The sequence below is a fragment of the Dysidea avara genome, chromosome 6 (assembly GCF_963678975.1).
Source record: "Dysidea avara chromosome 6, odDysAvar1.4, whole genome shotgun sequence".
Taxonomy (NCBI): domain Eukaryota; kingdom Metazoa; phylum Porifera; class Demospongiae; order Dictyoceratida; family Dysideidae; genus Dysidea; species Dysidea avara.
Window position 1 is genome coordinate 37511024 of NC_089277.1, and position 144179 is coordinate 37655202.

Here is a 144179-nt window from a genome sequence, read left to right on the forward strand (position 1 = left end):
AACAATCATTACAATTATGGAAACAGTTTATTATACACATGACGTGCAAGTGGCTGTACTGTCAATTATTACCATGGTGGCATGGCCAATAAAGGGATGAATTTGTATCTTTAATTCAATTTTTCAGTACATGTGTGAATACATAGCTATAGTATTTTATGATGATCTTATTATTACAGCTAATCAGTGAGCAGGTGACATTGTCCGATCTACTAACACTTCAATAAAGATGACCTCAATGGACTGGGAATAAAGTATGTCTACCAGCGTAACCAGGGTGTGTCTAATGGTCTGTGTGTTACCACGGTGATTATAGTAATGTAATTGCCAGTTGAGTAATGAGCTGGTAATTGTTCAGTAATGAATATCACTATTATCCTAGGTGATGTGATGGTGTGGTTGTGTGTTATAGACTATACTTCACTAGTTACCATATTAGTCATCAGACTAATAATAAAGTCATTGACACAATAGAAATTTACCATCTTGTGTTGATTTACTAGCACAATGCTACAGTGCTAGTTGGCGATAAATCTGTAACATTATTATAGTCATGTGGATTTGCTTGTAGCCAGGCAATCACTTATTGAACTAAAGGAGTTTACCAAACTCTATAGGCAGCCTGAATATACATGTTAGTAATCATTAGTATATTACTGACATTCATTAAAAGCACAGTGCCTCTGTTGGACCCAACTTCCTATCCTAAACAATAAGGGGCAGGAAAAGTAATAGCATCACATTTGAAATGTTGATACAACAATTGTGAGTTTCACTGCTTAAACTGTACTGCATGATTCTGCATGGCATAACCACTTGGCCTGAGGCTATAGTAAGTGCATAGCTATAACAATATTATGTAATGTATTTGTAAGTGATTAGCCTTTAGGATTAAGGCTTGACAAATGACGTAAGCTGACAGTTTGACATCACTAAGTCTTTGAACCATTTTGTATGGGCATTTCAATATGGTTCTCCATTAGTCAGACACCCACACAATTTTGATGTAAATCAATTGCTAGCACACGTCATGTTGAGGTAGTAATAAAATATTCTGTGTTGATAATGGCTCATTATACTTTGGACCACTCAACCAGCTAATGATAATAGGACTATGGTAGTATGAAGTCACATTATAGTGAGTGACATTGTTTGATGTCATTACTAACGCTAACTATACTATGAATATGCTCTTGTGTGGTGGGCGCAGTGTGCTGTTGTATCATTAAAAACTGCATTCCAAATTTAAGGCATATGGTTGTCATGGTAATATTACAGAACTTGTAGAATGGCTGGCACATCAATTGATTCTTTCTAGTTTTAACCATTTGATTCATTCAATGCTTTATGACAATATGCATAAGAGATCATGGAAGACTCCTGAAGGTATATCATGTTAGCTGGAAGTAAATTTACTACATATATTTCTTATTGACCAAAACTCCATGCATGCAAGGACTTGTTTTTGTCAAGGACAAGACGGTATTATTGGACAGGAGGTGATTAAACTAAATACTCTTCAAATAATATTTTCCCAAGGTTCCTGTTACACAAATTGAATTGTAATTGTCCCATTATAGCTACTGATCAGGATGTGATTACATACATGTTGTTTTTTCTCAACAGGTTTGAACCAAGAAGTAGGATCTGGTCAGCCATTACTAAACACAGGGACTTGAACCTAAGGTTTGATCTACAAAATATAGAGGTACCGTAGCAATCTTTATATTGTTTATGTTCTTTTGTATGATCGCCCAAAGCAACACTTGTAGTTTCTGTGTTTTGTTGTTAGTTTGTGCACAGTTCACTATACATACATGAGTACTTTGTAACTAAGTAAAGCTGCTATCCTATAATAAAGTAAAATCTTTGATCCCAACATCAAAAAGTTCAAAGTTTAACTGGCATGTTTGACATTAGCTGGTAGAAGGTTTATATGTGAAGTAGTTGTCCGGCTATGACAACTAATGATCTTATAAAAGCAACGAGCATCTAGTGATCAAGGTGGTGGTATTGGTAAATGGGCAGTAGCTAGGTTGATAATAAGCTCAACCTGTGAGCCACGATCATTTGGTCAAGGCTTGCGCTATTTATGCATACGTAGTGAAAGGAACATTTGAGGTGACAAAACCTTCAAGTTGACGAAAATCACATCAAAGCTAGGAGATACTTGCTCTTTTACTAGGTGATAAAGATTTTAGAAAAGGAGGTTTCACCATTTTTCAAATATTATGCATTCCTTTGACCATATGCATACTGTACATTATTTCACATTCTTTACTTCTTAACCTAAGACTGTCATATACTTGCAGCTGCTATTATCACAAAATTTTCAGCAGTAGTTCTCTACGTAATTATGCACTACCAGCATAAGAATATAGTTTAGACAGATGTAATTTGTGAATTGAAAAATCAGTGTGGGGATTTACATATTATAATAATTGTACTCTGTTTATTTACACATTTTTGCATTTTGCTTGATAGCTATACCATTTAGGCACAAGCAAAGAAATTTTCAGGACAAAAAATTATTGTACGTATGGGATGATGGTTTAGCAAGAACACTGCTACACAGTAAATGTGGAGAATCTACATACTTATGTGAACAATTCTGTTTTTACAGTGCACATAGAAGTTACTGATCCAATAACAATATCTAGCTACCAAGCATTTAGCTATAGCTGTATACCATTATTACCTAATGGATCAACTCCTCTTAGCCATGTTCTAATCAGCTAAATCATGTGATATGGAAACAGGTATAGTTAGCTAAGTAGCAGTAGTGTTGAGCATAATGACACATTTAAAAATCACAATTAGTAGCTATGCATGCTCCTTAGCTTATAGTGACACTTTGTTAGTCTTAAGCACCAAATAAAGTGTAAAAGCAGAAGAAGGCAGTCAGTGTTCTAGTAGCTATAAGTCCACTATAGTAATCCTTAGCAAGGTGAATGCAGCTATACTTGCATTTATGATAATGAGCTTTCTGAATTAATTTGCTGTTGTGATAGCTAGTCAACTTATTTCTAGATCTGCCAGGTTATGAAGACTAGCTAGCTACAAATGCCAGTACCATAATCCACAGCATGGGGTCATATCAAAAGGTAACTGATACAGATTTAACATTCGTAGACTAAAAGTGGGTGAATATGCTATAGCTAGCTGCCTTATCAGGCTGTCAACTACCAAGACTACAGTTTTGCTAAATGGCTAGCTACATACTGACTGTAACCAGTTAAACCAACTAACACTTTGAATCAAACCACACTCTGATTAAGAATCACCTCTTACAGCTATAGTGGAAATGACACTAGATAAAACAAAATCCACAATTAAAACTTTTGCAACTATGGAGATGCAACCCACAATCGAAACCTTTTTTGAAGAACTCTTGAGGAAAAAGAAGCTATACTCTCCTGGAACAGAGTTGAACAATAGTTTGAAGATTTGATTGGGATAGCAATACCAAAATATTCTGTGGATAATCTCTATGTTATCTGTAAAAACTTCAGCTAGACAGTATACATACGTATGAAATGAACGTCAAAAAAATTGTAGATCATTTTCCCAGATAGTACGTGAATCTTCCAACATTCTAAATGATACCGAAATTGTTTTTATTATCTATCAATTGGGTTCTGAAGGCTCACACATACACACACGTCATGTAAATGAGGTATTTCCATAGCTTTAGGTTACTAAGTGTGACTACATCTTAAATAGCACCTGCAGGTCTAGACCATGTATATCATTTTCACTATGAGCTGGTGAATATGTGTGGAAGTGATCTGATAATGGGAATTGGATACTGTGTATTCAAAGATGGTATACCATCACTGTGCTAAGCCAAACTGTTAAATTAGAATTTTTACTATTACAACAGAAATGTAATCTATACATTGTAAAGTGATGCAGGAAGAAAATCCTACTTCAGGCAGTATGGGGTCATATACTCACACACAGTGTAAAAGCCACACAGCTTGCAGGTAAAATTTTGTGGCAAATAAGTGTAAACCACAATTTTGTACATTACAATTCCTACAAGCTGGCACATACTTTAGTCACATCACTAACTACACTGTTACTATAGAGACAATACTACTGTACAGCTGGCAGGAATTGATTTACACTTTAGTGTCATCTGATGTGCCAACCAACTAATGAGCAATAGCTTCCAAGTAATTACTATGACTTCACTCCACCAGTCAATATCAACTGAACTCTTACAAGTAGAACTGATAGGGCTGCAGTAATGTGGATACTAATTGCTTCACCACTTATTTGTAAATTACAGTAATAAACTGGACCTAGTTAGCTATAGCTGCATAAGTTTGACAGCATCTTTAATCTGTGCTTGTGCACATCTGAAGGTCTGTGTTCTTATGAGATTATGTGTGCATATGTTTGTGACAAAGCATCATTTATCTGTGATCCCACCATTTTTATGAAATTAAAGTTTGTATCTGTACTTCATTACAGCCATGATTGTTATTAAACAAAGATTGTCCTCTATCAGGTGGCATGAAACTTGTTGAGGTTAAAAGTTAGCCTATTTACGATAGGCATAAAATGATTTAACTTCTCATCACAAACAAGCGGGATGGGTAACTGTGTGCATGTGAATTGAGTGCCTCATTGACACTACAAACAGTAACTTCCATATCACTAGTATGACTTTAGTCACATGTGAACTCTTACAAGTTATATCAGTAGAACTGATAGGGCTGCAGTATAGTGATAATTATTATACATACAAGAGTGATACATCATCGCTTATTTGTATTTGTAAACTGCGAGTCTACAACGGTACTGAAACTGGGCCTAGCTAGCTAGCTACATAAACCTAATAGCATCTTTAATTTGTGTTTGTACATGTGGTATGTAAAGATTATGTGCGCATATCATGTTACAAAGCATCATTCATCAGTGATCCCACCATTTTAATAATAGCATTTACATTTTGTCACACGTATTATACAGCCATGATTGTTGTTGGCCCCTATCAGGTGGAGGCATGGAACTTGTTGAGCTTAAACTTCAGTCTGCTCACAATGCTTCAACTTTACATCACCAACAAACAATTGTGATGGGTAACTTTGCATGCATGTGAATTGTGTGACCTGTTGACACCGTACAAACAAATTATACCAACTTTGTATGCTATAGCCGTATGACCTTGGTGCTGTATGCTATAGCTGTATGACCTTGGTGCTGTATGCTATAGCTGTATGACCTTGGTGCTGCATCAAATTTTAGCTCACAGCTTATGAGCAACTGTATATTTTTGGCCTTGCAAAAAATTTACAACAAAAGTTTCTAATGAATTAAACAATCACATCAAATCATTACCATGCACACTTCTCAACTGTTCTGTTAGAGAATGTCAATTGTTTACACACTGCCAGGCAGACCACAATTATGGTTTGTCATTATAAATTTACTTATTACTTGATACTCTAACATGATGTTTGATGCACCTATGCAAAGTTTTGCCAGCAAAATCAATAGTGGCTAGCTGTAATCTGATATCCACAGTATAATATTATGTGTCACAGCTTACTACATACTGTACATTAGCTCAATCAGTTGTATGATTGATAGCTAATGGGTAAAAATGGTATGTACCATTTGCCACAACAGTTAGCACTCACTATATAAGTAAGTATGTATGTACTTACAAATTACATTAGAGGAAAATTAAGTGCAAAAGATCATGACCATTGACTAGTAGAGAATGTAGAAGCCACATAACTAGCTAACTACCTGAAACATTAAGGTATTGAAACTGTAGCAATTTACACACATTAGTGTGACGCAATTTGAACAATGTTTAATGAGGTTCCTACAGTTACAGCTACATCGATCATCATAATCATGACCATTTATGGCTAACATGCAGGTTATATATACTATATATAGCTATAGCTTGTAATTTTATTAGTATATCCAGTACTGCATGTACTGAGTTCTTGTTGATCGATTACAGAGTTTTTACAAAGGAATTTCAGGGAGCTTGGCCATTTATATATCATTGTCTCCTCCAAATGACATGCATGGCCATATATGCCTTCACATATATAGATGTATAAGAAGTATCTTTATTTCAATAATCAAGGTTTTTACATGAGCAGTTGAAAGATTAATAAGTGTACTTAAAATCTAATAAAAATTGTTGCAGAATATTCAAAACTTGAATGCAGAATGTATTAGCTAAGGTGCAGCTCATGTTAATTTTTTTATTTATTTATTTATTAAGGCTTTACAGCACAAGTGCTGAAGGTCTGTGGGACACTTGGTCCTACAGCCTGTCCAGAGTTGTTACATAAAGTGTGTTTGGAAAGGTGGAGAAAGGAGAAAAAATCCATGACTGGACCTGGGCAGCCTCGAACCTGCAGCCATTCGATTAACGATCGAATGCTTACAGGAGTCTGCCAGGCGGTCAGGATGTTTTCTCCTTGTCAATTTCAAGTATATACATCCGTAGGAACTCTAGAGAGTGTACTACACGCATACTATCTAACTAATTCCCTAACCATTGCATCATACTGAGGGTAGTGGAGTAGATACAGTGTACCTGGTGAGTCTGGAGCAGTACAAGGTTTTATGGTAGGAGGGTGACTGACCTGTTACTAAATATAGCAACAGCAGCAGTCCATATATTGTAATAAGTTCCTCCTGAAATCTTTAGTGACAGGAAGTGCTATGGATAATTATATTACCTCATAGGTAATTTTAAAATGAAAATGAAATAAACCAAATTAGTTGACTTTGCACCATTATTATAATCATTTCTCAAGAAAATCTTACCAGTAGTTTTACATATACGGGTCACATAATATGTGACCCTGTCTGACAAAACCAAGTCTTGTCCCCCTTCTTCCAATTGGCATAACTAGACAGATCATAACGTGACTTGTGAAAATGGTAACAACTTGAAACTTGGCCAGCCTATAGGCACAAAACTGTGGCAGAGTGCCAAGTTTAAAAAATGAGAAGCTGTGGATTGTCAAACTGAAAAAGCTATAAGACAGACTGAAGTGGGTAAAATATTTCATGTAACATTATTTTTATGCGTCATTTGATTCTTATTGTCGTACCATAGGTATCTATGGTTGTTCTATTGTCATAATTTGTGTGTGCCCGTGTGTAGTGGTTGTACCACTACACACAGACACACACAAATTATTAAATAGTGATGGAGGAATTGAATCCACTCCGCAACCACCCATGCACACTTTAAAATTACCACACACAGTCATACAGAAAGTGAAGCTATGAGCAGAGTACAACTGGATTGGATTCAACTCACTCTACAGTTACCCACAATTCAAGCCATGTACTAACAACTTGACTCATCCTACTCTACACATCACTCTGTTAACCTCTCTACTACATGCTACCTTTACAGATGTAGGCACACACGTGCACATTATAAAATACGTATGACTGGAAGGTTTGAACTCCACAATCACCCTCACTTGCAAGTGATAAGACAAACTAATAATTGGTCCACCTTCTGTACTGCTATGTGTGTGTGTGTGTGTGTGTGTGTGTGTGTGTGTGTGTGTGTGTGTGTGTGTGTGTGTGTGTGTGTGTGTGTGTGTGTGTGTGTGTGTGTGTGTGTGTGTGTGTAGTGTGTGTGTGTGTGTGTGTGTGTGTGTGTGTGTGTGTGTGTGTGTGTGTGTGTGTGTGTGTGTGTGTGTGTGTGTGTGTGGTGTGTGTGTGTGTGTGTGTGTGTGTAGTGTGTGTGTGTGTGTGTGTGTGTGTGTGTGTGTAGTGTGTGTTACTGTGCATGAAGTGCTGTACATAGCTAGTGCACTACATGTAAACATTACAATTCCACACAAAGTCACATTACCAACATTTCCAGGATAATCACACTCACCACTCATCCTGTTCTATCATGTTAACATAAGATAAAGAAGTACCAGTAACCATGGTAACATCAGTCATGATCCAACGCAAGCCATAAAATCAAGGAATTTCTCAAGTAACACATTTGATGTGTTACAACTTGTAATATATGTGATTCTGATCATCATTACATAATACACAGTGTTGGGAGTAACGCGTTACATAATATTATTACTTTTGTAGTACCTAAGTAATATAACGAAATACGCTATAAAAACAGGTAATATAACTCAAGTTACTTTACTTACAAATGTAACACGTTACCTAAGTAATATAGTTACTGTAACAAATCTAATATTACGTAATATTATTACTACAAGTAACAAAGTTACTAATCTCGTTAGTTATCCTCTGAGTAACACCTAGCCACAATGAAGCATTGAAGCCTACTGAATGAAGCTTATTCACCAGCTTCTTATTTATAATCAAGATTGCACATTGTCCAACAATGCAATCATGTCACGTGATAAGGTGGTAGTTTCACATGTGACAGCTTAAGGCTGTGGACACAAAGTAATATAATATGTAATATTATTATAGTTACTTTATTTTATGGGTAATATGTAACTGTAACTAAATAGTTCAGTTGCAAGTAATATGTAATATTTAACTAGTTACATTTAAAAAGTAACTTGCCCAACACTGATAATGCAATCATTTCTACTGATGGGAAATACTATATATTATGCTGTTATGGTTTACTAGATCCGCTACAGTGATAACATAATGACCTTTACACATGTGTCTATGTATATAGTAACAACAAGGGGTAGTTGATGGATATAACTTGGATACTTCACTAGTAAACATATTGACATCACAACAACTATCTTGACGAGGCTCAACATTATTAGACATGGTATTATCACATGTCAACATATCCTGTATTGTATATGCAGTGCAATGTGTCTGCATGTACATATTAATTGTGTATCTGTGTATACATGAATATATTATACATACAATAGTCTATATAGTGTAATTGTATTGTATGGATGCCTCCATGTAATGCTGCAATGTGTGAACCCATGTGTGTAATACTCCACATTCTACTGATTCTAGACATACTAACAACTACCTTGCAACACATAGTAAGTACAAGGAAACTCTACCAGGGATTAGTTGACTTGGAAACCATGACGCTTACATAGGATTACAGCCACTGGCTATATAGACTATAGTTAAGAAAACAGGAATAAGCTGAGTAGGACTTCTTGTTATGCATGACCTTGCAGCTGTGCAGTAAATAGCAGTACAACATCCTGAAACACTATACAGCCCTCGCCTACATAACCACAGTCAGGGCCGCCCACAGGGGGGGGGGGGGGGGCAACTGGGGCATTTTTCCCCGGGCCCCAGCCTGAAAGGGGCCCCAAGAGGCCCCATGAAGGGCCCCTTGAACACCTGTTTAAAAGATCGATATACTCTAATAGAGCAGTCAGATTTAAATACTCTAATAGAGCAGTCACAGTATTCTTCAGAGGAGCAGTGCAGAAGCTTATAGATAAGGAGATATGGTTGGTGAGGGGTAGTTATTGTCATTGTTAGCAGGTTGCGACCTTTTAATTCAATTTTTTGGTCTTCAACTTACAGCTTGGGTGAAGTTGTGATTTAGAATGGAAACCTCCTTGACTCTGGGGCCTCACTTTAACTCTTTGCCCTGGGCCCCTTAAATTCTCTGGGCGGCCCTGACCACAGTAAGGTGGTTGGAATATTATTTTGGAGTGATAGATTATCTCGGCTATCAAAATGTTTCCATTGACACAATCAAAACATGAACAAATCATATTATCATAAAACATGTAACTATACTTGTTTCATTACATAAATGTGATGTCTACAGACATGCTGCTGGAGGATTGAGTCACCATTATTTAAATTTTGCAGTTCTTACTTGACTTCTTAGTCTCCAGTGTAAATATTATAAATTTTAGCTTTTTCATACTGAGCAATTTGTTTGGATAAGTGCAGCCCATTCATTTATTATACAGAACATAATTAAAATACTCTAATAGAACATACACTACACTGGAAAACACTCCTGTTGAACAGTCATGAATACTGAGCAAACTGCTACCCTCTGCTCTATGAACTACAACAGGTTTTTGTTGTACAATTGAACCTGTTAATCAGGAAACTTGAAAATTAGTACATCTGCATAACCTGGATGGTATCCTTTAGTGACCTGAAGAATCAGGACACCGTACCTTGATAATCAGGACACTTTTGGTCAGTCCCAAGCTGTCCTTAATACACAGTTTCATTGTATTTACATAATAGTATGTGTAAAGTGTAGATTACAGTTCCACCACCTATAAATTATAGAGTTTGGTGAAAGTGCTCATACAATTGTTAGCCCATTCATTTATGTACATACCCACAGCTCCTGAATGCAGACATTGGTAATGAAATATTCTAATTTTAATTTTTACATAGGGTATTCGAATAACAGAGTCACAGATAACTGATGATCCACTGTGCTACAGAAAAGATCACTTTTGATGTAAAAATGTGATTGCTAATAAAATGAAGTGGTTTTTTTAAGCACAACAGTTGGTCATTTGTTGCTGGATGTGTAACATTGTGAGGGTAACACTATCATGTTATTTTATTTGCCATGTGATTTACACAAACACATTCATACATACATATTATGTGTAATAGTACATTATTGTATCCAGAGTGATTCATCTGTTTGTAATCACACTATTTTACAATTGACATAGTATATACCCCTTTGAGGACCGAAAACCTAAACATCAACTTCTACTGTATTTTATAAGTATTAGAAAGCTAATACCGACATCTTTGTATAAACTTCTAGATCTGTTCCTGAGCTTCATCCAATAAACTATACATAAGGTTCTTTGATACTTCTCACCATTGCACTACACTCACTTAATAGTTACTGGCCAGATCTTTGTATTTTATTACTGAACTTATACACAAATGTAATGTATTCCTTGTGTTTCTGCCTAGTCTAATGATATATAAAACCATGTATCAGTCAGAGTGTCTGAATGTACTGATAAAAGAATTTCTTTTCATTCATCAAGTTCAACAGACTTTAGAACTATTATATAAATAAAGTTTAAAACATAGTTAATGTCAAAAGCGGGCAGCACAATCCCCAAATGTAAGAATCAGCAATAGAAAGGAGGCTCTAATTAGAGCAGTACCACATCCCCAACACGCTTCCAACCAGTTAGACCTGTGACATCATACTCCTACTTTAGGCTCCCTCAAACTTCTAAGGCTACCTACCATGGCAGACAAGACTCCCTGCACTTACCAAACTTCCTCAATCAAGTGATTGCAGGAGTCAACACAACAAGAACAGAAAGGAGCACAGTGTCTGAACAAGGTGAGGGTGCGTAACTGAACATTAATTATACAATACCTAAATTAACACTGATGCATCACACTTTATTCAATTCTTTTGCTAATTGTTTTCCTATAGTGGTATGGTATCACTCATTGCAGTTAGGGATTAGAACTGCATATGACTTCTTTCATGTAGAGGTAGTGCTATTTCTAACATGTCTGAATAGTGTCTCGAGTGTGAGTGTTACAGGATCTAGTAATGCAATACAAACTGTCTCTATGTAGTTGAATATAGCTACTTCTTGTATCATACCACATGCTACCAGTCTTTTTTCTTTAATGTAATCAAAATTATAGTCAGCAATACTAGATGACTTCAGTTGTCACATGTGTAGTGTGTTTATCCATGAATTAACAACATCCTTGACTGTCTACTTAATCTCATGCATACTTTCTACTGCTAGCAATGGTTTGATTTAAACTATAACACTTTGCACAGTAAATGTACCATGTTCATTGCTCATCACATGAATTGCATTCGATGCATAACTACTATACTTGTATTATGTACTTGGGAGAAATATCTTGGTTTTTGCATATACAAATAAAGCAGTAGTTCCTAATGCAAGTTTCTAAACAACTGCTTTCTGGCAACATAATATACTAACTGATGGTGTAACAGTACATATTATCACCACTTTCCAATGCCAATAGCCTGTCAGACTTACTGAAGCACAAATGGGGACCACTGTTAGAAGATGAAGGTACCATCAAGTTCTACACTAAACAAATCATCGACGGTATCAAGTACCTTCATGAGCAGAAGATAGTTCACCGAGACATCAAGGGGGATAATGTACTAGTCAACATGTACTGGTCAACTAAAGATATCTGACTTTGGAACATCTAAGAGGCTAGCTGGACTACAACACCAGATGGCTTCTTTTGACAGTGAGTCCAAAACTGCTGGCCTGCTGCTAATGTGAACACATGAGGACAACTACATTATCCAAACAATTAGTTCAGGACCTTATAATATTCCAGTTGAACTGTTCATACTGCATTGCCTCCATAATTACAACAGATACAACCCTAACCCTTCAAATATATAATTATTATGTAACTGCATGCAATGTGTAGTCAAAAGCCTCCAATAAAACAATTACATACATCATGTTCTACACGTAAAGAGCAAACATTTTAAATATTACTAGTTCTCAACATGAACTTTAGCAATGCTAGAATGGTTCACCATTTTCAAACTAATTTCAGTTTTATCTAAACAAATCTACTAAATATTTTGACGGATTAACAAATGATAAATTACTGTACAAAAAAGGAATGACCCACTTCTATTTCTGCTGTTTGCAGGCATGATGAGTTATGTAAGAAATTGTTAATAGCATACCACAAGAGATTATATGATTTTATTGGTGATCTCTTGCTTCCTTCCTGTTAACCTTTACCATTTCCTACTTGGTGTATAGTCACTTCCTGTTTAACTTCCTGACTGTTCTATTAGAATATCATAATTGCTTTGTCATCATGTCATGTGTAAATGAGGGCAGATTCCAACTGTATGGTTGCTCCTAAAATTTGGTAATATTCATTTATCAGTAGAGCTGCTAGGGAAACAGCCCTCTGAATATCAACTTAATAAAATATGGATGAGTTACATTAGCGAGAGTAGTTCTGACTGGAACCTCAACAGAGCAGGGGGCGTACTCAGGAATTTGAAACGGGGTTTCCACTACAGCTAAGTGACTATTATATTAAAGTAGTTTATATTTCCTGACTGCTTTATTGGAGTGTCTCAATCTTTTCACCTAAAGTATAATTTAGAACAATGCTATAAGTGTTGCTATCATGTGAGAAACTATTATTTAACTAAGATAAAAGTTTAAAATGGCCTGTTCCATGACAGATTCCAGATTCTGGAAGCCTGAAACTTCAATTTCTTAAAGTTTCAAGTAGCTAGTGTGTAAAATCCAAAGGGGTTTCCTGAAACCCCTGGAAATCCCCCTCCATACGCCCCTGCAGAGACAATCAGTACTAGACTAATATGTTTAAGACTGTACAAATGATGCTACAATCAAAAAAAATATTGTTTGGTCTGAGTTTGGAAGCTTTACAAATCTTCAAGGATGACCAACAAACCAAACAACCTGTTTTGTTTAACATCAAAGATAACACTTCTTGCATAAAATGAGATATATTATGACATAGTACAAACATACAGTATGCACTGATAATTATGAAACTGAAGGAACGCTTTATAGTCTACATAACATCACACACATATGTACTTTCCATTATAGTCTTACTAGTTGGTAATCTGTTGTCAGTAATAAAGTGTTCCATTATTTCACTTGGCTAGGCGTACTTTCAGGTTATATTCCATGGCTTTAATGACTACAGTATGTAGTCCTAGTATGGAATATGTAAATTATACTGCCATCTTTAGCTTTACCCAGTAATGACATGCTTTACTCTGTTGATAGTTACATCAGGAAAGAATAAGCATTGTGAGGCCAGCACAGAATCTCCACGTTTGTTTATTTATTTATTTGTTTGTTTGTTTTACTGTGCAGAAATCACACAAGATTATAATGCACAGATAAGTTATTACAAAACTGATCTAAGGAGGGAGAATTAACTATGCAGGAGAGTGGGTTCCAAAGCTTAATTACAGAGAGGAAAAAGGAAAATTTATATAATAACTATAAATCAATTTTTAGAAAGTACCTTCTGGTTCTTATTTCTGCTATAAGCAAGCATGATGAGTTATGTAAGAAACAGTTCAACCTTATGCTGTAATAGCAAGCTAGACATTATCATGTATCATGTAATGTTTTATTGGTGATGCCTTGCTTCCTTCCTGTTAACCTTCACTATTTCCTACCTGGTGTATAGCCACTTCCTGTTTAACTTCCTGACTGTTCTATTAGAATATCCTAATTGCTTTGTCATGTGAGAGCAGATTTTAGCTGTAGGGTTGCTCCTAAAACTTTAAATTCATCAGCTGGGCTGCTGGGAACAACACCTTGACTTAATAAAAATATGGATGTGTGTCATAATATATTTCATTTTATGCAAGAAGTATTAACTTTGATGTTAAACAAAACAGATTATTTAGTTTGTTGATCATCGTTGAAGCTTCCAAGCCAAACAATATTACTTGATTGTAGCATATCATTTCTTAAACATATGATGATAGTCACTGGTTGAGGTTCCAATCAGAACTACTCTCACTAATGTACAGTACAAACATGCAGTATGCACTGATAATTGTTCTATTCAGTAATAATGAAACTGAAGGAATACTTTATACTCTATGTACAACATCACACACTTAATAATATTTTCAATATACACTCTCCCAACATACTAGTTGGTAATCTGTTGTCAGTAACAAAATGTTCTATTATTTCAGTTGTCTAGACATATATCAGTTTTTCTGATAGAATTTCTTTGGTGACAAAAGAATGTAGTCCTATGTACAGTACATTATACTGCCATTCTATGCAAGTTTTATAGTCAGTATTTACTGCCTTTGCACAGTAACAACATGATTTACCATGTTGATGTCAAGAGAGAAGAAGTGTCACAAGACTGGTACAAAAGCCTCAGCATCTGATCCACTTTTGGTTAGTTAAGTTTAAAAGATATACAGTATGGCTTTTGTGTGATGAGGTAGCCGGGCTAGTGAAATCATCTTGCATGTGATGTGGTGATGAATTAGTTATCATCCTTATTGTCTGACTATTCTTCCTATTTAGTGACCGGATTATTAACTTGTCACCAACTAGGTGAAATGTATTTTTGTTAGCGAAGCCAACAGGTAACAGTTTGAATGTATGCCATACAATTTCCATAGTTCCAACAGTATGCAACTTGTTTAGTTCTTACTACCAAAAAAATACTATGATTATTATTTTATAGTGGGTGAGTGTATGTTTACATCTCTTCATCCTTGCAAACAGCTTGCAAATTTTAATTTCAGAATCCTGCATTATACAGATTTAAACCCATATACAGAAAGACATTGTTATTATCACATCTCAAATTATTACCAAATATTCTAGGTTGAGTGATACATCATGTACTTGCAATATATCTGTGTACATCCTCAAAGAATTGCTACAAGCTGTATTTACTTTAAAAAATTCTTTCAATGTTTTACTGCCTCAATTTTGCCCAACACTGTAAAGCATTATGGTCAAGGTGTCTCATATTGTATTATTATTATCATACCAAGTATAACCTAAACTGGGTGATGTCATATAATATTCAGGTACGTACAATGCAGTTAGGATGACCCAGAGTATCCTGACAAACACACTAATGGGTATGGCTGCAAATTTCAGCAGTCACTACACAAACTAATTGTTTCTCTCTCTCTTCCAAGTGCCTATTTATCACTATACTCAACATATTCTTTGGTGACATATTTAGTGGGTACTGTGGATAATAACAGGATACAATAATAAATTCAGTAATGTATTATACAGACAATGTGATGCCTAGCAGTAATGTGATATGCTGATACCTGCTCTACTGTGTTATGAGATAATATACTTGAATTTTCCAAGAGTGTCATAATTATACATACAAAGTAACCTGCTTTAATGCACTTAAGATAATGATTCATTATGTAAGTAGCTGCATTGTGTAGTTAAAATAATTATGCATGTGTTTGTCGTCAGATTTGTTTTCAGTTTGTTGGGTTGTCCTTGGACACATCCTGACAGAAACACAATCAGAAGCTAGTGATGACTACCACTAAATGTGGTATACCAACACTCTCATTAAGGGATTCTGTTGAATTGCAGACTCAAGACGATTATATTGAATTGTGCCACCTTCAAAATTAATAAAACAATTATGTCTTATGTAATAGGATGGTCTTATTAGTGAGATCATGGAGCACACCTTAGTGATATAGGTGTGTTTGTCTGTCACAAGTGTGACTGGTACTACATAATATTAATATACACTTACATGTTTTCATTGTTGATAAACATGATAATAAAATTATAACTTCAAGTTCCATCAATTAGGAACTGGACAGTTTGGTCAGGTGTCTCCTTAACTGGTAGGGTTTCAACATCTGATCATCATTTCGTTGTGTATGGCTTTGTAGTTAACAATTACTCTATATCATAAATTGTAGGACTGGTGTTTTGAGCCAGATCCTTCAATGAGATTTTCAGCAGCTATACTCCCTTTGTAGTGTATATAAGATGGTTACTGTTGTTGTGGCTAACAAAGATTGTTCTGTGACTCAAAAATCAATTATAATCAACTAGGGATAGTTCCACACAAATTCACAGACATACAAATAACAATTCTTTTAAAGTAGTTATAGAGCACGTAACTGACCAATCCATTTTTGTACATTTGTGTTCACATAACCATGTATTACAATAGGTCAAGATTATCACACAGATCTTTTGATCACAGTCAGTCAATGCAAAATACTACACAACCCATCACTGTTGGGATGAGACCAGCCTTCAAATTAGTAATGAAGGGTTGTGAACAATATATATCTACAAGGAAAACAGTCTTACTTATCCAGCTTAGCAATATTTTGTAAGGCATAAAATGAAGCCCAAATGTGCCTTCACAATACTATACTTCAACAAGTATTCATGTAGTCAAAGTTTCCACTGACTTACTAACTAATTCCCTAAGCTAAGCATAAGATGGCTATAGATATCACTTCACTGTACAAGGTCACTTCCAGTATAGCAATGCACCATTGTGTCTACCACAGCAGCAACATACATAATATATGATGCATTCACTTCCTTTGTCCTCCTTGGTGCTCCATTTATTTCTTAACTACGTACATGCCACATTGGTGTTTATTCACACTGATCATGAGCTTCACTCATAGGTAATACATCAATAGCTTCTTATGCTGATTATTATCTTTAAATTGTCCATAATTTTAGAATTAATTGCAGACTGAGGTACCATTCTTCATTTGGAATGCTGCATAACAGACCAAACTGAGGGTTGAACATACGTATCTGAAAAAAGCAAAATGGTCTCTTCGCTTTTCACTAATTGATGGCTGGACACATATTTGGACATGCAAATTTGTACAGTTTTTTTTTCTGTGCTGATGTCAGTATTCACATTAGATAATAGCAGATTATTGATTGGTGTTACGTACATTGTTGACAAGGAAATCGAACCTTTAACCAAAACAGAATAGCATTTTGTTCATTATTTAGAAAATTTAGTATATATGTACATGCAAGCATTAAATCGATTATTGCTAGCAAAGTAATAAAGATTCTACAGTATGTATTTCAGTTATAATTTCTTATTATTTCACTACCTACGTAGCATTGAAACTGTACATGTCTTCATATGTGACCTGGCCTGCGAAAATAGCTCATGTGGGCACATAAAAATTGCATACTTTTCAAACTTTGATGCATCATAACTTTGTATTCCATTAATGTTTGGCAATGCAATGTTGTGCACTTATTAAAAATTTAGTTGGCTTTAAAATACAAGTTACAGAATGAAACTATTGTATCCCAGTACTGAGATATGACCAGTTGTGTGGTGGGTGTAGTTTGTGCCCACATGCCCTATTTTCACAGGCCCAGTCACATATTAAGAAATGTACATACACATCCATAAGTAGTATATTGTTAAAGGACATGTCTGTGCCCATATGACCTCAGTCTCCTTTATAAATAATGCCAAAACTTACTAGCTAATCATGTGGTTATACCTTATGAAATTGCCATGAATATTGCCACTAAATCTTACCACTAGTTTTCTAACTTTTCATGGGTACTGCACCCACAATATCTCTACAGTGCCATATGAAAATTCCATGCATGAAATCATTTCCAATGTGTATGAGCATTTCATGTATGGCCTATGAAACAATCCATAGTGAACCATGAAATGACCTTTTATGGTACTTTACTTGGGAGTGATTTAACTTTCCATGGTAAAGCCACAGATATTTTATGGCATAGCTACTTCTCTGGTAGTGACTATTAAGAGTTGGTTGAATGTGTGGTTATTTTCGTAGAAACCTGTTTACATGTTTTGTTAACTTTCAGTCATAAAATTATTTTCAAAAACATTTTGAAAGGATGTAGGTGCAGGTAATTGCAGTATTGAAAAAATTTTATTTTATTTAATGGCTGTTAAATATCTCACACATTGATTTCATCATGTTAATGATAAAGTTTCCCTTCTATTCTCAACATGTCTGTGACTATCTCAAAATATATCCTTACTGAAAACAACATCACATGTGTACATGTTTATAGTACAAGTTGTTGTGGCTTATTTGGCGAGCTTAACAACTCATCTGTATAACCTTCAGTTTTCAAATTAGTCAGCTAGGACACTGTACAGTAAACGCACACAATATTCAAGTGCACTAGCATTAGTATAGTATGTATGTATCGTGTACTTCTCTGCTAAACCATATACATGTATCATTACATTATTCCAAACAGAACTCTGATAATCTTGAAGCATGTAGACACACCAATTAATAACTCTTACAATAGCAATGTTATTAAGGGTATCAGGTGTAAGGTATCTTTCCTTTCTTGAGAACATAACAACATATCACAAGGATTGACGTACCATTCTGGATTCCTTACAAATTTGTAATGTACACTGAAAATATTTCATATGATTATTTGCCTTGTTAGTGTTTTGGTGTAGGATTTCACACTAACTACGTATTTGTGAATTACTAAAAATCAGTCACCTGCAGTAACTGGATACCAAACTGTTTCCAGTTTATCATGATCATGTAGTCACCAGTTGATCTTGATGGAGGATAATCAGCTGAGGAGAACTATTGAAGAGGCTTTGTGTGTATTTCTTGGTGTGGTGAGTTGTCTGTGTGTTTTAAAATATCCCCAAGCATGGACAAGATAGTTTTCCTTTCAGGCTTCTGACTCCCTGCTTCACAAGCATACTGTAGCCTTCTTGCAGGTTCCTATAGGATATATAGTTGACTAATAAATAAATAATATTTGTACTTAGTCTCAAAGTCCAAAACTATTCTACACTGAAACTTGTTGGATTAGCAAGGCAGTTATGCTGACAGCAATAGGATTTGGTGCAGAAGTGGGTCAGGTTTAATCACGGAAAGTTTTAGAAATGTATGCACATCAAACTGATGGGTGTGTGCTCTACTGAAGGAATGCTTGTGCATGTTCATCTTATCTGACACATTTTATGGTTAACAAAACTACAGTAGCTAACACTATTAGTTCACTACTGTAAATTGGATGGCTGCAGGATTGAGACTATCAAGTATTTTTTCTACTTTCTACAACAACTTCTTAGTATTGGCATCTTTAAACAGGCTGTAGGACCAGGTGTCTTACAGACCTTCAACACTTGTGCTATAACAGCCTTACTAAACTGTACACACCATTGTGAGAATGTGGACATTTGTACTAACCATAATATTAAATTTGTGTATACCTAGTATGATGATTGATGAAATATTTACAGTAAACAAACCTCAAGTACAGTAGCTCAGCATACTAAATACTTGAAGGAAATCTTAAAGCTGTACTTGTTAAGCTGGATCTTTAAAAACATTTAATAACTCATGGATGCAATTACAAACGATCGTGAAATTTGGCTCATCTGTAGCACGGCTTAAGACTATTTCAAAATCTTTTTGATCAAATGCCTGACACAATAGTTGTGGTCAATCAAAATTTCCACCATATGTACATTTATCGGGGAAGCCAAAAAGTGCAGTATCCATAACAACTCAGTAAAAGTTGTAATGGATCCAAACTGTACATGTCTGTTGTTGAAAAGTATTACCTACGTACTTCATTACATATCAAAATCAACTGGTCCCAAAAGTGGTGAATATAAATAACATACAGTGCAATGAGTATGAGCAACCTACATAAAATATAATAGCTTGTATGATCATATAATTATATTGGCCAGTCTCGATCATAGTCATTAAACACTGTATGCTATAAACATGAGAATTAAAGGGTAGACCAACAGATGACCTGTCTCATACTACCACATACTACGTAGTTGTACATGTTCCATCATTATGACTACTTCACTTCCTGACATTATCCCTCTACTAACATGTACAATGAACCATTTAGCAGCTCAGTGATATCTGAGGATGAGACACTTCATTGTATTCACATCAAAGACTGGTAGAGTTTGGTCATGTATGGCCAGTATCAACTAACCAGTTACATCTCGTGAAGACACAACAATGTGTAGAAGATATGAATACACATGTAGGTGGTAACCTTATTCTTTACTCAATTAAAGGATTTGCATGTTTCCAGTTTAGTAGTAAGTTATAGGTGCAGGAATCTGCAGGCAAAGTCACTAGTCACTGATACATTTTGTACATTACTATGATTCAAATTTTACTACGATTCATGATTTCATGGACAGTTTAACCTATTTTCAATATGTGCTTGGTTCCCTTAAAGTTCTTAATGTCAACCAATATCATTTATGGCTGGTTAGGTATTGTGATTCAAATACGTACATAGCTATTTCATTCTCTCAACTGAAATGAAAATTCAAGATTTATAGCTGCTAAATGTTTCAGGTTAGTCCTACATTTATATTGTTCTTAAATACTATTTTAAAATTGTATTACGTTATGAATGTTTTATTAGAGTAATTTTGACTGTTCTACTAGAGTATCTCAATCTTTATAATGGTTTTCAATAGTTATCCCTTCATAAATCAATATAAATTCCCTATTATTCACTGCCTGCCCTGTTCCCATCTATTCTGTGTATTTTGTGGAGCCAAACTACGTATCATGGCCTGGTGTTCCTGCTGCAAACCCAGAAGTTAAAATTCCATAAGGAATTTCCTGAATCCCAGGAAACTTCCTAAATAAGCAAATGTCAATGCATGTAATTAAACAGTATAAGTATGTACCATGTATTGTATATCTAGTTGTATTATAAATGTATGTGGCTGAGCAAAAACCCAACTTGTTTCTTAAAAGTGGATAATGACTAGATACACTCATACAGTTATTTACTTTGTTCTTCATTCCTATTTTGTCTGCTTTTTTGGCCTTAGTTTGCAACACACAAACCATATCACATGTAGGAAATACTATAAAATATGTCGTGTTTCCTGTATGCTGTACAATATAGTACACTTTCCTTGTTGTATGATAGGTGACATTTCATACATTGGAAATAGGGAAAATTATCACATTTCCAATATGTTGTAAAGGTGGACAGATCAACTGACCTGTCCTACACCTATCCTCCAGGTCTGTAGGTGCAGGATTGATAAATATTTGTCCAGTGTTTGTACACACCTCTGGTGAACTGTTGTGATGATCATGGTGACTTGGCATGGGTGGCGAACAGTCAATGAGATGGGATTGGTATAGCATAACTCTCTGTGATCTTGCTCCATTGTATTTTATGCATTGCAAGGCTGTATGTTGACCTCTGACTTTCCATTGACCTCTTCATCCATGTTTGCATGCTATTAATTGCTCATCTACCATCCCTACTTACCACTCCTATGAAAGTGCTCGTGGTATACCAACTGAAAAGCGAGGTGAATCTTTGCAAATACAATAATACTTAATTAGTTAATAGTTAGTATAAAGTCCTATTTTGTATGTGGTGTAATCTTGAGTAAGTGGTGAACTAGCCACTCAAATTTTTATGTATAAATATGCAACAAGTTGTGTTATCACGTATGCATTATAATTAGAATTACAGTAATGTAAAAATTTAAATATCATTAAATCTTGTAACTACATCACATTATAATACAACACACCACAGCAGGTGACAGAGCCACACAAGAAACACAATACAGGTGTGTACTAGCTATCTACCGGCTGGTCCCTAAATTATCTGATTATCAGGTAAGCAGGGGAACTACAACAACAAGCAATATCAGTATAATGCATATGTATGTTACTTGGCAGAATGCTGTATTCCAGAGAACATAAATGTAACTATCACTTCATTACATTGCCAAATATTTATTTGCAGTGACATTTTCAGAGATAATGCACAAACTCTTCAGTCATGATCACCTGCCAAGTGTTTTCTACCAAAGCAGTGTTTGCACATGAATGTGTAACTAGCAATCACAGTGAATTGATGAACACATTAATGGTTGCATAAAAAATTTTAACACTCAAGTGGCTGTACATTATAGTGATAAATAGAAAAACTTACATAGTTAAATACATGCATACATAGAGATAGAGAGATAGAGAGACAATGAGAGACAATGAGAGACAGAGACATAGAGAGCCGGGTTATCCACTGCTAAAGTTTTGTGACTTGTCACATTTTATTAGAGAAAACTCCTTTATAGAGAAGTCTGTAAAATAACACATTGAGGTGGTAGAGCAAAATTGTATAGTGTACAAACTCTCTAATACAACACACCCCACAGATAGGTCAGCATCATATACTCTACAAGTAACTGTACAAGATCTCAATACGTTGTTGTTGTTGTTGCTACTGTAACGTACTGCAGCAGACACAGCTACTGATATCAGAGGTCAGTCAACCTTTACTGACATGTCAGGATGGGATCTGTTTCAGGAAGTTTGCCTAACACTAATCATATCTAAATTGTTTCATCACCCTACAGTACATGTAAAGTCAGCCATAAATCACCTATACAGCTATTTTTCTTGGGCTGACAAATGTTTTAACAAGAGTTATGTATGTACATTGATCTATCAACTACTGTCACACGCATATATTTAAACTTCTTTAAACTATTAGGTGTCATTTCAACTTTTCAATATTTTCCTAATTTTTCTATCATGTCAATATGTATATATATTATATACTCTATGTTGTATGCTCTATCGTATCAACAATAACATAATTTTACTTGTATACACACTGCTAAGCTAAAGTTCCTATTTGCATAACACATGTGTGTCCTGTGTTTGTTCTTTCATAATTATGCATCAATACTTTGTTGTGTGTATAATTGTATTTGCTCCAGTGATGAGGAAGATTACTGACAATATAGATGAGTTATTAATTTTAACTATACCCATCTTAGGGCCTTAAGGTTGTGACAACTGATTCTCATAGAATCGGTTACCATGACTCTTGTCATTTCTGCTAAGCTACACAAAGATAAATATGCTAAAGTTGTTCCTTGTTGCATTCGTGCCTGAATTATTACAGCTTATGCAACACCAGAACTATACCATCATATGTACTTGTGTAGTAGTGCAGTTATATGAGTAGTGGGTGGAGATACCCTAAGTGTACGTGGTGATGTAGTGTTTGTTGCTGGACATGAGGAGGGAGTACGTAGTTCACAGTGTTTTGTACAATTTCCTGCAAAGAGGGATGCCCATTCCACCTGTTACTGATTTTGTCTGTTATCTGTTTGAACTTTCCGACACTCTAGTCACCATATGGAAAGTTATAGGAACCATCAGTAAATCAAATATTTCTCAGAATGTGGAATTAGCAACTGAATATATATGACCTGAAATGCTTAAAAGTTTACATGGTTGGGATGCTTTCCTAGTTTTGAAGCACTATAAAGTTGTCAGAATGCACCATTGAATTTTAAAGTTATTTCTGGTGTAAGAAAAAATTAAGATTAAAATTTTTACTTATTAATTCTCATTTTGTCTTACACATATTTACCAACACCTGTATCCAAACCATGTTAGATATGTACGTGCAAGCCTAGCTAGGAATAATTAAATGTGTTGTCATTTTAGGAAATGTCCTCTAACTGTAGATGTTTTAGTAGTACAGTATGTTAAAACATCACATGATTGCATTTTCAAGCATACGTACATGGCTGCAATTCGGTAAACTGTGTGCAACTCATGGCTGCAATTCGGTAAACTCTGTGCTTGTGATAATGGTGTGTTTGGCAACATTTTTGCTATACTTATGCCTGCATAATTAAATTATGTTGATATGATAACAGTTGTCACGCACAAATACATTTTGTGCATTAAAGTGTAAAATGTTTTACTGTTCATCATTATCAACCATTATGTCTCATATGGTATTAACAGGATGTAGCCACACATAGCAACACATGAGTACCTCACTGTGTCTACTGAGATGTCTCGTCCTGTTTGTAAATTGCATAGCTATATAGGTTTCTTCAATTCCCATGAATATAAAAATGATTAAGTAAACTGAAGTGTACAGGTGTCTGTCTGTGGTTGTGAATCATTATACGTATTTGGTAGATATGGCTTGATTGCATAATATGTTTTATAGTCAACAGCAAATCAACAACAGTTGGCCATAATTATTAAATGTAGCTATCACTCTTAAGCTGGTAAAGGCTCTGCTTTATAATGGATGTAATGGCACTAGCTATGTACGTATTTATCTGTTGTATATATACATACAGAAAACTTAATCAAATGTTTTGTGCTTTGTTTATGGCACTTGTTTACACCTTGGTTCTTGGTACATACCTTTGCATGACTTTTGGTTTTTGTGTTGTAATATTCTAATATGGGACGTGTATCAGGTCCTACAGATCAATCGTAGTGCACCACCCAAGGAAATGCCACCAGTACAAATTGGTGAGGGCATATCCGGTTATCCCCACTAATTGTGTCCATTAAAATATTTTGTGAACTGCATCTGTACATTTCAGTTTAGCATCAAATGACCAAATAAAATTGAGCACATTATAACAAACAAAACTTTTGCTATTAAAGGAGTTAATATGTTAGACTGATTTAGTTTTTGAAGGCTAGACTACTGCAAGTGAGACAGGAGCTCAGCAATCTCGTGAGAAGTGATAATTCATAAACAACATATCAAATCTATCAAATTAGCAGATTCCCTATGCTGTGTTAATAAACTAGATGATGATGAAGGTGATGTGTGTGTGAGGCTGTTTCATAGAAGTATACAAGTGTATTATAGGAATAGTCAATTTCTCGTAGTTTGATTATGGAGTGGGCTAATAATTGGTAATATCAAGTTCGTACTACTTATTTCTGTTTATTTTCCTCCTGTGTAACTTTCATTTATATTTATAAGAAGGAAGGAAGAACATAATCAATCAAGTGTTCAAATCATTTTAATAATAATTGCACATCTTTATAAAAATTATTACTGTGTACAGTTGGTAAAGATACATGTATATTTAGCTGTCAGTGTATCCCTTTAGCTCAGTATGATGATAATGGTACATCAAGTACATTTTGATAATGGCATGCCGTGAATGAAGAATATTCCAATGGTTCAGATCATGTGATGTGGCACAAGACAGTGTCACTCACAAGGTAAAGATATTGAAGAGTGGATACCATCAAAGTGTTCATGTACTAACAACTTAACTTTTCATTTCTCTGTTGTGCTACATCATAGCTAATTACTACAGCAAAAACTTTGTGTACTACTGTAGTAGCCACTTCCATATTAAGACATGAAAAGTACATACGTTAGTCCCAAATGTAGGTAACTAATTATAATGAGGGTCAGTAACATGTCCGCCACCTGAAAAATAATGATAATATCTGTAGAAGCAATACCTGGCACCATTGGCATTTGCTACTATAAGCATGTCAAGAATACCAGCTGTCTACTGTATGATGTAAATTTACAGAATGTAGGAAAATGCATCTGTGGTTCCAATATACATACGTAAGTAGATGCAACTAAGATATGGTAATGCCCCAAAAAAAGTTGTGACATCAACTGTGACACTGAGAGGTGGTGTCTGCACTGCAATGGTAACAATAAAATACAACATTCCTTGTGACATAAAAATGATTCAGAACTTGAGGAAATAATGCTTTTTAGCCAAATGTTATAAGATGTCTTCGGACAGAATACTACAACATTACATAGTTATTATCTGAACCACTAAACATGCACATTTTAAATGCAACTACCAATTCAGTTCTTCTATATTAAAGCAAAGAGTATGAACAAGTACATATATGGACACCTACGTAGTAATGGTTGTTACTTTAGTAGTTTGAAGTCAATCTGTCAGCTAAGTCTCTCCATTATTTGCAGCTCACCATTTGTTCAATGGTACAAATACACGTACTTATACATTTTTTAATCATTGCACTACTATTTTCTTGTTTTGAGTAAGCTGCAAAAGACAGTTTTAATGGCTGTGTAGCTATAGCTACAATTTATCTTCAGTTTACACTGAACATTATAATTATGGAAGTAGCACACAATGTACAAGTAGCTGTATTGTCAATTATTATCATAGCCTATATAATAAAGGGATGAATTTGTATCTTCAATTCATTTTTTCAGTACATGTGTGAACACATCAGTACTGCTAGTATTTTTACTTTCTGATGCACATATACCACTATACTACTGTGCATACATTAGGATGATTTTATTATTACAGCTAATCAGTGAGCAGGTGACATTGTCCGATCTACTGGAACACTTCACTAAAGATGACCTCAATGGACTGGGAATAAAGTATGTCTACTAGCAGTAGTAACCAGGGTGTGTTTAATGGTCTGTGTGCTACCATGGTGATCATAGTAATGTAATTACCAGTTGAGTAATGAGCAGTGTTGGGCAAGTTACTTTGTAAAAGTAACTAGTTACATATTACATATTACTTGCAACTGAACTATTTAGTTACAGTTACATATTACCCATAAAATAAAGTAACTGTAATAATATTACATATTATATTACTTTGTGTCCACAGCCTTAAGCTGTCACGTGTGAAACTACCACCTTATCACGTGACATGATTGCGTTGTTAGACAATATGCAAATCTTGGTTATAAGTAAGAAACTGGTGAATAAGCTTCATTCAGTAGGCCTCGTTACTTCGTTGTGGCTAAGCGTTACTAACGAGACTTGTAACTTCATTACTTATAGTAATAATATTACGTAATATTAGCAGTAACTATATTACTTATGTAACGCGTTACATTCGTAAGTTAAGTAACTTGCGTTATATTACCTGTTTTCATAGCGTATTTCGTTATATTACTTTGTTACCACAAAAGTAATAATATTACGTAACGCGTTACTTATGTAACGCGTTACTCCCAACACTGGTAATGAGCTGGTAATTGTTCAGTAATGAATACCACTATTATCCTAGGTGATGTGATGGTGTGGTTGTGTGTTACAGACTATCACCTCACTAGGTATAGTGTTGATTTACAAGCACAATGCTATAACGCTAGTTGGTAATAAATCTGTAGAATTAAGTATAGTCATACGGTTTTGTTTGTAGCCAGGCAATCACTCATATATGGAACTAAAGGAGTTTACCAAACTCTATAGGCAGTCTGAATATACATGTTAATAATCATTGGCATATTACTGACATTCATTAAATGCCTCTATTGGACCCAACTTTCTATCCTTAACAGTAAGGGGCAGGAATATACTGTACATGTATGTCTAGCAGTTTTTTCTTTCTTGTGATTGTATATACACTGTATTGTGGTGTTCTTGCAGGCTTTAAGGTTGACAGTCACTGGTAATGAGATAGAAACACTAAGCATTACATTTGAAAAGTTGATGCAGTGATTGTGCCGTTTTACTGCTTAAAGTTGAAACACTGTACTGCATGGCTCTGCGTAGCATAACCACCTGGCCTGAGGCTATAGTGACTATATAATTATGTAATGTATTTGTAAGTGATTAGCCTTTAGGATTAAGGCTTGACAAATGACATAAGCTGACAGTTTGACATCACTAAGTGTTTGAAGTTTTGGTACATTTTGTGTGGGCATTTCAATATGGTTCTCCATTAGTCAGACACCCACACAATTTTGATGTAAATCAATTGCTGGCACATGTCATGTTGAGGTAGTAATAAAATTTTCTGTGTTGCTCATTATACTTTGGACCACTTAACCAGCTAATGATAATAGGACTATGGTAGTTATGTAGTATGAAGTCACGTTATGTAGTGAGTGACATTCTTTGATGTCATTACTGATGCACTATGAATATGCTCTTGTGTGGTGGGCACAGTGTGCTGTCTATCATTAAAAGTTGTATTCCAAATTTAGGTATTCAGTTGTAATGGTAAAATTACAGAACTCGTAGTAAGGCTGGCACATCGATTGATTCTTTCTAATTTTAACCATTTGATTCATGTGATGCTTTATGACAATATGCATAAGAGATCTTGGAAGACTCCTAAAGATATATCATGTTAGCTGGAAGTAAATTTACTGTATATATTTCTTATTGACCAAAATTCCATGCATGCAAGTTCTGCCAGGTGGGGAACTTATTTATAGCTACGTATGTGGATTTGTTAATTTGTCAAGGACAAGATGGTATTTTTGGACAGGAGGTTATAATTAAACTAATCACTGACTATTCAAATAATATTTTTCCCTAGGTTTCTGCTACACAGATTGAATTGTAATTGTCACACTATAGTTACTGATCAGGACGTGATTTACATAAGTGTTGTTTTTTCTCAGCAGGTTTGAAACAGGAAGTAGGATCTTGTTAGCCATTACTAAACACAATGACTTGAAACTAAGGCTAAATAAATTGATCTACATATAGAGGTACCGTAGCAATATTCATATTGTTTATGTTCTTTCGTATGACTGCCCAAAGCAACACTTGTAGTGTTGTTGATTTGTACACAGTTCACTATACTGTACATACATGAGCACTTGGATTTATTGTTGTAGAGCATTGTTACCCTTTGTGTAACACTACTACTCTTATGCAATAAGCAATGAATAAATTGTAGCCGCTATTAGTAAGCATGTAGCTAAGCAACTTTTAACTCCTGATATAAAGCTGCTATAGTGGTCTTATAAAGGCAACAAACATCTAGTGATCAAGGTGAAGGTATTGGTAAATGGGCAGTAGCTAAGCTGATAATAAGCTTAACCTGCATGAGGTGAGCCAGGATCATTTGGTCAAGGCCATTTATACATAGTGAAATTTAATGGTGACAAAAACCTTCAAATTGATGAAGATCACATGATGACCATCAAAGCTAGGAGATACTTGTTCTTTTAAGTGATAAAGACTATAGAAAATGAGGTGTCACCATTTTCCAAATATTATGCATTCCTTTGACCCATACATTATTTCACATTCTTTACTTCTTAACCTAAGACTGTTGTATACTTGCAGCTGCTATCATCACAAAATTTTCAGCAGCAGTTCTCTTCTCTACATAATTATGCACTACCAGTATAAGAGTATAGTTTAGTTACATGTAGATTTATGATGTAATGTGTGAATTGAAAAATTAATGTGGGGATTTACATATTATAATAATTGTACTCTGTTTATTTACACATTTTTGCATTTTGCTTGATAGCTACACCATTTAGGCACAAGCAAAGAAATTTTCAGGACAATAAATTATTGTACGTACGACGGTATGATGGTTTTACAAGAACACTGCTACACAGTAAACGTGTAGAATCTATATCCTTATGTGAAAATTTCTGTTTTTAAAAGTTGCTGATCCAATACATTCAGTGCTGGTCACTGTAAAGCATTAATAACAATAACAATAGTAATTACTATTAATGATGAAATATTTCCATTCAACTAAAAGCCGGGAAATAAATAATCTCAATCAAAACATGATAATACTAATAGTGGCCTTAATTTACCATCACATGTATGTACTATGGAGACTTAAATGCAACTGACCTATTCATATTACAAACAACCTTTGAAGATCTGATTGGGATAATAATACCAAAATATTCTATGGATAATATCCATGTTATCTGTAAAAACTTCAGCTAGACAGTATACAATGTATGTCAATTGTAGATCATTTTTCCAGATGGTATGTGAATTTTCCAACATTCTAAATGATGCCGAAATTGTTTTTATTATCTTCTGAAGGCTCACACACACACACACACACACACACACACACACACACACACACACACACACACACACACACACACACACACACACACACACACATCATGTAAATGAGGTATTTCCATAGCTTTTAGTTATACTAAGTGTGACTACTCTTAAATAGCACCTGCAGGTCTAGACTATGTATATCATTTTCACTATGAGCTAGTGAATATGAGCAAGTGTGGAAGTGATCTGATAATGGGAATTGGATACTGTGTATTCAAAGATGGTATACCATCACTGTGCTAAGCCAAACTGTTAAACTAGAATTTTTACTATTACAACAGAAATGTAATCTATACATTGTAACGTGACACAGGAAGAAAATCCTACTTCAGGCTGCAGCAGGCTATAACTGCATGGTAGTCATATTATCATATTTTCCACTCACACACAGTGTAAAAGCTACACAGCTTGCAGCTAAAGTTTTGTGACAAATAAGTGTAAACCACAATTTTGTACATTACAATCTATCACTGCTACTACTACAAACTGGTGCATACTTTACACATCATAAACTATACTGTTACTATAGAGACAGTACTACTATACAGCTGACACAGATTGATTTACACTTTATGTCATCTGATGTGATGAGCAATAACTTCCATGTAATTACTATGACTTCACTCTCCACCATGCAGTCTATATATACATAATGTTCAACTGAACTCCCACAAGTAGAACTGATAGGGCTGCAGTAAATGTGGATACTAATTGCTTTACTACTTATTTGTAAACTACAATAGTAGTTAAACTGTACCACCTAGCTATGTAGCTATAGCTACATAAGTTTATTAGGATCTTTAATTTGTGCTCTATGAGGTCTGTGTTCTTATGAGATTATGTGTGCATGTTTGTGACATCATTCATCACTGATCCCACATTTTTTATGACATTAAAGCTTGTATCTGTATTTCATTACAGCAATGATTGTTATTGGACAAAGATTGTCCTCTATCAGGTGGCATGAAACTTGTTGAGGTTAAAATTTAATCTACTCACAATAGACATAAAATGCTTCAACTCTCATCACAAACAAGCATGATGGGTAACTGTGTGCATGAGATTTGTGTGCCTCATTGACACTACAAACAGTAACTTCTATATCACTAGTATGACTTCAGTCACATGTGAACTCTTACAAGTTATAGCATTACAACTGATAGGGCTGCAGTATAGAGATAATTATTATACATACAAGAGTGGCACATCTTCACTTATTTGTAAACTGCAAGTCTACGACAGTAAACTGGACCTAGCTAGCTAGCTACATAAACTTAATAGCCTCTATAATTTGTGCTTGTGCATGTAGTTATTACAAGATTATGTGTGCATATGTTACAAAGCATCATTCATCAGTGATTCCACTCAGTATTTTTACAATAACATTTACATTTTGTCACACGTATTATACAGCCATGATTGTTGTTGGCCCCTATCAGGTGGAGGCATGGAACTTGTTGAGCTTAAACTTCAGTCTGCTCACAATGCTTCAACTTTTCATCACCAACAAACAATTGTGATGGGTAACTTTGCATGCATGTGAATTGTGTGACCTGCTGACATTGTACAAACAAATTATACCAACTTTGTATGCTATAGCTGTATGACCTTGGTGCTGCGTCAAATTTTAGCTCACAGCTTATGAGCAACTGTATATTTTTGGCCTTGCAAAAAATTTACAACAAAAGTTTCTAATGAAACAATCACATCAAATCATTACCATGCACACTTCTCAACTGTTCTGTTAGAGAATGTCAATTGTTTACACACTGCCAGGCAGTGGACAATTATAGTTTGTCATTATAAATTTACTTATTACTTGATACTCTAACATGATGTTTGATGTACCTATGCAAAGTTTTGCCAGCAAAATCAATAGTGGCTAGCTGTAATCTGATAGCCACAGTATAATATTATGTGTCACAGCTTACTACATACTGTACATTAGCTCAATCAGTTGTATGATTGGTAGCTAATGGGTAAAAATGGTATGTACCATTTGCCACAACAGTTAGCACTCACTATATAAGTACGTATGTATGTACTTACAAATTACATTAGAAGAAAATTAAGTGCAAAAGATCATGACCATTGACTAGTAGAGAATGTAGAAGCCACATAACTAGCTAACTACCTGAAACATTAAGGTATTGAAACTGTAGCAATTGACACACATTAATGTGACATAATTTGAACAATGTTTAATGAGGTTCCTACAGCTACAGCTACATCGATCATCATAATCATGACCATTTATGGCTAACATGCAGGTTATATATACTATATATAGCTATAGCTTGTAATTTTATTAGTATATCCAGTACTGCATGTACTGAGTTCTTGTTGATCGATTACAGAGTTTTTACAAAGGAATTTCAGGGAGCTTGGCCATTTATATATCATTGTCTCCTCCAAATTACATGCATGGCCATATATGCCTTCATGTATTTAGATGTATAAGAAGTATCCTAATTGACTTTATTTCAATAATCAAGGTTTTTACATGGGCAGTTGAAATATTAATAAAAGTTGTTGCAGAATATTCAAACCCTGAATACAGAATGTATTGGTCAAAGTGTAGCTCATGTACTACACGCATACTATCTAACTAATGACCTAACCATTACATCATACTGAAGGTAGCGGAGTTGATACAGTGTACTTGGTGAGTCTGGAGTTTTGTGGTAGGAGGGTGACTGACCTGATACTAAATATATCAACAGCAGCAGTCCATATCTTGTAATAAGTTCCTCCTGAAATCTTTAGTGACAGGAAGTGCTATGGATGATTATATTACCGCATAGGTAATTTTAAAATTAAAATGAAATTGACCAAATTAGTTGACTTTGTACCATTATTAAAAACATTTCTCAAGAAAGACATGATCTTACTAGTAGTTTTACATATATGGGTCACATAATATGTGACCCTGTCTGACAAAACCAAGTCTTGTCCCCCTTCCAATTGGCAAAACTAGACAGATCATAACATGACTTGTGACAATGGTAACAACTTGGAACTTGGCCAGCCTAAAGGCACAAAAATTTGGCAAAGTGCCAAGTTAAAAATATGAGAAGTTATGGGTTGTCAAACTTAGATATCTGAAAAATCTATAAGACAGACTGGAGTGGGTAAAATATTTCATGTGACATTATTTTTATGATTCCTATAGGTATCTATGGTTGTACAAAGCAGATCGTCTTGGTGTTGAAACGATAACAAAAATAGTGTTCTTCAACACACTGATATGTACAGTTAACTTGATATTTATCTAACTATCTACTGCAAAAAATAAACACCTTTGTGCAAACTGAAAGTATTTCCAACAGTTATTTAATGGCAATATAGTGATAATTATTAATCTACTCCCTTGGTTAAAATCCATACTTGTGGGGTACAGTACATAGAATCTGAAAGGTTTTCATTATGTCCTCCCCCAGCAGTTGGTTCTCAAGGCTCAATCATGGATTTTTCTCCTATATACAACTTTTCAAACTACCTAATATAAAATCTTTAGAATAACTACAAAATTTCATGCATAACTGGTCAGGTAACTAAACTCCCTTCATTATCAGTTTTCTTGGGTATGCATAATTATGTGCAGTATATGAGATACTGCCATGATAACTCTAAACAAACATTCCACAATAAGATGATATTTGCAAATTTCAGCTACACTCATTCTGCATCCAAATACATTTCATGGCACAGTATAACATGTATAGCTTACATCATTCTACGTATATGTGGTCAGACATCACCACGCCACATGTAAATTACTTAATAAGAGTTTAACGTACGCAACTACACGGGCCTGCAAAACATTCATTTCTAAACATTTAATTGACTTTGCATTACAAGTTTCAGAATGCAAAGATTTAAATGTCCTGTTGTACAATAAGGGGATTTTACAGGACTGGTCATAAACATCCTGTACAGTACCTGACCACTACACACACACACACATAATATTAAATGGAGATGGAGGAATTGAATCCACTCTACAACCATCCATGCACACTTCAAAAATCACCACACGCAATCATGCACAAAGTGAAGTTACGTATTACAGTCAAGATATGAGCAAAGTACAACTGGATGGCATTCAACTCACTCTACATTCAAGCCATGTATATACTAACAATCCTACATTACACATCACTCTGTTAGCCTCTCTACTACATGCTACCTTTGATATGCACATTATAAGATATGACTGGAAGGTTTGAACTCCACAATCACCCTCACTTGCAAGTCAAGACAACCAATAATTGGTCCACCTTCTGTACTGTACTCAACAACTGCACACACACACTGGTCCTATTGCAGACAAGATATTTGTAGGATAGACTGGTGGATTTGAACTCATTCCACAACCACCCACACTTCAAGTCTCATAGTACTACCTACACTAATAAAACGTCTCATCCTACACCACACTTCATTCCATTAACCTCTCCACTGATAAACAAGTACAGTATGACATCATCCTGATGGTCATACGATACTAGCTGTGTTAGGTCAACTGACCATCGATGTACACTACAGTGAATCATGACCAACATCTATATACCCTATGTGATGTATATGAGTGTGAGCATCTGTCTGTCTGTGTGTGCCTGTGTGCATGCATGTGTATTAGTGTGCGTACGTGCAAGATATGCACAGCAACGTTGAAACCGGGTCACTACTGCTGACAATTTATGTTTTAAAGTTGAATAGACTATATTACACTGTTTTACAATGAACAAAGCAACCAGGTGCAGTATTGAGGGAAAACATAGCTACATAGTTTACCATAACTTCACTGAAATAATCTTGATCCTATCAAAGTGACCCACTACACATATTGTATTATATATACATAGCTATAGTCTGCCGGCCGTGTACACATGTATTAGTGAAGTTATTCATATCACTTCATACACTTTAAATTGATAATCTGAAAATCTATGCAGTAATCTAACAATAAGCTAAGTGGGATAAATAAACTAACCGTAGGCTGGGTATTCGACTGTGTATCCAGCCATCCATATAGTGAACATCTGACAATTATAAACTGAATACACATGTGAGCAACATGTGTGTACAATTCAGTCATAGAAATTAGTCAGGCACCTTGGTTAAATAATGAAAATGCTATACTCAAAAAATTTAAGATGAAAATTAACCATGCATCTATGAACACCTCCTAACCCTTGTCATGTACCTATGGGTACCTATGGGTACACCACTATAGGATCATTTACCTGCTACCTACCTACCTACCCACTTTATAGTGACCCACACATGAGATATACCGCTACAGGTGGGCTGATGAGGTACATGGTGATAGTTCAGTAATATTCATGACTGTTAATATCCTTTATGATGATCTGTCATATGCTAGATCACAAGTTTGCTGTATTAACTTGTTTTGTGCATTGTGTGTGCATTTGTGCATACGTGTGTGTGCGTGTATGCATGTGCATACATGCATGCATGCGTGTGTGTGTTGTGTGTGCGTGCGTGTGTGTGTGTGTGTGCATGCGTGCATGCGTGCATGCGTGGGTGCGTGCGAGCGTGTGTGTGTGCATGCGTGCATGCGTGTGTGTTACTGTACATTAAGTACTGTACGTAGTGCACTACATGTAAGCATTGCAATTCCACACAAAGTCACATTACCAACATTCCCAGGATAATCACACTCACCACTCATCCTGTTGTATCATGTTAACATAAGATAAAGAGGTACCAATAACCATGGTAATATCAATCATAATCCAACACAAGCCATAAAATCAAGGAATTTCTCAAGTAACACATTTGATGTGTTACAACTTGTAATATATGTGATTCTGATCATCATTACATAATACAATCATTTCTACTGATTCACTCCACATGAGAAATACTATATATTATGCTGTTATGTTCCTCTAGTACCATACACACAAGGTGTTTGACCTGGGAACTACAGTGATAACATAATGACCTTTACACATGTGTCTATGTATATAGTAACAACAAGGGGTAGTTGATGGATATAACTTGGATACTTCACTAGTAAACACATTGACATCACAACAACTATCTTGGTGAGGCTCAACATTATTAGACATGATATTATCACATGTCAACATATCCTGTATTGTATGCAGTGTAATGTGTCTGCATGTACATATTAATTGTGTATCTGTGTATACATGAATATATTATACATACAATAGTCTATATAGTGTAATTGTATTGTATGGATGCCTCCAAGTAATGCTGCAATGTGTGAACCCATGTGTGTAATACTCCACATTCTACTGATTCTAGACATACTAACAACTACCTTGCAACACATAGTAATTACAAGGAAATTCTACCAGGGATTAGTTGACTTGGAAGCCATGATGCTTACGTAGGATTACAGCCACTGGCTAGACTACAGTTAAGAAAACAGGAATAAGCTGAGTAGGACTTCTTGTTATACATGACCAGCTATGCAGTAAATAGCAGTACAACATCCTGAAACACTATACAGTCCTCGCCTACATAACTACAGTAGAGTGGTTATCTCGGCTATCAAAATGTTTTCATTGACACAATTAAAACATGAACAAATCATATTACTGTATCATAAAACAATTAATGTAATGTCTACAGATATGCTGCTGGAGGACTGAGTCACCATTATTGGATTTTGCAGTTCTTATTTGACTTCTTAATCTCCAGCGTAATATTATAGAGTTTAGCTTTTTCATTCTCAGCAATAGTGTTTACTGTTGCAGATAATCCACACGAAGTATTGTCAATAATTTATTCAGTCAAATTATTGTCCACATGCAATATGTTGTCGTAAAACTTTACCGTCTGTATTTAAAATAATCTTTTAAACTTACTGAATGATCTGCAATGCAAAGGATGTGGTTAATTAGCTAGCTATACATAATAATATTATTATAACAGTCTGGTCTGAAGTGGCTGGTCTGAACTAATATCTCAGATTCAGCCTTGCCGACTAAACTGAATGGAACCAGCCAATTGTAACAAACGTAATACACAACTTACAACATTTTCAACACATACATAGTACTAAGTCATCAACTTTACTAAATGGCCACTTCTCATTGTGTATAGCATATAACATTTCAAATCATTATTCACTCACACCTGGAAGCTGACCATAGCCTTATATGGATAATCTAATGAAGTCATTACCTGAAGACTTCAAACAGCAAGGTGGCAGCTTAACATACTGCTACCAGTAATGTAACATAGCTACTGTACATAGTTTAATTTTTTTAATATAAATATGTACAGACATGCAATAGAGGGAAGATTATAGCTATACTCCTTAAGCTATTATACGTAGTTAACTATATATCAATAGAATATACAGGCATCACTGGTTCATAACACTGTATATAGTCATAGTATTTGTGTACATACCAGTCACGTAATTATGAACATATTCAATGTACTACATTATGGACTGTGTCCATAATAGATGAAGTTTGTATATACACTATAGTATGTTCACGTTGAGCTGAATCCTGAAAAACAGCTAAAAATTAAAAGTGGATTTTTTCTCAACAGAGTTAACATTTCAGCCAACCAGAGGATTATTGGTAACAGCAAAGGTGTCAACAACAGACACGTGCGGTTTGGCTACATTACTAGTTCAGGAAAGGGCTGTAATGGACAATGTACTTATATGGCTTCCCCATAGGAAATGTATTGTGAAAATTTTGATTGGCTGTAAATATTATGTCAAACATTTGAACAAAAAGATTTCAAAATATTTTTAGCGGATCAAGCAGTACTACAAATGAGCCAAATTTCAAGATCATGTGTAATTGCATCCATGAGTTATTAAATGTTTTTGAGGATTCAGCTCAGCATGAACATACTATAGTACTTGTCATTTATTGCAAATGTTTTATACACAATTCATGTCACTCCTGACAGTCTCCTGCTTTGTGTTAACTAACTTTATCAAGTAATTTTATATGTTCCCTTGACAAGCATTTAATCATGTTAAACCTCACTCTTTGTGGCATCTAGAATTTAGAGGATAGTTTGTAGTCACTAGTTACTATGGACAGATATAATAAGCTTCTCACATTTGTATACGTACATGCACGAACTATATATAAATACTTACATGTATACTGAATATTTTCTGAGCTAAGTAGACACACGCCTTTGTCTCAATTATCATTGTCTCTTATTGTAGATATGTATGTAGTCTTAAACACTGTACTGTTGTCACATGTACAGCTGCACAGCACACTGCTGGTATCTCAATGCTATAATTATGCACACATACACTATTTATATGTCATTAACTTTATAGGTCCCTTAAGTAGAACACCAGCAGAATTACACTGTGTCTATATGCCATAATACACAATGCGACATGCATATGTATGATGTCCCACGTGGTTAAACAGCATGTTTCCTTTTTGTGTGGGCTTGAGAGTGGGTAGACTTCGGAGAAGGTACTGTACCCACACATGTGCTCCTTCACCATATCCTGCAATGGTAGCTAGAATTTTTATCGCATATACTCTAAGGATGCACCAGACCAAAAACTATGTACAAGCTTTATACTGTGATAGGAAAGCACTTATAATTATATTATGTGATACGTAACAGTGCAGCATCACTTCCAAGTTGTAGAAGAACAAATAGCTAGGAGAAGGTGATGACATCACTGCATTTCCATTGGAAGCAGTACAGTGATCTCATGGTCAGATGGTATTGCACTGTCTCAAACTTGTACATACTTACACATATATGTACATAGTAGCCATTCATACAACTTTGTTGGCCTTAAATACCTTATTACAGTACTTACTGTTAGACTATACGTATATGTACAAATCTATGCACATATACCACTAACCTACTTAGGATGAAATTTCACCCCCAAGTAAATGAAACATCAGCTTGGCAAAACAAATAATTTTCATAACTTAGCTTACTTGCATAGCTGAACCAAAAACTTATGCATGCGCATGTATTAACTGCCAACTGTTGTCATAATTTATTGTCTACAGGTATGCATAAGGAAGGACTAAAGCTTCTTCTTGACTGCTCCATCACCCCATCATGTACATGGACACACATGAACACACACTGTTAGGGATACACCAGTGTGAAACATCAATTGATTATACTAGCTGCGTAACATCTCCTCAATGGAAATCTTTACTAACATTGTTACATATGTACCATACCAGGGGTGTTCATAGTAGTACAGAATTGAGCAAAGAAGAATTACATGTCTTCTCAACCATGCAGCATCTTAATTGAGTGAAATAGAAATACATGCTTCAATATCGTAACCAAATAAGGAAGACTCTTCAATCAACCATTCACTTGCACTTAAGACTTCCACCATAAATGGATCACTGTCAAATATGGTTACAACAGAACACACAGAGCTTTATTGGTAAGTTACCTTAATCAAGTGATTTGAAGAACTTGACTAAATATGTACATGGGTAGATATACAGTATATGGTACCAACTCACTTAACTAAATACATATATATATCAAAATTCTAAAGCACAAAAAACTAAGGAGGCAAAGTGTTTTCCTTTTGATTCTAGACAAAGAATGTGTGTCTAGCAAGTGCATAGTTTGCAATGCATGTTCATAATTTATTGCATAGCTTACAGGTACAGCAGCACGACTGTTTGTTGTAGTTATTACACACGGAGGAATATGTGATGTTTAGTATTGAAGTTGTGTTGCCGGTTATTAAACACAATCCATATTTATCTCAACTAAACTTGACCAGCTGTTGTATACACTATAGGTTCACTGAATAAAGATGTGGAGGTGCTTGGTCATGCATGAGCTGGATGTTGAGGGATCACTCAATCCTTTACTCATGCATGACCAATATTTCCTATAATGATAATACAACACTTAATGTGTGTACTGTATGTGTGACTGTGTGTATTGTTTTGCTAATCATAACATTGAACTGGTATAGTTTCTATCATACAATAAAACCAGAAACCCTGTCTATTATAATAATTAACAATGTATGGCAAGGAGTGACCCTAACATGAATTGTTGGTATACAAATTTATCTCATGTATTATGACTGAGAGACCATATAATCAAGGGTGTGTTGGTTAGGTGTGTGTTGTATTGACAGACCTGAATAAACATGGGGTGGGTGGTTTGGTATTGATAAGACTCTTGGTGTGTTACCATGCAGTTGCTTTATACTTATATGGGCATATTAGACTGTGGCCTTAGTCTTCTGTTTCGCTCCTAGTGTCTAACTGAAATGTCAACATATTAGTATATATAAAACAATGATTTTTATAAAAGTGTTGACGATATATTATCACAAAGCAATGTGCATGTCTATAACATGATCTAATGCTAATAAGTCCATAGAGGTATACAACATAGAGGTATACAACATAGAGGTATACAACATGAACTCAATGAAAAAATTGCGATCAGTGAAGGCAGCCTGTGAACTAAACAAGTGCCCCAATACAAAATGATCATAACACACCATGACTATACTATCAGTCCATCTCACCACAAATAGCTAACGGATTGTACACATTAGTATAAAATGTGTAGGCAAGTAATGACCTTCTAACTGGTTGAATGTGTCACATATACCATATTTGGTTTATAGGGGTGATCTATACGTATTATTAACTTATTACATCTGCATTTAAAAGAATCATCATAATTTTGAGCAATTTTGAAAAAGTTTACTTCTTTCATCTGGTTAAACCAGAAATGAACAAATGTGTGTATCATTTCTAATAATTTGGAACAGGTTGATAGCAATACTGACACAGTTTTGTTATGTGTAATACCTATACATGCATTAGATATACGTACACATATTATCCTTAAAGTTTGGGTGATTAAGTGCCTTTAAATTCTTTCACACATGAATCATTTTCTGATTGCAATAACAAAGGAAATAATTTCTGAGTGTTCTATTAGAGTATATTTAATGCAATTAAACTAGACATCAATGTGCTTCAGTTCAATTAGACTCTGTGTTAACATAACTCATAATCCTGTTTTGTTGTGGGCAGTATACCTGAGAATGTTGGAGCAAACTGTGATCACTCACTGTACCAGATGAGAATATCTGCATTCTGTAATTTGGGATAATAATGTTTTGGTTAAATGTTTCTGCATGACATCCTGTATTCACAGGCTTTAGCCTTCTCACCTGTAGGTCCCTAGTGGGATAGCATTCATAGACAGATAAAGGCTATAAATAGTATGTCCATAGCATAAAATGACATGAGCCATGGGGGTTTGGTAAATCTTAAGCTTTGCTTTAGTTTTGCTGGCCCGGTTACATGAATACATTGCTGGCCAGTTTTGGATCTTCACCAGTTCAGCTGGTTAATATGTATTCTTAAAGTCAACATAGTGTTATTCCACTTAGAGAAATATTTTGGCAAAAGACTATAAAATTAATGCTTGTCTATCTGCTGTGTTGTACATACATCAGCTATCATGCTCTGTGAGTATGGTAACAAGATAGCTAAAACAAAAGTCTAAATGTTTAGCAATTTTATCATCTGGTGTCAGTTTCATATCCTACTGCTCAGGACCTATACAAGAATACATTACCATACTAAAGGCCTATAACTTGTTACCATAATCACTCTTATGTACAAGTGTCGTGATCAAGGTTAATGGAATTATTTATTATCAAACAATAAAGAATGGTAACTAGTTCTGCAATAATAATTCTTTTGTGATTACATAATTATGGGAATATTACCCTTTAGAATAGAACATTTACATCATGACGAACCAAGAGCATAGCTTTACTGTAGATAATCACAGTTAATATTTTAAAATCTCCAATTATTTATAAAATACAGGCTATTAGCCTAGTTCCTATCCAGAGAACTGTAGAGTGCATGCATTATGTGTGCATAAATCTTTGTGACACGATGTGAGGTAAAGAATGCAGTTTACCCTACAAGAGTTGAAGTCATTATTGGTTCAGTGTGGTCTATCATGGGCTACAGCTGGCCTGTGAACAACTTTAAAGTGTTTACTATTTAACATGACTTTAAAGTGTCTCTCCTCTGTGTCTTGATATGAATTATGCATATCAGAGTTGTGAGATGTTTGTCATGCCACACACACACACACACAAACACACACACACACACACACACACAACACACACACACACACACACACACACACACTACACACTATGCACACACACTACACACTACACACACTTACTATATACACCTTGGAACCTTCAAATCTTAGAAGCCACTCACAGCAACAGGTACTGTGATAATTAAGTGGATCCTTAAGAGCTGTAAATGATGATGTGCAATGAAATCTCTGGGTTGTTTCCACAAATGCACCTCTCCTGGGATGGTCAGTTGGCAGCACCAGTTTTGGACCTCCCCTTGCACTGTACTGCAGCTATTGCAGGGCCACTGACAAGGGGGGGCAACTGGGGCAATTTGCCTTGGACCCAGGTCCCAAAGCTACATTATCCACATATAACTGTAGTTATAGGGCCCCACATTCTTGATTTTCCCTGGGCCCCCTAAATCTTCCTGGATTTTCTTAGCGGCCCTGAGCTATTGTACATAGGCCAGACCATCTCTCACAATCTTAACACACCACGTACAGTTTCAATCTTCAACCCCAGTAGTCTGTAAATCATTCACCAATTCATCCCTCCACTGCTTCTTGACACTATGAAATGGCATTTTCTTCAACAGTTCTCCAAACAAAAGCTACTTTGGTAATCACTCACTACTCATATGCCCCTAGATGACCAAGCCACCATAGCCGTTGATGTAAAACAAAGTCAACAATTGATCAAAGCAGCCAAATTATCCAGATACCCAATATTGTGTGCACACAGCAATTATGGAATATAGTCAATTCAGTATTCACATCTCTTCCCTATGACACATATGTGTGTACCTTTTGCTAATATTTTCTTGCAAAATGACCTGACAAAGTGAACAGCAATTGTCATGCTCACACAACAGTCTGGTCTTATTACAGAGGTGGTCACTATAGTGAGGTTTCACTTTAGCACACTTCATCACATAGATTTGTGTTACCTATGTCACTCTGTTATTTTAAACATAATATTGATTATTATCATTTATTATAAGTTGTCTAAGTGTTTAATACATGGTTGTCTGTGAATGTTCTATTAGAGTAACTCAAGTGGTCCTATTACTTGTGACACCATCACATTGATAGGGCTATGCTGCTGTGCTTATTTCACAAACATAGTGATATAGTTACACATGTGTAATTTATATTGGTGTGCAATGCAAAGTGGTGAATGAGTCAGAATTCTTAACATAGCTAATTACAAGAATGAATGATGTAATATTATGTAGAACTGTTATGCTATGGTTGATAATTGTATATTACTCACTTATGCTGTATGTTTGTGTCAAGTGCATAGCTACACACATATTCTGGCATATAAATACGTCAGTATATAGTAACAATATGCAAAGTGTACACAGTACTCTATTAAATCATAACATAGCTAGCTGCTCATACCCTAATGGCACTGAACACTGCAACTCTAATGGTTATGAATTTCAGCTGAACTCCACATCACATCATAACATTGACATACTAGCCTGTACAGAAACTTTATAATAAGAGTCATAACACACAAATACATGTATATACATGGTCTCCGCAGCCAGCTGGCATTACTGCTGCTTTGGAGGTCTTTTATCCTATTAGACCCAACAGATGTTCATGCTGGAATGCTAATCTCCCACTGGTTGGTCGTAATTGTCTGACCATATTTGAAAACTGAATGATTATATTATTCACCAACACAAAGAGGTGTTAGGCATTCTACTACAATGTTAGTTCAGTTGGGACAGACGACATAGTATTTTACTGTGTCACAGTGTGGAGTGCACCAATGACCTACTGGGACATCACCGGTCCCAGTCACATACAGTAGCTATTGATGATGAGGTGGCATGAAGTTGTTCATGGTCTTTAGAAGCCACACTGATCCTTCAGTTTAATTATCATGAGTTGTAGTGAAGGGGTCAGACATACTGTATACATTATCAATTCTATGACATGTAGCTGCATAATATTGATTATGTGTTCGTGTACTTTATTAGAGCTGGCAAACACCAGTGAATGAGCCAGTTAACGTAAATCCACAAACTGTTCCAACTGATATTATAATACCACACATTACAATATAGTAAAATCTACTATGTGTCCAATTTTAGCTACTTAAAGTACGTTCTCCTATTTACAGCTGGCAAATTTAACTATTTTACTGGCATTATCCACATTATAACATAGACACTGTAGTTTAGTTTTAAGAGACAAAGATTGATCGCGTTGTATGATTGATGACTAAATAACACAAAACACAAGTTGTTTCTTTCAACAAGACCCATTACAAGAAGCCATTGATGCACTACATGCAACCCGAAACCTTTGAGCTGCAAGATGGGACACCAAGAATTAGTCCGTATTGTACTTACAGTGCTATGCTAAAAAGCACGTGCTGAGCCAAAGAAATGGTACAAAGATAAACAGATGTTCTGGCTAGCTATGACCTAGCTCAAGATTTAACAGCTTAATTCACCAATGGTATTAATTGGGTTGCTGCAGGTAGGAAACACTTAATGTACAATTCCCTGTGGAATAAGATTTTTAGCAAGGGAAGTAGCAGGTGCAGATAGTTGTCATGGAAACACTAACTTAATTGTTTACATTCCATCTGGTTGCTATGGTAACTAACCACAGTGGTTTGTTATGGTGTCACCACCCAAGGCTCCCCTACACTAATAATATTAACATGTCTGTTTTCAATCAGTTTGTATTGAAAGTTAAAATCACACAAGATTGCAATATGTACATGACCAGCAGATACACATACCTGTTAGCTAATATAGCTAGGATATAGGTACAACAGCATTCTTACAATAGAATAAGTGAAAGTACATTACAGAGTGTAATAAGATACAACAAAAGAATGTGTAAGCGATTAGCGATTCATTAACAAAATAATATTAAAATAATATTTACAGTTGAAATGTTTAATGTAGATTGGAAGAGGGGTAGAACTTGATGTAAGATTGTTATGTGAAGGGATGGATGCTGCTGTCAGGGTATTCCAGTTCCATCAACATTGTGATTAATCCTTGGGTAAACTCAATGGGACCACACATGTACAAATGCTGAGCTGTTGCTGGTTTTGGTAGATGTTCGATCAATAGTTCTTTGTTTAGACGACCCTTCACACCCTGCCAGTCGGACCCGGCGTTTGAAAGAATATGTACGACAGTAAAGTTCGGATTTCTCATCTCCAACTCGTCCAGCTCCGCCTTGTAATAGATATCACTATTAGTTCTGTTGAAGAACAGCAGCGTACAGGGCTTAGCAGGGTGTGTTGCTAGGTGGTGTCTTAGAAGTTTCATCATGGGTGTAAATCCTATATTAACCAGACAGGATAGCAATTAATACACATTGTTACCATAAGCTTTATTACAACTATGTTACAAGACATATTATACTTACCAGTTCCTCCAGCCAGCAACACTACTTCATTGGAAGAGTCAAACTGGCTAAGACTGAAACTGCCTTCCGGTTCACCCAGCAAGACTTGGTCACCTAAAACAAAAGACAAAAAAATGATATTATTTCAGTCACAGCCATCCACCCAAACACACATCAACTAAATGTATAGTTTCAAAGCCATCTCTTTAGTCAATATTAACATTGTATGATATTCATTGGTGATATAATATGGGCTCTGCTCTATCTAACACAGGAAGAAGCCTTTATGGTGAGATCTGCTGTCTACAAGAAATACTTACCAATTGAAAGAGAAGACAAGTAGCGTGACATTCGTCCATCACTGTAAAGCTTAACCAGCAGCTTGATGGTGGAGTCATCTCTAGCTTCACTGGATATCGGCAAGACCGGTGTGTAACTTCGTGTGAGCTCATCATGAGCTTTAACTTTCACATGGCAACCAATTGGGATTATCATATGTGCCCCATCCGGTAACTGAAAGGTGAATAGTTTACTGTTGTGTGTAACTGATTCCACTGCCTTTAGACTACAACTAACAAATTTGTTGTCTAATGAAGAAAAAACACAAAACAATTACTACCTGCAGCCTGTTAATAAACCTGTTATGACTTACTGTGTTCAGTTCTTGGCATGAGAAAATCAGTCATTGGCAGGTCATGCAGGTCACTCCAGTTGTTGCATAGTTTCTTTCTCAATGTGATCACAGCAATGGAGTCTTTTGTGGCAACTATAAGGTAAGAAGAAGACACAATGTCACCATCCTGTTGGCTCTATGCCACCACAAAACAACGAAATCATCTTAGTTACAACAGCCACAAGAATTTACCTGTACATTGACCAACTTGTCTATCACTCAGACCCATCGTGATCTTGTACATCCATTCTTCCAGCAGCACCAAAGCCTCGAATTTGCCATCAACCACCCGTGTAATAACTTCAGATGGCTTCAGTAACTGTAAATGGAAAATCATTGAGCAATAAATTATTATTACCATGTATAAAGTTATAGCTACACACCTGTTTTTGAGTGTTGATGGTCAGTGAGATTGTATCATCATTCTGCTCCAGTTTGTAACTATAAAAAAAAAGCACAATATTATGTAATCCTGATTGATTCCCAATCAACAGCAATATCATAGCTAATCTACAAATTTGCTACAAACGGGATGATAGCTGCATACCTTGGTGAAGGTCTGTCTCTGCACCCTCTGGAATTTCTCCTATTTTGGTATGACGTTCCAGTTAGACTCAATCTGTTTTCAGCTTCAGAGGTCGCTCCAGAGTCTGACTCTGCAGAGAAAAGCACATACAACTCAAACAATGTAGCTTTAAGCAGTGTTCTGTTCTTACCATCTGTTGTTTCATTAGCTACTTCGCGCAGTGTGGAGATGGAGTTTTCGTTGACCGAAGCTGGGCTGACAGTTCTGACGTTATCAGCAACCTCTCGTCCCGTGCTGCTGAAGGTGAGGTCGAGCGATAGAGCTGTCATAGGAGCTGCAGGGATAAAACGCGGTTATCATTACAGCTAAACGCGCTGCAGTTAATATCAACTTACAGGCAGGGCAGACGGACGTTGACGGCGGTAGGACGAGATCGCCTACAATACATGCCGCAAGAGTCTGGCTGATTCTGACATGGGCGTGCGCCTGTAAACAAATAAGAAAGGTTAGTAAATTTGCCACTAAACACATAGAAGTAGCTACTTTATCTATTGGATGCGTGCAGTTCCATTAAGGGCTTAGTCCCAATCAACACACTATGACTTAGCTAACTTACGTTGTTAAAGAGCACTGTACAGTCGATACCAGCTCCCTTCATCAGCTCGTTTACACTTCCAGGGTGAAACGACAAGTAAGCGGTGATGTTGTAGACGACTCCTGCAGAAACAAAAGCTGTTAAATAGCTTGCAAGGAACAGGAGAGTGCAAGTCTCTACCTCGCACAGCTGTCCAGCAATCTTCTTCTTTGTTGTGCTGGGCCAACTGCTCTGGGGTCACGGTGATTCGTACACCACCAACGCCAGTAAGGTCTGTGCCCTTGCTCCTGCAAAGGCGTATCCAGTCGATAAGTCCTTTACCGACTGGCATTTTACGCTTGCTGACAGCTCTTCTTGCAGGAGAAAGGGAGGTGCTTTTCAGCTGACTGCCCAGCTCAGGCATAGACACGGCACTCGGTCTGAGAACAGCAGTCATCTCGATGATGAAACGTGGAGTAACTGTATTAGCTATACTTCGACTGAAGATTTTGTCTGTTCGCGCTATTCACCGTCTTTTATACTGATTACTGCATCCGGTTAGTTTACATAGCGCACGCCGCAGTACAAGAAGCCCACGTGGTGACCTGTGGGTGACCTATGGTGACACGGCAGTATGGCAGAAGAGGGCGATTTTGACGGGTTAGTATCCCTTTTGTTTCAGCGCATTTGATTTGTCACATAGTGTGTGTATGCTGCGAATCTTTGCTCATATTGTTCTCTGTGTTCACGTGTTTGTAAAATTGTATTTTAGAAGATTTCGGCACTATGTCCGCTTTGGGTTACAAGTACTTCCTCTGAGCGCGTGACAGCGCCTTGTGAGACAGAATAAACTCACGCGTGGTTGTGGTTATTTTAAATGCTCCGTAATTGCTAGTTATATAGGAGTCTTGACCACATTCTTCATTTTCAAAGTGCTTGAATAAGTTAGGATTACCAAAATTCGAATTTTATAAGCACTACCAAATCAGTGCATTTATGATAGCTGAGCACTTTTACACCTGGAATAATTCGTATGGAGTGTTTTGTGGAATGTAATGCAAAGTTTAGCATCAAATTGGGGGTCTTTTGTTACGTGAAACCCCACAATTGTTATGGGTGATTTCACAGTCCAACGCTCTCCAGGATATGTCTTTAAGTGTTGGGTTATTTTCAGGGCGTGTTATATATATATATATATCCCAACAAATTTTTAAAGGTATCCTTGGTTGCGTTATACAACTCACTGGAGTGCTAATATTATATCTCTGCTGAAGATGTGTTCATTTTATGATTTCAGGTTGTGTTTAGGTACTGTACCGTTATGGACTAACTGTACATTATTCCATAAAAGTTGAGATACAGTTTGTTTTAATTTCATTGGCCAACCATGAATTATCATATCTTGTACGAACCATTTACACAGTTAGAGATGACTGGCCGTGGGTTAGTAAGTAAGTAGCATTGTAGCTTCCACAATAGCTTGTGATTTTCTTCAGAAAATGCCTTCAATATTGACATAATATTTGTGTGATAATTTATAGTAAAGCCAGGATCTGCCGTCACTGAATTATCTAAGTAGCTATCACTGCCCGAGTGTGTTAAGTTGTAGGAACACATTTTGTGTGGTAAATAATTTTAGTTTGTTTATTTGTGTGTTAGCTACATCCTTAAATCGAAGCCTCCTGTGCACTATAAAAAAAAGTTGTGCAGTTTTTAATTAAACAGGTGTACTTGTGATGTAAGTTCTGTACCCTTAACTGGCATTTAAGGACGCAAGTTGTAGTCCCAACTTTGTGTAGTTAGTGCAGCTAAAGTTTACACACTTTAAACCTCTTGTATAGCTTTACATGTAGTGTGAATATTGTAGTTCCCTATAGCTTTGTGCTGTTTTGATAAGGTGTTATATACAATGTCAACTTGAAATGTATTTCACTGGAATTGGCTAACTCAATTCTGTTCTTGACACGGGCATGAGGCAAGTACATTCATAAGGCTACTTTAGGTGTATGTATTTGGTCTCAATGAGTAGAATTCAGTTACTTAGCACAGTGGAACCATACCATGAAACATGGACACCTTGATAATCAGGACACTTGTCCATGGTTCCATTTGTATTGGTATACAGATATTCCCTGAAATGAGGACACTCGAGACTTCAGTATGGCCCCAAATCTGCAAGTAAATTCCACTGTACTGTTGAGTACTCATGTTCATGGCCTCATCCTGAGGAAGAATTATATAAACTTTGCCATGTGTCTGTAGCCTATAATGAGTTATTGTGGCAATGTCTTTATGTGATTTGCTGCTCCAGACTTTTCCTGAATAGTTGAGCCGTCTCTTTATAAGCAGTGTTTACGAATTGTCGTGGCAACATTATATCTCATGTTACCAACTTTTTAGTATTGATTAATAGAACACATATGTGTTAGAGATTATTGGAATTTGTTAATTGTAATTCCCTATCATATGCTTGTAGTGGGTTCAAAGAAATATTTAGTGAATTGATTGTTATTTGGTGACATTATGCTTGGAATAATTATGTTGATGATTAAATTTGGGGCAAGTGTGTTTATTTGCTGTTCAGTGAAGTTAATATTGTTAACTTTGTGGCTAGTTAGGTGGATGAATAGGTTGTGACATCTTGTCTCCTGTGTTAGTAGTGTCTCCTGTGTTAGTAGTGTCTCCTGTGTTAGAGTGTAGTGTGTGTAGACACTGTAATTGACATAGCATGCACACAAACACACACACGTGTACGTACGCGCACATACGCACGTGCACACACACACTAAAACGCTTCAGTAAAATAAATAGACAATTATTTCTAGTAAACTATGATATTAGTTTCCTCTGACCTGCGGACCCTATATGTCTCCTCTCCTCACCATCATCAGTTAAGTCACTTCCTGTTAACATCCAGCATTGTGAGGCTGCCATCTATGGTAATGTATTGTATTTCATTGAGAGTAAACATACCTTTTTGTACTAGTGTATTTGAGATGTGTCTCATGTTACAAGTGTATTTCTATTTTGATTAGTGGAGCCTTTCTATAGCAGAAACTCTCAGAGCAAGATTACTATTTTTTGCATTGAAGGAGTATTTTAGCAAGAAAATGTACACTTTAGAAGAACAGTAGGCTTCTTGTTTTAATTGTGGGTTTTAAAATATTCTTAAATATCATATACCTGATTGAATGAGGGTTTCAGTTTGGATGGTACAACAACTGCTGGGGTCTAAATTAGATACTGATATTACCTTATGTTGTCTGGACCCAATCGTGTAGACTCCTGGCTCTGGCTTGGTATCTGTTTATGAAAGCCTTTGCATCATTTCACCTTGAAAGTGAGCTTGGTTGATTACAGAATTTTAACAACACATTACAAGGTGGTTGACTGGTTGTCTGTCAGCACTGCTGTGAGATTTCTACGAGAACATGGGCCATAGGCAAATATACAAATGTGAGTGCTATATTTCATCTCACTACTCTTATTATATTTGCTGTAAAATGAGTGAAGAGAATTTCTTCACATTGCTAGCCTGTGTAGATCAAATGCCATCCAAGTGTTACTGAGAAGTGTTGAAACATGAGATGTACAGCAGTAATCCATTAACATAATACATGTTACAGTGTGTCTGGTATTCCTGTGGTGTTGCTGTTTATGTTACCATAGTGTGTTCATAAAGTTATTCTGTATTTGTCCTTGCTGGAGTGCTCTAGTCTGATCCTACCTCTGTACTTGACAACTTCCTCTGTCCATCAGATTCTTCAATATTTCTTTGTTAGCAGGAATATTGGTATGGGAGTGATTAGTGTGATGTTGGTATATAGCAGATGGTGTGTGGATTTGAACATTGCATTTTGTGTACATGCTAAGGTATTAGAGCTAAGGTATTAGAGCTAAGGTATTAGAGCTAAGGTATTAGAGCTAAGGTATTAGAGCTAAGGTATTAGAGCTAAGGTATTAGAGCTAAGGTATTAGAGCTACGATCTAGAAGGGTCCCAGATTCATTGGTCAGTCACTGGTAAAGTTCAGGTGCACCCACACCCTTTGATGGGGGAGAGGAGGTCTGTTGTAAATTTACTTGCAAACCTCTTCAATGAAATTCAGCTAAGGTGTTGAATCACTCTTAGAACATGGCATGCATGGCATGCTTTGATCTTTAAATGTTAGTGGTGTTTCCTACTTCCCAGTTTCTTCACGCCTGTTTACACAAGCACCATCAGAGAGGTGTGGATAACATTGATGGCATTTTTGTACCACCACAACCAAGCATGTGTTGACAGGATGGGCTTGTGTGCTAGCTGATGTCATCAAGACCTGTATTATATATGTACCAATTTGGGCTGTCTAATAAATGATGGCTTGTTTTTGTTTGTTTATCTCAAATTCCAAGTGTATATTTGGTTTTGTAGTAGCTGTTATCAACAACAATACCAACCAGAAATAAACAACCACCTTGCATGCCTTCAGAATACCCTCCACATTGTGTGTTGAGATTTCAATAGAGCAAGACAGATACCAAAACAGCTCATATGGTAGAATCCTTTTTAACAGCACACTTTGGGACCTGATTCATTTTTACTGCAGTGTAGATGGAGGGACCAAAATCTTTCTGTTTGTCTGTAATTTATATGGTGTTTTTTTCTCCTGTGGAGTTCTACTTCAGAGAGGTTCCACTTGACATAAATTCAGTTCAGTCAGAAAGTGCTCAAAGCAGTCAATCTCAGTGAACATATGCTCTGAATCCTTTGTGTGTGCAAGCATCTGTAAATAACTTTTCCGAACATGTTGCAAAGCCTAATCTCAATCCAGGATGTTGATGCTGGAGTGCTATAAACAAACCTATTTGTGTGACTAGAGGTGAACAGGTTTGTATAAAGAGTTCTGATGGTGGTGTTTAGGCTTGTAGGATGAAGTGTATAGTTTGTCGTGTCTAGTTGACAAGCATAGCTATGTCTTGTGAAGTCCCTTGTATCAGTAAATTCTTTAACTACTGTGTAGTCAGAGAGAAATAACAGTGTTTAAATTCTGTGTTTGTACTAGGTTTGTGTGTTACCACTGCATGCTCGCTTAGTTGTGACAACTGCTGTATTGCTTTCTTGTGGTGCGGGTGATGATTTTGTGTTTATTTTATTTACATATTTATTTTTTTGTCAAATCATTAAATCCCTTTTAGCACAGATTGTGTGCCTTAGTTGCATGACTTATGTTCCTTGACATGTTCAAGGTGGTTTCTCAGCCTAATGTAGTTGATTGGACACAGGATGTTGTTCAAATATCTCCTAACCTCTATCTCCCTATCACACTACTTTATACATTCTTGGGGTTACAGCACAAGCTGCGTTTCTTTTTTTTGTTTGGAAATATATTATCAAACCTGGTCATTTTTTGATGGTAAAATTTTTCACAATGTTCCATTTTTGAAAGTTTTATTAATGAATTGTTGCATGCATTGTTAGAGACATTGGTATCAGTAATTTTAATTAAAAAAAACTTTTTACCCCTCAAATTTCGTGAAGTTAGCTATTTACAATTCATAATTATCTCTGTGAAAATTGAAATGTTTCTGGTGAGTGCCTTAGTTGTTAATTGTGAACATGTGGCTTGGTGGTTCCTTCAAAACCTTTTGCTCAGTGCAGGTATATCCCATTGTGTCTATTTTGAATGTGTTTAATTTTCACTGTTAAGTGCTGGCAACAACATAGCAAGGTTTAGTTTACTGTGTACTACATAGTACAATATAACTAACCAGGTCTGTATCTTTTTGTATAACCTGTTTAACCCTTAAACCTGCAGCAGCATTGGCCAGTAAACTGGTTACCTCTATGCACACAAACTCCCATAGCATGTAAGGACTGTAAAGGTGTCTAAAAACACCCCTTTTCTCACCCTAAAAATTCAGTTTAAATGGTTCTCCTTTGTCGCATCTGAATTTCATACCGTACCTTGAAAGTATCTCTTTATTTTCCTTGTTCACACTAGTGAGTACAAGGCCCTAACTCAGTTGTGCTATTCCTCCTATTAAGTGATTGATAAAATGGCCAGCAAGGATAGCAATGATGTGAGGGTGCAAGATACAACGCTGGTACAGCTTTGTTGCACGTTGCTTTGGCTGTATATAGGATCATGCTCGTTCTTAGCTGTGAGACATGTGCGAGGTGGTTTCTTGTCTGTTGCATTCAAAATAGTTTTGTTCAGTGCACCATACTCCCTTACTGACAAGTGTTATGTATCTGTATATTTGTGTAACCATCACTTAGTTGATTGGCTATGTTCCTTCTTATAACATGTGGATAGTGATTCTTAACTCTATCATTCCCAAAATTGTTTAAAATTTTGTTGCCAACTTTCAAATGTGCTTTAATGGTCACTTCCAAGTGCTGGCTACATGTAGAACAAGTTTCACCTTGTTAGTGTGCTTGCTTGACCTGTTATTTAGTACAGGTTTAACTGGCTAATCCAGAGTTCCAGAATTGACCTGTGCTTTCTTGTTACAGAATAATCCAGAACTGACTTCCTGTGTATGTGCAGCCATACATATATCTTTGTGCTATTGTTTATGACCAAATAAGGGTGAAGCATAATTGAATAAATCCAGGCCTCACACACTGTGCAGCCACAGGATGTGGGCCAAACATGGCCTGACTGTTTGGTGTCTCAGATTTCACCATTATGTACATTGTTAACATAGCTGTGCCATCCCCACTTGCCCAGAACACACCTCTATTGCTGATAAGCATGTGATTAGAACAGGGAAATTCACCTCTTGACTTTTTGTTTGTATACAATAACCTTTTGTAGTATTGTTTAATCCCCTTATTTTGCTGTGTACTTGTTAGAAAAGGCCATTTTACAGTAGCTAAAAGGACTTACACAACTTGCAATACACTGGAACCTGTTAATCAGGACACTTGAAAATAAGGACACCTGCATAATGTGGACACTCAATAATTCTCCCGAAGTATCCCTTTATGACCTGGAAAGATAGGATACAGGACACTGTTGGTCCCAAAACAGAATCAGCTAGAATAGTAATTACCACTCATATACTATAGTCACAAATGTGAAGCAAATTTGTGAAGGATACTTTTTTTGTATATAGCCTTGTTGAAAGATGTATTGAGCAATTTTGTCTGACAAAATCTTGGCTGAGAATGGCCATCCAATTGCCGAGTTTGGTGGAGGGTAACTATTCAGTTATTGGAGCATTGGTTGTTTCTAACACAACTGTGAGCTACAGTATATATTGTATGAGATCACATTTCACCATAATATAAACAATTGGTTTACCCCTGAGCACACCTCCATTGCTGATAAGCATGTGATGGGAAAGGGAAGTTGCGGTTACCATGATAACCTTTGTCTTCCATGTAGAAGAGAAGATGAAGATCTTGGAAGGCAATCGTGTGTGTGTCAGGGAGGGGGGGGGGGGGTGCCGCTGCGCAGTAAAGTCATGGTATTTCATGGAGTTTAGTTAACTATGAAATAACCATACTAAGTTTAGGTTGTCAGATTGTGTCATAGTTGTGGTGTTACCAAGTGTGATGTCATTTATTGTCATCAGTTGCAGTGACACTAATTCGTGTCACTGTTTGTGTTGTATCCATGGGTAGTCATTCGTAGTTTGTCTGTTTATGTCACCTTTAGCATTGCTTGGAGACATCATTTAATGTGTCCATAACAGGTGACCTTAGTAACAATGCCCTGACAGACAGTGGAACTTACTTGGCATAGTCCCTGTGTATTTTATTTGTACACTGACCTTACAAGCTAAGTTGTTACAAAATTCATATACTACATAGAACCATGCTGTATACACTGTGTGGTCATGTGGTGGTCATGTTAGATATGACAAGTTATATATTGAAACCTTACATGTTCCTGTCTGTATGTAAACTTAGCTTACTAACAACCCGGAAAGGTCATCATTTACAAAGTTGTTATATAAGCTGTAAGGTCTCTGTTTTGAAGCAACCAAATTGCCCTCTGTGAATTTTTAATCTAAGTTATCTCTGTGAAAGGGTTTAACCCTTCAAACACGTGTGTTAGCTTGTTAACAACTTTTCTATTGTTGAGATTTGAATGCTAAGCAACATATAACAAGTCTTAAAATTCTCACAAATGAGTGGCTTTTATATATAAACAATAAACGTAGATACAGTATTTATGGAGTAAGCACCAGGAAAACCAGTTATGACATGTACCCGTGCATAACACTATGAAAGTGTATATCCATTAATAGAATGATGATTAGTGAAGCAGAAAATGTTGTCCTGAGAGCTACAGTATTTAGTGTACACCTGTAAATATAATTTGTGGTTGGTTGGTCGGTCATGTGTGTTATCATAGTAACAATATGTTAGTTGGCCGCAATATAGTAACAATATGTTAGTAGGCTGCCAGGATGATATATAGAATTTTTAATCCTAATGGTTAGTGCTTTAGAGTTGATTAGTTAAAATGCATAGCTGTTCGTATGTACGTATGTATTTGCTTTCTCCTTGTTGTTATGGAGACCTTATCCATTGATTTACAAAATCTTGGCACCATCCTGATATATTTTGTAGAATTGTTATACCATTTCAGTTATTTAGTATGTTTTTGAATACTCCAGCTTTTGCTGTATCAGTGGTGTCACTATTCTATGGGGACACTGTGACCTTCATACCAGTAGTTGTGTGCCTGAAGGTCACGGCTACCATGAGGTTACCATGAGGTTAAACTAAAAATCAATCAATCAATCAATCACACATAACTGCACAGCTGTTGTTTGAGAACACTACTGAATTAGCTTCCAAATTTGTGTGTGTAGGAATGTGTGGTAGTGTACAAGTATGTGTCCACCTTAATGAGTGTATGTGTGTGGCACATGGCACCAGTGGTCAGGAAACAGCTTGATAAGCAGGAAGTGATTGCTATATAATATTACACTGCTTGAGGTGACCTTTTCACTTTAACCTTTTTATTATAGATACTAAGCAGTGGAAATATGGGTATTAAATAGTAAAATTGTTTCTTTGTAAGGCTGGTATATATCTTCTTAACTAAATGTAGAAGAATCCCATTCTCCATCATTCAGTATATGCAAGTGTTGGAGGAGACCTATATACACCCTGTATACTGTACTGAACTTTTCTCTACTTTGTTAAGTCAACTGTATTCTTAATGTAACCTATTCTTGCCTATTTTAAATGAAGGCTGTTATTCTTTCTTTGTTCACAGATTTGACGATGACGGAGGTGGGGATGTATACAGTGATGTTGATGAGATGGAGATGCCACCGGTTGGTAACTTGTCTAGCTGCCAGTAGTGGAGAGACGTACTGTTCTCTTGTGCAGGGTGATGAAGATGAAGATGTCGGACCAAGGGAGGACACTGCAGTAGAGTTCCTACCAGCTGGTGAGTGGTTTGTAAGCATTCATCATTTCTGTTTTGTAAAATGAAAGTTTCACCCATCAGTTTAGTACTAAGTGTATAATCGTTGCTCACAATACAATCTCGTTACTCAAGTTGTATGCCGAGTCAATGGGACATTCTACATACAGGGTAGTTGGGATATCGAAAACCACACTGGTGTATGCCTTGCCTTTCAGCTAGTACGTATGTTATTGCTGTAGAGTTCTGCATATAATACAACTTGTTTGTATTGTGGCAATCAGCTTTTGCTGTAAGTGTGAAGATGTTTCTATATGATAAGTTGTTATCTCCAACTTGTATGTTGTAAAACTGTTGGTGAGCTTGTAAGCATGTGTACTGTTTTTGCTTAGACCTTTTGCTGCTGTGCAAGTAGTATTTGGACCATTTTTTTTGTTAATTTCAGCTGCTGTGAGACTTAACTGTTCACACCTTGTTGTAAAACAAATGACACTTTTACTCATTACTTAGCAACAGGCGGCTTCTAGGGAGGTGCTAACATGTAAACAAACGCGAATCACTACTAGTGTTGTGTACTGCAGAAGCTTTTTAATAGGTGTGACCAGTGTGACGCAAGCACCTTGTTTCGGCCTATTATCACTACACCTGTTTACCATGAGAATGAAAAATAATTTTTATCTGTCTGCTGGCTCATACCTGAACTTTGCTTTACAGCTGGTATAGTTTTGTTGACTAACTTACAACACTCATTAGTTTTTATGTTTTTCTCTGGAAGCTGTCCATAGCTGTATATCTGTACCTAGAACCACTTTTTAGAGACTCTAAATCTTGGAATTGTTATTATTACACTTGTCATATTTCTTGTTTGCTATATGTGGCAGGGAACAGAAGTCAACTTGTTTTAGGCTTTGTTTTCTTTACACACAATCGATAAACAGAGTGCCAACAATCTGATAAATCACAACATGTGATACTGTAAACACCTCAACCATGTTATGTTGTTGCCCAACCTGACTAACCTGATTGGGTAAAACCATAGCTATCTGTGCTGTTAAAAATAGTAATAACATGATGACATTATGATGGTAGTGTAGACTCTAAATTTCTGACTATGATAGCGTATTCATGACAGTGAATTGCTAGGTCCACTGTACTCTGTGTGCGTGCAGTGTAGTTTGGTGTGTGTGTGTGTGTGTATGTGTGTGTGTGTGTGTGTGTGTGTGTGTGTGTGTGTGTGTGTGTGTGTGTGTGTGTGTGTGTGTGTGTGTGTGTGTGTGTGTGTGTGTGTGTGTGTGTGTGTGTGTGTGTGTGTGTGTGTGTGTGTGTGTGTGTGTGTGTGTGTGTGTGTGTGTGTGTGTGTGTGTGTGTAGACTTTGTATGTAGACTTTGTATGTAGACTTTGTATGTTCACACACCTATTTGGTAAGTCAGGTTATTTTCTATGAAATTTTTTTACGTCTTCGTGATTAATTTTCTGTTAGTGAATATTCTACCAATGAATTATGAAGGCTGTTGATACCACGTGATTTGTGAATTTACCCTTTTGTGATTTAAAATGTTTTACTACTTAATTGTACTATTTGATATTAGTGATCATGTGTGTTGTTGCATACCTTGATACGAGGGTGTAATGTGTTGAGTTGATTATCGTGTGGATTTATGATATTCATTATTTAGCCGAGTGACTTGAGACTTTGTCACACCTGTAGTATGGTGTTGTGGTGGTCATGACACATGCAGTACAAACTGTACTTGTTCACAATTTGTCCTTAATGAAATGTAAAGAAATTCATAAGGTGTTAATGTTTAGTATATTCAGGGCAGTGGTTTTTGTTCAGCTTGTGTATAGCCTGAAGGTGCTTTTTGGTTTTTAGTAATAATCTTAACATTGTGGTATTTGACTTTCTGTTAGTGTCAGATATTACCATGTGTGTGCTAAGGCATAGCACTTCATTACATCATCAAAATAATGCATCCGCCATTTTTTGAGGGCAAAAAAACATACGCATTCTATGCCTATGAAATTTTTTTAATGCTAGTACGAAGGAATCATGCTAAAAGATAGAGTAGTGCTGGTATAAAGTAAGTTACTGGGTAAAAGTATATAACATATTTGCTGCATGGCGAGTTATTCCACCTAGGGAAGGTTTTTGCAATAGAATGCTCAATACTTTTGCCCTAGTTTTTCTCATAATCTATCGTGAAACTTGAAGCCGTAGCAACGTTTTTCGGTTTTTTTGCCAGAACACGCCTTGGTATGCACAGGGTCTATATTGTGAGAAAAGAGTATGTAATTTGTTGTGTCGTATACTTAAACAGTGAAAGTCTTTGGCCTACATTTTGTTGCAATATTTCTAGTGTTCATTAGCATTAGCGAGTGGTTATAGTTGAATAACTAGTGACACATGAAATTCAGCTGGTCAGTTTAAAAAATCTTTTTGTAGAAACTCGTAGGTAAGCATTTCCGGTCACTTTAAAAGCAACTGTGGTATTCTACCTCACATACTGGAAGTATTCTTTGACTGATCATGTACAGTAGAGGTCAACTGGTCAGTTCTACACATGACAAGTCATAAGTCAGTCTAACACGTGCAGCGGCAGGTGGCAGCACAGCTTCTCAGGAGGCATTAACATGTAAACAAGCGAGAATCGCTACAAGTGATGCGTAGTGTGGAAACAATTTAATAGGTGTGACTTATTTTTCGTTCTTCTTAACCTTTTACCACTACCCCTGTTAATTCAGCTGTTTATCATCAAGATGGAAAAATACAATCTTACAAGAAACACCCTCTACTGACATGTACCTCATATCATTCTACTACAGCTGGTCACCTGTCATTCCAGTACAATTGTGTTACTTGTATTTGAATTATGCTTGCAGTAGGAAAAACTTTCAAAGCTAGGGTAAAGATTTAATGGAGCAAAATTAACTTATAATTCTCTTGAATCTTGGTCCCAAAATAGTGATGGTTGTAGACAGGTTCCACTAAATCTGTAGAGTTTGAGGCTCAGTATATGATCAGGAGCTCATTGAATCCTATGGACAAGGGAACGTGTATCTCCATACACTACCAATACTACGGGCAAAATTCAAACATGGTGTCCAGTGTTACTATGTATGTAATTGGTTAAATCATTCTTACGTGCAACAGGGATACACTGAATGGGCTGCTACTCCATTGTCTAGTGTGAAGGTAACTAAGCTGCTGCGATAGGAAGATTGTCAAGTCGAAGGTAAATATTGGAATAGTCAAACTGAGTAATTTTGTGTGATAATCGACTGTAGATCTAGACTGTTCTGCTAAGCCTGTGCTACGTCATGCCATTGAACTTCATTTCCATAGCTTTGCTTCGTCGCAGTGGAAACGTGACGTACTCAAGCATGTACCTCTGCATAATATCATAATTAGGAAATTTTAAAAGTTATTTATTATAGTACTTGGTAACTATGTTTGAATTTTGCTGTTTACGGAGTTACATGCTCCCTTGTCCGCAGGTACGCACTAGTGATTATGTGTGTTCTTGTTATGGTTGCATGCCTTAGGTGTGAGGGTGTAATGTAGTGTAGAGTTCAGTTGACATTGTATGCATGTGGATTTATGATATTCATTATTTAGCCGAGTGACTTGAGACTTCACACTTGTAGTATGGTGTTGTGGTGGTCATATGACGCATGCAGTTACACGTGGCGTACTTCTTACAAACTGTGCTTGTGCACAATTTGTCCTTAATGAAATGTAAAGAAATTCATAAGGTGTTAATGTTTAGGCAGAGATTTTGTTCAGCTTGTCATATAAACCATGAAGGTGCTTTTTGGTTACTTTAATTGCATCATAATAAAAACTTCATAAGAGTGTTTGTGTAATATGTTTTAACAGATACTTGAAGTAGCAGAAGTCTTGGCCTACAGTATTTCTAGTGTGATTTATATTTGAATAACTAGTGCGCATGAAAGTCAGCTGGTCAGTCAGTCAGTCAGTAGAAATTTTGGATCATGTACAGAAGAGGTCAACTGGTTAGCTCTACACATGACAAGTCACTAGTCAGTCTAACACGTGCGGCGGCAGCTTCGCAGGAGGTGTTAACATGTAAACAAGCGAGAATCACTACAAGTGATGCGTAGTGTGGAAGTGTGGAAGTATTTTTTCGTTCTTCTTAGCCTATTACCACAACACATGTTAATTCAGCTGTTTATCATCAAGGAAGAAAAATTTAATAAAATTGTATGGGATGCGTCCTCTACTAACTTTTCCTCACCTGTCTTCCAGTACAGTTGCTATGGAAACTAATCTCTGTATGTGTACTGCTTTATCGTAAATCAATTTTAGAGGCTGTAAATGTGTTGGTCGTGAATTGGTCATCTATGTTGATATTTCACTTGTATTTGAATTATGGACACAATAGAAAAATTCCACAATAAGGACAAAGTTATTACAAAATGAACTTGTAATTCACATCCCATCGCTGTTGAAGGATTCAGCATATTTGTATACCTTAGCTCTTCAGTGTGTGCCTGCTGTGTGTGTTTGTTTATAGTGTAGAGTTGGGTTGATTCTTGTGTGTGTGTGTGTGGGTTTACAATATATTCACTATTTGAACAAGTGACTATTATTGGCGGCAGTGGCATATGGTACATGGTACATGGTTTACCCAATTAGTTAGTATCAGTTAATGAATGGTAACATGTATCATAATTTGTACCCTATTCTGGGTATGAAATAGCCTTGTCAAACAAACCCTGAAGGTGCTTTTTTGCTTTCTGAACATTGTAATAACTTTATGTAGTGATAATGTTATAGGTGCTGTGTTTACCAGACAGACACAGCTTGAGAGCATGTTCCTTATGTAGTCTATAGTTTCAGTGTCTGCTACATGCTCTATTCAGGTTTGTTTGTAAAAGTGTGAAACTGCTCCATAAACATGTTATTGTAATGCTGGTGTTGATTGGCAGGTGAAGCAGTTTATGTCTCTGTGAGAGATGTAAGCTTTCATTCCTTCATCCCTGATGTGCTTCTGTTTGTCAAGGAGTGTGTGTTTTAACACTTTGAACATGTACACAAAATGGTACCAGATACTTTGTCATGTAGCCACAACCTTACAATACCACTATGGCACCTTGGCAGTATTGGTTGGATAGCTATTTCTTCTCGGTGGCAGTGCAAGTTGTCAATTTGCAGTAGTGCATGATGGCTTCTCTACGTTAGTAAACGCACATTGTCCAAAACGTACATACCAAACTGTAGTAGTACTGTAGTTATAGTAGAGCTACCAGAGTCAGGTGCTTAGCAAGACAACGGTAGAGTACTCAGTGTCAGTCAGTGAGCAGGTTGCTGCTAAGGAGAACTAAAGTATTGTCTTTTTTGATATTGTTATTTTTTGTTTGTTTAAATCATCCTTTTCACTGATAAAATGGTCATCCAGAGGAGTAATTTTACCCCACAGTAATCCAGCTGTGTGTCGTATGTTTTTACTCTCATTTTCATGTTGTAAACAAATGACACTTGTACTTGTTGCTTGGCAACGGGTGGCTTCTAGGGATATAACATGGATGTAAACAAGCGCGAATCACTACAAGTGTCATATTGTGCGGAAGCTTTTTAATAGGTGTGACTGGTGTGACGCAACAACCACCTTATTTCGGCCTATTACCACTACAACTATTAATTCAGCTGTTTGCCACTGGGATGAAAAATAAATTTTATCCCTGTACCATAACAACAGTATATACAGTACTACAGCTGGGTTTGTACCTAAAAGGTTTGTTGTCCCTCACTAATGTAATAAAAACTGTTTCTGTTGAACTGTGTGTACAGTCTACATGCCCCAAAGTGGGATTTTGTCTTAAACTGGTGGTCAGTCAGGGACCCAGTTGAGGTTTATGGAAAAGACCACAGTCCTTATTGCAGGCTATAGACTTCTTTGTAGTGTAGTGTGTGCTGTATATCAAATCATTTGCTTTATCAGGTCATATCGGGTGAACATGGTAGGAAAGATTGGCATTATACAGGTGTACTACTGGAGTTAGGAAGCCAAGAGCAGCCCAGATTTAGATGCTAGTAGAATTAACTTTGTCCCTGTGAGTTGGTCACCATTATCACCCTTTACAGCCTTTGTAGTGTGGTGATTTGTTGGTGATTGTGCGATGCATGCAACGAACTACTTTGCTGGTCTGTTGGTGAGTAATGGTCTTGTGCTATTATATGATATTCATTATTTAGCTGAGTGACTTGAGATATTTGAGTAGTGTACTCTAGTGTGTAGTGTGGTATTGTGGTGACTGTAGGACGCACACAGTGTCTACCCATGTTATGAGTTTGCAATTTGTTCCTTAATGAAACTACAGTAAATTACTATCTGTGTTACAGTAAACAATGATATACCTAGTAGAAGTCTTGCCTCAGGTGGTATGAATGTTGTTAGCACTCCTAAAGGCACTATTTGTTCTTCACATGCATACCTATAAAGTTAATTGTGCTTATTTTAATAGCGTCTATATTCGTTCTGTTTATCTTATATGTATTTTTGAGAAAATTTATTGTCCAAGTGTATTTAATGTCTGAAGTACACAGCTTTCTGATATTATTTCTACTGGTTGTCGAGCATCATCTTGAGTGGTCATAATTATGATGAAAGTGCCTTATTCACAAGAAGTTATCCCACTAGGAATCTTTGCTTGAAATAGTGGTGTTTTTTTTTCAAGGCAAAGAGTATTCTTTGTTTATATACTTTTGTTTAGACACTAGGGGTGTACCGATATGACATTTTCACTATTTACCGATATTCCGATATTTACATAGTCTTAACACCGATAACCGATTCTATAACCGATATTTACATTTGAGTGATTAGACTTGTTTGTAATATTTGAACTGTAAAACACATTGGCTGTCTTACACACTGTGACAACTTTAAACTACAGTTATACTTGTATCATGGAAATAGAAATGTAATAAGTTAATGCTTGTATCCCACTATTTTCAAGTTATACTTGATTGACAGTGCCTACTCTGCTGTAAGCCGTGATCTATGCTCATCATAAATGTTTTCTGTTCTAGAAAAAGAGTCTCTCACGCTCCAGAAAAGAGTCTCTCACGCTGGTAGGTGGAGCACTTAAGTATCGTCTTGCTATTCTGCCTAAAAGTGGGTATCTTCGCTGATTCTCGTTCCACCAAACATAGGGATTACCTTTTTGAAAACAGATCAAAGGCTCCCTTAAGAAACTGTTTAATTCCATTCCACTGGTACCTACACTGTCATCACTACATTCCCCCAAGTCCTCTAATATTTCACTGATACATTCCCACACTTTACTGGAGCACGCACTAGTACCATTGTCATCAGTACGCTGCCTTTTGTTTGGTGGTTCATTCACTTCACTCACTTCGTCACACATATTAATGTTCCGTTGCTTAACAAATTCTTTTGTAGCTGCCATAGCAAAAAAAATTGTCTTTATATCTATATTATTAAATGAATTCGTACTTTATTAATTTCCCAGTTCTTTAACATGTCCTCTAGCTTTTCACAAATATACTCACCAGTATGAGAACCTTCACTTTTGTGCGCATGAAGCACTGCTGATATTCGTTTAAACTCTTTCGTGACCCAGTGAGCTGTTAAACTAATAAGTGATTGCTAAGCTGAAGAGCAGCTCCAAATGTCTGTGGTAAGATTCAGATGAGGTACATCTACAAGCACTTCCTCCAGCATTAAATCAATCTTCGCTTTGATGTCTGGAACAACAGTTTCTGAGAAATACTTCCTGCTTGGGAGTGTGTACGTTGGTTCAAGAGTTTTTACGAGACAGCTAAATCCTGTGTCATGAACAACTGAAAAAGGTTGGTTATCCATAGCAATCATTTCTCCTATTAATGTATGGATACACACCGCGTACTGTATGAATCGTTGATATCCCACGCTTTCACTTTTACGTGGGTTTCTACCATCGTTAGCTGTTTAAATGTTGCTTGCTCTCTTTTTGCTTCTCTTGCTCCTTCAAGTCTCTAATCCTTTTCTTCTGGTATTCTTCAGTGTGCTTTTTTAAAAAGATGATCAATAAGGTTAGTTGTGTTGTATGACTTCACGGAACTTCCTCCATGAGATATGCTATCGTTACAAGTGTTACAACTGGCAAACTTATCGCTGTCTTCGCGAACAGTGAAGAAGTCCCACTCAACTGCTTTTACTCGTGGCATAATGGCTTCCATACCGTATTACCAAAAACATACAAAAATATTTCTGGCATTCTACAGTACACGCACGTGCTCATATCAGTAAAAATCTAGCCTAATTTTTACCAATTTCCGATATTTCCGATATCCCAATATTGGTACCGATACCGATTGTAACATCGGTACACCCCTAGTAGACACAATATCCTAGCATTTCTGTTGTATCTGTTTCTAGCACTGTGTGAGAAAGCTGAACCGTGTCCATAAAGGGAGTCTGAGAATGTCAAAGCTAACACTGTTAAAATCCCCAAGCAGTGGTAACTTGATCCGGGTCATCTTACAAGTGCCTGAGGAGCCACACATCCTGGAATCCACCATGTTTAGCACCTGATTTTTTAAACAATTTTACTTAAAAAAAATTTTTTTTTGTTAAAACTTTTTGTAACATGTTATCACTAAGTCAAAACTATGTTGGCTAACATTCTTCAGTTCATAACTCTGTTGCAATGGTCCGGAAAATAGATAGTGTTGAAACAATTATGTATCTAAATTGGTAGTTGCTAAGCAATTTCCAGAAGTTGCTAAGCAATTTCCAGAAGTTGCTGGAAGTGTGTAGTGAAACTGTCCTATACAATATACCTGGCAGTTTGTGTGCCATTGTTGTTGCTTATTAAGTGAGTGATTGGCACTGTGTGTGTAGTGTGTGTGTCAGATTATTCCATGGGATATGTTGTTTATAATTATTTGTGTTGCTTAGTATTTGTGTTGCTTAGTTACGCCCAAAATGTTTTTTCATCTAGTGTCGCTTTGTGTTTAAATGCAGCAAAACAGTGGATTTTTACGTACCTCTCCTTTAAAAATACCATGAATTGCATACAGGACCATTACTTCTTCTGGACCAGAGCTATGGAGTAATTTTGATGATGAAGACGGACCTTTACAAGTTCACCTGATCATGCCTGATACATCAACAGTACAACTATTGGTATTATTTCTCTTCATGTGGAAGGCAATTGATGTTCCGAATTTCAAACATACTGTAGCAACAGAAATGTTGCTGTTGGGTATTGCCACTATTACATCTTCAGACAACTTCATACAAATGATAGAATTTTTTTCCAGACACAATTGCCAAAACCAAAAAGTTCATAAATTTAGAGCAGGAAAATTTAAGCAGTATCGTGTATTTCCCTAAATGCTGCACCATTTTTAAAATAGAAGATTGTTTTGAGCAGCTGTACAGTTCCAAAAGTTTGTTTAGCTGTAGGTGGTAAAAAGAAGTCTTTAGACCACTGAAAACTTACTGTTATAAATCAGACATTCTTTCTCGTCCTGGTATTTTGCACATTTGCAAGCAATGCAGAGGCTGCTACATTTCCCTGAACTTTTTGCCGATGTTTATGATGGAGCAGTATGGAAGCATTTTGAGGACTATGGATATTTCTCTCAACCACATTCTTATGGCTTGATGCACTGGATGGAGCCTTTTGAACACAGCGTATACTCTGTTGGAGTGTTGCTGTTGAGCCTGCCACGTGAAATTTGCTGTGCCCAAGAAAATATTATAATATGTGATTTGATTCCTGGCCCTAAAGAACCATCCTATAACATTAATTCATTTCTTGAGCCATTAGTAACAGATCTCCTGCATCTATGGAGGGGTACAGAGATTGCCCTTCCACATGGCAAAATAAAAATTAGTGCTGCTTTGATATGTGTAGCACGTGATTCACCTGCCACAAGAAAAGTTAGTCACATACAGTGAAGAAAGGTTGTTTTAGGTGTTGTAAGACTTTTCCATACATGTGAAAGATTTGAGATTACAGTGAGTTTGATCGTGAGAACTGGATTTTGAGAACACACGCAGAATGCTTTGCACTTTGTATGATGCACATACATGCAAAGACTGCTTCAGACCAGATTTCTATTGAAAGAGAACATGGAATTTGGTATACAGCCCTGATAAATTTACCACAATGCATTTTTGCACGATCACGTATCTCAAATATGCCAATAGTTTACATCCCCAATGCCCATAGTTAATAAATGTTTAAGCATTAAACAAGAATGATTTTGTTTCCGTATTATTAATCCGAACGATGCAGTTTCCACTTCCACTCCAGGGTTAGTCAATCAAATTGAGGTCCACTGCTATGGATCGTCCATTGCTATGGATCCATCTCTCTCAATCTTTCTTTTAAGCCCTTTTGCTAAATGCTCAAATAGATATTGCAAATCCTTTGGATAATCTCTTGGAATAGAGACAGTTTCAGTTCCATCCTTGGTAGAGTCTTCATAGATGAGATATTGGTAGACTAACAAAGACAGCTTGCTTGGAATTTGATTTGAGTTTACCATTAGGTTCAGCACGACATGCTTCTTGCGCTCCTTGTAAAAGCATATTTTCATATATTCCAGGCTTTGGTATCGACCCTAATGATGCAATGATACTTGAAGCATTAAACTTTGCACATTGACTCAAAATACTATTAGTAACATGATGTTTATGGACCTTCTGCAGCAAAAGAGTTCTTCCATAATTGTCGGCCATTTATTACTCTATACTCACTATGTTGATCAGTCATATCTCCATCGTGCTGTGTCTCACAATGTAAACTAAATCCCATTAGACTCAACATGTGACATTGGTACACATGAGATCACATGACTACAACATTAATTTTGATTCATGATGATTGAAGATAAAATGAAGCAGAAAACCATATTGCCGTTTTTTAGCTTCATGCGTATCACAATTACTGTTTTGTGTAATCTGTCCTCATTTCACAGAAGGCCAGTGTTTTCTGGATTTTACAAATTGTGGTTTTTGAAGTAGGCTAGTTAATAGAGTTGACCTTTCTGCACACCACCAGGTGTAGTTAGTTAATACAACGTAATTCTGAAATGACTTAATTTTCAATATGTTGTTACTTTTACTGTGTTGGTCAACTATTACAATGATGTCATTGGTGAACACTAATTTGAAAGTACAGTTTCTACATTTTCAGCCTCAGTAGAGTAGAAGGCTTCGATTAGTTGAAACATTATTTTAGATTCCTGTAACTTTCCGAGCTCTTTCTGTAAAGAGCTTCAAAACCTGCTATTTCCAAGGTGATTGTTTGTTAAAACCATTGGCATGTGTACTATGCTAATTGTACAGTTTAGGTGAGGGTTCCTATATTTTGTATATATAGCTGAATTCCGAAATGACGTCACAATATAAATGGCGACCTCTATTTGGGGGACTTTAATAGTTTCGTTGGATTAATTGTGTGTTTGTGAGAGTGAAATCGGACTGCATTTTGTTATGGATGCGTATAATTGTGTCTTATCTGATTCTACATCTGAGAAGTGTTTCGACGGAGTTCCCCAGCCGTTTTTGTGTGAGAATTCAACCGAAGAAAACAAGTCAGTTCCGAGCTCAATTCTCGACTCAGTTGAAGAGGGTCCTAGACCAGGTGTTTCTCGAGGTGGTCATCGCCACTATACTGCTAAGCAAAAGGCTTGGCGCGGACAATACTGCTGTGTGCCCTTATGCCATAGTTCTTCTGGGGAGAAGGCAGAGAGGGAGCGTTTAGGGATGCAAAGATTATCTTTTCATTCGTTTCCTGATGTCTCTAGCGACAAAGGGAAAATGTGGATAGCAAAGATTCGTCGAGATCCTGGACCAAATTTTGTGATAAATAGTAATACGAAAGTCTGCTCTCTTCATTTCACTCTCGATGACTACATTAGTGGTGACGTATTACACTCTGCAAGACGAGTATTAAAGGCAACTTCTGTACCATCCGTGTTTCCTTGGACTAGGGAAATGCAGCAGCGAACAACAACTACATCTCGCTTAGCTGCCTCTGTGTACCAAAGAGCAGACATGATTGAAACTCGTGGTGAAGGGCAAGGTACACCAGTGGATAGTGACTGGTCAGAAGAAAATTTCATGGAAGTTGGAGGAAATAGTATTGATGTTGCTGAAATGCAAAGGAGGATAGATGAACTTCAGGTAAAATTGTCCGAAGTGGAGAATGCTTTTCAAAGATCTTTATTCCGTTTGGAAAACATCTGTGACAATGACGAATTAGTAAAATTTTACACCGGGTTTTCCGATTACAACACTCTGATTGCATTTTACGAGGAGGTTTTGGAAAGTGATGCAAAGGTAATGCGGCAATGGGAAGGAAAGAACAGTAAAGATGATTATGATGATACAAAAACTGGCCGAACATGCAAACTTCCTCTTTTGGAACAGTTTTTTTTAACTTTAGTTCGCCTTCATTTGGGACTGCTAGAATTGGACTTGGCCAAGAGGTTTAGAATTTCAAAATCTTCTGTATCCAGAATTGTATCTACATGGATCAATTTGATGTTTCATAGTTTGAAAGCCCTTGAGCGTTACCCACGATGGCACATAGTCAAAAAATACATGCCAGAAGTTTTTAAGAAGGATTATCCTAACACAAGGCTGATCATTGATGCAACAGAATTTCCAATTGAAAGACCTTCGTCATTGCTATCACAGTCCTGTACGTTTTCCTCGTATAAAAACAGAAATACAGTCAAGGTTCTTGTTGGAATTATGCCAAGTGGAGTTGTAACATTTGTTTCTCCAACCTATGAAGGGTCTATCTCAGATAGGAAACTAGTGGAAGTTAGTGGGCTGCTAGATTTGCTTGAAACAGGTGATGAAATCATGGCAGACAAAGGATTTCAGATACAAGATTTATTGGCACCACTGGGTGTTAGATTAAACATTCCCCCATTATTGAGCTCGAATACACAGATGCCAGTAGATGATGTTTTCCACACAAGAAAAATTGCTCATTTACGGATACATGTAGAGAGAGCTATCGGACGTGCAAAGCAGTTCCGTATTCTACAACACACTCTACCCGCATCAATGTGGGACTCAATAAATGAACTTGTGTATGTTTGCTTTATGTTAACAAATTTTAGTCCACCTTTGGTAGCATAGTGTATGTAGTTATTTATTATTCACAATATTATTATTGATCATGAGTTGTACATAAATAATGGATTTTGAAAGCAATGATGTAGTACTGTATATTTACATTAATGTTATATTTACATTGATAATGAAATAGTTGAATCATAATGATTAACACCATTGAATATAATGACTAACGGAGTGGGGGTCATAGTCCATTGTACGCATAATTCTTTACACTTGATAGGAATAAATATACCTCCCTTCATCTTGGGTAAAGGAGGTGGTTGGCATGGGAATCTTCTTGCGTAGCTGCCATCGCTGGAATTGTCAGTGATCACAATAACGTCTCGGTGTAGTGCAATGGCTAATAATCGCACTTCCATGTCACCACCCCATTCAGTTGGATCCATCACACGTTCCTTCTTTTCCAGCCATTGGACTACAGACAGACCTTCTTCCAAACGGACACAAGGATGCTCATTCATCGTTTTGTGCGCCACCTGTCTTAAATGCTTACTAACCAACTTGTCGCCACAACTTGACTTCGCAATAAAACCAGCCTGGTGTGCAATAGAATGGTAGAGGCAGCTACCGTCTCCATACACAGAGTGCCTTGCCAAATTCAGATTTTTAAGCACTGTATACAAGGGCATCCTCTTTTGCTTAAGTGAGTCAATTTTTTGAAACACTACATCATCACATACAGACTGCTCACTATCACACCGCTTCACACTAACAGATTGCTTCCCACCAACAGACCTCTTCTCACCAACAGACTGCTTCACACCAACAGATTGCTTTACATCAACAGACGGCTTTACATCAACAGACCTCTTCTCACCAACAGACTGCTTCACACCAACAGACTGCTTCACACCAACAGACTGCTTCACACCAACAGACTGCTTCTCACTAACAGACGGCTTCTCACTAACAGACTGCTTCACACTAACAGACGGCTTCTCACTGACCGACTGCTTCTCACCGACCGACTGCTTCTCACCAACAGGCTGCTTCACACCAACACTCTGCTTCTCATCAACGGACTGCTTCACACCAACAGACTGCTTCTCATCAACGGACTGCTTCACAGTAGCTGATGATGGCTCATCATTGCTCGATGAATTCATAAGCTTGGAATTATCTGCCACCTGGACTAAAGTCAATGGTTCGATGTTTCCATTTTGTTCAATACTACTTCGTATGATTACACAGGGAGCCATTGCTGGCAAATAAGTATTGAAATAAAAAGAACGTGCTTTAGAAATAGCTGCTAGCATAAATTGCTCCTTGTACAGAATACGCTGCACAAACAACTCACCCACTGGTGACCAAACAACAAAGTCGCACCAAGGGAGCTTAGCCACATGCATTTGAGTCTGGATCTGATAATAATATGCATGAGATTCTGACAAACCAAATTTGCCATTCTTTTCTTGAATACAAAATGAGGTCTTCTCTCTGCAAACATCTACAATCGACTTCTGCTTACACAACATTGGACATTTCACTTCTAAACACCCTTTACTATAACCATTGCTCTGAGAAGGCTCAAAAATAATCCCATCAGGGCTAGCTGCCAGCCAAGGTTCAGAAGAATCCACAAACAGACCACATGGTTCAACAGTTGTTTCTGCTCCATTCATTTTACGGTGGTTCTTATAGGATTCAATGGCATATTGTTCGTGCCTGATACCATAACGCATGGCTGCACTGATAGCAGCAGTAGGGGAAAGCTTCTTCAAAAGGAAAGATTTGCAGCTAGTACTATCTTTTCTATGGCAGACTTCCTTCATCATAGATGCAGTGATCCTAAGTTTGCGTTCACGGTGCCAAACTTCTGAGTCAGACTGAGCCCTTGTATCAATTTCCAGTTTATGTATAGCTGTCATATCAATAGAAACATGATTGTAGTACAACGACTTTGCTAAATGATTAATGTCGGCAGAATCATTATGCTTTTCAGTTGGGTGTTCATCCATACCACACAGGGAATATTTATGGTCATGCTGGACAAGCAGTTGCTTAGCTACAAGTTCTTCTTGAAATTGACGCTTCTTTTCAGCAGCTCGTGACAACCTCTCTTCCTTTTCCTTCCTAAGGAAGTCTTCTCTGCTCTCTAAGGGGGCAGGCTCATCATCAAGCATTTGCAAGTAACCGGAGGTCCCATACATGCTTATCAATGACTTGGTTTGAGCCGCCTTCTTCAATTCACTCAGTGTTCCTGCTGAATGTAGTGCTTTCTCAGCTGATTGTATCTTTTCATCCTCTATAACAAATAGTCTCTCTCTAAGGTGACGTGCCTTGTTTGGGTCAATCAGTCTTCTTGATGCTGGACGGCAGTTCCATTTATTCACAGAATGCAGTTTGGGTCTTTTCTCAACACCATAGACTTTCTTAGTTAAAGTCACTTCATCTGTAGGGCGTCCAACTACATGTTGTGGATTGGGTCGGTTCCACACTTGAAGCCGTTCTGTGCATCCTTTTTTTTCTTCTTGTAAACCACTGCTTACATAGTCCTCCAAACAATAAAGTGTTGCGATTGCATGATTGCAACACCCAGAGAGCCCAGCAGGACAAGTACAATAAGCTGTCTTAACTGTACAAGATGACTTGCATGCAAGAATGGTAACATGGTAAAAAACCTTTTTCATCGATGCTAACACTCTAGATACAACACAAACACCATTTTCTAGATGTGGCATTGGATGAAACTTCAAGTCTTGAACATGGCCATCATGGAAAAATCTATAAGCTTTGTCCAGCGTTCTAGTGTACTCAGCTTCCATGTAGAGCTCTTCAGCAGACTCCTTACTGCTGTCTTCTTGCAATGACATATGGGCCCTAAAATCTGCTAAATTTTCCAGGTAGTTAACTTTCTTCCTCGGCACTTTCCTTTCAACTGAAAACTTGAAAATTGCATTGAATGAAATTTGTGGAATGTCAACTAAACTCTCTGTCCATTGAGGATCAGTGCTGCTTGGGAGTGACTCTAATAATGTCGTCAACTGGGATGAACCTGAGGGCTCTGATTCCATTCTTTCACCCGCCATGTTTAAAAGCTTTTTTCGAGTGTTCAAACCCTTGTCCGGGTCAACAAGCAGATGATCCCACCCAAACTTGATGTAGCATTCAACCCTACATAAAAAATACGGGTAGCTAGTAAACATGTACATTTGGAGCTGAGCTCGCCACTGTGGATGCAGCGAGCAAGCAGCTGTTTTACAAAAGCAGTAATACCTTTCTACTAGTTCCGGTTTCTTTCCACTTAAGGGAGCACCTCTACATGATAGCCATCTCTTTAGTTTAGCAACAGTTAGTTCGCTAGGTTTTTTTCCGTGCAAGGAAGCACCGGAAATATCGCCTTCCTCCAAAAGATACAAATCACCGTCGTCACCATGGCCATTGGCGTTGAATTCTTTCATATCTTTGCCACTTGCCTTTTCTAGCTAGTTCAAAACCGAGCAAAACACAAATTTAACAACTTTGTAGTATAGCGAATACATAAGAGTCCCCCAAATAGAGGTCGCCATTTATATTGTGACGTCATTTCGGAACTCGCTCATTGACTATTAGTACAATAGAAGCCAGATCTGTGCTTCTGTAAACATATATGCAAGCCATGTATGTGCAGAAAGCACATTTTTTGCTTGACATCAATCAGTTGTCTGATTTTACTACGTGTGTGCGTGCATGCGTGCGTGCATGTGCCTGTATGTGTATGTATATGGCCACCTATGGGATGGCCTCAGTAATGAAGTGACCTTGTTATTGATTCATTTTTTATTGTACTCTACTTGACATGGACACTATAATGAGGTGGTCTTATTAATGGGGTGGTCTTATTAATGAGGTGGCGTTGATTGAATGAAGCTTCACTTATGGTATGAACCAACTATTTTTGTCTTACCAAAATTTGATACAGTATGAGTGCAGTAATTCATGTCGATATGTACTGTAGCAAACACCGTACATGGATTTGTCATGCTCTTCATCTCACCATGAAGTATTACAAAGTGCTGTGTATTGATCACCTGTAAAACTATATCAAGTTACACATTCCTTGAAACTGGCATGTATAAATGGAATTATTCTGAGATGAGATGTTGGTTCATGCATGTAAGAGGCCAACTGGTCAGGCCTGCACATGACAAGTCACCAGTCAACACAGCACATGCAGGGACTATCACATGTGACCTGAACTTTGTCACTTGTTACTGTAATATGTTGTAACATAATAGGATGATTGTTATTATTGTGGTTTTGGACAAGTTGTAACAGGGGTATTGTTCTTGCAAGGAATAGATATTGTTACATATATTAGTTGTGATAGGTACAAGGAAAATTTTGGAATTTTAAGTTTGATTACATATTTATGACTTGAAGCTGCATGCGCTTATTGCATCAAGAGAAGGACTGGCTAGCATGCTACTTTTGCACCAACTATTAATTACTGCAAAGTGAAGTGGTCATTCAGCCCATTACACAGTGTTATAAATGAAGAGCAGTACAGGATACACCTCTGCAATCAATCTAGTCATTACAGAAAACTATTCCCAGTTACGTGATAGTCAGCAGAGGAAAGCCATCAGTACACACTACCACAAATCGACACCTTTCACTATCAGCAAAAAAAGGGACACAAACATGAAGATCTGTGAGTCCATGATGCATGTATTGCATGTACTGTGGTGTGCCAAAAGGCACCAGTCAAGTTGAAGTGATATCTAATAGTGAAAATATAACCTTAACTGTTATTGAGTTATGCTGGTCTGAAGGCATCAGTCAGTTAGTTAGACTGTTAGTTACATGTGTAGTTAGTGTGTATAAAAATTTTAAAATGGAAGTTTCCAATTGGAAGCGTTTCAAGCATTTCAGGTTGATGAAAATATACTAACATACTGTCATGCACTCTAGGCAACTCCTACAGATAGATCAGGTACCATTGTTAGTATACCCAGGAGCTCATCGAGTCCGTAGGACGAGGGAGCATGTAACTCCGCATACTCACAACGTAAACAGCAAAATTCAAACATGGCGGACATTTCTTAACATAGTATATTCCTTATATAGTAGAGGTTGTATCGTAGGGTAAAGAATTATGTAATAATCATGCCACAAATATGCAGCACCTAGATTAATTCGTGAAAGAAAGAGATGGCAAGGAAGGAAACGTCGAGGAAAGGGCTTAACTAACGGAGTGAAATAGTGACAAGATTGGAGATTGCTAGAAAGCATTCTTGCTTACCGCGTGACGTAAGTGGGCCGGCTATCAGTCCACGGCGGCAGCACAGAGTATCTGCAGTAAATACTGAAGGAATCGAGTTTCATCGCTCACTGCTGGAGCAAGAAGACTACAGTATTGTGCCAGTAGTAATGGGTTTAGCGAGCATGCGCGGTATGTGTTTATCCTTATACGGTTACTGTTTAAATTACTATTAATAAATTGCGACGCCATGTTTGAATTTCGCCGTTTACGGAGTTACATGCTCCCTCGTCCTACGGACTCGATGAGCTCCTGGTATACCTTAGCACACACACACACACATACACACGTCTTCTCTGCTGTTTAAGCCTTTCCTGCCGTGTTTTGCTTTAGTTGGCATTCACAACCACAGTTTATTATGGAATGGGATAGGTAATGTACAGTGTTCAAACAGTAGTGTTATATTGTTTGTGCAACTGTATGAGGACAATAACATGGGATAATATTGCTCTTAGAAAACCAGCTACATATGAACTTTGTCACTTGCTGCTGTGTGTGCAGTCTTGTGGTTGTATGTTATCATTGTGGTATGTTATATTCATTAATGAGAGATGTTAAAAATATTTTTCAAAAGAGCATTTTTCACTATTGCCAATAATTGGTCAGTGGTAATGTTGTATAGTGGGCTACACTGTATGTTTTTCAAGGGAGAATAACATTCTCAATTTTCATGATTGGCATTCTGTTTGATGTTTCGTTCATGAAAGTTTTACTTGTGAATTATAGCTAGCTAGTTATCCAATGTGTTGTATAAGCTGCAATTCACAAAATTTTTGGCCCCTTGAATTTTATAAAATCACGAAGAGTTTTATAATCACATAGAGGGCTATAAAATTACGTAGAGGGCTACCCTCAAAGGTAGCCCTCTATGTAATGCACTGATCAGATCACTGTAAACCAGCAAACTTGAAAATTCTCAAATGTGTCACTGGTGTACATGCAACTACTATACACTTCATATGCCATTTTAAAATACTTTTACGTATTTATTGAGTGATTGTCTTACAGTATGGCAGTATTGTATATTGAGGGTTTGCACTTCTCACCAAAAATATCGACTAGAAACCAGCTCCATGGCATCATGGCAGTATTAGTATCATCAAACCCAAACATGTCTCTAAAAATTTTCGATACATTTAAAAAAAAAAGATTGTAATAAAATTTTCTACTGACTGATTCCTTCAGACAAGCACAATTTGCTAAAGTTATGTCCCTGATTGTCTGACGTCGTTTCAGCCAGAGTGGTCCCTTTAGAATACTGCAGTTTGTACAGTGTACAAGTGTTGTATAGAAATATGGTATACTTTGACACTTTGATGCAAAGTACAGTACAGTATATTACAGTATATGCATGAACTTTGGTAAGACGAAAATATTAATGAACAAGTATTTGCTTAACTTAAAAAGAAACTTATCTTGTGGCTGATGGCACTGCTGCACTGATGTATGTATGGTACAAATACCACTTGTGTGTGTACGTGCGTGCATGCTTGTACATGTGTGTGTGTGTTCATGCACATACACTACAAATCTGCAGGCTGATTTTTATTGAGTAAAAAATGTACTTTACACATGGATGGCTTGCATACCGATTTACAGAAATAATTTACAAGCACAGATCTGGCTTCTATTGCACAAATACTTACAAATTATTAGAAATCTTTTAACTGTATCATTAGTCCAGCTCACATGCCATTGCCTTAGCAAACAGTTAATCACCATGGTGATAGCAGGTTTTGAAGTTGATAATATCCCTGATTTCCAACTATGGAGAAATGTATAACTTTGTATTATAAGGAAAACAGTCTTCTGTGAAATGAAGATAGATTATTGTTTGAATTTCTTACAAGTATAAACACAGTAGGGATATTCACTTCTTTTTGTTTTACAGTATTTGGACATTACGTACTACTCCAATCCAGCTTGTTTGAGTACTTTTTATTGCAGCACTATACACTGTCCCTACTCTAATTTAAAGTTCCTAATTTTTTCTTATACTTGTCTGTGAAGTTTTTAGCAAGCTCATGACCACAAAATACCCTGCTTTTCACAAAACCAGTCACAATACTTTAAGAGTTAATCACAGCACGATTATGACTCATGCAATAACAACTGATCAGTGGCCGTGGCTCTACATAAGCCTGCAGACAATAATGGACGTGGATTCGTGCATACCTACAGACTGATGAATGGGCGTGGCTACCATATGTCTACGGACAGTAATTTATGTAAGTAGGCGTGGCTCACAAAAGAAGCAGGGATATGCTATGATGTGTAGTAACACGTCCACATTTAATTTAGCACATGTCTACAGACAGTAATTTACTTAAGTGGGCGTGGTTCGCAAAAGAAGCAGGGTTACGCTATGACGTGTAGTAACACATCCACATTTAGTTTAGCAAGTGGGGTCAGACCCGAATAATCTGTAAAGCAGGACCTGGATGACCCGACTCGGTTTAATAGTGTTACTAAATAAACTATATTATTGACTTACACATTGCCATATAGTTCGCCACGAGTTGCTCTCACTGATCGATATCAACAGCAAGTCACGTACGTGTGTGTTCAAAATAGTTTGGTGCACCTGGCGACCACGTGTATTCGAATAGTTTGATGCAATATACACTGGTAGATAGAAGCCGTACTGTAGTCTATTAACACTCAGCGGTAGAACCTTGACTGATGGCCATGATAAAGAAGGATAAAAGGTAAGACAATAGCGCAAACATTGTATGTTTATCAATATACCAAAGGTTTTTTCTTAAGTGATCTAGAAACGTTTCTGCGAAAGAATTAGGGCTGTAGCTGTAGCCAGTTTTCCGCTACGCTTGACTGAAGGCGTCAGGCAGGCAGTAGAAAATTCCATTAACTAAAATTTTTTTTAATTTTGTAGCAACTTGACGGAAACATTTTGGGTCGATCTGGAGACACTTTTGGGCTTGGTTTTATTCAACCAATACTGTCATGTCATTGTGGGGAAAAATCACGGCAGGTTTTTGGGTTATATTATATCACGGATTGCCCCCACACCTTCGATGTCCCTAATATGTACTGTATGATATTGTATTTACTTGTTTAAACATTGTGGCATTTATTATCTTTGTTTATAAAATCGAGACAGCAACTTGAACTATACCACCACTCAGTGCTTGAAAATAATGTTGAGCTAAAATTGACCGTGACATCACTCAAGTGCGGCTACTATTGAAGATGCGATGTTTAACCAAGTACAGTGTAAATGCAGTATTTCTGTTCAGGTTGTATAAATCATTAGTACCATCTGTTACATGTATATGCCCCAAGTCAAGCCTGAGTACATGCTTATCTGTATATGACATACACAACACATACAAGTACAGGAGATAGTAACAAAGCTCAACAAGGTTAAGTAGTATGTGCTAGCATCACCACAATGGATTCTTGTATGCATGATATACAGCCAGCGAACTCCATGATGAAATTATCAAACCCTTCAACTACCATAGTTTATTGATTTGATAATGTCAGGAACTTCCATTGATAAATTGTAACCCCCTATTAGTTGACTTAATTGAGGTAGCTATATTATAAATGACACATTTGAAGTAGTATGGTAACCTTACTACACACAGTGACTTTAGAGTAATCATTACCATTTTCAAACTAAAGTACAGCCCAATTGTAAAACCATTTTTCTCAACATAAAATCCAATATTTATATGACCCTAATAGGTGATAATAATAAAGTGTTCAGGTCATCATGTAAGCCCATCATACAGTACTACACATATGTTAGGGTTTGTACTTTCTCACACACAAGTGTTGACCAGAAACCAGCGTCACATTCCTTAATGGTGCCTTGGTAGTGCTGGTTAGGTACAATCAAGCCAGAAGTGACCATAAAGCATGCAGTCTATGGACACATTGTATTTGCTTAAGAAAACCATGATGGAAAAAGCACAAGTATTTTTAAACAACAACTTTGTACATATGCAGTATCTACATTGTAGTTGTCATAAGCTTAGACCTAAAATTTTATATTGTAGCAATGTGATCAACACCTAGATGCATTACCATAATAGGAAACCAGAAGGCTTGTATTGTTATTTCTATTGAAATAACCAAGTCACTTTTCATATATAATAATATTTTAGTATTCTTAGAATATTATTTTTAGTTAGTCTTTTATCTCTTAAATATTTTATTGAGTGTTGATTATTGAGTATTGTATATGGCATTGTGTGAGGGTATTGTAGTAAGTGTTAGTATGTTTTATCTGATAAGATAAACTTTGGGTTTGACCTTATTAAACAAGTGTTCAGGTCACTATATTCATACACACATGTATGGAAGTGACTGGTATGGCTGTCATTGTTCCAATACACTAGAAACTCAATTCACTAACCAGCTATTATTGCTAAGCAACAGTTCTGTTTGCTAGAGAAGCGTATAAGTGCAAGAGTGTCTTATACAGGAACCAAGCTATTGCAACCATCAGTAATTGTGGCCAGCTGAGCAAAAACCGGCTGTTTTCACGAAGTTCCATTTTGCTATAAAAATGTATTGAAATAAACTGGGTAAAAATATTAATCGCTTTGGTATATGTAGTGAAAGAAAGCTCGATTTAATAAAATGTATACACCACCGGATTATCCTGTTCATGGGGAATAAAAAAAACTTTGTTTCATGTTTGTAGATCGATTGGTACATGAGTTATGGGCACTTGCGTATTTACGATGCAGTAGAAATAAAGTTTACCGTCATCATTTCATTGTTGGAATGGCCTACTTCTTTATCCACATGGTAACTAACGTACAGGGAAAACACTATACCTTAATCAATGTGCCAGTTCATGGTGAACAGAATGAACCAGTCGTGACGTATGATCAATTAAATAAGCACCTGTAATTTATTTGCCATATTGTTACTGTACAAATCAAATTTATTCCTGTTCCAGCTGTCTAGCACTTTAACTCCCTAGACTATTCATCACAAAATGAGTTGAAAAGTGTGCAAAAACAGCCGGTTTTTGTTCAGTAGGTCACAATTTAGCTGTGTGTGGATGGAAACCATTGCACTGGATGTTCAGGGCACCGTCCATTTTAGTTTACAATTTACTTCTCATTGTTTTTGTGACACGTTTAACAAAAATGGTCACCTGTGAAGTATCATGGTGTGACTGCTATAGTATTTGTGCTGTTAGAGTAATTGTATGACGCACAGTAACTGAACTAAAAAAGGGACCCTGTATGTACATCCAATTCTGTGAGTTTAAAAGACAGTTTTAATGAGATTAAACTATTATTCCTACTTTTGTTTTATGTTGTAGCAGGTTTGTTTACATGTTTAACTGCTTGTTATGTGTTTGTTGTTGATATGCAGATACTACTGAGAGCAGACAAATCCCTCCTGACCAAAGGACAACTACTCCATACCTCACCAAGTATGAAAAGGCTAGAGTGGTTGGGACTAGAGCACTGCAAATAAGGTGAATATTATATTGTTTAGTGTGTGTAGACGTGTGCACCTGCATATCAACAACAAACACATAACGTGCATGCACCTGTGTGCATACCTGTGCGGGTGAGCGCCTGCCGGTGTGTGTGCCTAATACACTGCCAAAACTTGATAGGTTTCGTGGGAAATCATTCAAAGTTTCCCAGTAACAGTATGGGGTGTGTACAGTACAGCTGTAACTACTGTAACTGGATTATCTGTAACTGAATTTCATGGAAATGAGTTATGTGGTTGCCATGTCGATAAATTTCCAATGAATGCTATTAAGTGTTCACTATATGGTTATCTTAGCTTATGTGTAAGACTGTCTGAAATCCTGCTTCTTCTTCTTAACTGACTGGCTGATTGCACACTTTGGAAATATGTTTCTTCTTATCACAGTGTTAATAGATGGTACGCTGAAATATCAAACTCAAGCGTGGCATCCCATATCTGTCACATATTGTGATAGGTTACCAAGAGGCTTATTGCTACTTCCACAGTGATGTCCAGCCATTGGCATTCCAGTTCGTCAAAAATTATGTAGCATTGGTTAATGGCATGTAGTACAATAATGTTACCTGGCCAAGTACTCGTGATGTAGTAAATCTCACGTATCAGGCCACTTCATTATAGTGACCTCTCCCTCCTTTATTTGGTAAAAATCCGCAACACTTTCAAATACACATCAATAAACAGAGCCTGAAATAATGGTCAGACATTTGCCATTTTCTGGCCATTTCTGGCTAATGTCTGAACACTTTTAGAAAGTGTTTGTACAGTAGTATTGAGTATGTCTGACCACATAACAGGATTAGTCAGAACACGCAATTTCAGGTCCTGATAAGTGTGTATGGAAGAACCAACGAGTTATTAGCATTCTAAGACGTGATTTGTCAGCCATATACATGTGATATGCGTACAGGATGAAAGATTATTTCCACTTGTAAAAATATTATTTACAAAACACTTAATATAGTATATTTTACACATTCCAGAGTTTCATATAGTCAGTCCATACTAGAAGGTCATTAGTACCTACACATATTGTACTGATGTGTATCATAATATAAGGGATAATGTGATAATGAAAGTGTTGTGGAACCATTTCATCTCTTAATGAAACATCTGTCCCATTCCCAGGTATTAGTTAGTTATTGTGTAGCAGTGTTTCTTGTCTTCGTATCAGGGCAGGTCAACTAAGTATACATACTGCAACGATTGCTTAGCTTATATACGCTGAAGCAATAACATGTACAAGGAAATGATTAAAGTGAAAGTAACGAAACAAGGGAGGTTACTACACCTGTAGATGTACTAGTGGACATTTAATCCCTAATTCAGTCATGGGTATAGACTAAAGTAGGGATTTGATTTCCACTATATATCTGCAAGTGTAAGCAACTACCCTTGTTTCATTGCTGTGTTCCCTCATCGAGCTTAAACTTCCTAGTTTTCCCATGTTGACTTTTTGTAACATAATTATAACTGCACATGTCGCATCAAAAGAAAGAATGGTGACACATCCCAATTATAATCCAGTTACAACAGTATAATGTGATAGTCACAAGAGGGAAGCCATCAGTTTGCAATACTGCAAATCGACACTTTTTGCTGCGGTGAAAAGAAATGGGACACAAAGTGAGGTATGTAAGTCTGTGATGTGTGCATTGTATGTACTGCAGTATGCCAAAAAGCACATGTTGGGCTGAAGCGAAGTTACAGTTAAAAAATCATGATCATACCCTTAGCCGTTATCTTGTCTGAAGGCATCAGTACATAAGTCAAGAATAAAATGTCTTAGCAACCAATTGAAAGTATTTCATGCTGTACTGAAGGCACTTTTGGACTTGGTTATACTAACTAATACTGCCAAGGTGCCATGAAGGTATTGTGAGGCTGGATTCTGGTAAATATGTTGTTTTGTTGTTTTGTGAAAAAGTGAAAACCACTGTGACCCCTGATATACAGTACTATGGTACTGTTTGATGACTCTGAACCAGCCAGCCAGCCAGTCAACATCTTGTTGTTAGTATTATACTCTGTCCTCAGCCATGGTATATATGAATCCAATGAAAACTCCACATTTGGGTGTGTGTTGTAGCTAGTTAAGTACATGTAGTTAGAGAGGTTTCTGTATGGCTACTTATGTACTACATGGGAAATCATGGTAGGATTTCCAATAGCATATACAACTGGACTAATTGGGTGTAACTGCTATTGAATTTCATGGAAATGTACTATGTAGTATGTTATGACATGTTGACAAGGAGTGTTAAACCATGCACAAGATATGGATGGCCCCTAAACCCCTTCCTTTATTTAGTAATGAATTCTGAACACTATTTATGATACACATCTGTGTGTACTGTGTGTAGGGCTAATGGATCATGAACACTACCAATGAGACACCACTTGTCAGCCATATATAATATGGGTTTGTATTATACAGGATGAGAAAGCTATTATAACAGTGTTTATGATATTATTCCATAAAACACTTAACTACCTCATAAGTACATCATGCAGATACCACAAGGACAGCTAGTCGAGATGGTTGGTGCCTACACATTTAGTACTGATATGTACAATAATATGATATAGTGTGTGTGTAGTTATGGGATGATGAAGTGTTGTGGTCATTTCTTAGTGAAGCACCTGGTGTGTTTCCAGGTGTCAGTTAGATACATGATTGTTATAATATTAGTTGCTATATGTATGATATGTGGGGAGTTTTGCATGTACGTATCTCACAGGTGTGTGGGGTTTCTGTGCTTGTAGAACATGATTACTAGTTTTAATGTCTTCACAATTTTTAATGCTATGGAGATATGAGATAAGGTAACAGCATGTCAGAAAGATTTAGATCAGGTCACATGCGTACAACCAAATGCAAGTATTAGCCAAAGGTCAAATAAACAGGATCTTCAGCCAGCCAATTAGCTGATTGGGGGTTGCTATATGAACTCAAATTGTTCTAACAGGTGATGTAGCAGTCAAGTATGTGTCTTTTTTGTAAGTATTCCATTCTCTTGTTTACAAATCATCATACGTCTCCCCTCAGGTCTCAGTCATTGTTATGTACTTAATTGTAAAGATTGTGTAATCACTGTTATGAAAGTGTCAGGTAGAGTTGTGGTTTGGTTGAGTTGTTGCCACTAAGAGATGTCTTGAAGAAAGTCTGAACATTTTTTGACAACAATAGTTCCATTGTTCACACCCACTTAGCTCATCTCCCAACTATAGCACAAAATGTTGCTTAAGTTAAAGCACTGTGGCATGCGTGTACGAGGGGGCATGTCGAGAGGCTAATACAGCACAAGGCAAAGCCAAGTGCTATATTTTCCTCAAGACACCCCTTGAGTTTCGTACACACAAGCATAGGCGGTGCTTTAAGTGAATTATATTGCACTTCCTGGTCATCTTGCTTGGTGCATTTATCTCGCATGCCCGAACTGCTTCAATTTTTGGAGTTTCTGTAATTGTCCATATAGTGGAGTTCTAGTCACAGAACCAACTGGTAGGATTAATCCAGCTAGTTTTAGCAATACACAATGTCATGAATGTGATTAATCATGCTATGTATCTGAGTGGCATTGTTTTCATAACGTTCCTTATCCACAATGTAGCTGTATGAAAAATGCAGTATGCAGTGGCTCTTTAATCCTCCCATGTGAAGTACAATATAAGACCAGGAGTTTATAATATACAATGTACCACTCTGCGTGGGCAGTTCAAAGGCACCGCCAGTGTCATAATTTGTATATTGCACTGCTGCAGACCGCAGCGAGTGCATTATAACTTATAACGCACTGGTTGCGGTTTTTTAGACCACAACGAGTGCATTATAAGTTATAATGCACCGACCGCAGTGCAATATACAGATATTGCACTGGCTGCGGTTTTGTGCAGCATAGCACAAGTGCCGGTGGCGAAGACCACTACGACACCTCACCTAATAGGTGGAAAGACACTTCACAGATCACTCGAATTCTTTTATAGCCTGACATGTAAAGGTCGATTGTGGGCCATAATGTCACCAATACATAGCTATAATGTTTACAAGCAGCCAATGGCGATCGAAAAATCCAACACGGGTGGCCACAACTCTAGTCTACATATATATAAACATACTTATACACCTTACTAGTCTGGTGCCATCTTAGCTCAGATTAAACTGTAGCCCACTTCGACAATGACTCAATAAAACAAATATATCATAGTTCTAAATAATACTAACCTTTACGTTCAATTGTGGTAACCAGTTTTGTCATGCCACCTGATTCGAGTTTAGCCAGTGTGAATAGTAAGAATTAGACTAGCATCGTTTAGTGGTTAGGTTTTGTTTACTTAAAACGTCTATTTAGCTACTTTTTTTTGCTCGAGAGAATCACTATGGCGATTAGTCTGGCGCTTAGTCTATATGGCGATTGAGTAATCACGCTGGCATGCTGAGCACTACATGATGAGAGTCGAACAGCGAATGCAGGTTAGTGATATAACCCATAGCGTACTAGCTTTCAATATCTCAGGTGGCTGCAGTACTGCAGGGGGAACGTCATCGCAACGTCCGGCTTGGTTACCCACAATCGATGTTAGTAACCTGGCCTTTATAAGTGTTACAGCTGTCTTGTGAGACTCTCCCCACCTATTAGGTGAGTGGTACATAACAGTTATACAACGTGCACTCGTGCTCTGCCTGTATAAACGCACTTGCCTTCGGGCCTAACGGCCCTCAGGCTCGTGCGTTTATATCAGGCAGAGCACTCGTGGCCATTGTATAACTATATAATATTAAGGACTCTTGATAAGACATTATGATAGTGAAAAGTTTTTTTTTTTTTTTAATCTTTCTCATCAATCGTGGTTCAGTACTTGTGTGGCCTAACATTGTGGTTTCTATGAATGTTTTAAAAAAAACTTTTTTAAAGGTTAATAACAGCTATCATTTTCTTTGATGTCTATCAACAGTTGCAGTTACTGCTGATTTTTTGAATTATGGTCAAATTAATGAGTGATTTTATATATAATTTTATCATTTCCCTTCTGCTGTTAACAGTGTGGCTTATTCAGTGAACATTTGACTGCTTAGTTAATAGCCACAGTGACTACTATCATGTTTAGTATTGTTGAGTACCTCTTAGCCTGTATCAAAAAAAATACGGATGACTTTACAAATAAGTAAGCAACAGGTTACTGTGTATTTTCATTTCCAGGAATTTGTGCACTGTTACCATAAACTGATTATTTGGATTATCAATATTATATATAGACTGTTATAGAAGACGTCCAAATATGGCCAGTTTGCCGGAAGTCACCAAACCAGTTGAGCTATCACACAAGTTTGGAATTGTTGTTGTAAGGTTTTAGATGAATTTGGTTGCCAGGTTATATATAGAAGTATAGACTACTTCCTGTGGTTAATGCAATAATAAGCCACAAATGGTTTGGTATATGTAGATCTATATTTGGTAGAAATTGCTTGCACATCTTGTGTGATATGGCAGCTATCTTTACTTGTGTAAGTTAGAGGTGAATTTGTAGTGGTTGGTATTTAGTGGAGTGCTTGTTGGTGCCAACTATAGTGGGGCACATCCCTGGTTATATGGTAGAGAAGATATTTAATCATCCATTGCACATCTCGCTTAATACCACTGTACAGTTCAGCATGTTCAGTGAAGTGTTTATAAGTATAACTAGCATATAATTGACCAATTTTTCAGTATTCAACCTTTTTTGTCTCATTGCACTGTGCAGCCATTGTACAAATCACAGCACTTATTTAGCCATTCATTGGCAATGCAATACAGATGCTGTCCTGTTGAGTGTATTGTGGTGTTTTTTACATGCCGGGTCATTTTTATTCATGAGAAAACATGTTGTATATTGGTGAGTAGACAAGAGTGAGTCTTGAAAAAGTGACCCCTCCTCCCTATTGTGTGATGGTTGAATTGTCAACAGTTTTGTTTAGCTATGTACAATACTTGTAGAAGACATTGTCAGTAGCAAAAGTGAAAGAATTCCAAGGGACGTTTTGAAATGTTATATTTGTCCAATGAAATGGCTGGCTGGCCGTTACATACTTGTAGAAGTGGACTACCTTTCTGGTTGTGAAATAATGTGCATAAATAAACCACTCCATCTCTGTAACGTACAGCTGTCTACTGAGATCCTTAATCCCTACACTGTATGCATACAGCAAGTATGAGTTATTGATTTTGCTAATATATACCATATTGGGTGACAGTTACATTTGTAGACGTGTTTATTGTTACTCACTTGATCATGACACATTGGATTTGTAGTGAGATTTTTATTTTGACAGATGTAGCAGCATTTTGCTAATTATTCAAAATAAAAGAAAATACAACCTCATATACTGTACAATGTGGGTTGTAGCAGCCTTAAAATATAATAAGCTTCGAAGAGGTTAACATTCCAGATTGATGGCATGTTAGTAGGTAGCATACCAGACTTCCTGATCTGTGATATTGACCAGGAAGTGGTCTCCTTATAAGGATGATTTTTGATACCATTTTTGGTGACAGTTATGTGTGGCTATAGTATAAGTGGTGACATCATTGAGTGTTTACTAGTACAAGTCATGTGAGGTATTTCCTGTTCTGCACTGCTGTGGTGTAGCTGTAATCGTATCTGCTTATGAATCAGGCTTCATTGTTCTAACTTGGGCTATGATAAATACATAGAATTGAGATACGTGCTTTGTTGCTACTGAAATCCCATGGTGGCTATCTGCATCCAATGAATATGTAACCAAGTCTGGGAAAAACGGTCTTATCACCTATTTAAAAGTATTGAGAAATGCCGGTTTTAAGTATTTAGTGTGTTGTAGCTCGCCAATGGTTGTAACTGTAATTGTAATTTTTAAACAGGGGTCCGCTCAGTAACCAAATACTGATTTTCAGTGAAGCCCTGTGAGCAAAAGAAGAAGAGTACAGAACACAAAATACAACTATAGATACAACACCAAAAATAAACATGCACACACACACACACACACACAAAGCAAAATACAAAGAATTAATATTTAATGCAAATATAATTGTTTTGAAAGATGAAAGAGTTGTGGCCTCCACAACAGTTGATTGTTCCACAGAACACACCCACGATAATAAAAGGACCTTTCCCATAATTGGTAGACACCCCGGGAATAAAGAGATGATTGGTATTACAGCCATCATGACTAGTCACATCTTTAGAATATTGAAAAATATCTTGTAAATATGTTGGAGAAAATTGAAGGTATGTGCACCAAATTTTCACACGTTTTACACACCTTCCAGAGCATCAACTGTACAAGTAGCCACCAGCTAAGTTTCCCATATGTTTAGCTGATATTATTAACTTTATATAATAGTTATACGGGTACAATGTGGAGTCTGAGATTTATAAACCCGAAGGCCCGGGCTGTAGCGCACGAGCGAAGCGAGGGCACTACTAAGGGCCTGAGGGTTTATAAATTTCATAGACTCCACATTGTGCCCGTGTAACTGTTTTAGACTCTATTTCACATTACACTCAGATTACTTACCTCATCCATGGCTGTTTCTGCTGTAGGCTCGGCAAAAAGCGGCTGGTTTTCTTGCGATAATACTAGCGCCATGGCAACTATGCGTTAGCACGTGGCAAAATAATACCGCTCATTAAATCATTGCACGTGAACAATGCATAGCGATTGGATAAACCTAGATTTGAGCATATGTTATATTGTGCCTGAAGACGTGGAGTATATTAGAAAACAAGGTGGAGTATATGAGATTTATTACCCAGAACAGCCTAAATAGAGTCTAAGTTATTATATTGCATGTTTAAATGAGCTCTGTTGTACACACATTCATATTGTGCATGTACAACGCAGTACTCATGTACCTGTAGTTATCCCTTTGTTGTATTTTGATGTGGTAGTACAGTACAGTACTATATATTGTGCTATTTACTCATTTAGACAATGTTTTTGACTACACGCACAAGTAAACAGCTTCATTGTTGTCACTGTATGTGCAGATGAGCCCTTCAAAAATCTAAGAAAACAAAATTTTTGTTCCAATGAAGCATTAAATAGCTCATCCTGTTCTTGGAGACAACAATGAGTATAAAACAGTTTGTTACACATTGTTAGGTATATTGTAGATCCTACACAAATAACCACCCGCTTTGGGGACATGAAATTTTTAACCGATTTTTGCTATAGTAAAGGGGTTTTCCTCGTTCTGAGACAATGATGTGTAGGGGAGCCAGACAAATTGGAACCAAAGTTCTTATTATGAGGATTTTCTGTGTAGTCCTTAATTCAGAGTGTTTGCTACAAGTGGTTTCATTTTATGCGATATCACAAGTTGTAATTTGTTGATATCACATGAATGTACTTGATATCTTGACAACACTTCAAATGTCTCCGATGGTAACAGTTACATCAGTATTTCCTCCAGGCTATTATACCTCATTGGATTATTGCCGTGTGCCCTTCACTTGTTATTTGGAGTGATCTAATTGCCTGGTAGGGATGTTTATTGTACAGGATTCTTAAAATGTTGTTTGTGTGAGGTTCTTTGCTACTGTGCTTTCTAATAAGATACGGTCATTTTTGCATACCTGAGGCCTCATTCTTCATTAATATGTCTGGTCTTACTAGTCAAACATTTAGTGGTGCTTTGAACTATTGAAAAGCACTTTGATATAGAAAGACAAGTGCTTTAACACTATCATTCCCCCTACATTAATAGATGAACTTGTTGAGGACATGTTTTTCAACATTGTAAAGCAAATGGGATGTAGAAAATGTCACCTCATTGCAGGAGAGCTCAGGCACGTGTGTACACAAACAGATTATAGTATATTTAAGCACTAATAAATTTCATAAGTGGAACTCTTAAATGACATTACAAGAACTTGACAGACCCAGGGCGGTAGTCAGCACAAAGCTACTGTACTGGACACAGATAATCCCACCTATCTGGACATTTAATACTGTTACACATTATGTCTGTCTGCCTTTTTCTGAAAGCTTCCATGCCTTGCAGATGTGGACAGACAGACACACATACGTACATACATACACACGGACACATGAAGTACCACACAGCTATTCCATTATGTTGTCATACTTGTGCACAACTTGTTGCTAGGTATCCAACCATGTAGTTATTGGTTTGTGGATGTGACGTTTGAGTAACTAGTTTCCTATTCTTGATATGTCTATATAGAATATTTTCTTCTCTGCGCAACCTAAGCAATTTGTTACATCACTGCTGGTCAAATGATTGCCTGTGTAGTCTTCAGATAGTGACTTCATTAGATTATCCATAAATGGGACTGTGATCTAACATGATGAGGTTTGGTTGATTGGATTTGAGGGTATTTATATGATCACTTTGGTATACAGCATTATTGTGCGTGTGTGCGTGCGTGTGTAATTTATGAGTAGTAATCCAATGCATGTACTGCACCAAAGAAGGAATGGTGCCAGCTTTATCAGTTATAAAATTTAATTGCTTGAGTGAATGCACATCCTGTTTACTACCTGTTTAAAGACACGTGGCTATTTGCTTCATTTCTAGCAGTGTTCTGCCTGTTATATGGTGTTTCAGATGAATGGTATGCGAAACATATCTGCAGTCAATCCACTAATTGCAGACAATCAAGTCGGCAAACAAGCCATAACCTTGCGAGTCGGCAAACAAGCCATAACCTTGCGAGTCAACACCTATGCAGTAGTGGAGCAAGTAAAGCATTGGACACAAAGGAGGACAAAGGTAAGTCTCCATTGTGAGTGTGTTGTAGCTGCGGCGGTAGCCAAAAGGCACTAAACAATGTCGAACGGTGAAGAAGTCAAGCCTGTAGCATTAATAATAGTCCAGTTGTGCTTGGCTGAAGGCATCAGATATTTGGTTAAGTAAAAATTTAACTTGTCAGAAACATTTTGGGTTATCCTGATCATACATTTGAGCTTGATTTTGTTTAAGCAGTATTGACAAGTTGTGGAGTGGCTGGGTTTTCAAGTAATTTCAACACTATTTTATTGCAGGTAAGTTCCATCTCTACTACCCGGTATACAGTACTAATGTACGATAGGTACATGCAATAATGTAGTTTTATAAATATTTCTAAGACTGTGTTGATACTGTGAACACGTGTGAAACTAATTTAGCATTAACAGTGTTTTGAAATTGTTACTGTGAGCAATTGCTGAAGTAGGTACTAAAAGCATCACACTTGTGTAAGTAGTATGGTAGTGATGAATGTCATACTAACTACGTAATTACTTGTCAAGTGATAATGTCAAAATTCATTATGTGCTAACAATGTAAATTTCTATGAAGGTCATTGTTTGTTAGAATGATTAAGAACAGACACATGTAGGGAGACATTTTAATAATTCTTTCCTTACTAGCTCGAGGAGCTTATAAGCACCGGTGCTTATAAGCTCCTGCTAGTTCTCGAGCTCATCCATGGTATTGCTACTACTATGATAACACACTCAGTGTATAGTATGTATGCGTTGAGCTGGATCCTCAAAAACATTTAATAACTCATGGATGGAATTTCATATTATCTTGAAATTTGGCACAATTTTAGCACTGCTTGACCCGCTAAAAATATTTCGAAATCATTTTGTTCAAATGCCCGGCACAATATTTACGGCCAATCAAAATTTCCACCATACATTTCCTATGGAGAAGCCATAAAGGTACAGTGTCCATTGCAACCATTTCCCCAACTTGTAATGCAGCCAAACCATACATGTCTGTTGTTGACATTTTTGCCGTCACCACTAATCATCTGATTTGCTGAAATGTTAATTTTCTTAAGAGAAAAATCCATTTTTTATTTTTAACTGTTTTTCAGGACCCAGCTCAACTTGTACATACTATAATTGTGTAGGTGTTGTGTACTGATCCCTAAACCATGTATTGTATAATTAGTCATGAAGTGGGTATAGCAGGTAATCCTCTTCATCTTGTTCCTGTTTTCCTCTGTCCTAGATGTTGCTTATTGCTACATCGTTCCTAAAAATATTTCCTTATTTTTTCTCTAACCCTAATATGTGTGTATGTATGTTGCAAGCCAGTATTCTATATTTGTGTGGAGTTTCATGACTAACTAACTGGATTCTGTATGGATAAACAGACAAATGGGACCATAAGTGACACACACACACACACACACACACACACTTGTACAAACATTACTGTACTCACTACACAGGATGTGTTGACATGTGTAGGAATTAATGTTAAGCCAGTTACCTTATCAAAATGTTTACTAGTAAAGTATCCAAGTTATCCATCAACTACCCCTGTTGTTACTATAGTAACATGTATGAAGGTTCCAGGCTTTGCATTATAAAAGACTCTAAAAGTGTTGTTGACTTGTTAGTTGTGATAAGATGTCTGCTATGTTATATTAGTTCTACATAATTGTTATTGTGTATGTGTAGATCTTTTCTTAATTGTAGCAACAGCTAAATTTTCATTTTTGTACTCTTTGCTTACACTCTGCAATACTACTACATAGCCTGAAATTACGACTTTACAATGTCCTGACAAAATGTCAGAACAATATCAAAAAAGGTCAGACATATTTCATCTTGGTCTGACATAATCAAAATTGCACAGTTATACACGTGTATGGAGTACTGTCATTTATGAAATACAAAGTAACTGTTGTATACAAAAGCTACCAAGCATACATGTATATATTGCAAACATAAAACCAGCTGCAGAGCCACAAAAATATTTTGATACAATTTAGCTGGTGCTGACATTATGTCAGATCAACATGGCATTTGGTCAGACAATTGCTAAAAATGGTCAGAAATTGTCTGATGTCTGACTATAATTTCAGGCACTGTATTACAGTAAGTGCAGAGTCTTCCCTAAAGGTACAGCAACATTCTTTGCTCAAAATTGCCATCGTTCTACTTTAGGGTAAAACCCTTTTAAGTAGTTTTGATAAAGGTATATCCTTTTTAGAAAGGCTGTCTTCTTTGGGGTTTGTTTCTACCATGATACCTTATTATAACAGAATCAGTCCAGCTATTTCCTCTATGAAGTGAATCAGTAGAAATGATGGTATTACGTAAATGATGATATGTAACACATCAAAGTAATGTGTTGAGTAATTCCTTGAACATTATCATATTATGGCTTGTGTTGGATCATGACTGATGTTACCATGGTTACTGTCATTTCTTGTCTCTCTCTCTCTCATGTTAATATGACAGAACAGGATGAATGGAGTATATGATTATCCTGGGAATGTTAGTGATGTGACTTCATGTAGAATTATTGTTATCTAAGCATGGTGCATTCATTGTATAGAGTAACAACAAGGACAGACAGACATACACTAATTGCAGCATTCTCACGCATATGTACGCAGGTATAAAGTTACCATTACTCAGTGAGGTTTAAACGTGTAAGTGCGAAGTGCTATGCAAATCAATCATCCTTGGGGGCAAGACTGGTACGAGGTTGTACCATGTCATATCGTGAAAGTTTAAGAAGCTCCACCTGGATCAGCCATCGTATGATACATGGACAGTTGGCAATTGCTTCACCAGTTACCACCAAGCACCCAATATTTTCTACAGCTGGGTGGACTGGAGCAATGTGCGTGAAGTTTCTTGTTATGGGGATCAGAGCACTAGTACAGTTTAATGTTAGACCTGGGGGTTTTGAAGCCATTGATACTCAATAGTATGGCCTTAATGCTGATACTGACTTTACCTTGAATTTTGTTTCTGTAGCCTCTTCTAACAAAACCATTTACTGTATTGCAGTTAATTACATTAGCATGCAATACACTTGTTCATAATGATATTAACAGGATGGGGTAGTTGTGAATATCACTAAGCTATTACATGTAGCCGTCAACCCACACTTTAGATAATAACAGACGTCATGAAAGTGATGTGTAGGGAGTTGACGTCTACTGTATTAACTGAACTATAGCACACAGTGATAGCAAGTTTGGAGGGATAATTGTCTCCTTTAAATATACATGCTCTTTGAAAGATTTGAATGTTAAGCTGTAGTATTTTTTATCTTTCCAACTGTTTGTTTCTACAGTATGTCTGAACTGAAGGTTTAATGTGGAATATAAACTTTTATGCATAGAAGCTTTTTTGTATATGATGACAAAATCTTACACGTTACAGATTGTCAAAGATGTGTGCAACAAAACTGGAAACAGTTTCTCTTAAAGTGAATAACCAGCATAAACGTTTTGCCATTGGTACTGTGAAATGTGAGTAACTCTTATCCTCTAGAAGCTTCAACCATGTAGAATTCCCCTTCACAGCTGTGAATATTTTTACAAGTGAGCAATAATTATTTTATTGTTGTTACTAGGCAGGATGGCACCTTAGTGTATGGTCTAATGTTATTATTGTGGCTGAGCTATTGAATACATTGGCTGCACCTGATATTCAATATATTACATTGTTTAGTACAATAACTGTTTATTATTAGCAGCTTATTACATTTTAAAGAGAATTCATAATTGGAATTACTCGCTATATCGTAGCCTGCATATAAGCAACTAACCGGTAGCTTTAAATTTGTAAATGGCACACTTACATACGGCAGTGTTCCTCTCATAGAAAATGGCTGTTGTTTATGACTCGCTAATACACACCAATGGTTCCAGTAGATCTAATATAGTTAGTGTTGTATGGCCATCTTCCTACATGTCTATTGTGTGCTATAGTACAGGATGTCTAGTCATACTGAACTTGTTTATCAGTGGAGAGGTTAATGGAGTGAAGTGTGGTGTAGGATGAGACATGTTATTAGTGTAAGTGGTACTATGAGACTTGAAGTGTGGGTGGTTGTGAAGTGTGGGTGGTTGTGAAGTGTGGGTGGTTGTGAAGTTAGTTCAAATCCACCAGATATCAGTCTGTAACATCAGTTTGTGTGTGGCTAAGTCTGTGAGTACAGGACAGAGGTTATATTGGAATGTATGAAAACCAATTATTGGTTGTCTTATCACTTCCAAGTGTGGGTGGTTGTGGAGTGCATTCAAACCCTGCACAAACCATACTCACCAACATCTTGTCTACAACATCAACAATGTGTGTGTGTGGCTGTTGTGTCAGGTACAGGACTTAGCATGAGAGTGATGTTGTGAGGTGGTCTTGTGACTTGGAGGTGTGGGTGATGTACACCTACCCATCTTCAAATATCTATTTGTGTGTGGTCGTATCTCAACAACAACAGGATGTTAGTACTTTGATCTGCAGTAGCAGCAGAGAGGTGACCATTGTTGTTGTCGCTGTGTACTTTGCATAGGTCTCATGACTAGGAAATGTTGGTGGTTGTGGAGTAAGCTATGCCCACCAGTTGTAACCTTTGTAACACTTGTCTCTGTTATCGTCAACACCTCAGTAATTCCTATAAGGCTGTTACTGGAGTTTACAACTTCATTACAATAGCATATATACCTACCTAGTTATTAATAGCTACATTACAAAACCAGGAGCTCATCGAGTCCGTAGGACGAGGGAGCATGTAACTCCGCATACTCACAACGTAAACAGCAAAATTCAAACATGGCGGACATATCTTAACATAGTATATTCCTTATATAGTAAAAGTTGTATCGTAGGGTAAAGAATTACATAATAATCATGCCACAAATATGCAGCGCCTGGATTAATTCGTGAAAGAGATGGCAAGGAAGGAAACGTCGAGGAAAGGGCTTAACTAACGGAGTGAAATAGTGACAAGATGTTTTGGAGACTGTTAGGAAACATTCTTGCTTACCGTGTAATGTAAGTGGGCCGGCTATCAGTCCATGGCGGCAGCACAGAGTATCTGCAGTAAATACTGAAGGAATCGAGTTTCATTGCTCACTGCTGGAGCAAGAAGACTACAGTATTGTGCCAGTAGTAATGGATTTAGCGAGCATGCGCGGTATGTGTTTATCCTTATACGGTTACTGTTTAAATTACTATTAATAAATTGCGACGCCATGTTTGAATTTCGCCGTTTACGGAGTTACATGCTCCCTCGTCCTACGGACTCGATGAGCTCCTGACAAAACAAAGAGAAGGTTTTATTTATTTATAGTTTTAGTGAAATATTAAATACAACACATAGAGAAGTTGCCCATTACCAATTGTATTATGGCGTAGTCTAAGAGAACTTCAACTAGTTGATTTTGCTGTAGCTGTGCTTAAGTAATTCTTGTGAATTGGAGGTGTTTATTTTACCAAAAGATGGTTAGCACTAAACTGTCAAGTTCTGGGGGAGACCATAGTGAAAACCTGTGCTCTGTTGTGTTTGTTTAGTTGTATTTTCACAAAGGAATTTGTGGGAGCACTAAGGACCAGCCATTTATCACTGACTTACTCATAATCCAGTCATGAACATTCCTCCAATATAAATTATACATTGTCAGTATTTATATTACTCTAGAGTAATAGACTAGTCCAGTGTGAATATGTCAATGGATATAGTTCTAGAGCTGTGTGTTGTGTTGTGGTGTGTTGTGTTGTGTTGTGTTGTGTTTATATAATAATGTTATAGTCTGTTTTCTGGTGATAAACAATAATTTTAAGGTGGTGCTCTGTTCATTGGTTTGTGTTGTAACAATCACTGACAACATGTTCACACTCACCCAATTCTACCAATTTGCTTTTTCTGTCAGCAATTGAAGGACTTAAAGTCTGGTAAACAGCTTTGTAGCACTGTAGAGAGTTTTTACAGTTGTCCTGTGTAGTTAAAAAGTAGTACAATTGAAAATCATCAGATGTCTGTTTTATGCTTGAGCAGTTAATTGATCGTATTACTTGTTGGACTTAACATCTATGGTAGCACAGAGATCATTAATAGTACAAGTTGTAAACTATGATACCACAATTGATGCTCTAGATTTTTTAAGCTGATGCATAGTCTTTTGGGATTAATTTTAATGTGATGAAATGACTAAATTTCTATTGAGATCAGAAACTCCAAGTTTGACAATGCACAGATTATCAATAATGCTGAACTCTTGGGTCAGCAGTCCTTGGATCTTATTACATTATAAAGTAGTGATGACCAGCATCACTTTACTACAAGTGGCTTATATTCGAATAATAATAGTGGTGTCTACAGCTATAAGTTAGCGTAGTACGATCCTACACGTGTTAGTTGCATTATTAATATTTGTTGTTATTATTGCAGTATGAATGCTCCAGTGATGGTGGAATTGGAGGGAGAAACTGATCCGCTAAAAATTGCCATGAAAGAATTAAAGTTAGTTGTGTATATCAGTAAATATATAAAATTCAAATTGTTAAAGAGAGCATTAAAAATATTTATGTTATTGCATATTAGTGACATAACTACATGTCATAACCAAACATACTGAGGGTAGTGGAGTACACTGTACCTGGTGAATCCCATTGGACAGAGCAGTACAAGGTTTATAGTAGGAGGGTGGGTGTGTACCAACCTGTTTTGTCATCATCTAAAATATCGCAACTGCCACTATTGGTAATACGCGAATTCCTTTTGAAGTATTCTGGTGGCAGGAAGTGTTATGTAAATTAGTATACATTATATCACCTTATTAGGAAGTTTTAACCAGAAATGAATTAGATCAAATGACCTTGTTCAAATCATCATCAATTGAATTTCTCAAGAAAGATGTGACCTTGTGTTTACTTTGTTCTTTTGTTAGTATCTGTATATTGCGTATTTCAAAATGTTTATAAAACACGTATACTTCATATTACATTATTCAACATTTTGAAAAATAACCAATCAGTTCTTTGATTATAAACAGGCAATCATCCACCATGACTTTCATATACACAAAAATGAGTCCACATAGTTTTAGTGTACTAGTGTTGGTAGATCTATTAAAGGTATTTTTCTTATTATGACATGCAGTTATTCCTTTCAAAATGTAGTAATGTTACGGTCATTAATTTCTGTGGTGACCAGTAAACAAACTTACAGCAACTTCTTGAGTGTATTATTGTCTTATATGTACCAATTATCACCATTTCACCTTCACAATATCACCATAGCACTAATCCGTAATGGGCTACAATAAACATTAACTGTTAGTTCACATGATATGTGAAGTACTGTAGCTTATAGGGAAGTGGCTTCATTAACACTTATTCACTTGATCACATGATGTAGTGGTTGTTATCGTTCGTAGATGATATAACTTATATGACATACGTAGCTTCTTGGCACGTGACTAGTCTATCTATATTTAGGAAGGTGACGCTGCATTCTCACTATGATCTGTTTTACGTGTTGTTTTTTTCTACCTCTTGTTCCTTTGTGGTGTTTACTCCTTCCAGTGAACATGTATCATGTGACAATTTTCAAGTAAGGAAATAATCCATGAAAGTCAATCCAAGCTTTTCCTAGATCACATTTGCTATGGCAACACATGAGGAGTTCAGTATTAAAATTTTCTTTCCCAGTTACAGCCCTTAGTATCACAACACACTCAAACCACACCACATGCAAAGAGTCGCTACAACACCACTCACAGAGAGATAACATGTCTATAAAAATGTGTGTCTGTCCAGTTTATTGTCATAATTTGCAGAAACTTTATCATACAGTACGGTAGTACTGATCATAAAAGTTACTAACCTTCTGGCCAAAAATATCACCGTAAAACCAGCCTCGTAATACCTTCATGGGAGTATTGGTTAGGGTCCAAATGTTAAATAAGTTTGAGCCCAAAAGAACCTGAAAAGCTAATTTTCTACTGAGTGACTGACCAACCAACTGACTGACTGACCAACTGACTGACCGACCGACCAACCGACTGACTGACTAATGCCTTCAGACAAATGTAACTCGATAACAGCTAAGGATACAGGCTTGATTTTTTCACTGTTTGACATTGTTTCAGCCTGACAGGTGTTCCTTTTGGCATACCACAGTACATACAATGCATACATCATTTCGTGGAGGACTCGATTGATTGCAGAGGCACTTCTACTGTCCTTTGTTTGTAGCACTGTGTAATGGATATAGTTGAAAGCAAAGTGTAATGCCTTCACATTCAAGTCAATAATTGATAGTTGGTGCTTGTGTTCAGCCAAAACATCAACTCTGGCACCATTCTTTCTTTTGATGCAGTATGCATGGATTCACCAGTCTTAATAATGTTACAAAAAGTAAACAAACAAGTGTAAGGAAAACTTAGGAATTTTAAGTTCAATTAGCAAACTCATACTTGTGATATATATATATATATATATATAATAACCTTCCTTTCTGTAAAGTAGTTAGTATCCACTTTACTGCAGCCCTAGTGATTCTATTGTTACAACTTACAGGAGTTCAGTTCAAAATGGTATTGTTTCCATTGAGCACATTATTATGTGTAGACTAGTATTGTGAAGCCATACTGGTGACATGGAAGTTGATGGTCATCAGTTGGTTGCCACATCAGATGACATTCAAGTGTTTAACAGTTAGTGGCTGGTGCCATTGTGTAGTCGTTGGTGTTTAGTTGGTCTAAACCACATTGGTTATTTCCTTTGTTCAGAAAATCTTTGCACAACTGTTCAAACTCGGATGCTCAAAAACGATGTTTAATCTCATAATTTTGTGGTACCACTCAAAACTCAAGTGTGGCTACTATTGACATTTAACCAAGTAAACATGGTAGTTACTGCAGTAATAAAGTGTTGTGTTGGTTTGTACAATTATCGTGATATTTGTAAACTTGGCTGTGAAATATACATGACTTTGCATTGTGAAGTTTACCTAAATAGATTTTATCGAGGCTCCCTGCTAGCCTAGTACTATGTACAGTGGGTTTATTAGTTTGAGATCCGATGATGTTGTTGTTATGGTATAGTTTAAGCAAAAATAAGTGTAAGCAAAAATAAGTTTAAGCAATGATTTTGGTTTGCTGTAGCAGTGTTGTATAAACCATATCCTTGTTGTCAACTTCCCATGCAATTCTGTCACTTCCATACTTGTACATGACATGTTAGGCCTGATGTTCGTACATTACATGTTCACCAGCTCATAGTGAAATGGTACTCAGACGCTCCGAAGTCTTATTATGTACATTAGCACTATACTTAGATGACAGTAGTTGTAATAATATTATATACGAACTGCTATATTATGGGAGTTCTTTGGGAGTTGATGTTCTGTGTGGGTATCTTCATGTTGCTAATCACATTATCTATTGTGCTCATGTGTTGCAACACAGGGAAACAGTCTTGAAAAGAACCCTTCAAATTTGAGATCTCCATATTAAGGGCAAAGATATACAATCTTGATGGGTGGGTATGTCAGTGGTATTTTCATCTCTAAAATAAAGAGGAAAACCTCGAGGAAACAATGTATCATTATGGTCCCACTTTTTGCAGGGGTTATAGTAGTGGACCATAATTTTACAATGAATAATGTTGTCGGCTTACATGTATTCAGTAGTTAACTTTTGAGTACAATCTTACATGTATGCACACACACACACACACACACACACACACACACACACACACACACACACACACACACACACACACACACACACACACACACACACACACACACACACACACACACACACACACACACACACACACACACACACACACACACACACACACACACACACACACACACCACACACACACCACACACACACCTTGTAACTTCCTTCACATACCTAACTGCAGCTCGCAGCAGCACATCACATAGCTGTGCTTTGCTATTTTAACAACCCAATTTTTGGACACCATTTTTGGTGGCAATCCCTACTACTGCTAAGCACTTCTACTACACTTATATTATACACTCTACCAATAGTTGTTATTAGTTGTCATGGTAATTTACAGAGCTAAAAAGATACCCCTGATCATCCGTCGATACTTACCGGACAAGTCATATGAAGACTGGGCAGTTGATGAACTCATTGTAACATAACACACAATAATACACTATCAATTTGTTATGTGTATAATGAGCTGCAATGTTGCCAGTACATAATATTACCATCATAATCATCTAATAAGCACATGAGTGATAATTTATATTGGTAATTAGCATTATTACAAACATCAAATTCATGGAAGCCTTTGATGTTATACCAGCAAGTATCCACAAAGGATTCTGCATGGTTTTGTTTCATTGAATTGTTGGCTTTCAATGAATTACTATTACTGCAGCCTTTACTTGACTACCACCTTTGATTGCATAGCTTTTCACACCAACGTCCATTTTTGCAACTCAGCTGTTTTGCTTTTCATACATTTATGGTATGTAGCTAATACTGTACAAAATGTGATTGTACAAAAACTACAAGTGTTGCTTTGGGCTATCATGCAGGCAAGATTGTTAACTGTTAATCAGCTTGAGGCTCATACCTACTTTTTTTCTTTAGATAAGTGCATAATTATACTTTTGACTCAATAGTTTCTCTTGAGTATTGACTGACCATATTCCATGACTTGTTTCACCAAACCTGCTAAGAAGAAGCAACACCTAACCGCATCCTGGTTACTATAGTAACAATGCTAGTTGTTACAATTGTCCCACAAAACGATAGTAGGGACTTTTTGATGATTTCTCAGAAAAATAAGTAATTAAATTTGCAGTATATAGACAAATTTTACATACAGAGATCAAGGAAACTCCATCAATGGTTATTAATGTGACACAGTTGAGTAGTTGTTATAACTACAAACTATAATACCTGTGTAAGCACAGGGAAAGGTCAGGACTGATGGTGTACTGCTAAATTAGTTGTACTCTTGCTAGATCTAAGAATGCCTTGTTTGTTAAGAAAGAACATGTTTTAATGGTAAGCTAATGCTTAAGGTCCAATATTATTTTTGGAGACAATCGTACTGTATGGTAGGCTTGTTTTTAGCCACAAAAATATTGACCAGAAACAGCATCGCTTTCCCTTCATGGCAACTTAACAGTATTACTTAGCCATAGAAAGTGGTCTAAAACGCTTTCAATGGGTTTCTAAGGACTTTTATTTAAAAGAATTCTAGTGCCAACAGATGGATACCTTCAGTCAATTGGGTGTGATTTCTTCACTGTTTGGCATTGCTTAGGCTTGAGGCATGCTCTTTTGCCTATATGCCACACCAGCTGTTATGTACTTATTTTCCCTTCCTCTGTGTCCCCTGAAGGTGTCCATCCCGTGTAACACATAATAATGTCTGACACTACTATTTCCTTATTCTACTCGACTGATGTTTAAGGAGTTAAGGTCCACTATATAGAATGGCTGCAGGCATAGGTGATATTCCTTGTTGAAAGTTTTTTATTTGTGTGATCCTAGTTGCGTACTTGAATTTTAAATTCCTTGTACTTATTATTTATTGTAAACTTAGCAGTGATGTAGCTGTCAAAATGGTGCAAATGGGACATGTTGAATTTACTAGAAGTGTTTGTAGACATTATCACTGTCTGGTTTCCATCTCCAAAGCAGAAAGCTTTACTTCTGTGGGTCATTGCTATGGGAACTCTTCAGTATTAATACATCAGGTGATATTATTTTTAGAAGCACTTCTACACTTTAAGATGCTGGGAAAGCAGTTTCGAGTGATTTCGTGATACAATAAAACTATTAATGAGGCATAATTATATAAAGTAATCCAATTAGTCATTAACTTATCCCTGGACAAAAACTTTGTCTACAGCTTCTGTCGACTGTTCTATTAGAGTGTAATCTTTTTGTTTAAAAAGCTAACTAGCTTCCTAGAACTGTGTCTGCTACAAAGATAGCTAAATGATTGACTATCCTACTTGTTTATACATCTTGATGGTATCATTTTAAGGTTAGAACAAAATGAGTATTGTAGTCCGGACTTCTTGTTTCTATCACCCTTGCAATTGGAAGATTGTAATGAGTGCAGGTATGTATGCAAACACTACGTACATTAGTACTATAGGCCACTTAAGACTTATAAATTGATATTATTTTTAAACAATACAATGCTGTGGTTGTGAAGTGTCCTGCCAGTCACTATGAACAATACAGATGATAACTATATATGATGCTACATCTTTGCTGTACACGTTAGTGAGATAGCATAGCACACATTAGTGCGTCACACGCAGTACACCTCAAAATAATAATAATATATAAGTAAATACTTAACTGTTTCCAGGTAGGTACATCACTTACTAGTGGTTGACCTAAAATGATGTAATAATATAATTAGTGAGGAATGCTGTATAATTGAAATAGAGGCCATAGTAGGAATGCTTTTATGTATTACTAACTCTACGACAGTTCTTATAACAATTATTGTCACCAATTGGTTAAAATTCCAGTCAATATAATAATGATTATATTCAATGAATAATTTTTTTTTTTACTGTAATTTAATGTTCAACTAAAGTCATAAGCATCAGGTAGACAGCCACCTTGTTTTGGACACTTTTTTGTAACACTCCTCATTGGATCTTCTATAGGAACAATTTAATCCAATTCCTAGTTAATCGTTAAACAGACAATTAGCATCAAGACACTATGCCAGTCCTCCCCTGAAATTAAAGTCTTGTTAGTATCTGGAGAAGGGTAGTAGACTAGCTAGTGGGTCATGGCGGATGAAGATATTAAAAGTGATTACTTTATTAGTATGGAGACTTGTCACGCTTGCAGTACATGTACATGCAAAGCACACACACTTAGCTAGCATGCTCCTTTTAGGGTCATTGCCTTCCATGGCCAAAGAAGTGTAATAGGTGTTGTGAGATTGAATCTGGTGGCATTAACTATTGTCTTTCAGGTAAGACATAATACACTACTTACAATCCTTCCACTGTAATTATTTATGATGGCAGCTCATAGCTGCTGGCTTTATAGCTAATTATAAACATTACAAAGACACACATTTGGAAACCATGATGACATTATTTTTTTAAATAAGGCAGGTTATATAGAGCCGGTACTGGTTGCACTGTTTCGCCAGCTATTTTTCCGGCAGTAGAGGGTATAATACTGAGAATGTTACATGCATTTAAAAAAAAAAACTTGTACAAAAAACCTAAGAAAGTGAAAAAAAAAGTTGCCTCAGCTGGGGCTCGAACCCTAGCATCTGTACTCATGGTCCATACTTGTAACCACTGTACCATGCTGCTGCAACTACCAACTTGCCTTAGTTTCTACCTTATAAATGTCTAACTGAAGTGAAGAAGAAATCAAAGCTGAACCCGACCTAACCTAACGCTAATACTACTTGTCGTGTGCCCTAAAGTACTGGTTGTGTGCCCTAAAGTCGAACACTCGGGGCATACTACTATGCCGGCACAATATCTTGTTAACCGGTACTGGCACAATATCCACTATGTTTTAATAAAGTGATAAATTTATTCAGTTTCTGATTTAAAGCATGGTAAAATATCTGGTAAACTTGGTGTAATGTTACTAATGACTTGATTAACTTGGTGACGTTTCCCAATCAATATTTTGTGGGCATTCAACAAGTTTCCAGCATCAGTGTAGTAATCACACACCCACACAATACTGAGCCATTACTAGTACTAATAGTACAACATCATCATTAACATGTGTTAATGGTTCATTACTAGAAATACTTAACACACTAAATTACTAATAGTTGAGGACACAGGAACCAGTCACCCACATGTGACAGAACTTGATGTCACCTCAATTAAACGATTATAATAATACTTCTGGCAGTCTTCTGTAGCTATGGTAACCACTATATTGTTTATAATGTATTCGCTATGGGCATAGCATGTACATGACGGTTACACCAGATGCCATTTGGCTGAAACTTTCTTTACTGTGATAGTTGGAAAAGTTAATGCATAATACCAAGAGTTCATAATATATATATATATATTATGAACTCTTGATAATACTGAACATAAAAGCAGTACAAGACCATTGGTGAAAGAGAACACATTCAAATAATTTGTCTTAGTGGATTTCACAGATAAAAGCAAAATATTATAGATTGCACATTGATGACTGTGATGTTGTATTGATGTTCAAAGTTGTCTTTACTGTCTCTTCACTACTAGTTTACATGTTTGTAGACCACAATCACAATTATTATATGGGAAAACAAGTTACCTGTCCACCTACAGAATATTGTATCAACTTGTGGAAAATATTGCTATTATGGGCAAGTAAAATTTAAAATGTTTAGAAGATTTTCATTTGTCCTTCAAAAATAAACCTGAACTCTTGATGAGAGCATGACTACCAAAATCATCTCATTATTATAGAGATTGGCACAAATTTAATAGTAGGTAGCTATAGCTACATAGCTGAAACCAAGAGTTTTATGTACGACTCTCTCAGGTATCAGCCTGTGCCTAGTAGCCATAGTAGTAACATTTCCTCAGAGATATAGTAGCTACTGTTCCTGTACCATACAGCTGTGTTTCAGAAATTGTTTTGAGAAACTAATAGTTATATTTTCCTGCTAATTGTTAGTAATATTCAGAAAGTCCATGTATCAGTATAAAGGTGACATCACTAGTCTACTAGTCTGTTGCAGTATGATATAGTCACCATAATCAAATCACTGGTAATAAGTTGTTCCTCTACATATCCTTCCACGAAGCAATGCAACACTCTCATCATCACCACACATAACTAGTTTTGCAAAATAAATAATAAAAACTCGCTAGAAATTTAGCACTGAGCACAACACATCTTCTACTGAGAGGCTTCAGAACTTTGTAACCCAACTGCAGGTGCAGGTCTGTGAGACAGACAGATTCTGGCAAGTTAATTTTTTGGGGATTATGTACTGTAAGTGTAACACAACATAGGATCAAGTGTGTTAGCTAAACACTGAGTTGATACATGTTATTGGTTCTAAAACCAGCATTTAGTGGAGGTTTTGTATACTAATTTTGTGTAGAAATTCTTAATACAAAAGCAGTCATTGAATGTTCAACTGATTATACAGTGAGCATGTATTGTACCAAGCCATATCCTTATAATATCACACACTATTATAGGTCTTGTTGCTGTGTGTATACATGGCAACCACACATAGTAACCACATTGTGGGTATAATAGTTTTTGATGATGAACTATCAGCAGTAGTGGATCAAGGTGGGTTTCTGAGGTTTTGACTATTGAAGGAACTCAATGGCAGTCTAACTTGTTTTATTACTGCTGTATTGTAGCAAAATACTATTATACCATTGTAATGTATGCTAGTGTATTGAACTAGCATCCATTGTAGCTACTAAACTTTCAACAACCCTCTAATTTCCACCTGCTTTTGCAAGAAAAGATCAAGGTACTCTAATGAGTAGTCAAGTAACTACTCTACTCGAGCTATGGCTTAGTCATAACTTTTCCCTACAGATAATTTGCTTATTTCATAGTTAAGTTTTACTGAGATTGTTAACTGAATTAGTCTAAAATCTAACCTCAGAGCCTCTACATGCCCAGGCCATGCCCTTGGATGCCTTATTTTTGTAACTATTAATTTTCAGAAACCCCTTTTTAAAATCCAAGATCCCCCACTGATCTGACATTTTACATTGTAGCTAATGAGTATAACATCGAATGGAAAGATGTGATTTATATTTCAAGCTAGATGGGTCATAATATTTTAGGGGAGGATTTTTTTGATGCTGCAGAAAATTAAAGAGGTGGTGTTAGCCATATTGACATACTCTAATAGAACAATATTACCACATGCAACACAAGCTAAAAAATTGCCAACAAATCATTTGTAAAGTTGAAATACTTTAACCATGCAATCTACAACTGTTACATATCAACTTTAATAACAATGATTTGTAGCTACCTGACAAAAATCAATTCTACTAAAATATAATATTATACTCCATCAATTTCATTTGATATTGAAACATTAGCAAACATCATAACAGTTGTGTTGTAGTTGTCACCAGTTTCCTACACAGTCATGTGTGGTGAGGTTCAATTACACGATTATAGCAGGCAATGTAATTAATTGCTACTTTTTATTGATTGTAGCAGAGAATGAGGCATACACAGGAATTTTGACAAGGGGTTTTCACTACAGCTCCTTCTTGTGGATCCCTAGTGGGATAGTGACTAACAAAACAGCTAAGTGACTGCTTTATTAGAGTATCTTGATCTTGTCATTGAAATTATTGTAAGTATTGCTATCATGTGGAAAACCAAGAAAACAGTTTAAAATATGTTCTCTGTCATGATAGATTCCAGATTCTGTAACATGAATTAAGTTTCAATTTCTCAATGTTGCAAGTAGTGTGTGACATTCGAAGGGGTTACCCCCTGGTCAGAATTTCCTACATAATTATATACTTGATGTTTTAGCACCAAAATTATGTACAAATAGCTAGCAGACACAAGATATTTTAAAGCAACATTAGATCTGGGTTTTTCAAACCACCACACAGGTTATATCCTATTAGGATTAAGGAATCAACCCAACAATGCATATTAAATATATCTCAAACTTGCTAATTCCACATTCTGTGGCTATGCTCTAAATAAATTACGTGGTTTCTTTTACAAACTTGCACTTTCTTCAGTGGTTGGAAAATTCAAACAAATAGCCCACTATCAGTTACAAATTTAATGGACCTTTCTTCTTGCAGGAAATTACAATTGTATAATTATGAACTCTGCACATAGTGCCTTTTGTCTAGCAACAAGCACCACATCACAGAGGGGGTAGCCTTGACTAAAACAACTCACCTGTACACAACCAGAAGGCACGAGAGGGTATAGTTGTGATGTTGTATAAGATGACAACTCAGTAATTCTTTACCAACTACAGATCAGCCTGCTACTGATATGTCACTACAAAATGTTTTGAAAATAATTATGTCAATTTTTGTGATTTCTGTTGTGTGTGCATGGTGGAATATACACATAACCACAACAGCTATGATAATTAATCATTTTAGAATTCGTACATATACAAAAGGCTGCAGCACATGTTGCTGTCAGACCTTCAGTGCTGGCCACTTTAAAGCTGAATAATAATAATACAAGCAGCACTAGAGTTAACATTTTGGTGGCAATTCTGTTCTTGCAGCAGAGTGGACCAAGAACTTTACCCTCTCTGCTGCAAGAACAAATGGTTTTTAAAAGTATATGGAGCCAGAGCTATCAGATATTTGTCAGGGAGTTTTATCTGCAGACTTTTTAATTCACAGCATTCTTTGATTTTATTTACATGATGTCACAAGTGGTAATTTGATGTCTCATGTATACCTGATAACATGACAACCACTGAAAGTGTCTCCAATGGTAAAATGCTGACACCATTTCATCTCCAGACTATTTTATCCTCACTGGATGGTTGTCTTGTAACCTTCTCTAATTCTACCTCATCAATTAATGTACTGTAATGATGTAATCGTCTGGTAGGCTGATTTTCTCATTTTAATTGTGAAAAATTATTTGAGAATAAACTGGTAGGTTCTTTGCCACAGTTGTCTATATAGATATAGTCAATAATTTGAATTTACCTCAATGAGCACAGCTCTTTATTTCCCATTTGTTATACTGGCACCTGCCAAAACATTTCATCAGAAACAAGAACAAGTCAGTTAAAAGGCTTTGAGAACATGTTTCCAACATGAAAACAACCTTGTTACAACATGTAAGTATTGCTGGGGACTATTGGATAGATGAATTATTTTTGTTATTGGTGTTATTGACTTGCATGTAATGAATACTCAATAATTGATGACTACATAATTTTGATGGCTTTTAGCTAGACTGTTACTATGCTTTTTGTCATATAGCTAATATGTATAGACATGTGTGCAGCCCCTACATGAAACTTGCCTAAACAAAAAGTTTTGGTCAGAGTGATACTACTACCAAACTTGATCATTCAGTTTTTGGTTGTGTGAATGTGGAGACTCACATATATAGCTACACACTGGGTCTGGGATACTATTATGCTCAGCAAAATTTCTCAATGCAATGTAAAGATCAGAGATTAGTTACTATACACTCAGGTTTTCAGTATAGCCTTCTTGCAAATCCCTAGTTGGGTAGTGACTAATGTATACAGTAAAGTGTATGGTGGCGTATGATTTCATAGTGAGTGTTACACAGCTATTTGCAGTTATAGAATAAAACTAAAAAAATTCCATTGTGTTGTTGGCATTTCCATGCACACACAATTGTTTCCAGGTATCCAACCTTGCAGCTATCAGTTTGTGGATGTGATGTTTAAGAAACTAGATTCCTTTTCTTATCCTGCTGTCTATACAGTCTTTCTTCCCCACAACACCAAACTCTAAACAGTTATGGTTGTTGTTACATCACTGTTAATACTACATGAAGCTGTACTTGTCACATATTTTCTGTTTGAATTATCAGCTAGTGATCATGACTTCACAAGACTGTGATCAGTTTACAACTAACATGATGAGGTGTGACTGATTAGATTTGAGTGATGTCTTTGGGATGTATATGATTTCTTTGGTATACAGCGTTATCGTGTGTGTTTGGCTTGCTTCCATACAACAGCAGCAACATGGAGCTAGGAAGCAAGCAAGTGTATATAGTGTCTGTTTCCATGTATATACTAATGTACGTATCTGTATGTAACTGTGCTGTTTTGGTTTCATGGCATGTGTATAAAGTTTAAACTTTTGTGTCAATAGTTCCAAATTGTGGGTTGGTAACATAACCAAAGAGATACATAATTATGTAGCTGGCATGTAGAGTAGCCCATAAGTTGTATGGAGTTTAGAACTGGTAGTAGTCAACAGTGTTTTAGAATTTGTTACCATGAGCAATTACTAAAGTATGTATTATTTCACACATGTACAGAGTAATGAATTCCTTTATTAACTACGTAATTACTTCTAAGGTGATAACATGAAATCTCATTAGCTACGCATGTGTGGATATTGTAACTTCAATGCAAAGAGAAATTTCAACCACATTTTTGTATAATGTTAAAATAATCAAGAGAAGACAAGGGAAACATTTTTGATAGTACTTTTCTTACAAGTTCTCATGTAAGATATTGTTGCTACTACACAACACATTCAGTGTAGTTGTGTAGGTGTTGATCCCTAAACCATGTATTGCTTAACTAGTCATGAAGTGGGTATAGCAGGTAATCCTCTTCATCTTGTTCCTGTTTTCTTAGCTAGAGGATTGGTAAACATGTTGCTTATATGGTTTCCAAATATATCATATTTCCTTATTATTGCTTTTATGTGTGTAGTATGTTGCAAGTATACCATATTTGTGTGGACTGTGGAATTCCATGGATAAACAAACAGACACGTGGGACCAAATGAACACACAGAGACACACACAACACCACACAAACCTTACCCATAGACCTACTGTAAACACTCACATCATACGTAGCTACGTAACACTACACAGAACACAGTCAGGATGTGAAGGAACCATGTGCTTATAATAATGTTGAACATCGCCAAGGTAGGAGATTCCACCATAATGACTTACACATCAAAATAACACCCTGTGATAAGAAATTCCTTGAACATTATTATGGCTTATGCTATACTATGTTACCATGGTTATGACAATCTCGTGTCTCTATCTTGCGTACATATGAAACTATTCTCAGTATCAAATTGTAGTTAATTACATCAGCATGCCATACACTTGATCATATAGTGGCAGGATGGGATACTAGTGAATATTCGCTATACCATTACCATGTACCCATCAGCCCACCTGTAGGTAATAACCAGCTAGGTGATGTGTAGGTGATGTGATGTGTACACATGTAGGTATTGAATTAAAAAAATGTGTACAAGTCTGTAGCAAGTTTGGAGGGATAGTGTAATCAACTCCTAATGTAAATAAAAATCAAATGACAACCTTTGCAGAACTTCATCTTCCTGACAATTCATTTCTGTAGCCAAACACTTTTCTGAAAATTGAGTTTTTTATACTGAAATGGCATTTTTCACATGTTAGAGGGATGGTTTCACCATCCTGCAGCCTATCAAAGATAATTATAGTGTACACAAACTATTGACTTAGTGTAAAAGTTGTACAGTATGCGCACATTGTATTGTATAAGTGAAATATGAGTAGCTCTTTCTTTTATGATTTTTAAGCATATAGAATTTCCCCCCATAGCTGTGAATGTTTTTCTATAGTAGCAATATATGTATATAATTGACTGCTGTTTAAACAGGCTGGCACCTTAGTGTATAGTCTAAGATGATAGCTGAACTATGGAATACATTGTGGCTACACCTGTTGTGAACAGTCCATAGTGGACAATGTTTAGTACTTCAAGCTCCATGTGAATTGAGTGGTTTATTTATATATTGGCTTACTGTATACATTTTATTGCTTGCTATGTCATATAGCTTACACCACGTAACACAGCAATATGACCATGTGGGTAGCCTTAGTATGACTAGACATCCTCTACTATAGCACACAATAGACAGGGTGATGGTTATATGTCATCAACTGTACTAGGTAAACTGGCACCATTGGTGTGTAGTACAATATGTTCCTACGTATGTGAGGAACACTATCATAAATGAGTGTGTACGGCCAGATTACCCTCTGAACAGCTAACTCTATGTACATATTTCAGATCTATGAGAAAGACTAACAGCATGATAGCATCACTATAAGCTTCATTATAACAACACCCATACGCTTCATTGACATATTTTAACTAGACAATAACTACTTCTGTCTATAGCTTTACAGCTATAGGTTCTATACCATATCAACAGATAAGCAACTCCTTTATTCTTTATAATATGTTTACCGAGGTGCTGATGACATCAGACTCATGTTATAAAGGTTATAAATGGTAGGAGTTGCATACTGCACAGCTCACATGAGCTATCAATAATAGGTCATACACGCTACACTATATTAGCCACACTCTTCTAAATCAGATTACTGACATCCTGTTGTTGGGACACAGCCACACACAAATAGTTATTATTGGAGACAAGATACTTGCAGGCCACAAAGACCGGCTGGTGGGTGTAAACCACCCACACTTCCAACTCACACTAACCTCTCTATTATATCCTGTACTTGACAATTTCACCAACATACACACACAGAAGCAGCCACACACATTGTTAATTTTTAATTTTGATACTTTTATATGAAGAGACAAGATATTGTAGAATACACTGAACTAGTGGGATTCAACTCATCTCACAATCACCCACACTTCAAGTCATAGTGCATACACATCACTCCACACACCTCTTCACTGAATAACAAGTACAGTGAAAAACAATATTGACAAAGAAATGAACACGTATTCTCAGTGCAATCACTTTATGTTGACAACATATTCACTACACACTCTCATCCTTTATTAAATACTTTTTAGTCTTGTACATACGTAGCTTGCTTTGTGCTCTCTAGCCATATTGAAGAACTTTTAAGTTGCTTTTACCTTTGTAGCAGAATATATCACGGGGTCTGGTGCTGATTTTAGTAAAATGTTGCATGATAGCTGGTCATGCTACACACTTGTTAAACTTCAAGACCATCTCAAAGTGGTAAACCCACAGCATAAAGGTCATCGATAGCACAAAAATGATACACCACAATTATGTTCTATATAATCCTTTTTCAAGTTGACAGTTGATGATCTCTTGTGATTCATGAAAGTGACTATAGAAGCTTAAAGAAGTTCAAAGTGTGACACATATACAGGTCAGTATGACTGTAGTTAACAATACATGTTCACAATTTACAATTCACAATTTCACTAATGGTGGTGATGAGGGTGGTGATATATTCCCTTCCTTGGTGTAGACCAAGTAGTATCTACTTTACTGAAGCACTAACAAATCTTTTGTTATGTACAACTTGTAGGAGTTCAGTTGAACATGTCTCCATTGAGTACATCATTGTGCTGACTAGGTCATAATAGTGACATGGAAGTTACTGTTCATCAGATGACATTAAAGTGCCTTTCAACTTGTGCCAGCTGGACAGTAGTACTGTTTCTATAGTAACAGTGTAGTCATTAAAGTGTACAACAGTCACTAACTGGTACCATATGCATTGTGTGGTCATTGGTTGTTGTGACTGCAGTACAGTAGTTACTGGAGAATCAATATTGATTTTCAGTACATACTGTGGTTATCATGACTTTACTTGGCTACAAATTCATACATGCTTGGCACTAATTACAATTGAGCATGGTAGAATCTACCAAATTAAGTTCCTGCTAGCCTAATACACATATGTACAACAAAATATTGGAAGTCAATGATGTTATGCTGCCTTAATTGGTGTATCATGTGCTAGCAAGTAGCAATTATTTTACTTACATAACTACGATAGTAGATGAATGTGTTCAGTCATGCAATTTCCTTATTATTTTATCACTTCCATACTTGTATATGACATGCTCACCAGCTCATAGTGAAAGTGCTACTCAGATGTTACAGAGTCTCAACATAGACAATAATACTGTACACAGATGGCTGTAATTATAAGATTATGCATATACCTTCTTCTTTAATATGCATATCTAAATCAGTGGGCAAGACTGTTTCCCTGTGTTGCAACACACACGCACAATGGATAATGTGATAAGTAACATAAAGATGGTCACACTAGAGAGAATTCCCATATCAGTCTTAGTGGCTGAATGTTATTATACTTGAGGAAAGGCTTAAGGAAACAATACATCATCATGGCTCCACTTTTTTTTGCAAGGACTGTTTTGGGCCACTATGTTTCATGAGCACTAGTTGTGTCTACAGTACAGCTGTAACTACTGTAACTGAATTATCTGTAACTGAATTATCTGTAACTGAATTTCATGAAAATGAGTTGTGTGGTTGCCATATTGACAAATTTCCAATGAATGCTATTAGTAGTCTTCATTTATATTATTTTTTTATAGATTATCTTGGCTTATGTAAGTCCTGTGTTAGTGCTTCTTCTCAACTGACTGGCTGATTGCACACTTTGGAAATGTGTTTGTTAATAGGTGGTACGCCACAATATCAAACTCACTTGTGGGATAGGTTACCATAAGCAATAGTGTCCAGCACACTGGCATTCCAGTTTGTCAAAAGCGTTATGTAACTTGTGTAAGAGACATTGGATATTGGCATATATAGTACACTAATGCTACCTAACTGAGTACTCGTAATGTAGTAAATTTCACTTACATATCGGGTCTAGTGGCCACTTCATTATAGTGACCATGATCCAAGCTCTTCCTGCCTTATTTGGCTAACACTTTACAAAGCACATTAGTGTGAATGTAAGAGCCAACGAGTTATGAACATTCCAAGACATCGTTTGGTCAGCTGTATATATGAAGGATGCCAGTGCAAAAAATATTATTTCACAAAACACTTAATAAAATATATTGTTCACATTCCAGTAAAACACATTAGTCAGGCCATATTAGAAGGTCATTAGTACCTACACATATTGTATTGATGTGTATACTATTATAGGAGATGGCATACGTGACAATGAAGTGTTATGAAGCTACATCTCTTAATGGACACCTGCCCAATTCCCAGTAGATGGTTGAGTGCAACAGCTCTGTACAGGGTTTCTGTGCACATATGTGCTTGTGTGGTGTTATTGTGTAGTAGTGTTTCGTGTCACATGCATGCAACTAAGTACGTACATACACTGCACTGCACCGATTGCTTAGCTATAATATACACTCAGACTGAAGTACATAATAAATAAACTTGTACAAGAAAAAATTAAGTTTAATTTAAAAAGTAATCGAACAGGGGAGGCTACTTATACCTAGTGGATATTTATTCCCCAGTTCATTCTATAGCACTTAGATATGTACTATATACATGGTAGGGTTTTCAATAGCACATACAACTGGACTAATGGGTGTAGCCACTATTGAATTTCATGGAAATGTACTATGTAGTATGTTATGACATGTTGACAATGAATACTTTAAAATATTATTTTTACAACTTGTACAGTGACACCATCAGTGGATATGCATGCTATCCACATTGTGAGCCATATGATCCACCCTTACTGTCATAGGTCAATGTGAGGCTTATATAGACTGTCTTCCATGGTAATAATTTATACCAATTCTACTTTGCCTAATTCATAAAGAGTTAACAGCAAGAGATATCGGTTAAAGTATGCACAATTTATGTAAGGGTTTGTAGTAACTATATCCCTAAACCCCTTTCCTTTATTTAGTAATGAATTCCGAACACTATTTACAACACACATCAACAAAAGATTTTGTGTTAGTGTATGTGGAAGTGGTTATAGCTAATGGATGCAGTGAGACATTGCTTGTCAGCCATATATGGGTCTGTACATACATGATGAGAAAGCTATTATAACATTGTTAATAATATCATTCCACCAAGCATTTTAACAACCTAATAAGTATATCATACAGATACCACAATGACAGCTACACTGTAGTCAGGATGGTTGGTGCCTACACATTTAGTACTGATATGTACTGATATATGTACAATAATTTGATATAGTGTGTATAGTTAGGGGATGAAGTGTTGTATCTCAGTAAAACACTTGGTCTGTTCCCAGGCGTCAGCTAGACATGTATAAGTTTGTAGGGAGTTTTGTATGGACGTACAGTATCTAGGTACATTTGTATGTGTGGGGTTTCTGTACTTGGATATTTTTGAAGGTCAAAGCTAGGGTTTAACCTAGGTTAATTGTAGGGCGGCTCTCCTCTCTTGGCTGTCTATAATGGTGCAGTGGAATGGTGATACAGCTCCACAGATCAGCGAGGCTGTAGAAGCCTCCTCACATGATCTATGGGGCAGTGGCGGTTACCTAACTCAGAGCTCAAAATAACAGCCCGTCACCTGCCATTTCTGATCCAACAAAGCCACAATGACTGACCAAATGGTCTGACATTGTGACGTATCAAAATTAGCTTTTAAAAAGCCAATGTAAATGTAAAATACATACTATTATGTACCAATGACCGACCATTGTTGGATGCTGGTCTGTCATTCTGACAGATCACGTAAGAGACATTATATTGAGCATTGCACTAACACATGCATATTTAATTTACATGATAGTTATACGCATGTGTTAGCAAATGAGCACCATAGCTAAGGTCTTAGCAACAGACTAAGCCCTCTCACCTCCTCAGACCTCATGCTAGGCTATTATAGAATTTGTCCTCTTGTGACCTGACGATCTCCATCCTCAGATGTCTCAGTCCCGGGAATCATGTGGCCCAGAGAATAATGCAATTACAACATGTCATTGAAAGGCGGGGTGAGATCCAGAAAGCGCTGTGTGGTGTTTCTAGCACCTATGGGCAACACTATAATAATTAAAGTATAAGTTTGGGTAGCGGTGCTAAGCTCAGTTGCATCACGTGTGCCTACTAAGTAACAGCAGCTGATATAAGCTAATGTCTTCACAATTTTTTCTGCTATGGAAGTATGAGATAAGATACAGTAATAGCGCCAATCACTTAGCCAAATTAATACACAACTCTTCAGCCAGCTAACAAGGTAGCTGATGGTTGTCAACGTTGCTGTATGAACTCAAATTGTTCTAACAAGTGATGTAGCAGTCAAGCATGTAGTTACATGTGTGCATGTTACACAAAGACTAGCTATTAGTGTTACTAATGGATACACTCATATATACTAATACCACAAAACAAGTAATTTGTGAGCTCTCCATTATCTTGTTTACAGATTGTCATATGTAGGTATCTATTCTCCTAGCTACGTCTCTCACTCAGTCATTACTTATAAAGAAAGTGTAAGCACTGTTATGAAAGTGTCATTGTAGAGTTGTGGTTTGGTAGAAGCTGTTACCACTAAGAGATGTCTTGAAGGTAAATTTGGGCACTTAACTGTTAACAGACATTATGGTTCCATTGTACCAACCAACTTAGTTTGTTCTCCCAACCATAATACAAAACGTATGTTATTGATCCACGAGTTCCAGGTGCTGTATTTGCCTCGATACACCACTGAGTGCTGTACTATTGCACACATAAGCATAGGTGGTGCTTTAAATGTTATATTATACTTCCTGGTCTTCTTGCTTGTAGATGCTCATACTACTTTAATTTTTGGCGATCAGACTATCAGTAAGTCCTCATGTAATCTATTTTTTGGTCATGGTAGGATAGTCTTAGTGATTTACAATGTCACACACATGCTGTCTGAGTGGGGGTGTTTTCTTAGCATTCCTGTTCTGCACAACTGTGTAGTCATATAACTAGTTGGTACTGTATGAAGAATACAGTATGCAGGCACTTTAATCCTCCCATGCAAATTAAAGTACAGTGTAAGACATTATTATCAGGTAGGGTATAGCTAAACAGTGCGGGACCAGGGACCAAGGACCCTGGGACCCAAGGATTCAACTTTTCGTGGAATTTTATAGTCTATACTTGTACTAGATACCTTTAAGAGTCACAGTGGCTAGTCTCGCATAGCCAGACTACCACAGGAAACGTTACAGTAGAATAATACACACGATTCCTCTACAATAGGTTTAATGGCTCTGTAAAATTAATGCCAAATCGAACAGACTATAATAACAGGAATAATCTAGTATAATTCTTGTTATCATAGTCTGTTCAATTCAGCATTAATTCTACAGATCAATAAACCTATTATAGAATTTTATGTATAGTTCATCGTGCCTTTTCCTGTGACACTCAGGCTTTCGGCTGTCACAGTCTTGGTTAGCTATTGAGCTGATGGTGTAACTTGCAGTGATTGCTTCATTTTACCTGGAATACTTGTTTGCACAATGTTTTTAAACTGTAGTAGCTAGACTACTATATTAACTCTAGCTGCAGATTCGTTTTCAGAGGCGCTTATAATTTCTAATTAATGTAAACATCTTGTGAGACCAGAGGCACAGTGACGGAGAAATGGTGGATTGGCCATGAACACGACGCACTTCGCTATCTAGTACAGGTATGGAATGTATAAAACTGTGAAGTATAAGGTAAATAAGGGGGTTTCCGGACAGCTGCGTATTCCGGACACTTCGTTTATAATCCGCTACTGAAGGATGGAATGGAAACCAATCAGGGTATGGTTTGAGTACCTAAGTACCCCACTCGTGTGCTATAAAGTACCAAAGTTTTATCCCGATAGCTCCAAGGATTACTGAGATTCGTCACTATTTGCTTGCGCATGTAGAATATTTTGGGACATTGGAAACAGTGGAAATTGAAAACTGAAACTGAAAACTGAAACTGAAACGGAAAAACTGAAACTGAAAAACTAAAATTGGTCAAAACTTCATATTAACAGGTACCTCTTAGCAAAGACCACCTCTATAATAAGACCGCCTATAAAATAAGACCACCTCATTATAGTAGTTATGTCAAGTAGGTCCAAAAATGTACTCATAATGTAATAAAGTATCAATCAATCAGACAGTACTTAAAAGTTGAAATGACAGCTGTAGGGTTGTACATAAGGATATACTATCTTATCATGCCAAGACCTAAAGTCCATGGTCATGTCACAAATGAAAATGGAGCAATTGCATGCATAATTGTATTTGATAATGGATTTCTCATGAATATTATTGTGCATGATTTAGGAGTTGCATGGTTACAAAATCAACATTAATGATTCTTGACTTTGTGTCTTAATAATTGTTAGGCACACGTAATAAGCATCCTCGAAGACTTAAAAACCTGAGGTAACATCAGTAATTACCGAGGCACAGGTAAATATTGACAGGTTCTTAAATCCTCGAAGACACCTATCACGAGTGTCCAACTATTACCAAGACACAAAGTCCAAGATCATTAATTTAACTATGCAACTCTTAAATAATGCACAATTCATGAGAAATCCAGTATCAGCAGAGTAATTGTGCATGTAATTACCCCATTTTCATTGTGACATAACCATGGACTTTAGGTCTTGGTATGGTAAGATAGTATATCCTTATGTACAACCCTGCAGCTGTCGTTTTAACTTTTAAGTACTGTCTGATTGATTGATACTTTATTACATTATGAGTACACCTAATGGCCTTTTTGTTGGACCTACTTGACATGACTACTATAATGAGGTGGTCTTATTAGAGGCGGTCTTATTATACAGGTGGTCTTATTACAGAGGTGGTCTTTGTTAAGAGGTACCTGTTAATATGAAGTTTTGACCAATTTTAGTTTTTCAGTTTCAGTTTTTCCTTTTCAGTTTCAGTTTTCAGTTTCAGTTTTCAATTTCCACTGTTTCCAATGTCCCGAATATTTTTGTGTAAAAAACTTTCTATACATGTGTTAATTAACAGTAGATTGAGGGCATCGTTCGTAATTCTAAGCGACCATATGCACCACAAATTGTCAATCACACTATACAGTGAACGGTTATATGGTTATCTGCTGGGCCACGGCACTCAGTGGAGTGCAGCAATTCCCATAGCAATGCCAGGTACGCCTACTTTTACTGGTGTCCAGAAACCCCAGCCACATAAATTTTGTGCATTTTCTCAAATTGCAAATTTAGACCATTCTTTCTCCTAGCACCCTACACTTTACCACTCCCAATTTATACCACTGATAGCCTATTTCATTGGCTACAATTTGGCACCAAGCATGTTAGAATCCGTTCTTCTCTCGAGGAGAAATAAACAATTTTCTAATGCATGTACAAACTTTGTCCGGAAACGTCCGCCCCTACCTTATAAAATGCCACAAAAAGTTGGTTCCCCACGGGTCCCTGGGTCCACTGTTTATACCTACCCATTATTATGGCAGTGAAAAGCTTTCTAAATTTAAAAAAAAAAATGGTTCAGTACTTCTGTGTGGCCTAACATTGTGGTTTCTGTGAAGGTTAATAAAAAAATTTTTTTAATGTTAATAACAGCTATTGTTCCTTTGAGGTCTACCAACAGTTGCTGCTGATTTTTTCAAATCAGTGAGTGACTTTATATATAATTTTATCATTTCCCTTCTGCTGTTAACAGTGTGGCTTATTCAGTGAACAGTTTACTGCTTAGTTAATAGCCACTGTGACTACTATCATGTTTAATGCTGTTTTCAACCAATTTGTATTTGAGTACCTCTTAGCCTTGTATTTGAGTACCTCTTATATATCTATATACATATATAGACTGTTATGTCATAGATACTCTACCCATAGAGAGCGTTCATATATGGCCAGTTTGTGTACAAGCAACCGTAAGACACCAAACCAGTTGAGCTAACCGCACTACTTTGGAATTGTTGCTATAAGGTTGCAGGTTGCCAAGTTACAGGTTATATATAGAAGTATAGACTACTTCCTGTGGTTAACATACTAATAGCCTAAGTGGTCTGGTATGCATACATCTATATTTGGTAGAAACTGCTTGTACGCTGTAATATTGTTCGTAAGCTATTTCCATTATACACTGCTGGTATGGTGTAGGGTATGTCTTTGTAGTGTACGAGTGTAGTAGTTGGTTAGTGTAGTATCCCTAGCTCAAACAGTTGAGAAGATTTTGTCCCAATTTATTGAGTAGTGGTATGTAAGGTTGGAATATAGGATAGAGAATGTGTTGTGATCTTTACTTGTCAATGAATCTGGCTATTTTAGTAGAGTGCTTGTTGGCACTGACCACTGTGGGACATGTCCCTGATTGTATGGTAATCCTTTGCTTGTCTCACTTAAGTACTGTACTAGCCATCATACACATGCCGGGTCATTTTTATTCCCGAAAGAACATGTTGAGGAGTAGGCAAGAGTCAGTCTTGGGAGAGTGAGCCCTTCTCCATATTGTGTGATGGTTGAATTGTCAACAGTTATGTTTAGCTGTGCACAATGTGTGTAGCAGAAATTGTCGGTAGACGTTTTAAAATGTTACACTACCTTGCTACATTTTGTAGCATTCTCTATGACATGCTGACAGTTACGTACCTGTAGAAGTGGACTACCTTGAAATAATGTGTGCATACATAAACCACATACAGCTCTTTATCTACATGTTTATATACTGAGATCTTTAATCCCTTCCTATGGAGCTACACCATGGATTTGACATTATTACTGTACAAGTGATTATGTAGACATTCATCCTCTGAACATCACCTGGTAGTATGTACAAACAATTGCTCACAGTAACAAAATTCAAAACAGTGTTAATGTTAAATTAAATATGTACACTATCAACACAGTTTTAGAAATATTTATTTAGCCTCGCCTTTCTTTCACCACAACTTGTCAGACAAAATCAAGCCCAAAATGTGCTCGAGAATGACCCAAAACGGAATTTTTATTTTTTATTTTAACCAGATTTTCTGACTAACTGATGTTTTCAACCAAGCATAATACAACTACTGGTAATGCTACAGGCTTGATTACTCACTGTCTGATGTTGCTTAGGGCCTTTTTGGTTACCACCACAGCTATACACATGCATAATGGGCTTACGCACCATTGTCTTCCTATGTGTCCAAAGCATTTCTTACTCCACTATTACGTAGGTGTTGATTTTTGTGGGTTGTAAGGTTATGGTTTCTTTGCTAACTTGATTGTCAGTAGTGAACAAGTATAGGAAAATTTTATAATTGAGTAAGAATTCTAGAAAAAAAGCCATGAAAAAAGAGAGGTAGGAGTTACTATAGCTGCAGGTACATGCTTCTGTTGCTTTGTGGTTTTTTTATTTCTAGGATTCCTACTTTCCTACTCAAAAGTTCTAAATTTTTCCTTCTACTTGTATCATATGACATGAATTCAGAACAGCATGTGCACATAGAAAAATACACGCACACACACACACACACACAACACACAACACACAACACACAACACACAACACACAACACACAACACACACAACACACACACGATAATGCTGAGAATATATATACATCCTTGGGCATCAATCAAATCTAATAAGTCACACTTTATCACATCATTTGTTGTCAGCTGATCAGTTCCATATATGGATAACCTGATGAAGTCACTACCTGAAGACAACACCAACAATCATATGACCAGTACAGCTTCATGTAATGTTATGTTAGCAGTGATGTAACAAATAAGTACTTTAAGTTGTGCAGAGAAGAAAATATTGTATATGAAGAAAAGGAAGCTAGTTGCTCAAACATCACGTCCACGAACCACAACTTCATAGTTGGATGCCTAGCAACAAGTTGTGCACAGATATGACAACACAAAGTGCTGTTTGCTTGTATGTATGTAAGTACGTATGTACGTATGTGTGCCCGTGCATATCTGCAAGGGCATGGAAGCTTTCAGAAAATGGCAGACAGAATATGGCAGACAGAATATGGCAGACAGATATAAAGGGTATATGATGGTCAGTACTGGATGTCCAGATACATTTATTTACTGTGTCCAGTACAGCTGACTAGTACCCGGGTCAGTCAAATTCTTGGTGGTCATTTACTATTGGAACATGTTATAGCGTTGAAAACATGTCCTCGACAAGTTCATCTAATACTAAATGTATGGGAATCATAATGTTAAAGCACTTGTCTTTCTCATACCATTGTGCTTTTCAATAGTTCAAAGCACCACTAAATCTTTGACTTGTAAGACCAGACATATTAATGAAGAAAAATGAGGTCTCAAATGTGCAAAAATGACCGAGGGCCACAGGCCCGAAGGCTGTGGGTGTATATACCCAAGCAGCCATGGTATAAGTGATATATATCACTCAGGGCACACCCACCTAATAGGTGAAAGAGTTACAGAGCACTCACCCCATTATTGTGGTTTCAATTGCGTGGGCAAATAGGTCTCAGAACATTATTCTTACGTCGTTATGTTTCAACACATGCCAGGAACTTTCGATTGTGGAATTGATTTTTGGGTTGTATATTTTTAATACTACATTCTTGTTTCGTGGTCTGTTCAATGGCTGACATGCCCCCACGCAGTGGGTAGAAATACGCATTCCCCAAGCGCTCATTTTACAGATCACTTGTCTTAGAATATAATTTAGTTACTGTCAAATAATCTAAACTTAGCAGCTACACTGAGCCTTGCCTAATGTGCAAACTAAAACCCACAATAAAATCTCCGTGTCGCTCGATATAACGTCAACGCATATCATATCTTTGAACTGGTTGGGCATCAAATCCATGAGCAAACCGTGTTCCCATGATATTGCTCGGGCAATAAGCCAGTTAAACCCTGAGTGGCGCCTTTGAACGCCCACACTAAAGTGGTATATTTTAAATACTGTAGCAAAGAACCTACCAATTTATACACAAACAATATGTGGCTGGATTTGCAAAAAGGGGTCTCCCACACACATCCAATTCTATGAACTTGGAAGACCATAGCTTTGTGTTCAAGTAACATATAAGCCTAAATTTCTCCAGCCATCAAGCTATGTTGGTACTCACTGCTGACCAAATTTCAAGTCATTAGATTTTTCCAATGTGAAGTTATGGATTGTCAAAGTTGCTAAATTGGATGTGTGTGGAAGACCCCCTTTTGCAAATCCTTAAGATGACAATTCTAACAATTACGTATAATCAGGTGAGGGGCACACGGCAATAATCCAATGAGGTATAATAGCCTGGAGGAAATACTGACATAACTGTTACCATCGGAAACATTTGAAGTGTTTTCAAGTACATTCATGTGATATCAAATTACAACTTGTGATACCACATAAAATGAAACTACTTGTAGCAAACACTCTGAATTAAGGACTACACAGAAAAACCTCCATAATAAGAACAATATTATGGTTCCAATATGTCTGGCTCCCCTACACATATTTATCTTAGAACAAGGAAAGCCCCAAAAATGAGTTTAAAATTCATGTCCCCAAAGTGGCTGGTTATTTGTGTAGGATCTACAGTACAATGTACCTGACTAACAATGTGTAACAATTTGTTGTGTACTCATTGTGACAACTACAAGATATCTCCAACAACAGGATGAGCTATTTAATGCTTCATTAGAACAAAACTTTTTTGTTTTTACAAAAGATTAGATTTTTGAAGGATTCATCTGCACACCACCATCAGTGATAACAACAAAGTCGTTCACTCGTGAATGTAGTCAAAAACTTTGTCTAAATGAACAACAGAATCCATACCACACAACTATAGTGTATTGTCCTGTGGTTACTACATGGAAATACAACAAAAGGGACTACTACAGGTATATGAATATTGTGGTACTCAGTATGTATGCAAATATGAGTACATATATAACAGTTCCTTTAAACATGTTCCATATGACATCAGCTATCCACACAGGGTTTTGTGCTACAGTAGCAACAAAACACGTATCTCAATTCTACATTGCCTGTGTTAGAACAATGAAGCCTGATTCATAACAGATAAGATTACAGCTATACCACAGCAGTGTAGAACAGGAAATACCTCACATGACTTGTACTAGTAAACACTCAAGTGATGTCACCACTTATACAGTAGCTGCACATAACTGTCACCAAAACATCATCCTTATAAGGAGACCACTTCCTGATCAATATTGTAGAGCAGGAAATCTAGTATGCTACCAACTTACATGCAATGTTAAACTCTTTAAAGATTATTACATTTTAAGGCTGCTACAACCGACTTTCACTCTAGAGAATTGAATTGGAAAAGTGCTGCTGCATCCGTTAAAATAAAAATCTCTTCACAACTCCAATGTGCCATGACCAATGCGAGTAAAGAAACACATCCACAAATTTAACAGTCACCCAATATGGTGTATATATATATTAGCAAAATCACCAAATATAGCTAATACCTGCTGTATACATATGAATGATCATGTAAATGTCACATTTTTGTAAATTATTTGTTTAAATGATTAAGAGAATATGCAGGGAGACATTTTCCCTTGCTACACCCTGTAGTTATCATCCATGGTATTGTTGCTCCTACACAACACATTTAGTGTAGTTGTGTAGGTGTTGATCCCTAAACCATGTATTGCTTAACTAGTCATGAAGTGGATAGAGCAGGTAATCCTCTTCATCTTGTTCCTGTTTTCCTCTGTCTTAGATTGGTAAATATGTTACTTATTGCTCCAAATATATCATATTTCCTTATTTTTTCTCACCCTAATATGTGTGTAGTATGTTGCAAGCCAGTATTCTATATTTGTGTGGAGTTTCGGCATGACTAACTAACTGGATTCTGTATGGATAAACAGACAAATGGGATCATAGTATGCATGTGTGCACACACACAGACAGACAGACACAGACACATGCACACACAGAGACACAGACAGACAGACAGACAGACACACACACACACACACACACACACACACACACACACACAGACACAGACACACAAACATTACATGTACACATTGATGTTATACGAATACAGGACATGTTGACATGTGAAGATACCATGTCAAATAATGTTGACCTAGTTGAACTAATCTTGTTAGTGTATTTACTAGTGAAGTATCTAAATTATCCCTCAATTAGTTACTCCTTGTTGTTACTATAGCAACATGTGTAAAGGTCATTGTGTTATCATTGTAGCTCCCAGGATTTGTGTTGTAAAAACCCTAAAAGTGTTGTGTTGTTACCAGTGTTGGGCAAGTTACTTTGTAAAAGTAACTAGTTACGTATTACATATTACTTGCAACTGAACTATTTAGTTACAGTTACATATTACCCATAAAATAAAGTAACTGTAATAATATTACATATTATATTACTTTGTGTCCACAGCCTTATGCTGTCACGTGTGAAATTACCACCTTATCACGTGACATGATTGCGTTGTTGGACAATATGCAAATTTTAGTTATAAGTAAGAAGCTGGTGAATAAGCTTCATTCAATAGGCTTCGTTACTTTGTTGTGGTTAGGCGTTACTCAGGGATAACTAACGAGATTAGTAACTTCGTTAATAATATTATGTAATATTAGACTCGTTACAGTAACTATATTACTTAGGTAACGCGTTACATTTGTAAGTAAAGTAGCTTGCGTTATATTACCTGTTTTTATAGCGTATTTCGTTATATTACTTTGTTACCACAAAAGGAATAATATTACGTAACGCGTTACTTATGTAATGCGTTACATAAGTAACGTGTTACTCCCAACACTGGTTGTTACTGCTTTGTGTTATGCTCCTCCAACTACTTCAATGAATGTTTTTCTAGTTGTAGCAACAAATTAATTTTCATTTTCGTAATCTGTTCTTACTCTTCAGTACTGCTACAGTACTGAAATGCTGAGTCTTCCCTAAAGGTTGATACAACAATGCTGCTATTTTTTAATGTTCCAGTTTAGGGTAAAACCCAGTTTTAAGCAGTGTCCTGTTTAGAAAAGTTAATTGTCTTCGTTCTGTATTAAGAGATTCCACCATGATACCTTATTGTAACAAGTCAGTCCAGCTATTTCCTCTGTGAAGTGAATCAGTAGAAATGATGGTATTAAGTATGTAAATGATGGTATACTACATTTTGTAACACTTCAAATGTGTTAATTGAGTAATTCCTTGAACATTATCATATTATGGCTTGTGTTGGATCATGACTGATGTTACCATAGTTACTGTTATTTCTTGTCTCTCTCTTATGTTAATATGACAGAACAGGATGAGTGATTATCCTGGGAATGTTAGTGATGTGACTTCATCTGGAATTATTGTTACTAAAGTGATGTATTCATTGCGTTGAATAACAAGGACAGACAGACGTACACTAATTGCAGTTATGAGCATGCATTCTCACACAACTTTTAACTGGCATTACCGTTGCTCAGTTAGGCTTAAATGTATGAGTGCTAAATACTGTGCAAAACATCCTTGGGAGCAAGACTAGTATGAGGGTGTGCCATGTCTTATGGTGAAGGTTTAGGAAGCTCTTAGTCATCATATGAGATGTAGACAATTGGCATTTACTATCCCAGATAACACCAGGTACTCATTATTTACAGCTGGGTAGACTAGCGTGAAGTTTCTTGTAATGGGAATCACAGCACTAGTACAGTGAACATAAGACCTGGTGTTTAATATGCCTTAATGCTGATATATGAAGCAATTGACTTTACATTGAATTCTATCAGCATGCAATACACTTGTTCATAATGATGTTAACAGGATGGAGTAGTTGTGAATATCACTAAACTATTACATGTATCCATCAACCCACACTTTAGATAATAACAGACGTCATGAAAGTGATGTGTAGGGAGTTGACGTCTACTGTAGGTATTAACTGAACTATAGCACACAGTGCATGGCACGCTTGGGGAGATAATTGTCTCTTTCAAAGTGCTTTTTGAATGATTTGAATGTTAAGCTGTAGTATTTTTATCTTTCCAACTGTTTGTTTTTACAGTATGTCTGAACTGAAAGCTTAATGTGGAATAATAAAAACTTTTATGCATGGAAGTATTTTTTATATGATGACAAAATCTTATAAACTACAGATTGTCAAAGATATATGCAACAAAACTGGAAACAGTTTCTCTTGAAGTGAATAACCAGCTGCAGCATAAATGTTTTGCTATTGGCACTGTGAAATGTGAGTAACTCTTATCCTCTAGAAACTTCAACCATATAGAATTTCCCTTCACAGCTGTGAATATTTTTACTAGTGAGCAATAATTATTTTATTGTTGTTACTAGGCAGGATGGCACCTTACTGTATGGTCTAATGTTATTATTGTGGCTGAGCTATTGAATACATTGGCTGCACCTGATATTCAATGTATTCCATAGTGGACACTGTTTAGTACTGTGTACAATAACTGTTTATTAATAGCAGCTTATTACATTTTTAAAAGAGAATTCATAATTGGAATTACTCACTATATCATAGCCTACACATAAGCAACTAATCATATGGGTAGCTTTGAAATATGTTAATGGTAGTCCATGCACCTCACATATGCTAGTGTTCCTCACATCACTAGTACACACCAATGGTGCCAGTTTACCTAACACAGTTAGTGTTGTATAACCATCAGCCTACATGTCTATTGTGTGCTATAGTATGCAGGAATGTATGATAGTACAGGATGTCTAGTTACACTACTTGTTTATCAGTGGAGAGGTTAATGGAGTGAAGTGTGGTGTAGGATGAGACATGTTATTAGTGTAAGTGGTACTATGACTTGAAGAGTGGGTGATTGTGAAGTGAGTTCAAACCACCAGTCTGCCCTACAAATATCAAGTATCTTGTCAGCAATATGTGTGTGTGTGTGGCTGTGTGTGCAGTGGTTGAGTACAGGATGTAGTACAGAGGTTATAATGGAATGTATATGGTTGGCCAATTATTGGTTGTCTTACCAATTCCAAGTGTGGGTGGTCGTGGAGCAAGCTCAACCCACTAGTCAAACCCTGCACAAACCTTACCCACCAATATCCTGTCTGTAGCAACATCAGTGTGCATGTGTGTGTGTGTGTGGCCAGTACAGAGAAGTTAATTTGAGTGATGTTGTGAGGTAGTCTTGCGACTTGGAGGTGTGGGTGATGTACACCTACCCATCTTTAAATATCTATTTTGTGTGTGGCTGTGTCTCAACAACAACCAGAACAAGATGCTAGTGCTCTGATCTAGAGTAGCAGTAGAGGGGTAAGTATAAACAGTAGGCCTTAATAAGGGCCAACCTCACCTGTCTCTAGTAGTACAGTTGAAAATCATCAGATGTATGTTTTACACTTGAACAGTTAGCTGGTTGTATTACTTGTTGGACTTAACATGTATGGTAGCACAGAGGTCATTAATGTACATGTTGTAAACTATGATACCACAATAAATGTTCTAGTTCTTGGTGGTATCAAGCTGATACTTGATCTCTTCTAATTAATTTTAATGCCATGAAATGACTAAATTTCTTTTGAGATGAGAAACACCAAGTTTGACAATGCACAGAGTATACTATTATTGAACTCTTGGATCAGCAGTCCTTGGATCGTATTACGTACTATTTTGTAATGTACTTTTTAGAGTGCTAATGACAGCATCACTTTACTACAAGTGGCTGTATTTAAATAATAATAGTGATGTCTGCATTACCATATCGTGATCCTACACATGTTAGTTGTACTGTTGTTATTGTAGTAATGCTCCAGTGATGGTGGAATTGGAGGGAGAAACTGATCCACTAAAAATTGCCATGAAAGAATTAAAGTTAGCTGCAAATTTTGTGCATGACTAAATATTAAAATTTAAGAGTGCGTCACTGTTTAAAGATATTTATGTTTATTGCTTAATACACCACTACTTGTGACATAACTATTACATCATAACCAGTTGTACTGAGGGTAGCGGAGTACACTGTACCTGGTGAATCCCATTGGATGGAGCAGTACAAGGTTTATAGTAAGATGATGGGTGTGTACTGACCTGTTTATGACCTACTTAGTCATATACTGCAAGAGCAGCAACAGCCAGTTTGATAACAGTCTGTATTTGAAAATCTTCACTAACAGGAAGTGTTATGTAAATTAGTATATATTATATCACCTTATTAGGAAGTTTTTAACCTAAACTGAATTAGATCAAATGACCTTGTTCAAATCATCATTAATTGAATTTCTCAGGAAAGATGTGACCTCGTGTTTACTTTGTTCTTTTGTTGGTATCTGTATATTACGCGTTTTCTTGTGAAATGTTTGTGGCTTGGACATGTAGATTTCATATTACATTGTTCAACATTTTGAAAGATAACCAACCAATTGTTTGATTGTAAACAGGCAAACATCCACGATGACTTTCATATACACAAAATTAGTCCACAAAGTTTCAATATAAGAAAGTGTACTGTGTACTGGTATTATAATGAATACTAAATGCATAAATTGAAGTATTTTTCTTATTCTGGTAGGTATTGCATTCAAGTGAAGTAATGTTATGGTCATTAATTTTTGTGGTGACTAGCAAACAAACCTGCAACAACTTCCTCAGTGTGCTACTGTCAATTATCACTAATTCTCCTTTGCTATACCATATCACCATAAAGGGCTGCAATAAACATTAACTGTTAGTTCACATGATATGTGAAGTAGCTGTGTAAGGAAGTGACCTCATTAACACTTAATCACTTGATCACATGATGTAGATGCTGTTATTGTTGGTAGATGATATAGCTTCTTAGCACTGACTGATCTGTCTATATATAGGAAGGTGACACTGCATTCTCTGCTGACCTCATTATGATCCGTTATTTGTGTTGTTTTTTCTGCCTCTTGTTCCTTTGTGGTGTTTTCTCCTTCCAGTGAACATGTGCTGTGTAGCAATTTTCAACAAAGGAAAATAGTCCGTGAAATTCAAGGGACCCAGAACCCTAGATCACATTTGTTATGGCAACACATGTGGAGTTCAGTATTGAGATTGTCTTTCTCAGTTACAGCCCTTATTATCACAACACACTCAAACCACACAACACACAAAGAGCTGCTACAACACCACTTACAGGGAGATGATATGTCTATAAGAATGTGTGTCCAGTTTATTGGCATAATTTACACAAACTTTATGACATAACCTTCCTTTGTGCAAAACAGTTGGTATCCACTTTACTGCGGTCCTAGTGTTTCTATTGTTACAACTTAAAGGAGTTCAGTTAAACATGGTATTGTTTTCATTAAGAACATTAGTGTGTAGACTGGTGTGGCAAAGCCATACTAGTGACATGAAAGTTGCTGGTCATTAGTTGGTTGGCACATCAGATGACATTAAAGTGTTTAACAGTTAGTGGCTGGTACCATTGTGTAATTGTTACATATTTAGTTGGTTTAAAACCACATTGTGTATTTCCTTTGTTCAGAAAGTCGTTGTAGCAACTCAAACTCGGATGCTCAAAAGTGATGTTTAATCTCATAACTTTAAAAATCAATTGCGGTGTCACTCAGGTGTGGCTACTATTGAAGTTGTGGCATTCAACCAAGTAAACATGATAGTTAGTGCAGTAATAAAATGTTGTGTCAGTTTACATGATTATCATGATATTATAACCTGTTTTGTAAACTTGGCTGTGAAATATACATCACTTGAAGTCGAAGTAGAATTTACCAAGGTTCCCTGCTAGCCTAGTACTGTGTACAATGTATTTATTAGTTCCCTGCTAGCCTAGTACTGTGTACAATGTATTTATTAGTTTGAAAATCAATAGTGTTATTCTTGTTATGGTGTAGTTTAAGTAAAATGGTTTTACTTACATAGCTGTAATGGTATATGAGGTTGTACAAAACACATCCTTGTTGTCAACTTCCCAATTCTCTCATTATTTTATTTCTTCCATAATTGTACATGACATGTTCACCAGCTCATAGTGAAAATGTTACTCAGACACTCCAAAGTCTTAACATGTACATTAACACTGTATTTAGATGACTGTAGTTGTAATAATATTTATATACAAACTATTTTGGGAATCCTTTGTGAGTTGACGCTCTGTGTGGACATCTTCATGTTACTGATCAAATGATCTATTGTGTTCATGTGTTGCAACACAGGGAAACAGTCTTGAAAAGAACCCTCCAATTAGAGATCTCCATATTAAGGGCAAAGATAACAGTCTTGATGGGTTGGTATGTCAGTGGTATTTTAACCTCTGAAACAAAGAGGAAAACCTCGAGGAAACAATGTATCATTGTGGTCCCACTGTTTGCAGGGATTATAGTGGACCATCTACAATGAATGATGCTGTTAGCTTACGTGTATCGTAGTTGTAAACATGTACACACACACAACAGACTCCTTGTGACTTCTTTCACCTCACAACTCTTACACTGTACATGCCAAACTGCAGTATGCGGCAGCACATCACATACTGTAGCTGTGCTTTGCTAATAACGTGCTATTTTAACAACCTGATTTTTGGACACCTTTTTTGGTGGCAATCCTTACTACTGCTAAGTACTGCTACTTCACTTATATTATGCACTCTACCATGTAATACGTAGTTGTTATTAGTTGTCATGGTAATTTACAGAGCTAAAATGATACCCCTGATCATCCGTTGATACTTACTAGACAAGTCATATGAAGACTGGGCAGTTGATGAACTCATTGTAACATAACACACAATAATACACTATCAATTTGTTATGTGTATAATGAGCTGCAATGTTGCCAGTACAGAATGTACAATAATATAATGGTCTAAGCAAGTGTGTGATTACTTTTAAATTGTTAATTAACATTATCATAAACATCAAAGTCATGGAAGCCTTTGATGTTATACCATCAAAAGGATTCTGCATGGTTTTGTTTCATTGAATTGTTGGCTTCCGTTGAATCATCATCGGCATCACTCATGCAGCATTTACTTGGATATCACCTTTGATTTCATAGCTTTTCACACCAGCGCCCATTTTTACAACTCAGCTGTTTTGATTGTCCTATTCTATTGTATGTAACTATATACAAAACATCATGTACATAATCTACAGGTCTATCAGGTAAAACTGTTAACTCTCAATCAACTTGAGACCCATACCATTTTCTTTAGTTGGAACTTTTTGCTCTATAGTTGCTCTAAGGTATTGACTGACCAGGTTCCTACCTGATGCACCAATTCTGCAACACCTAACCACATCCTGGTTACTATAGTAACATTGTTAGTTGTTGCAATTGTCCCACAAAACAATAGCAGGGACTTTTTGGTTTCTCAGAAAAATAAGTAATTAAATTTGTAGTAGGCAAATTGTGCATATATACAGAGATTAAGGAAATTCACCAATGGTTATTAATGTGACACAGTTGAGTAGTTGTTATTATAACAAGAAACTATAATACCTGTGTAAGCACAGGGAAAGGTCAGGACTGGCCCAGTGTGCTAAATTAATTGGCATTTTTGCTAGATCTAAGAATACCTTGTTTGTCAAGAAGGAACATGTTTTAATGGCTTAAGGTCCAGTATTGTTTTATTATCAGGCTTGCGGAGATTACCACACCATATGGCAGTACTCCATAGTTAGACACCAGCCTATTATGCTTTTAATTTTGCCTATTAAGCTATGCTGCAGTGCTCAAAATTTTTGCCTATTATGCTCATAATTATGCTCAAAATTTTCTGCAGTTCCCATGTTTTGTTACTTTCCAATGGATAATGATAAACTTTTGCATATGAACAATTGGTTAAATGTAAAAGTTAATGCTCATTGTGCATTAAAAATTTGGCTGCATTGTAAACTATAATAATAGTAGTGTCAAGTAACTATGTTCCACTGCGGCATCACTGCATGTACTGTCCACCTTTTGCAGTGGCGTGCATTTTTGCTTACAGTATGACAATTATTCTGCCTATTATGCTAGCATTATGCTTGATGCTTTCAGGTATCTATTATGCTCAAAATTATGCCAGCATAATAGGCTGGTGCCTATGACCATCTTGCTATGACCATAGTAGTTTTCTCACAAAACAATTGACCAGAAACCAGTGTCACTTTCCCTTCATGGCAACTTAGCAGTATTATTACTGGTGTAACCAACCCCAGATGTGCCTACAAAGTGGTATAAAATGCTTTCAATGGGTTTCTAAGGAATTTTATTTACAGAATTTTCTTGTGACTAACTGACAGATGCTTTCAGCTAATTGACCACATTTGGGGACTGTTTGGCATTGCTTAGGCATGCTCTTTTGCCTATCACAGCAGCTACAGTTAAGGTTTTTTTTTCTGTTCCTCTGTGTCCCATTTCTACCAAGTACGTATGGGTAGCACATACATGGCTTCTTTTGTGCCAACTAATACATTTATGACTGGACTGGACCTCACGGATTTTCCCTATAATCAACACTTGTACTGTAAAGCCTTAGTAAATATAAAATATATATATATAATGGGAATCTCCATGGTGAAGACCTGATTGCAGAGGCACTTACCACACTGTTATTCGTTTGTAATGCTGTATAACAGATGGAACATGAAGTGGAATAGCCTTTCCAATAATTAATAGCCGGGGGAGTACAGGTGTAGGTGATATTCCTTATTTTTCTATGATGATAATAGCTACTTGAATTTAAAATTCTTTGTAATTGTTATATTTATTGTAAACTTTTATTACTATATGGTACACAGTGATGTAGCTGTCAAAATGGTTTAAATGTAACATATTAAATTTACTGTAAAGCAGAAGTGTTTCTAGAAAGTTTTACTGACTGGTTTCTATCTCCAAAGTAGAAAGCATTACTTTGTGGGTCATGGCTATGAGTAGCCTTATTAATAATGCATTAAATGATATTATTTTTAGAGGCGCTTCTTCATTTTAAGGTGCTGGGGAAGTAGTATTGAGTGAATTCATGATACATGTAAAACAAAGCTATTGATGATGAGGTATAATCATTGCAAGTCACATTAAGTCATCTAGTTAGTCATTAACTTAGCCCTACACAAAAATGGCTTCAGCTACTGTCGACTGTTCTATTAGAGTGTAATCTTTTCGTTTAAAAAAGTCTACTGCCTTCAAAACCCTCTAGAACTGTGCGTACTGCAAAGATAGATAATGATTGGGTATCTTAATTGTTTATGCATCTTGAGATATCAAGTTGGAGTAAAATAATTCTTGTAATCTGCATGGACTTCTTGTTTCTATCACCCTTGGAAGTATGTAAATGTGGTAATGGCTATAGAAAGTTTCATGTATTTATTTACTACGTTAGTGCTATAGGGCTGTGTGATAGAAACCCTTATTGATATTACTTTTTGATGATGAAAACAATACAATACAGTAGTTGTGAAACATCTCTAGCAATTAACCCAGTCACTACAGATGATAAATGTGATAACTGTTCATTGAAGCCACAGGAAAGCTATAATGTGCTGCCGTGAATAGGCATTTTTCGCTGTACACATTAGTGAGATAGCATGACGTGCATAGTGTGTCACTTACCTGTGGTTGACCTAAAATGCAATAATATAATTAGTGAGGAATGTTGTAGAGGCCATAGTAATACAAACTTTTGTGTAATTAATAAGCTCTACAATAGTTCTTAGAACAATCGTCACCAATCCATTGAAATTCCAGTCAACTGTAATATACATTCATTAAGTGATTATATTCAATGAATAATTTAATAAAGTCATAAGCATCAGGTAGCCACCTTGTTTTATGTAATACTCCTCATTAGATCTTTGATAGCTACTGATTATCATAGGAAGTAAGAACATGCACATCCTCACTTAGCAGACAATAAGTAATTCCCAAGATACTTTTGTCCTCCCTAAAATTTTGTGATACGCAGCTCTACACTGTATTTAGTTTATCTGGAGAAGGTAGTAGATCATGGTGGATGTAGGTATAAAAAGTTGAAGAGTTGACTCCTTTATGGAGGCTTGTTCATGCTTGCAGTGATTATACGCAGTGCAAAGTACAGATAGACAACATGCTGGCATTGCCTCCCCCTTCAAAGAAATTAATAGGTGTTATGAGATTGGCACTTTTTTTACAAAGTATTGTTAACTAAAATCTTTCAGGTAAGACCAAGAGTTATTCTGTACTCTTGGTAAGACTTGATACACACAATCCTTCCACTATAATAATTATTATAACAACTCATAACTGCCTGTTTAATATAATAGTCATGCTTCAGACCAAATATCCATCAATTTACTGGTTTGCCTTTTAGACACACATTTGGAAACCATGAATAAAATAATACACTTATTCTTTATCTAAAGCATGGTAAAATATCTGGTTAACTTGGTGTAACGTTATTAATGACTTGATTAAGTTGGTGACATTCCCAATCAATTTTGTGTGGGCAATTCAACAATTTCTCATCATCAGTGTAGTAATCACTCACCCACACAATGCTTAGCCATTACTAGTACTAATATATAGTATATTTATCATTAACATGTGTTAATGGTTCATTACTGGAAACACTTAACATACTAATAGTTGAGGACACAGGAACACTGGAAAGTCACCCACATAACTGATATGGCAGGACTTGATATCATTTCTAGTAAACAATTACACTAATACTGGCTGGCAGTATTGTGTTGCTATGGTAACCAATATATTGTTTATTTTGTCATGTTACATACTTAGGACAAAGTCTATTCCATATTCACTATAGGCACAATCCAATTAACATGCACATACGTGAAAACATGGTTACATCAGATGCCACTAGGCCAAAAACTCTGTCTACCGTGACATTTATGGTTGAGAAAGTAAAGTGTGTCAGTATAAATATCATAAAATGCATTACAAAACTATTGGGGATAGGAAACATGTTCAAATAATTCATCTTAATGAATTTCACACGTGAAAGTAAACACATTGTAACATTGGTGACAATAATGTATTGATCTTTACCGTCCCTTTACAAGTTTACATGTTTGTAGACCACAATCACAATTATATGGGAAAAACAAGTTACCTGTCTAGTGTCCACCTACAGAAACACTGTATTTAGCTTATGGCAAGTGGTGCTATTATGTGCAAGTAATCCAGTATAATATTGTAAGAATTCCATTTGTTCTTCAAAAATGTAGCCCTTGATAGTTTATGTTTCTGGGTGAGAACATGGCTACTAAATGTTGTATTATAGAGATTGGTACAAATTTAATATCTTGTTGACACTTATGAAGTGTTTTGCACTGTATATGTCATTTCTCTGTGATCTCAGCAAACTCAATCAAGATAATAAAGATAACTATTGCTTTCTATAACTAGTACCATCTTGAGTATCTGACTATCTTAGTAACTAGGAATTAAGCCATGATAACAGCATTTCCTCAAAGGTGGTATAGAGTCTGTGCCAAACAGCTGTGTTTTAGTGATTGTATGAAAATATTTTGAGATACATTTTCCTGCTAAAGTCTAATAGTCATATTCAGAAGGAAATAAACAATAAAAATGTTGACATCACTAGTTTACTATCCCACTCTAGTCTGTTGCAGGATGACATGGTCACCATAATCAAATCACTGGTAATAAGTTGTTCCTCTACTTATCTTTCCATGAAGCAGCGTAATAGTCTCATCATCACCATGCATTGTCTAATAGGTAAACCTCCCAGTAGAAGACGTGTTGTGCTCAGTGCTAAAGTTCTAGCAAGTCTCTATTGTTTATTGGTCATTGATGAACCTTGTGATGTACAGACAGATAGGCCTATGTTCAAAACTGTGCTCAACCACGACTAAATATGCCAAATTGCCAATTGATTGGGAAACTTTTTACCATTCAAAATATCTCCCTAAATTAACAATCCAACATCCTTATCTTTTAAAAATATACCAATTTATTACTAAACATGGCTACCTTTGAACATAATATTTCAAAACAAGCAAAATAATAATAACCTTCCGCTACAGGATGTATTAATTGATTTTGTTAATTGCTATTAAATCACTGAATCCTAAAATAGATACAAAGTGTCTATTTTGGATTCAATGACTGGAAAATTGAGAATTAATTTAATTTTCCATTCGGAATACAAAATGGCCCCTATATCAAAATGCTTTCACAAAATTTTCACCTATTATGCTCTTCAATGTTCCCATTATGCTCTCCTAGCAAGTCTTAGATTGGAATATTATCTTGGAACATTTTAATCAGTGAATGCTGTATTAGAGTATTTTACTACGAAAGTGACTTCTATTAGAAAGTATATCAACTGACTGCTCTATTAGGGAGTATCAATCTATTTTCACTCCATGCACCTAATATGCTAGCATAGCACTCCAGTCCACAGATATTCATTTTGGCAAGTTAATGTTACGTACTACTGTAAGTGTAATACACTATTAAACTCATAGTTGATTAATGTCCCTACAAAAAAAAGGTCATGGCATTACCATAATTCGCTTTATTTTCGTGCAAAAATATTTTCGTATGATTGGGGTGAATGACTGCTCTATTAGAGTAGTTCGATCTTGTGTAAGAATTTTTCGTGCAAGAAATTTTCGTACAAGATTTCGCATACGAAAATTATTTTACAACGAAAATTACAGTAGTTCACTTCTAAAACTGGCATTTATAACCAGTTTACAGTGGAGTTTTTGTATGCTGGTAAGTTTCTGTAGAAATTCTGCAATTTCATTAACACAATTTCTAAAATAATTATTGAATATTCAACTGCAGGCCCGTAGCCAGGAGGGGGTTCTTGAAGAACCGCCCTCTTGGAAAAAAGGTCCACGATTTCAGTTAAAAGGTCCATAATTTAACCAAAAAGGTTCACAATTTTAGTATACAAGTCCAAATTTTCAGGAGGAAAAGTCCATTAGGTACAGTTTACTATAAAAAGCTAAATTAAGTGCTCCGAGTAACTCATTCAGTGCTTGTATTAAATGCAATGCAAGATCGAGATACTCTAATAGAGGAGTCAACCACTCTAATAGAACAACCACTCTAATAGAACAGTCACAATTACATTTTCTTTTAAAAGCTACATAAGTTACATGTAGATTGTCTAAACCGAGCTTTCATTAAAACATAAGATTTTGGTGGACAAGTCCCTCCATGCAGAGCCCACGAACAGCATCCATGCTTCAACTCCATGCAATGTGTAAATTTCATTGTTTAAGACACCCTTTGTTCTGCTCCACTGCCCCTGTTGATCATGGCAGAGTGCTCAATCTTTCTCATTCTTATTCACGGTGACATTCCAATATATTATATTTAGACACATACATGTGCAGATGGTATAATTACAGTAGCAGTAGAGATATTTTTCCAGATATCATCCATACAGCTGGTCTTCAGCTTACCTAAAAACTTGTTATTTTTATTGACTGAAATGCCACTAAATTCAACCTTTTAGTATCTATTTTCAAAAAATTTCCTAGGGGGCATGCCCCTAGATCCCCAGCATGCAAAGCCCAGCATGCTTTGCATGCTGGGTGCGTACACCATAATATAATCTGAATCTTGTCATATAAAAAGGTCCACTTTTCTTCTAAAAGAACCTATCCAGATAAAAGTCTGGCTACGGCCCTGAACTGGTTGTACAGTGAGCATGCATTGTACTAAATTTTGTCCTTATATATCACACAGGGATTGTTACCTTGTTGTTATGTATGTATGACAACCACACATACTAACATAGTGAACAGATAACAAAAATGTGGTTCACATTTCAAGCTACATGGGCCATACAACATTTTGACGAATACATTCTTAATGCTGCAAAAGGAGGCCGCAGAAAGAGGTAGGGTTAGCCATATTGACATACTCTAATAGTCAAATATTTTAATAGAACAATATTACCACATGCAACACTATATAGTACTAACTAAAACTTTGCCAACAAATCATTAACAATAATATCCTAGTGAGTGTGTGCAAAGTGCATTTTGAGGGTTGTTAATGCCTTAATGGCTGCTAGTGCACTGAGTTTCTCTGTAAGGAAAACAGCTTAGTACTCCATATCAAATCATAACCCAAACTTGCCAATTCCTCATTCAGTAGAAACACTCCGGCTAACATAATAAAATAATTATATGGCTTGTTTGACACCTCCTCTATTTAAGGTGTAGAGCAGAGTTAATAAAGTTATTATTATTACTATTATTGTTTACTGAGCAGTCAGCCCTGCTGGTGTGCTCAGATTTGTGTGAGCATGCTGAGACAGTCACAACTATGCTTTGAAATTTACCCATAGTCTAACTATGCTTTCTGAATTATTCTAGTTTTTATGCTTATGCAACTGGTGAAGTTAAAATGCTTTACCCATACAATCTACAACTGTTGCTGTTGCATAAAATTATCAACTATAATTTTATAGCTACTTGACAAATACAATACTCCATCATTCGATACTTAAACCTGGAATTGAAACATTAACAAACATCAAAACAATTGTGTTGTAGTTGTCACCTGTTTCGTATACTGTGTGTGGTGAGGATCAATTACAGGCAATGTAAGCTACCTTTTATGGAGAATGGAGCATATTCAGTAAAGTGGTTTCCAGTACAGCTAAGTGACTGTTATATTAGAGTAGTTTATATTGCCTGACTGCTTTATTAGAGTATCTTGATCTTTCACTGAAGTTATTGTTCAGAACAACACTACTAGTATTATTATCTACTAAGATAATGGTGTAAAATATACATTCTCTTGTCATGATAAATTACCAGATTCTGAAAACCTAACATTTCAAACATGTTGAGTGTAGGGTGCGAAATCTGAAGAGGTTTCATAAAGCCCCTCCTGGCGTATGTCCCTGGTCAGATTATATATTTGATGCTTTCAAACATTATGTACACATTGCTAGATTATTTTCATTTTTGAAGACTTTATCACATGTACTGTATATCCAGGATTATGTTTTTTTTAAGCGTAACTTGTGAAGGAAAGCAACCCAACAATATAACATCAAATCATAACCCAAACTTGCTGTATACTCTAAATGTAAATTACATGATTTCTTTTTCTTATACTTTCCTCAGTGGCTATGGGGTTTTAAACAGGCTGTAGGACCATTAGGGTTGGGTGATATCGAACCTGAGACATGCGATTATTGCATGAGTCGTTTAATGCGATTATTGCAATATTGCATGTGAAAATTGAAACATAACCATAAGTCCATATGACTGCTTGTTTCATTGAGATGAAGTTTAAAAACACAACTTATTTGCTAACAAATTACATAGTTAGCAATAATATGCATGAACTGTATCAAATATGAGACCTAGAAGAGACACAAAATAGATGATAAATGCGATAATTATTGCAAAATGTGATAAGCATTGCCTATGCGATAATATTACGAAGGCAAAATATATGTGATAATGGTATTGCGAACACTTGCTTAGGTGATATTGGCGAATTTCCCGATCCTAAGACCAGGTGTCCTACAGACCTTCAGCACTTGTGCTGTAAGACCTTAATAAATAAAAAACAAAAATTAATAGCATACAGCATTAGTAACAGATAGAATGGACATTTCTTCCTGCAGGAAAACTGAGGAAATTATAATAATTGTATATGAACTCTGCACTTTGTGCCTTCTGTCTAGCAACAAGTATACCATGCATGTCACAGTATAATAGATGTCTCCTACCACAACACAACTAGAAGGATATATGTAGTTGTGGTGTTGTATTAGATAACAATTCAAGACATACACATTCTTTACTAACAAGGTACAAGTCAACCAGCGCTGATATGTCATTACAAAATGTTTTGAGAAAAAAAGAAAGAATTACGACAATTTCTGTGATGGCCGTTGTGTGTGAAGGACCGAACATTGACCATTGTAGAATATACACATAATCACAACAAGTCAACAACCATGATAGTTAATCATTTTAGAATACGTACACTATATCGGTACAGCACTAGTGTTGTCTGCCATTATACTCTGAGGTAAATTATGGAGTTGTATTTTACTATGCTGAAAGCGATTTGAGAGGTACAGCGTTTAGCTATAAGCATGTACTAAAAAAATCTTTTGTATCAACACATCTTAGAAGTGATATATAAACTGTATAGAGTTAGGTTACCTTTCTGACTGTGAGTTCAGTGTGTACATATAACCACTTCACCATTTGTATGACATTCAGTTAGCTAATTGTCCATAGCTACTAACTAAGGTCTTTGGCCCTTCCCTACTGACCACCTAGAGATCTACTTACCATATAAGTAAATGGGCAGGTATTAACTATATTGGTGGCTAATACACCATTTAGGGGGACTGTTAAATTGGTGAATCTGTTGCAGTTGATTATTACTAACAATGGAGCACTGGAGTCAGGATGTGATTGCAGACATGGCAGCAGTTCACCAGTTTGCCAAGTGTAAAAAGTTACCACCAATATAATTGTGGCATTGTTTTGGCCGAACTGTTGCAACCACAATCTTCACATCCTAGATCAATGGCATTTCAGCTAGTAGTACATCATTCATGTGATGTAAGCCAGGAAGTTGTCTCCTTATAAGGGCAGAGTTGATACCATATTTGGTGTATAAGTGGTGACATCATTGAGTGTTTACTAGTGCAATTAATGTGTAGTATTTCCTGTGGTGTATTTTAAGTGTGTAGCTGTAATCTCATGTGACATGTGAATCAGGTTTCATTCTTCTAACTTTCCTGAGCTGACATTTACTAATACATATAGAGATTTAAATTTTTGTTGCTAATTATATCATCCATAGTAATCTGATGTAGCTAGTGTGTGAGGGATATAATGTATATGTCAGTGGAACATGAGCTAGTTCTGTGTCCAGGGAAAGCCAGTGCCCCCTTGCTGCCACCCCAAGCAGTGGATGTGCATGATGAAAGTGCTAGCCAAATGGACTGTAGTTGTACCTTTTGGATACATAGATATGTGTGAACTGCCACAAAGTTTCAGATATTTTTACTAACATAGATTTATGTTGATATACCCTTCAAAAGTCTAATCTCTTGTAACAAGAGTACATAATAATAAAAAAATATTATACACTCTTAATTAAGAGAGCAAAAATAAATTTCTAAAAAATGTTTGATCATATTTCTGAAGCATGAACTGAAAATAAGGAAGAGATCCTGCACTTGGGGACATCTTCTGTGTATGCAAAGCAATCAGTGAGTATGCCATGTTTCATTGCACACAATGAACCAAAATATTAGGACCAAGAATTTTTACCTGCTCTGCTGCAATATAGAAGATGTTTTCTTTTAATGTATAGAGTCAGAGCTATCAGATATTTGTCACGGAGTTTTAGCTGCAGGCTCCTTAATTCATAGCATTCGTTATTAGTAATTGGTTTTATTTTACGTGATGTCACAAGTGGTAATTTGATGTTTATGCACATATACTTGATAACTTGACAACCACTTCAAATGTCTCCAATGTAACATGTTGACATCATCCTCACTGAATGGTTGTCATGTACCCTTCCCTCATCAATTAATGTGCTGTAATGATGCAATTGTCTGTTAGGCTGATTTTCTCATTGTTAATTATGAAATATTGTTTGAGAATAAACTGGTAGGCTCTTTACCAAATTGCTGTTTAATTAGATATAGTCAATTGAATTCACCTCTATAAGGCTTCTTTGTTATAGTACTAGCCACCTGCCAAAACATTTTGTCGTACTGTAGACCTCTTACTGTGTATGGTCTTGATACCATGACAAGAACAAGGCTTTAAGAATTCTGTATTAGGTATATTGGGGGAATATGTGAGAATGTGTTTTCAATATGAAAACAAGGTTGCTGCAGCAAGCAGCTATTGGACAGATAGATGAACACTTGTTAATCTTGTTATTGCGTTATTGACTTGAATGATGATGAATTCTCAATTGATCACATAATTATTTTGATGGCTTTTAGCTTGACTGCTACTGCATGTGCTTTCTTTTGTACATGAGTCTACCTAAACAAGAGGTTTTTACTACCTCCAATTTATAATTAACTCTGTTTCATTTAGTTCATGGATGTGGCACTATACACACTGGTTCTTGGATATGTTCAACAGAGTTTCTCATTGTAAAGATCAGAGACTATTCTCTCTGATAGCTACATGGGTTTTCAGTATCCTTTGCAGATCCCTAGTAAAGTATAATATAGTGATTAGTGTTGTTTTAGTAAGGACTTTTAGTTTTAGTTATATATAGCCAAAGTCAGTTTCGTCAATAATTTTAGTTTTAGTTATAGTAATTTTTCTTAATTCCTTTAATTATTGATTTAGTTATGGTTATATTCTCTGTGTTATTTTAGTTTTAGTTATAGTTTTAGCTAAAATGTGAAAATCTTTTACGTAGTTATAGTTTTAGTAACATTTCTAAAACGTTTTAGTTATAGTTATAGTTTTAGTAGTACATAAGAAAATCTTTTAGCTTTAGTTATAGTTTTAGTAATCTTTTCCAATTCTTTTTAGTTTTAAATTTAGTTTTAGTAAAATATTCTGTCGTATTTTAGTTATAGATTTAGTTTTAGTTATAACATGGATTTGTATTGTAGTTATAGTTAACTAATACATATTTGCCTTACTAATAGTACTTTTAGTTTTAGTTATAGTTAACTAAAACAACACTAAATTAGTGACAAATTAGCTAAATACAGTGTGTACTTACTACATACTTAAGGTGCATGGACACACATGATTTTAGAATGAGCAGCATTGCAAAACTATTTACAGTTATAATTAAAAATTTCTGTTGTTTTGTTGGCATTTCCATATATACACAATTTGTTGCCAGGCATCCAACCTTGCAGCTATCAGTTTGTGGATGTGATGTTTAAGAAACTAGATTCCTTTTCTTATCATGCTGTCTATACATTCTTTCTTCCCCACAACACCAAACTCTAAACAGCTGTGGTTGTTACATCACTGTTAATACTACATGAAGCTGTACTTGTCACATATTTTCTGTTTGAAGTATTCATCCAGTGATCATGACTTCACAAGATTGTGATCAGTTTACAACTAACATGATGAGGTGTGACTGATTAGATTTGAGTGATGTCTTGGGATGTATATGATTTCTTTGGTATACTGATAGCATTTTTGTGTTTGTTTTATAGGCTTGTTTCTATGCAACAGTAGCAACACATAGCTATAGGCTGCATGTATAGGAAGCAAGCAAATGTATGTGGTGTGTGTTTATGCCTGTTTCCATGTCAGCATGAGCATGTGTGTGCTATTTTGGTTTCATGGGATGTGTGTAATATGTACATGCAGTAAATCTATCTAGTTACTTGTAAGGTGATAACATGAAAACTCATCAGCTA

At 36.4% G+C, this 144179-nt stretch overlaps 3 protein-coding genes and 2 long non-coding RNA genes across 6 annotated transcripts; 3 read left to right on the plus strand and 2 right to left on the minus strand.

Moving 5' to 3' along the window:
* Positions 1-44970: 44970 nt before the first annotated feature.
* LOC136257365 (cytochrome b5 reductase 4-like) lies at positions 44971-47959 on the minus strand. The gene is made up of 11 exons (XM_066050536.1): positions 47643-47959; positions 47484-47584; positions 47263-47353; positions 47058-47201; positions 46889-46997; positions 46725-46782; positions 46534-46660; positions 46321-46434; positions 45989-46255; positions 45690-45782; positions 44971-45603 (listed from the first exon to the last, which is right to left on the minus strand). The coding sequence occupies exons 1-11, from the start codon at positions 47896-47898 to the stop codon at positions 45251-45253; spliced, it is 1713 nt and encodes a 570-aa protein (XP_065906608.1). The 5' UTR covers positions 47899-47959; the 3' UTR covers positions 44971-45250.
* A 21-nt stretch (positions 47960-47980) lies between these two features.
* LOC136257366 (DNA-directed RNA polymerases I, II, and III subunit RPABC2-like) lies at positions 47981-100697 on the plus strand. The gene is made up of 6 exons (XM_066050537.1): positions 47981-48101; positions 56664-56724; positions 56780-56840; positions 80560-80665; positions 96864-96935; positions 100517-100697. The coding sequence occupies exons 1-6, from the start codon at positions 48076-48078 to the stop codon at positions 100602-100604; spliced, it is 414 nt and encodes a 137-aa protein (XP_065906609.1). The 5' UTR covers positions 47981-48075; the 3' UTR covers positions 100605-100697.
* On the plus strand, positions 50179-50621 carry LOC136257367 (uncharacterized). The gene is made up of 2 exons (XR_010701930.1): positions 50179-50380; positions 50477-50621. It is a non-coding gene; the product is annotated as an uncharacterized lncRNA (long non-coding RNA).
* On the minus strand, positions 68188-73357 carry LOC136258377 (uncharacterized). The gene is made up of 2 exons (XM_066051687.1): positions 73173-73357; positions 68188-73070 (listed from the first exon to the last, which is right to left on the minus strand). Exons 1-2 carry the CDS (start codon positions 73355-73357, stop codon positions 70067-70069), a joined length of 3189 nt encoding a protein of 1062 aa, XP_065907759.1. The 3' UTR covers positions 68188-70066.
* A 16695-nt stretch (positions 100698-117392) lies between the features above and the next one.
* LOC136258011 (uncharacterized) lies at positions 117393-131695 on the plus strand. 2 transcript variants are annotated; one of them, XR_010702508.1, is made up of 4 exons: positions 117393-117554; positions 126146-127656; positions 128624-128692; positions 131499-131695. It is a non-coding gene; the product is annotated as an uncharacterized lncRNA (long non-coding RNA). The 2 variants fall into 2 exon arrangements; XR_010702509.1 differs by lacking the exon at positions 126146-127656.
* The last annotated feature ends 12484 nt before the right edge of the window (positions 131696-144179 follow it).

Excerpts from the sequence above, each read along its gene's own strand:
- LOC136258377 (XM_066051687.1), bottom strand. The coding sequence starts at position 73,357 with ATGAAAGAATTCAACGCCAATGGCCATGGTGACGACGGTGATTTGTAT. Across the intron at positions 73,071-73,172 it reads AAACCGGAACTAGTAGAAAG|GGTTGAATGCTACATCAAGT; the intron begins GTATTACTGCTT and ends TTTTTTATGTAG.
- LOC136257365 (XM_066050536.1), bottom strand. The coding sequence starts at position 47,898 with ATGACTGCTGTTCTCAGACCGAGTGCCGTGTCTATGCCTGAGCTGGGC. Across the intron at positions 47,585-47,642 it reads TTGCTGGACAGCTGTGCGAG|GAGTCGTCTACAACATCACC; the intron begins GTAGAGACTTGC and ends TTGTTTCTGCAG. Across the intron at positions 45,783-45,988 it reads CTTGTCTTCTCTTTCAATTG|GTGACCAAGTCTTGCTGGGT; the intron begins GTAAGTATTTCT and ends CTTTTGTTTTAG.
- LOC136257366 (XM_066050537.1), top strand. The coding sequence starts at position 48,076 with ATGGCAGAAGAGGGCGATTTTGACGG. Across the intron at positions 48,102-56,663 it reads GAAGAGGGCGATTTTGACGG|ATTTGACGATGACGGAGGTG; the intron begins GTTAGTATCCCT and ends CTTTGTTCACAG. Across the intron at positions 96,936-100,516 it reads ATTGCCATGAAAGAATTAAA|AGCTAAAAAGATACCCCTGA; the intron begins GTTAGTTGTGTA and ends GGTAATTTACAG.